We start from the raw sequence: 133966 nt of genomic DNA, 5'->3' as shown, positions 1-133966 counted from the left end.
CCCAGTCCTGCTGACGCCCCAAATCTGAAGAAAGAGGGACTACTCTGCAGCTCCCCGAGGGCCAGGATCACTGACTGTGTACATGTCCAAGGGCACAGCACTTGGCCCATGTGGCCGCCACCATCTAGGACACAGATCCAGACCCTTGACTCAGGGAGATAGGCGAGGAAACCAGAGGGCAGGGGTGACTGGCTTGGTGGGGATTGGGAGGTCCCTGCAGGGTAAGCGTAGCTGAGGGCAGGAGAGCCCAGGTGAATCCTGCCGGGGACACAGCCACAGAAGCCACTAGAGGAAAAGCAAGCTAACCTCTAGCAGTGACTCACCCTCCTTCTCCTTGATGGGCCCTGGCCAGGCAAGCAGCCGGCAACCATCCGATGAACTCGGCTGGAGTTGGGAAGTGAGTCTTGGCTCAGCATCTAATGGCTCAGGATGAGACATCCCAGTCTCCACTTGTCCCAGGTCACCTCCTCGTTGCAATGCAGCCCAGCCCCCAGCAGCAGCTCAGGGAGACCTGGGGTCGCGGGACAGGGACTCCGGGGCTGATGGCCATGACTGCCAGGGCTTGTAGAGCAGCCCTGGGAGGGGCTCAGAACAGAGGCAGGGGCAGGGGCAGGCCCAGCCTCCAGGTTTTCTCACTGGGGGAGACCTCCCCTCCCAGGGCACACCGCAGGACTGGACTTGGGTGGGACAGTACCCCTCCGCCGGATCCTGGCACAAAGCTCTCTTGGCCAGCCGTGCCCCAGTTGCCTGTCCTCGGGACTCAGGCACCCTCTCCTGCCGGCTCTCCTCTCCTGAACCGACAGGGCCTGGAGCAGGCTCAGTCCCGCAGCTTCATGCTGAACCCTGAGAACAAAGGAGGAAGTGGACCAAGCCAGAACAGAAACTTCAGGACATGGTCACCTCTCGCGACAGCTCAGCGGCCCAGGACAAGTCAATGTCCTGGTGGTCAATGTCTCCACCTTTTGAGGTCCACAGGAGTGGGAGTGGGCTGAAGTACCTTAAAAAACAGACAAGAATCCTTGCCCAGTGATGCGGCCGGAATGCTCTCCAGAACTGGGATGCGCTGTGGGAAATGCGCGGCCTGTCACTCCCCTGAGCCACTTCTCACGTCCCCACACTTCCTCGAGGGCCCATACGGCTCAGGGCCAAGCCCGGGGGCTAGAGGAAGGGCCCCATGCGGGGCACAGAGCCGGGGCAAGGGCCACCCGCAGTCCCGCCGCAGAAGCCAGCACAAAGCAACCAACAGACCCCCCCCACCACCACCACCCAGAACTAAGGGGCCGCAGTTAGGAAGGAAACTGCAGACTAGTCTCCGCACAGACAACAACAGATAAGAACGGCCTGGACGCGGCCTCTGGAAACAAACCGCTGGCTCACTCCGAGGCCCCAGAACCGGGCGCGGCCTCCGCAGCAGTGAGGGTCCAGGCCTCACCGCAGCCACGGCCTCCAGGGCGCGCCCCGGTTCTGCAGCCCCGCCCTGGGGGCGTTGCGGGGCGCCCCAGTCAGGCCTGGCGGGAGCCGCAGCGCGAAGGCGGACCCAGGACGCAGCAAGGGGAAGGGGCGGTCGAACGCCGGGAGCGGCGGGCAACACGGGAAGACCTCCGGCGCCCGGGCCTCCGCAGAGGGGGGCGGTGGAGCCGGGCGGCGCGAGGGCCCCAGCTGGCCCAGGCAGGCCGCCAGGTGGCCAAGCAGCCGAGAACGCACGTCGGCCGGGACGCCGTCGCAGCCGGCCAAGAAGCGGTTCACCTCCGCGAGACACTCATTGAAGCCGGCGCGGTACTTGCCCAGGACCGCGGGGTCAGCGCTGAGCGCGGCTGCGGGGGCGGCAGGGGACAGGCGGTCGGTTCCCGCCGCGGAGGTCCCGTGCGCCTCCGCGTCACCTCCCCGCCCCGCCCCCGCCCCACGCCGCCGCTGCCCGCGCCTCACCTGCCGCCTGCACCCGCCGCAGGCTCCGCAGGTGCCGCACGGTCATCTCCAGGATGTCTGCTTTCTCCAGCTTCGAATGGCGGGAGCTCTGGCGGAACGGCAGGTGTGGGAGGCTCGCACCCCGGGAGTGCGCCCAGACGTCAGAGCTCCGCACCTCGTCCCACCCCCGACCTCACCTCCCGACGCCGACCTACATCCTTCCTGAAGGCGTCCAGGATGAGGCTCTTGAGCTGCGCGAGGCTTTCATTGATGCGCGCGCGGCGCCGCTTCTCCATGACCGGCTTGGAGGACTGTGGGTCGGGCTGTGGCTGAGTCCCGCGTCCGTCCGCCCCACCCACGCCCCCCAACCCACGCCCCGCCGGGCCCCCACCTTCCGGTGCTCCGCCGCGCTTCGGGGCTCATTCGGGGTTCTGTGGGCGCCGGCCGGCGCTCCTGCCAGCGGCGAGGCTCTGGGCTTCCCTGGGGTGTCTGCGGGCATGGTGCGCCCCCGCGCCTCCGGAGCCAGGCGGAGTGCGGCGCCGGGGGCGAGCGCGCGGCGAGCCCAGCTCTCCCGGATGGAGCCCCAGGCTGCAGGCCCGCGCGCCGAGCTGCCCGCGCTCCGGTATTTAAGGCGGCGCGGCCGCGGGGTGTGTGAACCCGGCTCCGCTTTCGTTCCCACACTCTCGCCAGCCAATGAGAGGCTGCGCTCGCCGGGCCCCGCGCGGGGCCGCCCACCCCGGCCGCGGCCCCCGCCCCGCCTCTGGCCGCGCCGCTCGGGGCGGGAAAGCCGCGGGGGCCCCTCCTCTGCGGCGGCGTCCGGAGCTGTGCGCATGACCCGGCCTGCCCCGACTGGCCTGCCACGACTGCCCGGGGCGCGAAGTCTCCGGGGCTGGGCGCGGGGCTCCCATTCAGGCCCAGAGGGGATGGGGATGGGGATGGCGCCCAGAGTCCGCGGCGCGCGGCGCGGAAAATCCGAAAGTAGAGTCACGAGGGCGAAACGGGTCAGGCGCCCGGGAGGAGGAGGCGAGCCTCGGCCCACGCGCCTCTTCCGTTTTGCTCCGCCGTTCCGGGTCCCCGCCCGCGGTCGAGGGTCTCAGCACAGCCTCTGTCCTGCCGCGTGCTCGGCCTCCCAGGACCCGCCCCTCCGCCGCACCCCTACTGCAGGCCTGCGCCACAGTGAACGTGGAACACCAGCCTCTCGGCCGAAAGAGGTCAGCTGGCTGGAGCCTGGCGGCAGGCAGGGCGGCGTCCCGGGACAAGTAAATCATGGCATAGATGGAGGAGGTGATACTAGACAGGAAGAGTGACGTCACCAGTCAGGCGGAAAAGGGTCACGCAGCAGAATGAAGGGATGTCACTGGTCAGGCTGGCAGTGTCACCAGATAATCAGAGGTGGTATCTCAGGGTCAAGGTTGGTGCTGATACAAGCCAGAGAAAGTCATGGGGCCCCAAGTCATGGGGCTGGTGACATCACACTCTTCTGTATTGCACAACATTGGGCTAAGCACCGGCAAAGTAGGGCTCACAAAAAATGGAGAACAATTGTTTTGTTTTGTTAAGATTTTATTTATTTATTTGTCAGAGACACAGCGAGAGAGGGAACACAAGCAGGGGGAGTGGGAGAGGGAGGAGCAGGGGGCCCGACGCGGGGCTGGATCCCAGGACCCCGGGATCACAAGCTGAGCGAAAGGCAGACGCTTAAGGGCTGAGCCACCCAGGTGCCCAGGAGCAATTGTTTAAAATCTATCTCAGGGGCGCCTGGGTGGCTCAGTGGGTGAAGCCTCTGCTTTGGCTTAGGTCATGGTCTCAGGGTCCTGGGATTGAGCCCTGCATCCGGGGCTGTCTGCTTGGCAGGGAGCCTGCTTCCTTCTCTCTGCCTGCCTCTCTGCCTGCTTCTCTACCTATGTGATCTCTGTCTGTCAAATAAATAAATAAAATCTTTTTTAAAAAAAATCTATTTCAAAGCGGCACAGTAGGAGAAACAGGTCTCTATTATTTTTCGGTTCGATATTGTTTTCATTTTGAATTATGTCACAGGGCTGTAGTCTTTTGAATGTTTGGGGTTCCCAGTCCATGTGGCCTGGCAGCAGTGTGGTATCCATGCCACAGACGTTTCCCGAGGCTCACTGTGGGCCTGGCCAGACACTTAGGCTGGGGAAGCCCCTGGGCTTCTAATCCGGTGCTGGAGGACACGGCAAGCGAAAATAATCATTCCGTTATAAGTGACAGAAATGCGTGGGTGCTAGGGGAGAGGAAACCCTTCTTTTGATGGGGTGTCTGGAAGTCTCCGCAGTGGGATCTTCTAGGGAGGAGGCAGCTCTGCAAGGCCCCAGGGGAGGGAATGGCATCCCCAGGATGGGAAAGGGGCCACAGGGGCCAAGGGAGGAGGGGAAGGGGCAGGCAGAGACACAGACCTGGAGGCTTCTGGGCCCAGGAGGGGTCTGGGGGGGCCTTGTGGGGGCTTTTCTGAGCACTAGAGTGAGCCGAATGGCGGGCCTCGAAGGGCCGGTTTAACGGCTGTGGGTCTGCTTAGTGGGTGTCCATGGCTGGCCCCTGTCCCACCACCCATATCCGGTCCCACTCTGCACCCCCATCCAGAGGACTTCTTTCCTTTCTGAGGCTGATTCTAGTCGAGTGCCAAGCAGAGTCCCCGCCTGCCTTGCAGTGGTGCCCCCTGTGCCTGGGGCACCGGGGCGGGGCAGGGGGCAGCCCAGATCCTCCCCATCACTCAATCGTTTCTGCCCAGGCACCCAGATGAGGCTACCCGTTTCCCCCACTCCCGCCTAGAGGAGGGTGCGGGCGTGGAGGGGTGTCGGAAAGCAGCCGGGGTCAGGCAGGAATCTGAGGAGGGGCTACTGCCGGCACCAAAAGCCCAAGGAGCACCGACTGCCCCCTGTGCAGTCCTGGCTGGAACCTGGACTTCCTGTCGGGGAGGTCGAGAATGGGGGAGGACGGAAGCCCGCCAGCGCCCCCAGGGGCCACTGGAGACTCCTTTTCCTCTTGGGGGTCACGAAGGAGCTGTGGCCACTGGTCTGGACAATGTGGCTGGGCTCCGGGCGGCCCCCAGCCTTCCGTGGAGGCCAGAGAGGCGGGAGTTCAGACTGCGAGGAGGGTCTGAAGAACCACGTCCTTGACCGTTCCTCCCTCGCTCGTTGTTGGGTGGGATGCCTTATCCTCCCGGACCTGCCTCTTCACCCGTAAAGTGGGTCATCTATTGATCCCAGGAACGGGGATGGATATAGATAGATCGATCCATCGATCCCAGAACAGGGGTAGACACATGAGACCCTGCTTGAAGGTACCCAGCATGGAGAGAACTGAGTACCTGTCAGCTACCCTGTTCTGCCGCGGGAAGCAGGTGGGAGAGAACTGAACAGGGGGCTGAGGCAGGGAGGAGATACCCATACTCAGCTTCATCACATGCCCCAGAGTGTTCGCCACACTTTGAGCACCCTGCAGGCTCCTTGTCAGAGGCTGCCAGGAAGGGAAGGATGCTTCCCACCCAGGGTCTCAGGGGGCCTGTGTCTTGACCTTCCCAGCCTCAGTCCCAGCAAGGAACCCTCTAGGGTCGGAGCAAGGTGAGCTTTCCCAATATTGTCATCCCCAACAGCCCCACTGTATCCTTTCCACAGGGTCGCACCCCCACTGTCTGCGTGGTCGTGTCCCTCTGGGCCCTTGTCCCTCCGACTGTCTCTGTACGGAAGCACAAGCTGGCTGCACAGACAGGCCACGAGGAGAGGCCCCGTTCAGGGGCCCTGTGAAGATGAGGTAGCCAGCGGTCCAGGAGGCTCAGCTGCCAGACTCGTGAGGGAAGCACCTCCGAAGGACCGTGACCTGAAGCTGCTATTGCCACGTGCCACATCTTCCCGGCTGCCCCTGAGTGTTCTGTTCTGGCTGTCGATTCAGAGGAGGACCGTGTGGACTACGATGTCTCAGGGCCATCTGTTGCAGTCGTAACTGGGAGAGCTGGGACGAACCAAGCCCTGGACCCAGGGAGAGTGGCCTTGTCCCCCCACCCACCCCTTCTTCCCTGTCCTTTGTCCTTATTTTCTCTAGCATTTACAAAGGCTCGGTGGCTTTGAACCCTGGCTTTCCATCCAAGGAGACGCTTCTTGGGAGCCATCTAAGACCTGCCTGTCTTCCCGGAACCAGGCCGCGTAGGCCAAGCCCCAGATGGCAGATGTCCCGGGGACATCTGCAGGGCCCCCTGATGGCCATGGGGAAGACAAAGCCGGAGAGTCAGTGGGGAAGTTTGTGAGGAAGGAAGAGGCATCTTCTAGGCTAGATGTGGGGCTCCAGCCTTGTGGGGGTGGGGGTCTCACATCTCGCCACTGGAACAGCATTCCACAGGACAGCATCCAACCGATGTCCCTTGAGGGCTTGGGAAGTGCTAGTATGCACACCCCACTCCCAGCCTCTGACATGGGGGGGCAACAGCATCACAGCCCAGCCCTCTCGCTCCCCTGGCACACAGACTCCAGAATGTCAGCACCTGCCCCCGCCCCCGCCCCAGGCTCCTTAGAGTCTGCTCCCGCCTCTCCTGCCAGGACACAGCAGCCCATCGACCCGCGCAGCTGGGGCCAGAGCTGTCAAGTGACCGGACTAGAACTGCTGTAAGTTCTCTCCTGCAAAGTGGGAGCTGGGGGCTGAGTCCTTCATCAGTGTTTGCTGGAATCCAGCAAGTGATAAAGGCGAGGGCTGATGAGACCCAGGGTGCAAGAGAGCGAATCAAATACCCAGGGAATCAAAGGGAAAAGGGAATCAAATACCCAGGACCCAGGTAGAGGCCAGGAGCACAGCTCGCTGATGCTGAGCTTTGAGGTTCTGCGGTAGTCATCCTCTGTGGCCAAGGGGGTGTCTTCTAGCTTTCCAGGCCGGGGAGTTGACTCCTTCCCTCCGCAGCCTGAACAGTGGGCGGGGAGCGCACCCCCCCCACACACCCAACCACAGCTCAGGCCAGCATCCTGCCCCTGCTCTGGGTGTTGTTAATATCTTTCTCCCAAATCTGGGTGTTGGCCCCTCTCCACATCTGGGAAGTCATCTCTCTGCAGCCCGGGAAGGCGCAGACTCTATCCCGTCCCTGTCCAGGGAGCTCCTGTCAGTGCTGCTGCTCTCGTGTCCTGGACCACTGCACCTGGGGACAGGGGAGCTTCCGTGTGCTTCCTCCTTGGGACTTCCAGACCAGTCTCTTCGCTGCCACAGAGTCCCAGCCTCAAGCCCCGTATCGTCATACCTTACCTTGCTGAGTAGTCTCTGCGCCTGGGGGCCTTGTCTCACTTCCTGCGGGTTTCGCTCCTGATTCCGACACGTTCCCTCTCCACTCCTGCCCTAGCGCCTGGCGATTTCCAACTCCGCCACGATGATTCTCCAGCCCTCGGGACGTCCTCCCCTTCAGCCGTCCTCCCCTCCTCACTTGGCCACCCACTTCCTAGGCCAGGGTCCCTCTCACAGCCGCCACCCTCCAGGCCTAACCTCAAGCCTCACGTTCCCTTACGGCCCCAGCCCCGCAGCTCAGGTCCTCCTCTCCCCGTCCGCTTTGCTGCGACCGGCAGTCCTGGGATGAGGCTGAGGTCGGTGCTTGTCATCCACCGATGTGCTCCCGCCCCCTGAATCAAGACCCACGTACCGGCCGGCCACTGTGCCGCTCCCCAAGCTTCCCTCCCTCCTCTTGCTTCAGCATCTTCACTCGCCAAAGCCTAACCTGTGTTAAACCGCAGCTGTCTCTGTGGCTTGACAATCCCCTGCCTGTTCCTTTGCACAGCTGGTGGGTCTGGGTGGTGCCGGCGGCTTCCCTGGGGCACCTTCTGTCACCTGAGGGCCCACTGGGATCCGGGGTGGGAGAGGCACCATGTATGGACACTGGGGCTGTGGTCCCTGGACTTCTGGTTCCCTGCCCTGTGGCCCCGTCCTGCCCATGCTGGACCGGCTTCCTCATGTGCTTTGGCCAGCATTTCAGAAGAGTGCATAGACACTCAAGGTCTCCTGAGTCCTGGGCTCCAGACCCGACATGGCGGAACTCCCACTACCTTCCATTAGTGGAAGCGAGGCCAGATTCAGGAATAAGATGCCAGGTCATGCTCCTCTGTCGGTCCCACGAGCCCTCTGCCATCCCAGAGCTGCTCCGAGCCCCTGATCGCCCTGGCTTTACACTCGGGGCTGCGGGGACACCCAGGATCTCACATTTGCTGGCCACGCCCCAGTGTGCTCCTGAACAATTTGAGCAACTTCCGGTTCCTCTCCTTGGCCCACCTTTCTTCCCCTCCCAAACCGCCGGTCAGTCCGACCCAAGACTGTGGAGACCATGCCCAGCAAGGTCACCGGGATGTCCCTGTACTGACTAGGGGCTGCACAGGCCTCACTCGCCAGCTGCCCTGCTCCTGCATTTCTGATTTCTCCGTGACCCTCCCCCTCTCTGCTCCCTGAGGCCGTAGTCGCTGTCCTCAGCCTGGACTTGCCCAGGAACCCCAGGCCATCTCCCTTGCCTAACCCTAAGTCTCAGTGCGTTTCAGCACAATGTGTCCATAAGCATTTGCTGAGAGTGTCCATGGGGCTGAGTCTTGACTCCTGCTCTCCCTTTCATGCCTGCCCTGGTGCCTGCCCTCCCCCAGCCCCATTACTACCGGGAGGTCCCACAGGGGCGCAGGTGGGGAGGTCAGTCCCCACGCTCCACAGCCCCGGCTTCTTCTCTCCGCCCCCCGTCCCCGTCCCCGTCCCCCCCCTCCCCCGCACGGACTCAGCAGGACCCCCGCCTCTTAGGACGTCCGCCCTCTGATGCCTGGGGAGGGAGTTTAAGCACCAGCTTCTGTTCAGACAACTGGGCCATCTCCGCCTGGCGAGGGGCCTGACTGAGGTTCCTGCCTTCTCTTCATCGCCTGGAGCTCTCAGACCAGCTGAACGTTCAGCCAGCACCCTTGGCACTTGGTGTCCACACCCCACCCTGGCCCATCAGGCCTGCAGCGCTCGAACTCCTGGTGTGTCCGACAGCCCCTTCGGACTCCTCGCATCGCTGCCGCTGTCACCGCGCGGCCACCAGCTTCCCTCCCCCGGTTCTCAGAGAAGCTCCCAGCTGGGCTCCAGCTCCCTTCCTGACCTGAGGTCTTTACTCCACGCGGGGGTCCTGATGACCCTGTCAGGCCGGAGCGGAATCGGGCCAGGCCCCTCCTCGGGGAAAGCACAGTGTGTTCAGCAGCCGCCCACCTCCTGGCCCCTCCACAGCTGCTCCCAGCCTCCCTCCCCCGACACGGGCAGACACACTGCGGCCTCAGGCCTTCTGCAGCGCCTGTGTCTCCGCCTGGGCCTCTCCAAGACTTCCAGCCCCTTTCCTGCTCCTTCTTCGTCCTGGCGACACCCGCGTTCGCTCCGCCCCCCCCCCCGCCCCCTCCCCCTCCCCCTCCTCTTAGATTTTATTTTTAAGGAATCTCTACACCGAACACGGGGCTCAAGCTTACGACCCCGAGATCGAGAGTCGCACACTATCCCGACTGAGCCAGCCAGATGCCCTACAACACGTGCCTTTTTTACCCACTTCTCCCACGCCATGTCTGTCCACTGCCCAGGAATGTGAGCTCTGCTTTGTCCCAGAGGAGAGCCAGGCATATAGAGTGAACCCTATAAAAACAGGCTGACTCAGTGAATGAGTAACAGATGGTAACAGAGTTAACAGAGTAACAGAGTAACAGACCTCCCAACCTCCAGACAATGATACAATCTTGACCCAAAATCAGGGGTGACAGTGTCCCACCAACAGCCAAGTTATGGGGGCATATTTTCTAATATCTGATATCAAAATATGATTTTCAAGGCAAAAAAAACCATGACTTCCATACAAATACATAGTGAACACATGTCAGGTGTGTGTTTAGCTCACCAGTGGGGAAACCAGAGGGTCCCAAGAGGCTTTGAGGAAGGAGCGCGGGTCAGGTACGTAACCGGCAGATGCCACATGGGGCAGCAAGGCCATGTTTCTCCAGCATGGCGGTCTCTCCGTCCAGTAGGACAGATGTCTACACCACATTGACTGCAGCTTCAAGAGTATCAGCAGAGGCACCTCTAGGGAGACCTTCAAGGATAGCAAGGCTCCTTGTGCCTGATTTCCAAGTTTGGGATAATTTTCTTGACTCTGGGGCCTGGTGGCCTCTTCACCTCCGTCTGGCAGTGGAAGCCTCTCCCCCAACCTTCCCACCTGCGTCTCCCCCTCCCCACTTTGGCCCCAAGACCCAGATTCCAACCCGGTGAGGTGGGAGATTGGGGAGTGGTCAAGGCAGGGCTCCGGACTCCATGGGGTGTCAGGGCTTTGTGTCCTGGGGTGAGTCCTGCAGAAAGGAAGATCAGCTAGCTGAGCTTTCCTTCTCTTGCCCTCCCCGACCTCTGTTTCTCCCCTCCATGGGTGGGCAGAGTGGGGGGTGGCGGGGGCGGGCTGCCCATGGAGCACTTCCCGTTTTCTCTGTGCTGTGCCCTCCACCATTAGCCTTGGGCGTGTCAGGTGTCTCCTCCTGTACAGCTGGCTGTGGGTCTCCACACTGCAGACTCTAGGCCTTGTTCTCACGTGGGCCTGAAGTCAGAGGACTTGTCCCTGACACACAGTGACCGCATAGGATCTCGGGGTATGCCTGGCCCTGCAGCCACTGACAGCCCTAGCTCAGGGCCCATGTGGCCCAGTGTCCAGCTACACTCCTTCCTTGCCCTCACCAGACCCTGTAGGCCGGAACGAAGTTGAGTGCCCCCACCTTGCTCCTCTCCAACTCACTGCCCCCCGCAGGTTAGACTAGCTCTCCACATCTCCGGTCTGCCGTCTGCTCTCCTCCCTACAAGTCATCCCTACAGCAAGGGGAATCTTGCCCATCTGCAGACTCCATCCTGACTCCCCTGAGGGCCAAGTGCCCCCACCAGCCCAGAGTCTGTTTGGGGGAGAACCAGACATGGAGCCGTCTGAGCGGCCCTCTGAGCCTGCAGGTCAGGTCAGGTCCGTGCGGGGACAGCAGCTTCATTTGCATTTCTGGTCTGCCCTGAGTCCTGCGTCCCCTACACACCCATTAGAAGGGGCTGTGGCTAGGAGACGGATGCGCCCAGCAAGTGGGGGTGAGGCTCTGGCTTGAAGAGGGATGGGGTCCAGGACAGTGAGACTGTGGCCCAGGTCAGGGGGTGTTCAACCCTCCCAGGGTCTCTGAAGACTGGTCTGGTCAGCCACAGTGACTAACAAGCTCTGTGCTACTTTCTCAGCAAGTAATGGTGCCCTGTAGCCTCCAACATCTGTCCGTCCGGAGGCCTACGGGGCAGCCCACCCCATCATTCCACAGGGCCTCAGGGTGACCTTCAAGCTGCGACCAAGGGCCTTTAGCTAATCAGATCTCATCTGAGATGATGGTCTCAGGAGCTGTGACTGGTCAGGTGGAAAAGTGAGGAAAGGAATTAGCTTTGAACGAGAGCAGAGATGCCATTGTGTCTTGCTGAAAGGTGAAAGTGGTAGATTTGCATCTAGTAGAGGGCCGGACTGCGAGACTAGTACCTCTGTGTGGCACAAGTGGTAAGGACTGGGGACATTCTTGGAAAGGTTTTTTTGTGGTTGCACTTATTAGATAAGTCGAAGGGTTTAAAAATAAAATCAAGTATATTAAATGTTATAAAGGCTATTTTAAAGGTTTAAGGAAGCTTAAGGTAGTTAGTAAATGAAACAAAATATTAACCAAAGGTTCCTTTATACATGACTGTTATAATTTCATAAATAGAATACTAATATTTGTGACAAGAACTTATATATTTTGTGGCCATATTATTAGGTGCATACAAGTTTGGAACTATTTTATTTTACCAGTGATCTCAACTTTTTATTGTTCCATGACTTTTTGTATCTCTGTAACATTTTACCTATAACATTTCTTTGCTGATAGAATTGTTGATATGGCCATATGAGTTTCATTTCAGTTAATAGTCATGTGGTGTGTTTCTGTCCATCCTTCTACTTTCAAATTTCTTATATCCTTGTAATTCAGATGATTCCTGTCTTCTGTAAGCCAGATAAAAATAGATTATTTTAACCAGCCTGACAATACTGGTCATGTAGTCCCCCTGGATATCAGACCTCTTGTCAAGGTTTCAAGTCCCCAGTTTGTGGTAATTTGTTATGACAGTCCCAGGAAACTGAGACAGGTTCGATCAGTTTGCTTCCTTAATGTCTTTGTATTTAGCTCTTCCTGTCAAAAGCAGGAAGGCAACTGGCGGCATGGGATGAAATAACTAAAAGAAAATGAAGATTCTAGTACCATGTGACAGTATTAAGAAATCAGAACACATGAATACCTTGTTTAATAATGGCCATCTGGGGGACATGGGGGGATTTTCACATTCTGTATTCCTTACTTCAATAAACATTTGTGGAAGGAACGAGTGGAGATATCCACTTAAAATATAAAAAGTAGGAAATTTAAACCCCTCTGCTTTTTGTGTGTTCACAATTTTGGAGCCCTGTGAAATCTTTCTGGGGGGTTGGATAAGTGCAATGGCCAAGATCTCTATTGAAAACATTTATTTTTCCATTCTTTTAACTTTTTTATTTCAAAAATTATTTACTTACTTTCTTTTTTATTTATTTTTAGCTAATATATGCCCGTTATGCGGGGCTGGATCCCAGGACCCTGGGATCACAACCTGAGTCGAAGGCAGACACTTAACGACTGAGCCCCCTGGGTGCCCCCAGCCCTTTTTATGGCTCAGTAATGTTCCATCGTGAGGGTGAACCCTGTTTTGTTGACGCATTCATCCGTTGATGGATTTGGTTTTTCCCACAGTTTCTACCTCTTATCTATTGTAAATTGTGCTGCTATGAATATTTGGGTACAAGTATTCGTTTGAAAACCTGTGTCCAGTTCTTTGGGGTCTGTACCTAGGACTGGAAATGCTGGGCCCCATGAGAATCCTGTTTAACTTCTTGAGGAGTGACTACACCGCTTTCCACAGTGGCTGAACCATTTACGTTTCCATCAGCAATGTACGAGGGTTCCAATTTCTGTACATCCTCAAAACCTGTCACTGCTCTTTTTGAATTGTTATCTTATTATGACATCATCCTAACACTATACTTACAGTCACGCTATAATAATGAGTGTGACATGGTATCTCATTGTGATCTTGATTTGCGTTTCCCTGATGACTAATGATGTTGAACATCTTTTCATGGGGTTCTGGCCATTTTTGTATTTTCTACAAAGAAATATCTATTCAAACATTTGCCCAATTTTTTAAAAAGATTTACTTATTTATTTGAGAGAGAGAAAGAGAGAACAGGGGAGAGGGAGAAAGAAACCCAAGAAGACTCCAGGCTGAGCACAGAGCCCAACATGGGGCTCGATCTCACAACCTGAGATCACAACCTGAGCTGACGAGAGTTGACTGCCTGACCGACCTCACCATCCAGGTGTCCCATTCCCCCAAGTTTAAACTGAATCGTTTATCTTTTTATGGTTGAGTTCTAAGAGTTCTTTTTATGGTACAGATGCTAGACCCTTATCTGACATGATTTGCAAGTATTTTCTTCCATTTTGAGAATAGTCTTTTCACTTTCTGGGTAGTGTGCCTGAGTCCATTTTTATAGAAAGTGAGAGATACACCTCTTTCATGAAAAAGCAACAACAACAGATCTGATACCCTCCTAAACCACTGCTCGTTATCTCTGGGAAGTTTGGATTGTCACTATTTTGTTCTTTCTGAATTAACTGAGGCAATGTTTTCCAAGCTTACGAATTTTGCAAATCGGTAAATGGAAAGTGAAAGTTTCCAATCATTCGTGTTACCACGGCTTCCATGCCTCCTGTAAAGAATGGGAAGCACAGGACATTTAGGGGGTTTCTGGGGTAGGGTGCTGTCCGGAGGTCCGGGACAGGTGGGTAGTCCCAGCTCCTACCCTTGTCATTCTGTTTTGTTTCAGTTGCTCACTGGGATGCACCTTGGGAAAAGGAAACTGAAACCGAAGCTAAATACAGCCACTGGTGAGGCTCTCTCCCCGACACTCCCCCTGACGTGCACAGCTCAGGTTCATAAAAGGGTGGAGCAGGAGAGGAGCTGGAAGCTGAGAGGCTGCAAACTGGTCTGTGTCTGTGGAGCACCGGGTGCCAGAGCCCACGGCCATGGTGAGCGCTGTTTGATAGGTGGCGGCGGGTGGGCTCTGTGCCAGTCAGTTTTCCTGCCTCTGCTGGGGTCATCAGGGGTGGAGCTCCCACCTTGTGCCAGTCAAGTGGAGTTGCTCTGAGCTCCCCAGGTCCCTGGGCATGAGGGGAGGGACAGGGTTCCTTCTGAAATCGGGTTGGGGTCTGGGTCTTGGAAAGTTCTGCCCAGTGTTTAACCCTGAGATCCCTCGGCACTGGCAAAGAGGGCATCTTAGTGGGTTAAGGGAGGCGGAGTGATGGTCGTGGCGGGCTCACCCTTCTTCCGGAAACGCTCCCTGCTTGCCTCCAGGGCCTGGGGTTCCTTTCCTGGCGGGTGGAGAGGGGCGAGCAGCGTCCCCAGCCTTGTCCTGTGGCCAGTCATCTGCACGTAGTGGCTCCAGGACCGATGCCGACTTCTAGGAGTCTGTGTGATTTCCACAGGCGGGGAACCTGAAGGTGAAGATGCTGGGGGGCGAGGAGTTCCTGGTCCCCCTGAGGGTCTCCATGCTGGTGTCAGAGCTGAAGCAGCAGATAGCCCAGAAAACTGGCGTGCCTGCATTCCAGCAGCGCCTGGCTACCCACCCCGCCGGCCAGGTGCTGAAGGACGGGGTCCCCCTCACCAGCCAGGGCCTGTGTCCTGGCAGTACGGTCCTGCTGGTGGTGCAGAGCTGTGACGAGCCCCTGAGCATCCTGGTGAGAAACGACAAGGGTCGCAGCACCGCCTACGAGGTCCGGCTGACGCAGACGGTGGCTGAGCTCAAGCAGCAGGTGTGCCGGCAGGAGCATGTGCAGGCTGACCTGTTCTGGCTGAGTTTCCAGGGGAAGCCCATGGAAGACCCACACCGGCTGGGGGACTATGGCCTCACACCCCAGTGCACTGTGTTCATGAATTTACGCCTGCGGGGGGGGGGTGGGGGCTGTGCAGGGGGGAGTGGGCAGGACCAGGAGGGCAGCACTGAGGGCCCCGCACCTGAGTCCCTGACCAAGTGCGAGTAATAAAAGTAATAAAAGCAATATTAAGTGGGTCCTTACGTGTAGTCCTTCCCTCCCTTCTGCCTCCCTGCTTAGGGGGCGGGGGTGGGACAGAAGAGGATGTGGGATAAGGAGACCCAGGGTCACTGGGTGGTCACTAGGCTGGGGTTGCCAAGGGCAGGGACAAGTCTGGTGAGGTCAAATGGTGACCCACTCCCACCCACCCCTTGTATAAACTGAAGATGTCCGTGCCCACACCTTTGGGAAATTAGCTTCTAAAAAGAAAAGCGGCCCCTCTGCTGGAGCCCACCCCTGGCTCCAGATTGAGTCTGCACAGCAGGTTTCCATCCCCCACATCTGGGCCAACAGACAGTACAGGGAGGGGAAGGTGTGGTCAGGTTCCTGCTGGGACGAGCACCCTGGGGAAGGGGGGAGAGGGTGAGGCCCTAGGCCATGACTGGGTGGGCTGTGAGGCAGGCTCCTCCACACCAAGCAGGGCCTTGGGGCCTCTGGGCCCTCCAGGCCACATCCACCTGCCCTGTCCTGTCTGCATGGGTCTAGGGAAGGTTGAACACTCGCATCACCATGGGGCAAGCTGCTGAATGGAGACTGTTCTCCAACAGACACCGTGGCCTTCGAGGCTTCACCTGGTAGAGAGGCCATGGCCAACAGGAGACGGGCCTCCAGGAATGAGGGGTTCCTCCAGTCCATGTGAAAGAGCTTGTCCTAGACGGGGCACCTAACTTGGCAAAGGCTACCCCAGTCTCCACCTGGAATGTTGCTCTCTATACCAATTCCCCAAGAGCTCCGGGGGAGCCAGACGGAGTCAGTCCCAGACACAGGCAAGATGGGGTTGGGGGGACAGCAGGAGACACTGAACGTACACTTCTCTGGGCTCAAGTCCATGACTCTGGGGACATCCAGACTCAGCTTTCAGACTGTTCAGGGCAATTTGGCGGGAGACCCAGACGCCCCTTTCTGGTCTGTGGGGGTCTGTTTCTAGGCCCAGGGACTTCGATGTCTGGCTTATCTGTGACCAACAGCTGTGCGTACGCGTGTGGGAGCGGTGCTCCCCCCGCTTCCCGCTCCCCTTCTCACTTCTTTGCCACACTACAAGCTAGCGAGTGCGAGCCTGCACCCTTGGAGCGGACGTGGGGTCCTCTCCGGAAGGGCCTCTTCTCGCTCTCACCCGCCGCTTCGGACAGCTGTGGCTGGCTTGGAGTGACGGGGTGTCCCGCAGACCCAGCCCTGGAGGGACAGCAGCGGTCCCCTCTCCCTCCCCCTCGAGCTTCAGCGAAGCCAGGCTCTAAGCTGTGCCCTCCGGATCTCCGTTCACCCGGTGCCCAGACCCGCCGGCTGGAGGAGCGCCCGCCCGCGGGCCTGCGGAGGGGGCGTGGCCGGCCGCCGCGGACCCGACGGCGTCTCGGCTGGACGGCAGAGGGAGCCCTCGGCTCTGCGGCGAGGCCCGAGCTGACCCGGGAGCGCGCGGTGGGCGGGCCTGCGCTCCGTCCAGACCAATCACCGCGGCCCCAGTCCACATTGGTCCCAGCCGGCCGGGGGCGCGGCCTGCTGGGGCCGCCTCCTCCCCCGAACGGGTTGGGGGTCCCGCGCCCGGGCGAGTTTCCGTCCCCAGTTTCCTAAAAGAGGCGGTGGTTCCCCGTCGTGTTCTTCCCTCCGGGGGAGGGGCGAGGGCCTGCACGGCCCGAGGGGCCGTGGGGGTCCCAGGGTCTGGCGGCCCCTTCCCGCGGCCAGGAAGCTCCCGCAGCTCCGGCCGCGGCACAGCCTGGAACCTCTTGGAAGTCCCGTCACGTCGCCTCCAGATTATGCATTAACCCGATTGCAGCCGCATTTCCTGGGCGGGGGAGAGACGTCCGCGCGGACGGGGGAGGGGGCGTCCGTGGGGGTGCGCCGCAGGAGGGCGAGCACCCCCCCCGGGCCCGCCCACCCCCCCCCGCCCCGTCCGCCCCTCCGGCCCGGCGAGTCCCACCACCCGCCTCGGCCCGACCCAGCCCGGCCCCTCCCTCCCACCAGCCCGGCCTCCGCCCGGCGCCGCTGTCCCGACGCTTTGTTCGCGGCCGGCGCGGGTCGCGGGGCGCCGGGCGGGCCCGGGACCGGCGCGGGCCGGGGAGCTGGGGTGGGGGGAGGTGGGGAGGCGGGGAGGGGGCGGGGCTGCCCCGGGTCCCGCCCCCGCGCCGCCCGCGCTCCCACCGCCTCCCAGGAGCTGCGTCCTGTCCTGTCTAGTCCCGTTCCCGGCGCGGCCAGGCCCGCGCGCTTGCTCTGGCCGCCTTCCGCCGTCCTCGGCCCGCGCCATGCCCTGCCTGTGGCCGTCCGGCTGGGCCCCGCTGCAGCCGCTCCTGCTGCTCCTGGTGGTGGCCGCGCGCGCCCTGCCCAGCGCCGACGGGACGTGCCCGGAGCGCGCGCTGGAGCGGCGGGAGGAGGAGGCGAACGTGGTGCTCACCGGCACCGTGGAGGAGATTCTCAACGTGGACCCGGTGCAGCACACGTACTCGTGCAAGGTGGGCCCCCGCCGGGACCCTGAGACCCCCCCCCACCAAATACCCCTCCTGGAAGCCTGGGCTGGGGGTCTCTTCCCCCGCCATCCAGGACCCCTGCCCCTGAGGCCTTCCCTTCGAGAAGCTGGCCGCCCCACTGAGACCCCCGCCCCAGGCCGTGGGAACGGGCATCAGACGCTCTGCAGCCGCCGCTCCCGCTCCCTTGGCGACCGCCGAGCCCCCGGGTGGGGCGCCGGGTCCCGGAAAACTCGCGAGTGCCTGCGGGAAAGTTCCTGCGGCACCTCTGCAGTCCCGCCTCGCGGCGCCCAGGCCTGGGAGACCCGGTCACGTCGGCCCCCACCCCCACCCCAGGCCCACTACCTTATTGCGGACAAGCGCCCCCCCCCCCGCCCCGGGAAACGGGCTACCACACCCCTCCCCATCAGTTAAAGAAAAGGAATGGGGAGGAGGGAACCGACGCCTTCCGCTTGCGGTGAAAGTGGGGATTTGACCTGTGGTCAGTGCTGTCACCCCTTCCCAGAGGGCAAGAGGGGGTGTTCAGGAGAGAGAGTGGGGTGCACAGCTAATCTTCCAACCCCGGGATCCTGGGGTGTGGCGCTGCAGTGCTAGGTTTGGGGGACAGGAGCAGAGAAGTGGGCGGACCGTTGCTGAGCCCCAAATGTGGGGCGGTGCGGGGACAGGTGCCCCATCCTGCTCCTAGGAGAACCGGATCCCCCTGGCCAAAGAAGAGGGTCCTTGCCTCAGCTGGACTTGGAGCCCCCTGGACTAGGTTTGGTGGTTTTTTGTAGTTTTTTTTCCTCCGCAGAACGTTCCTAGGGAGGGCTCAAGGGGCCCGGCCTGTCCCGGCCCCGTCCCCTAAAACCACCCCCCTGAGCAGAAATCGGATCATTCCTTCTCCATGGAGATGGGGAGCGGTGGCAGCTTCTTTCGGATTGGCCTGTGCGAGCTACAGCTGGGATCCCCCGCCCAGCCCCCTCCCCTCCGCCACTCCGGGGCACTTTGCCAAGTCCCTGCAGGATTTTCCCGACTTCCTCCCCGCTGCTCCTGGGTGTGGCTGGGGTGGGGGGAGGCAACGAAAGCAGCCCGGCCCTCTCCTGGCCGGTTCTCTTCCTTCCAGAGTCTACTCTGGGTCTCAGGTTGGGAGGGATAAGGGTGGACGGGGCTCACCCCCAGCTGGGCCCCTGGAAGGAGGAGGGGCCCCGACAGAAGCTGCGACCCCAGGCTCCCAGCAGGGCCCGGCAGGTGGGCGGGCCACCATTGTCTTTGATCACCCATTGCAGAAGTCGGGGCTTCCCAGAGCTCCTGAAGAACGGGGTTTCTTCTCGCAGAGAGTGTGTGGGCTCCTGTCCCCTGTGCGTATGTCCCCGAGGACATGCCAGCACAGCCTGCAGCTCCCGCAGCCCTTCTGCACCCCCGCCCCCCAGCTGTGGGTGTCTCAGGGCTTGGTTTTTCAGAGCAGGTACCCTCAGGGCCCCAGGAGTGAGAGTGTGCAGGGTGGAGCCACCCTGTGCTGCCCAAACTTGATCTTGTGGTTCCAAGTCGGCCTCGCCTGTGTTCACTGTAGGAGCCTGGCAGCAGGAGGGGTCTTTCACCTCCTGGGGTGTGTGTGGGGGGGTCTCAGCCCACCCACAGGGCTGCAAAGAGCCAAGCTGGCTCGGAGCCCATTGCCCTGAAACTGCAGGGTCCGTGTTAGGTGCCCCTGGCTGTCGGTGGGTGGGCGGATGGGGAAAGTAGGGCCGTGGAAGGTGGACCCCCTTCCCGTACCCAGCCTGAGCCGAGATGGGCGCTGTGGGAGGTGGCCGGGGTCAGTCAGACCTCGGGGGTGGGAGTGCTGCTTCCTGGGAGAGGGTGTGTGTCCACAGGCTTCCTGTCCTCCTGGGTGACCCTCGCAGGCAGTGGCCTCCCTCGTGTTTGTCTGCTTCCTGTGAGGGGCTGACCCAGAGATCTCCGTCCATCTCTGCCCGGGGTTTGAGCCTACCCTGGCCATCAGGCCTGAGCGGCTGAGGTGGGACGTGAAGAAAAAGCCCAGGTGGCCAGTCTGCTGCTCGTCCCTGGACCCTGCGGCCTCATGTCCCCAGTGGAAAGGGGACACTGACAGCTGCCCCCCCTCCCGCCATGTCCACCACAGGTTCGAGTCTGGCGGTACTTGAAGGGCAAAGACATGGTGACCCAAGAGAGCCTGCTTGACGGTGGCAGCAAGGTGGTGATCGGTGGCTTTGGCGACCCCCTCATCTGTGACAACCAGGTGTCCACTGGGGACACCAGGATCTTCTTTGTGAACCCTGCACCCCCCTACCTGTGGCCAGCCCACAAAAATGAGCTGATGCTCAATTCCAGCCTCATGCGCATCACGCTGCGGAACCTGGAGGAAGTGGAGCACTGTGTGGAAGGTACGGGGGGCCTTGCCAGGGGCCGTGACTGAAGGGCAGGCTTGGAGGAGCTCCGTCACGCCCTGGGGGGCGCAGGAGAGTTCGCTGTAGGCCAGAGCACACGCGTCTTGTGGTCTGACCTCCTTCCTGTCCCCCGATCTGCCAGCTGAGTCCGGCCATCTCCATCTCTGACACTAGTAGGGATTCCCACGGACCAGCCCCCGCCCCACAGTGCCGCTGCCTGCTGTCTTGCAGCCAAGTAAGTCCCCGTCCTGCAAAGGGACAGGGTTCCTTCTCTTCTGCTTCCCCTCCCCCCAAGCTCCACACCCTCTCCTGGAGGGTCCTTCTCTGAGGGAGAGGCCGGGACCAGGTGAATGAACACCCCCTGCTTGTGTTCCTGCAGAAGCCCAAACACCGGTCTGGATGGGTCCCGGATGTGAGCAGACCCCTCAGAGTGGGGCATAGGGGTCGGAGGAGGGGCCGCCCGGCGGTGTGTTCCAGGAGGCCTGTCATTTCTGGAAAGAGGGAGTTTTGTGGCGCGGATACGTCTAGGGGGTTTGAGCGGATGTGGGATCCCCGGAGTCGCCTGCTGTGCACCGAGCGCGCGTCTGCTCTGAGTGGTCCGAGCCCTCCTCCCCCGGCCCAGCCTCAGTGAGGGGAGCTGGAGTCCTGAGACCCGGCTTCCAGGCCCCACCCCCCTTTGCCCCAGGAGAGTCCCAGTTGGGGGCTGAGATCCTTTGCTGGGGAATGTGGCAGGAGAATGTAGGAACTGCCCCTCGCCCCCGCATCCTGTCTGTCCCCTCTTGGCTGCCTGGGAAGGGTTGCACTGGAGGGGGGCGGTGGGGCCAGTGGAAAGAGCATTTCCTCCTCGGGCCAGTGGGAAGGGTCTATGACTTCCTTTCCCTGGAAGGCAACTCTGTCCCTCCTGTTGGTTCTTTTGGGAGCAGGGAGGTCCCACCTTCTGTCTAGCTTAGGGTGTGATGTTGGCTTGGTTTTTGTGGGATCCTGGGGTGGTCTGAGAGGGACTGTGCAGGAGTCGGGGCAGCACCTGAAATGGCGAGGCCTGTGGCATTCTGCCCAGCCTTGTCATCTGCTTCTGGGGCTGCTCCGGGGCCCGGAGCCTTAGCGTCGCACAGAGAAGCCAGCAGGTCCCTTCCCTACGGTGGCTCAGATGAGGGGTCCCAGACCAGCGCTCACACAGAGCCAGGACGTGAGACCCTGGTCCTGCTCTGGACAGGTCCAGGGGAAGGAAGGGATGGTAGCCTGGCGATCCCTGTGGGAGGCTGGTGCCAGGCTTTGGGCATGTGTCGGGGGCTGTGTGAGGAGAAGCTGGAGAACAGGGGTCAGGGTACAGAGAGTGTCCCCTCCTTGTGAGATAGAGTGAGTGATCAACTCTCTACAGCTGGGCGCGTCCAGCCTGAGGGTCCGTGACTCAGTCACTGTGGCCTTCTGTGGGGTCAGAGGGCCACCCTGGACAGAACAAGTTTGGCATCTTGCCAAAGCCTGTTGGACCCACGCCAGCCCCTGGCTCTGGATCTGCCAGGCTGGGCGTGGGGACAGCTAGAAAGGAGGGTGCCCAGGGAGAGCCCCCCAGCCAGGACTGGCTGAGGCCCGACCTACTGGGTGCCCTGGGCAGCCGGCGCTCAGGCATTAGGCTAGGACCTGAGCTCCAGCGCAGGAACGGCGGTGCTGGACACGCGTACAGTCATGGCATGAGCTCCCAGGACGGGTGGAGACGTCGGCTCTCCTGGGGTGGGCCTGGGGGTGAGGACAGTCTTGGGGAGAGGACATGCAGAGAAGGGCTAACACCAGGAGTGGCTTGGGGCCTTTGCCGGGGAGCCAGTGGCGGGGAGGAGCTCAGTCTCCACTGTGAGGTGGCCAGAGATTTTGAGGTGGGTGACACAGACCTCTGCTTTAAGAGCAGACCACGTGCCATGGGGAGGGGGCTGGATTCTAGGACAGGGCTGATGTCCCCAGAAGCCCAGGCTGAAGGAGGGCGCCTCCCTGAGGCACGAGGTCCCTGGAGCCAGGCTCAGGCTTGGGGAAGGAACCATTCTGTGCCCCCTTCCCAGGCCGGGTGGGGTGAGAGGAAGCCCCTCTCCCGTTCTGCAGGAGGGAAGGACTCAGACCCCAGCCCAGGACTCCGTCCGTGGCTCTCAGTGAGCCAAGGCCTCACCCTCATGAGGGGTTCAGATGGACAGGACTTGGGCTATGCTGACTCTTCTGCATCTGACTCCGACCCCATTCTGTTCCCAGGGTCTCCATAGTTGTCCCAGCCCCATGGGGCCCAGAGGGAAGCCGGGCAACCCCTCCTCTCTGCAGGTCACCCTGAGACCACAAGGTCCCACTGCGAGCAGGAGGTCCTTGTCCACGGCACACTTCCCTCCCAGGCCTCCCCATTCCTAAAGGCCCAGAGCGGCCAAGGCAGGGGGCATGTCTTCCCAGGCCTACCTCCTGGGGTGCACCCTGGGTCTGCTCCCTTCTCATCCCTGCCTGGCGCGGTCCTGAAGGGACGCCTGCCACTGGGCAGCACACACAGCTCCTCCCCTCCAGGCCCGCAGGGTCTTCCTGGCTCTGCAGGTCCTGCCCCTTCCCCAGCCTCAGCCCCCAGGAAGGCTCCGCCCCCATCCTCAAGTCCTCCTCCTCCTCCTCCCGCTGGGGAACCACATTCCTGGCATAACCGAGACAGGTATGTGTCCCTCCCTCTTGGCCACCTTTGGGTGAGGGAGGCCTGACGCTCTGGCTGCACCCGCCAGGAGACCCCCCACCCCTGCCTTGTCAGGGAAGTAGCCAGGCCCCTTCCAGTGCCAGCTGCCCACGCACTGAGAGCCTGCCCGGGCTGGCAGCTAGGCCAGCATTTCCTCCAGCCTCAGCCACCTTGCTCTGGTCTGGACACTGCCCCCAGCCTCCTACCAGCCTCCCCACCCCGCCCCATGAGGACTGGTCCTAGGGCTTCTCCTGCAGCCCCCAGAAAGGATGGGGGCCTGGCTGAGGGCCTGGAGCCCTTCGCTCCCCACTGGGAGCCAGAAACAGAGAAAGGAAGTGTTGTCTGCCCTCAGCTGGGGCCTGGCACAGGGACGGGGTCAGACTGAGTCTGGCACGGGCCCAGCCCAGCCCTGCCCAGCCCCGGAGGGGGTCCTGGCAGGCCTGATTCTAGGGAGTTCCCTCCCTTCCTCCCGGCCAAGCTGTCTAGGACCTGAAGGAGGGCAGTGCGGTGGGTCGGGATGGGGAGCCCGGAGGTCCCGGGCTGCCTGACTCCTTTCAGGCCCTGCAGGCCTTGGAGCCCGTGTGGGCGACAGACACCCCTAGGCAGGACCAGCTCCCCACCGTGCGGGGCAGGGAGATGTGCAGGAAGGTACCTGGGCTCTTTGCTCTGTTTTCTGGCATTTCGCTTCCGTACCCCCCCCCAATCCTGCCCTACTGCCCCCACATTCCTCCCTGCTGAAGTGGGAGGTAGCTTCTCCCTGGTCCCTCTTCTGCCCTCTTCCAGACTGTGGGTTCTCACCCCACCCCTTTGCAGACCCCGCCCAGTGTCCTCCGGGGCCCCTCCGCCAGGCAGGTCAGCCAGGAGGGCTGAGGGGAGGCAGGCCCAGACGGGAGGCAGCCTGCCCTGCTCTCTCCTTGCCTTCACTGGGGGAAGGAGTCTGCCCAGGGGGGGCGTGACCCCCCAGTGTGCTGGCCTGTCCCCACCTGGGGCGTCTTTGGCTGGAAGTCAGGTGTTTCCTGGGCACCTGCTGGCTTCGGCTTTGATTTTGGTGCCTTTGTTGGGGCAGCCCAGGGGTGGCTTGGCTGGCTGAAAGCAAAGGGCTTGCTCTCTTGTCACTTCCCTGGGGATGTCTTTCCCTTTGGGCCGGGCCAAGCCAGTAGAAACAGCTCTTGGCTTTTTCCAGACCCCACCCGCCCCCTCATCCCAAGCCCCTGCAGACTGGAAATGGAAAAAAATGTTGTTTTGGAACCGTCCTCCCTCTGTCTTCACTGACCACCCCGAGCTGTGCCGCAGAGCCGAGCTGTGGGGGGCAGGACACATCCTGGTGGGGCTGGCTCCGCCCTGGCCACCCCTCTGTGGGGGCTGCGCCCCGCTGCACAGATGAGGAAATGAGAGATCACCTGCTCAGTTCGCTGTCCCCACCCCGCCAGCCCTCACAGGCTGGGGGCCAGGAGGGCAGAGGAAGGCATGGGCTGCCCCGGGGAAGTTAGTGGAACAGGGGCCCCGGCCTCAGGGCCAAGGGTCCGGCACAGCCTCCTCCAGCGCAGTGGCCGGGTGGCCACGTTGCATCCTTCCTGAAGGGTTAATGCCCCCAGCCCCATGAGAATCAGAGCCCACCGCCCAGCACCACAGGAGGGTGGAGCACAGGCCTCCTTCCCACCCCCACCCTTTGCCTCTGCCTGGGGGACCCAGGGCAGTCACCCCCTGTCTCCCCCTCACCCAGCAGTTTCCTCCTGGGGGTAGGGTAGAGAAGGGACCCCCTTTTCTGCTGTGCTCTCCTGGCCCTAGCACTCCCCTTGCCCCTGGGACAGGGGCGTCAAGGCTCCCCACTCTGGCCACTGAGGCCTGGCGGGGGCTGGGCTGGGGGCTCTAGGTGCAGTCCCCACGGTAGCCCACATAGTGCTCTACACCCCAGAGTCCCAGGAAGTGCCCACTGGAAAGGGAGGCAGCACCCCAGTGACAGCTACGCTAATCATAGTGACCTGTGAGCCAGGTCCGCGATGGAGGGTCATGTGCCCCCTTCGGTTCTGTACTGGGGCCTGGGGGGGTCATGTTCAAGCCCTAGGCTGTGTTCAGAGTCTGGAGGGGGGTGACCTAGGCCTCTGGGGGAGCACCTTCCCTCCAAGGGGCCTCTCTTCCTACAGAGCAGATCCAGAGAACTTGCTCTGAGGAAGACCCCCTGCCAGGGGCTGCTTCCCGCTGGACCTGGGAAGGGGAAGATGGCCTCTCCCCTCCCCTCCCCCTCCCTGTCCCCCTGCACCGTCCCCCATGGAGTGGAGGCTCAGGAGAGGGGAGCTTTCTGTCCTCCCAAGCAGCCAGCTGCTTCCAGCTGCAGGGCCGGCACATGTGTGTGCGCACGTGTCTGTGTACATGTGTGCAGGGGTGCCTGTAACCTCAGATGTCCTCCTCTGCACAGGAGGATCGTGGTCAGAGCCCAGCTGGTGGCCTGTGGTTTCTGCCGACCTCGTGTCCCTGGGCTTGGCCTGGGGCGGGAGCCGCTCGGGGGCTCTCACAACGGGCTCCTGGCCTCGGCTTGCTGTGGGCTCTCCTGTTCCTCCCGGCTGCCCACCCTGAGCCTGGCAGAGGGCTGGGCACCTCCTCCTGCCGGTTCTGCTGCTGGGAGTGACCACGGCGGTTTCCCAACCCTGAGACGAAAGTGCTGTGCTGACAGGACGGAGTCCCTGGGGCCGCTCCGGTGCACGATCTCAGCCTGCGCCTGTGGGACCCTGAGTCCGGCGCAAGAGCGGGAAAGCCATGGGGCCCCCCTCCTCTGCGGCGGCGTCCCGAGCTGTGCGCATGACCCGGCCTGCCCCGACTGGCCTGCCACGACTGCCCGGGGCGCGAAGTCTCCGGGGCTGGGCGCGGGGCTCCCATTCAGGCCCAGAGGGGATGGGGATGGGGATGGCGCCCAGAGTCCGCGGCGCGCGGCGCGGAAAATCCGAAAGTAGAGTCACGAGGGCGAAACGGGTCAGGCGCCCGGGAGGAGGAGGCGAGCCTCGGCCCACGCGCCTCTTCCGTTTTGCTCCGCCGTTCCGGGTCCCCGCCCGCGGTCGAGGGTCTCAGCACAGCCTCTGTCCTGCCGCGTGCTCGGCCTCCCAGGACCCGCCCCTCCGCCGCACCCCTACTGCAGGCCTGCGCCACAGTGAACGTGGAACACCAGCCTCTCGGCCGAAAGAGGTCAGCTGGCTGGAGCCTGGCGGCAGGCAGGGCGGCGTCCCGGGACAAGTAAATCATGGCATAGATGGAGGAGGTGATACTAGACAGGAAGAGTGACGTCACCAGTCAGGCGGAAAAGGGTCACGCAGCAGAATGAAGGGATGTCACTGGTCAGGCTGGCAGTGTCACCAGATAATCAGAGGTGGTATCTCAGGGTCAAGGTTGGTGCTGATACAAGCCAGAGAAAGTCATGGGGCCCCAAGTCATGGGGCTGGTGACATCACACTCTTCTGTATTGCACAACATTGGGCTAAGCACCGGCAAAGTAGGGCTCACAAAAAATGAAGAACAATTGTTTTGTTTTGTTAAGATTTTATTTATTTATTTGTCAGAGACACAGCGAGAGAGGGAACACAAGCAGGGGGAGTGGGAGAGGGAGGAGCAGGGGGCCCGACGCGGGGCTGGATCCCAGGACCCCGGGATCACAAGCTGAGCGAAAGGCAGACGCTTAAGGGCTGAGCCACCCAGGTGCCCAGGAGCAATTGTTTAAAATCTATCTCAGGGGCGCCTGGGTGGCTCAGTGGGTGAAGCCTCTGCTTTGGCTTAGGTCATGGTCTCAGGGTCCTGGGATTGAGCCCTGCATCCGGGGCTGTCTGCTTGGCAGGGAGCCTGCTTCCTTCTCTCTGCCTGCCTCTCTGCCTGCTTCTCTACCTATGTGATCTCTGTCTGTCAAATAAATAAATAAAATCTTTTTTAAAAAAAATCTATTTCAAAGCGGCACAGTAGGAGAAACAGGTCTCTATTATTTTTCGGTTCGATATTGTTTTCATTTTGAATTATGTCACAGGGCTGTAGTCTTTTGAATGTTTGGGGTTCCCAGTCCATGTGGCCTGGCAGCAGTGTGGTATCCATGCCACAGACGTTTCCCGAGGCTCACTGTGGGCCTGGCCAGACACTTAGGCTGGGGAAGCCCCTGGGCTTCTAATCCGGTGCTGGAGGACACGGCAAGCGAAAATAATCATTCCGTTATAAGTGACAGAAATGCGTGGGTGCTAGGGGAGAGGAAACCCTTCTTTTGATGGGGTGTCTGGAAGTCTCCGCAGTGGGATCTTCTAGGGAGGAGGCAGCTCTGCAAGGCCCCAGGGGAGGGAATGGCATCCCCAGGATGGGAAAGGGGCCACAGGGGCCAAGGGAGGAGGGGAAGGGGCAGGCAGAGACACAGACCTGGAGGCTTCTGGGCCCAGGAGGGGTCTGGGGGGGCCTTGTGGGGGCTTTTCTGAGCACTAGAGTGAGCCGAATGGCGGGCCTCGAAGGGCCGGTTTAACGGCTGTGGGTCTGCTTAGTGGGTGTCCATGGCTGGCCCCTGTCCCACCACCCATATCCGGTCCCACTCTGCACCCCCATCCAGAGGACTTCTTTCCTTTCTGAGGCTGATTCTAGTCGAGTGCCAAGCAGAGTCCCCGCCTGCCTTGCAGTGGTGCCCCCTGTGCCTGGGGCACCGGGGCGGGGCAGGGGGCAGCCCAGATCCTCCCCATCACTCAATCGTTTCTGCCCAGGCACCCAGATGAGGCTACCCGTTTCCCCCACTCCCGCCTAGAGGAGGGTGCGGGCGTGGAGGGGTGTCGGAAAGCAGCCGGGGTCAGGCAGGAATCTGAGGAGGGGCTACTGCCGGCACCAAAAGCCCAAGGAGCACCGACTGCCCCCTGTGCAGTCCTGGCTGGAACCTGGACTTCCTGTCGGGGAGGTCGAGAATGGGGGAGGACGGAAGCCCGCCAGCGCCCCCAGGGGCCACTGGAGACTCCTTTTCCTCTTGGGGGTCACGAAGGAGCTGTGGCCACTGGTCTGGACAATGTGGCTGGGCTCCGGGCGGCCCCCAGCCTTCCGTGGAGGCCAGAGAGGCGGGAGTTCAGACTGCGAGGAGGGTCTGAAGAACCACGTCCTTGACCGTTCCTCCCTCGCTCGTTGTTGGGTGGGATGCCTTATCCTCCCGGACCTGCCTCTTCACCCGTAAAGTGGGTCATCTATTGATCCCAGGAACGGGGATGGATATAGATAGATCGATCCATCGATCCCAGAACAGGGGTAGACACATGAGACCCTGCTTGAAGGTACCCAGCATGGAGAGAACTGAGTACCTGTCAGCTACCCTGTTCTGCCGCGGGAAGCAGGTGGGAGAGAACTGAACAGGGGGCTGAGGCAGGGAGGAGATACCCATACTCAGCTTCATCACATGCCCCAGAGTGTTCGCCACACTTTGAGCACCCTGCAGGCTCCTTGTCAGAGGCTGCCAGGAAGGGAAGGATGCTTCCCACCCAGGGTCTCAGGGGGCCTGTGTCTTGACCTTCCCAGCCTCGGTCCCAGCAAGGAACCCTCTAGGGTCGGAGCAAGGTGAGCTTTCCCAATATTGTCATCCCCAACAGCCCCACTGTATCCTTTCCACAGGGTCGCACCCCCACTGTCTGCGTGGTCGTGTCCCTCTGGGCCCTTGTCCCTCCGACTGTCTCTGTACGGAAGCACAAGCTGGCTGCACAGACAGGCCACGAGGAGAGGCCCCGTTCAGGGGCCCTGTGAAGATGAGGTAGCCAGCGGTCCAGGAGGCTCAGCTGCCAGACTCGTGAGGGAAGCACCTCCGAAGGACCGTGACCTGAAGCTGCTATTGCCACGTGCCACATCTTCCCGGCTGCCCCTGAGTGTTCTGTTCTGGCTGTCGATTCAGAGGAGGACCGTGTGGACTACGATGTCTCAGGGCCATCTGTTGCAGTCGTAACTGGGAGAGCTGGGACGAACCAAGCCCTGGACCCAGGGAGAGTGGCCTTGTCCCCCCACCCACCCCTTCTTCCCTGTCCTTTGTCCTTATTTTCTCTAGCATTTACAAAGGCTCGGTGGCTTTGAACCCTGGCTTTCCATCCAAGGAGACGCTTCTTGGGAGCCATCTAAGACCTGCCTGTCTTCCCGGAACCAGGCCGCGTAGGCCAAGCCCCAGATGGCAGATGTCCCGGGGACATCTGCAGGGCCCCCTGATGGCCATGGGGAAGACAAAGCCGGAGAGTCAGTGGGGAAGTTTGTGAGGAAGGAAGAGGCATCTTCTAGGCTAGATGTGGGGCTCCAGCCTTGTGGGGGTGGGGGTCTCACATCTCGCCACTGGAACAGCATTCCACAGGACAGCATCCAACCGATGTCCCTTGAGGGCTTGGGAAGTGCTAGTATGCACACCCCACTCCCAGCCTCTGACATGGGGGGGCAACAGCATCACAGCCCAGCCCTCTCGCTCCCCTGGCACACAGACTCCAGAATGTCAGCACCTGCCCCCGCCCCCGCCCCAGGCTCCTTAGAGTCTGCTCCCGCCTCTCCTGCCAGGACACAGCAGCCCATCGACCCGCGCAGCTGGGGCCAGAGCTGTCAAGTGACCGGACTAGAACTGCTGTAAGTTCTCTCCTGCAAAGTGGGAGCTGGGGGCTGAGTCCTTCATCAGTGTTTGCTGGAATCCAGCAAGTGATAAAGGCGAGGGCTGATGAGACCCAGGGTGCAAGAGAGCGAATCAAATACCCAGGGAATCAAAGGGAAAAGGGAATCAAATACCCAGGACCCAGGTAGAGGCCAGGAGCACAGCTCGCTGATGCTGAGCTTTGAGATTCTGCGGTAGTCATCCTCTGTGGCCAAGGGGGTGTCTTCTAGCTTTCCAGGCCGGGGAGTTGACTCCTTCCCTCCGCAGCCTGAACAGTGGGCGGGGAGCGCACCCCCCCCACACACCCAACCACAGCTCAGGCCAGCATCCTGCCCCTGCTCTGGGTGTTGTTAATATCTTTCTCCCAAATCTGGGTGTTGGCCCCTCTCCACATCTGGGAAGTCATCTCTCTGCAGCCCGGGAAGGCGCAGACTCTATCCCGTCCCTGTCCAGGGAGCTCCTGTCAGTGCTGCTGCTCTCGTGTCCTGGACCACTGCACCTGGGGACAGGGGAGCTTCCGTGTGCTTCCTCCTTGGGACTTCCAGACCAGTCTCTTCGCTGCCACAGAGTCCCAGCCTCAAGCCCCGTATCGTCATACCTTACCTTGCTGAGTAGTCTCTGCGCCTGGGGGCCTTGTCTCACTTCCTGCGGGTTTCGCTCCTGATTCCGACACGTTCCCTCTCCACTCCTGCCCTAGCGCCTGGCGATTTCCAACTCCGCCACGATGATTCTCCAGCCCTCGGGACGTCCTCCCCTTCAGCCGTCCTCCCCTCCTCACTTGGCCACCCACTTCCTAGGCCAGGGTCCCTCTCACAGCCGCCACCCTCCAGGCCTAACCTCAAGCCTCACGTTCCCTTACGGCCCCAGCCCCGCAGCTCAGGTCCTCCTCTCCCCGTCCGCTTTGCTGCGACCGGCAGTCCTGGGATGAGGCTGAGGTCGGTGCTTGTCATCCACCGATGTGCTCCCGCCCCCTGAATCAAGACCCACGTACCGGCCGGCCACTGTGCCGCTCCCCAAGCTTCCCTCCCTCCTCTTGCTTCAGCATCTTCACTCGCCAAAGCCTAACCTGTGTTAAACCGCAGCTGTCTCTGTGGCTTGACAATCCCCTGCCTGTTCCTTTGCACAGCTGGTGGGTCTGGGTGGTGCCGGCGGCTTCCCTGGGGCACCTTCTGTCACCTGAGGGCCCACTGGGATCCGGGGTGGGAGAGGCACCATGTATGGACACTGGGGCTGTGGTCCCTGGACTTCTGGTTCCCTGCCCTGTGGCCCCGTCCTGCCCATGCTGGACCGGCTTCCTCATGTGCTTTGGCCAGCATTTCAGAAGAGTGCATAGACACTCAAGGTCTCCTGAGTCCTGGGCTCCAGACCCGACATGGCGGAACTCCCACTACCTTCCATTAGTGGAAGCGAGGCCAGATTCAGGAATAAGATGCCAGGTCATGCTCCTCTGTCGGTCCCACGAGCCCTCTGCCATCCCAGAGCTGCTCCGAGCCCCTGATCGCCCTGGCTTTACACTCGGGGCTGCGGGGACACCCAGGATCTCACATTTGCTGGCCACGCCCCAGTGTGCTCCTGAACAATTTGAGCAACTTCCGGTTCCTCTCCTTGGCCCACCTTTCTTCCCCTCCCAAACCGCCGGTCAGTCCGACCCAAGACTGTGGAGACCATGCCCAGCAAGGTCACCGGGATGTCCCTGTACTGACTAGGGGGCTGCACAGGCCTCACTCGCCAGCTGCCCTGCTCCTGCATTTCTGATTTCTCCGTGACCCTCCCCCTCTCTGCTCCCTGAGGCCGTAGTCGCTGTCCTCAGCCTGGACTTGCCCAGGAACCCCAGGCCATCTCCCTTGCCTAACCCTAAGTCTCAGTGCGTTTCAGCACAATGTGTCCATAAGCATTTGCTGAGAGTGTCCATGGGGCTGAGTCTTGACTCCTGCTCTCCCTTTCATGCCTGCCCTGGTGCCTGCCCTCCCCCAGCCCCATTACTACCGGGAGGTCCCACAGGGGCGCAGGTGGGGAGGTCAGTCCCCACGCTCCACAGCCCCGGCTTCTTCTCTCCGCCCCCCGTCCCCGTCCCCGTCCCCCCCCTCCCCCGCACGGACTCAGCAGGACCCCCGCCTCTTAGGACGTCCGCCCTCTGATGCCTGGGGAGGGAGTTTAAGCACCAGCTTCTGTTCAGACAACTGGGCCATCTCCGCCTGGCGAGGGGCCTGACTGAGGTTCCTGCCTTCTCTTCATCGCCTGGAGCTCTCAGACCAGCTGAACGTTCAGCCAGCACCCTTGGCACTTGGTGTCCACACCCCACCCTGGCCCATCAGGCCTGCAGCGCTCGAACTCCTGGTGTGTCCGACAGCCCCTTCGGACTCCTCGCATCGCTGCCGCTGTCACCGCGCGGCCACCAGCTTCCCTCCCCCGGTTCTCAGAGAAGCTCCCAGCTGGGCTCCAGCTCCCTTCCTGACCTGAGGTCTTTACTCCACGCGGGGGTCCTGATGACCCTGTCAGGCCGGAGCGGAATCGGGCCAGGCCCCTCCTCGGGGAAAGCACAGTGTGTTCAGCAGCCGCCCACCTCCTGGCCCCTCCACAGCTGCTCCCAGCCTCCCTCCCCCGACACGGGCAGACACACTGCGGCCTCAGGCCTTCTGCAGCGCCTGTGTCTCCGCCTGGGCCTCTCCAAGACTTCCAGCCCCTTTCCTGCTCCTTCTTCGTCCTGGCGACACCTGCGTTCTCTCCTCCTCCTCCTCCCCCTCCCCCTCCCCCTCCCCCTCCCCCTCCTCTTAGATTTTATTTTTAAGGAATCTCTACACCGAACACGGGGCTCAAGCTTACGACCCCGAGATCGAGAGTCGCACACTATCCCGACTGAGCCAGCCAGATGCCCTACAACACGTGCCTTTTTTACCCACTTCTCCCACGCCATGTCTGTCCACTGCCCAGGAATGTGAGCTCTGCTTTGTCCCAGAGGAGAACCAGGCATATAGAGTGAACCCTATAAAAACAGGCTGACTCAGTGAATGAGTAACAGATGGTAACAGAGTTAACAGAGTAACAGAGTAACAGACCTCCCAACCTCCAGACAATGATACAATCTTGACCCAAAATCAGGGGTGACAGTGTCCCACCAACAGCCAAGTTATGGGGGCATATTTTCTAATATCTGATATCAAAATATGATTTTCAAGGCAAAAAAAACCATGACTTCCATACAAATACATAGTGAACACATGTCAGGTGTGTGTTTAGCTCACCAGTGGGGAAACCAGAGGGTCCCAAGAGGCTTTGAGGAAGGAGCGCGGGTCAGGTACGTAACCGGCAGATGCCACATGGGGCAGCAAGGCCATGTTTCTCCAGCATGGCGGTCTCTCCGTCCAGTAGGACAGATGTCTACACCACATTGACTGCAGCTTCAAGAGTATCAGCAGAGGCACCTCTAGGGAGACCTTCAAGGATAGCAAGGCTCCTTGTGCCTGATTTCCAAGTTTGGGATAATTTTCTTGACTCTGGGGCCTGGTGGCCTCTTCACCTCCGTCTGGCAGTGGAAGCCTCTCCCCCAACCTTCCCACCTGCGTCTCCCCCTCCCCACTTTGGCCCCAAGACCCAGATTCCAACCCGGTGAGGTGGGAGATTGGGGAGTGGTCAAGGCAGGGCTCCGGACTCCATGGGGTGTCAGGGCTTTGTGTCCTGGGGTGAGTCCTGCAGAAAGGAAGATCAGCTAGCTGAGCTTTCCTTCTCTTGCCCTCCCCGACCTCTGTTTCTCCCCTCCATGGGTGGGCAGAGTGGGGGGTGGCGGGGGCGGGCTGCCCATGGAGCACTTCCCGTTTTCTCTGTGCTGTGCCCTCCACCATTAGCCTTGGGCGTGTCAGGTGTCTCCTCCTGTACAGCTGGCTGTGGGTCTCCACACTGCAGACTCTAGGCCTTGTTCTCACGTGGGCCTGAAGTCAGAGGACTTGTCCCTGACACACAGTGACCGCATAGGATCTCGGGGTATGCCTGGCCCTGCAGCCACTGACAGCCCTAGCTCAGGGCCCATGTGGCCCAGTGTCCAGCTACACTCCTTCCTTGCCCTCACCAGATCCTGTAGGCCGGAACGAAGTTGAGTGCCCCCACCTTGCTCCTCTCCAACTCACTGCCCCCCGCAGGTTAGACTAGCTCTCCACATCTCCGGTCTGCCGTCTGCTCTCCTCCCTACAAGTCATCCCTACAGCAAGGGGAATCTTGCCCATCTGCAGACTCCATCCTGACTCCCCTGAGGGCCAAGTGCCCCCACCAGCCCAGAGTCTGTTTGGGGGAGAACCAGACATGGAGCCGTCTGAGCGGCCCTCTGAGCCTGCAGGTCAGGTCAGGTCCGTGCGGGGACAGCAGCTTCATTTGCATTTCTGGTCTGCCCTGAGTCCTGCGTCCCCTACACACCCATTAGAAGGGGCTGTGGCTAGGAGACGGATGCGCCCAGCAAGTGGGGGTGAGGCTCTGGCTTGAAGAGGGATGGGGTCCAGGACAGTGAGACTGTGGCCCAGGTCAGGGGGTGTTCAACCCTCCCAGGGTCTCTGAAGACTGGTCTGGTCAGCCACAGTGACTAACAAGCTCTGTGCTACTTTCTCAGCAAGTAATGGTGCCCTGTAGCCTCCAACATCTGTCCGTCCGGAGGCCTACGGGGCAGCCCACCCCATCATTCCACAGGGCCTCAGGGTGACCTTCAAGCTGCGACCAAGGGCCTTTAGCTAATCAGATCTCATCTGAGATGATGGTCTCAGGAGCTGTGACTGGTCAGGTGGAAAAGTGAGGAAAGGAATTAGCTTTGAACGAGAGCAGAGATGCCATTGTGTCTTGCTGAAAGGTGAAAGTGGTAGATTTGCATCTAGTAGAGGGCCGGACTGCGAGACTAGTACCTCTGTGTGGCACAAGTGGTAAGGACTGGGGACATTCTTGGAAAGGTTTTTTTGTGGTTGCACTTATTAGATAAGTCGAAGGGTTTAAAAATAAAATCAAGTATATTAAATGTTATAAAGGCTATTTTAAAGGTTTAAGGAAGCTTAAGGTAGTTAGTAAATGAAACAAAATATTAACCAAAGGTTCCTTTATACATGACTGTTATAATTTCATAAATAGAATACTAATATTTGTGACAAGAACTTATATATTTTGTGGCCATATTATTAGGTGCATACAAGTTTGGAACTATTTTATTTTACCAGTGATCTCAACTTTTTATTGTTCCATGACTTTTTGTATCTCTGTAACATTTTACCTATAACATTTCTTTGCTGATAGAATTGTTGATATGGCCATATGAGTTTCATTTCAGTTAATAGTCATGTGGTGTGTTTCTGTCCATCCTTCTACTTTCAAATTTCTTATATCCTTGTAATTCAGATGATTCCTGTCTTCTGTAAGCCAGATAAAAATAGATTATTTTTAACCAGCCTGACAATACTGGTCATGTAGTCCCCCTGGATATCAGACCTCTTGTCAAGGTTTCAAGTCCCCAGTTTGTGGTAATTTGTTATGACAGTCCCAGGAAACTGAGACAGGTTCGATCAGTTTGCTTCCTTAATGTCTTTGTATTTAGCTCTTCCTGTCAAAAGCAGGAAGGCAACTGGCGGCATGGGATGAAATAACTAAAAGAAAATGAAGATTCTAGTACCATGTGACAGTATTAAGAAATCAGAACACATGAATACCTTGTTTAATAATGGCCATCTGGGGGACATGGGGGGATTTTCACATTCTGTATTCCTTACTTCAATAAACATTTGTGGAAGGAACGAGTGGAGATATCCACTTAAAATATAAAAAGTAGGAAATTTAAACCCCTCTGCTTTTTGTGTGTTCACAATTTTGGAGCCCTGTGAAATCTTTCTGGGGGGTTGGATAAGTGCAATGGCCAAGATCTCTATTGAAAACATTTATTTTTCCATTCTTTTAACTTTTTTATTTCAAAAATTATTTACTTACTTTCTTTTTTATTTATTTTTAGCTAATATATGCCCGTTATGCGGGGCTGGATCCCAGGACCCTGGGATCACAACCTGAGTCGAAGGCAGACACTTAACGACTGAGCCCCCTGGGTGCCCCCAGCCCTTTTTATGGCTCAGTAATGTTCCATCGTGAGGGTGAACCCTGTTTTGTTGACGCATTCATCCGTTGATGGATTTGGTTTTTCCCACAGTTTCTACCTCTTATCTATTGTAAATTGTGCTGCTATGAATATTTGGGTACAAGTATTCGTTTGAAAACCTGTGTCCAGTTCTTTGGGGTCTGTACCTAGGACTGGAAATGCTGGGCCCCATGAGAATCCTGTTTAACTTCTTGAGGAGTGACTACACCGCTTTCCACAGTGGCTGAACCATTTACGTTTCCATCAGCAATGTACGAGGGTTCCAATTTCTGTACATCCTCAAAACCTGTCACTGCTCTTTTTGAATTGTTATCTTATTATGACATCATCCTAACACTATACTTACAGTCACGCTATAATAATGAGTGTGACATGGTATCTCATTGTGATCTTGATTTGCGTTTCCCTGATGACTAATGATGTTGAACATCTTTTCATGGGGTTCTGGCCATTTTTGTATTTTCTACAAAGAAATATCTATTCAAACATTTGCCCAATTTTTTAAAAGATTTACTTATTTATTTGAGAGAGAGAAAGAGAGAACAGGGGAGAGGGAGAAAGAAACCCAAGAAGACTCCAGGCTGAGCACAGAGCCCAACATGGGGCTCGATCTCACAACCTGAGATCACAACCTGAGCTGACGAGAGTTGACTGCCTGACCGACCTCACCATCCAGGTGTCCCATTCCCCCAAGTTTAAACTGAATCGTTTATCTTTTTATGGTTGAGTTCTAAGAGTTCTTTTTATGGTACAGATGCTAGACCCTTATCTGACATGATTTGCAAGTATTTTCTTCCATTTTGAGAATAGTCTTTTCACTTTCTGGGTAGTGTGCCTGAGTCCATTTTTATAGAAAGTGAGAGATACACCTCTTTCATGAAAAAGCAACAACAACAGATCTGATACCCTCCTAAACCACTGCTCGTTATCTCTGGGAAGTTTGGATTGTCACTATTTTGTTCTTTCTGAATTAACTGAGGCAATGTTTTCCAAGCTTACGAATTTTGCAAATCGGTAAATGGAAAGTGAAAGTTTCCAATCATTCGTGTTACCACGGCTTCCATGCCTCCTGTAAAGAATGGGAAGCACAGGACATTTAGGGGGTTTCTGGGGTAGGGTGCTGTCCGGAGGTCCGGGACAGGTGGGTAGTCCCAGCTCCTACCCTTGTCATTCTGTTTTGTTTCAGTTGCTCACTGGGATGCACCTTGGGAAAAGGAAACTGAAACCGAAGCTAAATACAGCCACTGGTGAGGCTCTCTCCCCGACACTCCCCCTGACGTGCACAGCTCAGGTTCATAAAAGGGTGGAGCAGGAGAGGAGCTGGAAGCTGAGAGGCTGCAAACTGGTCTGTGTCTGTGGAGCACCGGGTGCCAGAGCCCACGGCCATGGTGAGCGCTGTTTGATAGGTGGCGGCGGGTGGGCTCTGTGCCAGTCAGTTTTCCTGCCTCTGCTGGGGTCATCAGGGGTGGAGCTCCCACCTTGTGCCAGTCAAGTGGAGTTGCTCTGAGCTCCCCCAGGTCCCTGGGCATGAGGGGAGGGACAGGGTTCCTTCTGAAATCGGGTTGGGGTCTGGGTCTTGGAAAGTTCTGCCCAGTGTTTAACCCTGAGATCCCTCGGCACTGGCAAAGAGGGCATCTTAGTGGGTTAAGGGAGGCGGAGTGATGGTCGTGGCGGGCTCACCCTTCTTCCGGAAACGCTCCCTGCTTGCCTCCAGGGCCTGGGGTTCCTTTCCTGGCGGGTGGAGAGGGGCGAGCAGCGTCCCCAGCCTTGTCCTGTGGCCAGTCATCTGCACGTAGTGGCTCCAGGACCGATGCCGACTTCTAGGAGTCTGTGTGATTTCCACAGGCGGGGAACCTGAAGGTGAAGATGCTGGGGGGCGAGGAGTTCCTGGTCCCCCTGAGGGTCTCCATGCTGGTGTCAGAGCTGAAGCAGCAGATAGCCCAGAAAACTGGCGTGCCTGCATTCCAGCAGCGCCTGGCTACCCACCCCGCCGGCCAGGTGCTGAAGGACGGGGTCCCCCTCACCAGCCAGGGCCTGTGTCCTGGCAGTACGGTCCTGCTGGTGGTGCAGAGCTGTGACGAGCCCCTGAGCATCCTGGTGAGAAACGACAAGGGTCGCAGCACCGCCTACGAGGTCCGGCTGACGCAGACGGTGGCTGAGCTCAAGCAGCAGGTGTGCCGGCAGGAGCATGTGCAGGCTGACCTGTTCTGGCTGAGTTTCCAGGGGAAGCCCATGGAAGACCCACACCGGCTGGGGGACTATGGCCTCACACCCCAGTGCACTGTGTTCATGAATTTACGCCTGCGGGGGGGGGTGGGGGCTGTGCAGGGGGGAGTGGGCAGGACCAGGAGGGCAGCACTGAGGGCCCCGCACCTGAGTCCCTGACCAAGTGCGAGTAATAAAAGTAATAAAAGCAATATTAAGTGGGTCCTTACGTGTAGTCCTTCCCTCCCTTCTGCCTCCCTGCTTATGGGGCGGGGGTGGGACAGAAGAGGATGTGGGATAAGGAGACCCAGGGTCACTGGGTGGTCACTAGGCTGGGGTTGCCAAGGGCAGGGACAAGTCTGGTGAGGTCAAATGGTGACCCACTCCCACCCACCCCTTGGATAAACTGAAGATGTCCGTGCCCACACCTTTGGGAAATTAGCTTCTAAAAAGAAAAGCGGCCCCTCTGCTGGAGCCCACCCCTGGCTCCAGATTGAGTCTGCACAGCAGGTTTCCATCCCCCACATCTGGGCCAACAGACAGTACAGGGAGGGGAAGGTGTGGTCAGGTTCCTGCTGGGACGAGCACCCTGGGGAAGGGGGGAGAGGGTGAGGCCCTAGGCCATGACTGGGTGGGCTGTGAGGCAGGCTCCTCCACACCAAGCAGGGCCTTGGGGCCTCTGGGCCCTCCAGGCCACATCCACCTGCCCTGTCCTGTCTGCATGGGTCTAGGGAAGGTTGAACACTCGCATCACCATGGGGCAAGCTGCTGAATGGAGACTGTTCTCCAACAGACACCGTGGCCTTCGAGGCTTCACCTGGTAGAGAGGCCATGGCCAACAGGAGACGGGCCTCCAGGAATGAGGGGTTCCTCCAGTCCATGTGAAAGAGCTTGTCCTAGACGGGGCACCTAACTTGGCAAAGGCTACCCCAGTCTCCACCTGGAATGTTGCTCTCTATACCAATTCCCCAAGAGCTCCGGGGGAGCCAGACGGAGTCAGTCCCAGACACAGGCAAGATGGGGTTGGGGGGACAGCAGGAGACACTGAACGTACACTTCTCTGGGCTCAAGTCCATGACTCTGGGGACATCCAGACTCAGCTTTCAGACTGTTCAGGGCAATTTGGCGGGAGACCCAGACGCCCCTTTCTGGTCTGTGGGGGTCTGTTTCTAGGCCCAGGGACTTCGATGTCTGGCTTATCTGTGACCAACAGCTGTGCGTACGCGTGTGGGAGCGGTGCTCCCCCGCTTCCCGCTCCCCTTCTCACTTCTTTGCCACACTACAAGCTAGCGAGTGCGAGCCTGCACCCTTGGAGCGGACGTGGGGTCCTCTCCGGAAGGGCCTCTTCTCGCTCTCACCCGCCGCTTCGGACAGCTGTGGCTGGCTTGGAGTGACGGGGTGTCCCGCAGACCCAGCCCTGGAGGGACAGCAGCGGTCCCCTCTCCCTCCCCCTCGAGCTTCAGCGAAGCCAGGCTCTAAGCTGTGCCCTCCGGATCTCCGTTCACCCGGTGCCCAGACCCGCCGGCTGGAGGAGCGCCCGCCCGCGGGCCTGCGGAGGGGGCGTGGCCGGCCGCCGCGGACCCGACGGCGTCTCGGCTGGACGGCAGAGGGAGCCCTCGGCTCTGCGGCGAGGCCCGAGCTGACCCGGGAGCGCGCGGTGGGCGGGCCTGCGCTCCGTCCAGACCAATCACCGCGGCCCCCAGTCCACATTGGTCCCAGCCGGCCGGGGGCGCGGCCTGCTGGGGCCGCCTCCTCCCCCGAACGGGTTGGGGGTCCCGCGCCCGGGCGAGTTTCCGTCCCCAGTTTCCTAAAAGAGGCGGTGGTTCCCCGTCGTGTTCTTCCCTCCGGGGGAGGGGCGAGGGCCTGCACGGCCCGAGGGGCCGTGGGGGTCCCAGGGTCTGGCGGCCCCTTCCCGCGGCCAGGAAGCTCCCGCAGCTCCGGCCGCGGCACAGCCTGGAACCTCTTGGAAGTCCCGTCACGTCGCCTCCAGATTATGCATTAACCCGATTGCAGCCGCATTTCCTGGGCGGGGGAGAGACGTCCGCGCGGACGGGGGAGGGGGCGTCCGTGGGGGTGCGCCGCAGGAGGGCGAGCACCCCCCCCGGGCCCGCCCACCCCCCCCCGCCCCGTCCGCCCCTCCGGCCCGGCGAGTCCCACCACCCGCCTCGGCCCGACCCAGCCCGGCCCCTCCCTCCCACCAGCCCGGCCTCCGCCCGGCGCCGCTGTCCCGACGCTTTGTTCGCGGCCGGCGCGGGTCGCGGGGCGCCGGGCGGGCCCGGGACCGGCGCGGGCCGGGGAGCTGGGGTGGGGGGAGGTGGGGAGGCGGGGAGGGGGCGGGGCTGCCCCGGGTCCCGCCCCCGCGCCGCCCGCGCTCCCACCGCCTCCCAGGAGCTGCGTCCTGTCCTGTCTAGTCCCGTTCCCGGCGCGGCCAGGCCCGCGCGCTTGCTCTGGCCGCCTTCCGCCGTCCTCGGCCCGCGCCATGCCCTGCCTGTGGCCGTCCGGCTGGGCCCCGCTGCAGCCGCTCCTGCTGCTCCTGGTGGTGGCCGCGCGCGCCCTGCCCAGCGCCGACGGGACGTGCCCGGAGCGCGCGCTGGAGCGGCGGGAGGAGGAGGCGAACGTGGTGCTCACCGGCACCGTGGAGGAGATTCTCAACGTGGACCCGGTGCAGCACACGTACTCGTGCAAGGTGGGCCCCCGCCGGGACCCTGAGACCCCCCCCCACCAAATACCCCTCCTGGAAGCCTGGGCTGGGGGTCTCTTCCCCCGCCATCCAGGACCCCTGCCCCTGAGGCCTTCCCTTCGAGAAGCTGGCCGCCCCACTGAGACCCCCGCCCCAGGCCGTGGGAACGGGCATCAGACGCTCTGCAGCCGCCGCTCCCGCTCCCTTGGCGACCGCCGAGCCCCCGGGTGGGGCGCCGGGTCCCGGAAAACTCGCGAGTGCCTGCGGGAAAGTTCCTGCGGCACCTCTGCAGTCCCGCCTCGCGGCGCCCAGGCCTGGGAGACCCGGTCACGTCGGCCCCCACCCCCACCCCAGGCCCACTACCTTATTGCGGACAAGCGCCCCCCCCCCCCCGCCCCGGGAAACGGGCTACCACACCCCTCCCCATCAGTTAAAGAAAAGGAATGGGGAGGAGGGAACCGACGCCTTCCGCTTGCGGTGAAAGTGGGGATTTGACCTGTGGTCAGTGCTGTCACCCCTTCCCAGAGGGCAAGAGGGGGTGTTCAGGAGAGAGAGTGGGGTGCACAGCTAATCTTCCAACCCCGGGATCCTGGGGTGTGGCGCTGCAGTGCTAGGTTTGGGGGACAGGAGCAGAGAAGTGGGCGGACCGTTGCTGAGCCCCAAATGTGGGGCGGTGCGGGGACAGGTGCCCCATCCTGCTCCTAGGAGAACCGGATCCCCCTGGCCAAAGAAGAGGGTCCTTGCCTCAGCTGGACTTGGAGCCCCCTGGACTAGGTTTGGTGGTTTTTTGTAGTTTTTTTTCCTCCGCAGAACGTTCCTAGGGAGGGCTCAAGGGGCCCGGCCTGTCCCGGCCCCGTCCCCTAAAACCACCCCCCTGAGCAGAAATCGGATCATTCCTTCTCCATGGAGATGGGGAGCGGTGGCAGCTTCTTTCGGATTGGCCTGTGCGAGCTACAGCTGGGATCCCCCGCCCAGCCCCCTCCCCTCCGCCACTCCGGGGCACTTTGCCAAGTCCCTGCAGGATTTTCCCGACTTCCTCCCCGCTGCTCCTGGGTGTGGCTGGGGTGGGGGGAGGCAACGAAAGCAGCCCGGCCCTCTCCTGGCCGGTTCTCTTCCTTCCAGAGTCTACTCTGGGTCTCAGGTTGGGAGGGATAAGGGTGGACGGGGCTCACCCCCAGCTGGGCCCCTGGAAGGAGGAGGGGCCCCGACAGAAGCTGCGACCCCAGGCTCCCAGCAGGGCCCGGCAGGTGGGCGGGCCACCATTGTCTTTGATCACCCATTGCAGAAGTCGCGGCTTCCCAGAGCTCCTGAAGAACGGGGTTTCTTCTCGCAGAGAGTGTGTGGGCTCCTGTCCCCTGTGCGTATGTCCCCGAGGACATGCCAGCACAGCCTGCAGCTCCCGCAGCCCTTCTGCACCCCCGCCCCCCAGCTGTGGGTGTCTCAGGGCTTGGTTTTTCAGAGCAGGTACCCTCAGGGCCCCAGGAGTGAGAGTGTGCAGGGTGGAGCCACCCTGTGCTGCCCAAACTTGATCTTGTGGTTCCAAGTCGGCCTCGCCTGTGTTCACTGTAGGAGCCTGGCAGCAGGAGGGGTCTTTCACCTCCTGGGGTGTGTGTGGGGGGGTCTCAGCCCACCCACAGGGCTGCAAAGAGCCAAGCTGGCTCGGAGCCCATTGCCCTGAAACTGCAGGGTCCGTGTTAGGTGCCCCTGGCTGTCGGTGGGTGGGCGGATGGGGAAAGTAGGGCCGTGGAAGGTGGACCCCCTTCCCGTACCCAGCCTGAGCCGAGATGGGCGCTGTGGGAGGTGGCCGGGGTCAGTCAGACCTCGGGGGTGGGAGTGCTGCTTCCTGGGAGAGGGTGTGTGTCCACAGGCTTCCTGTCCTCCTGGGTGACCCTCGCAGGCAGTGGCCTCCCTCGTGTTTGTCTGCTTCCTGTGAGGGGCTGACCCAGAGATCTCCGTCCATCTCTGCCCGGGGTTTGAGCCTACCCTGGCCATCAGGCCTGAGCGGCTGAGGTGGGACGTGAAGAAAAAGCCCAGGTGGCCAGTCTGCTGCTCGTCCCTGGACCCTGCGGCCTCATGTCCCCAGTGGAAAGGGGACACTGACAGCTGCCCCCCCTCCCGCCATGTCCACCACAGGTTCGAGTCTGGCGGTACTTGAAGGGCAAAGACATGGTGACCCAAGAGAGCCTGCTTGACGGTGGCAGCAAGGTGGTGATCGGTGGCTTTGGCGACCCCCTCATCTGTGACAACCAGGTGTCCACTGGGGACACCAGGATCTTCTTTGTGAACCCTGCACCCCCCTACCTGTGGCCAGCCCACAAAAATGAGCTGATGCTCAATTCCAGCCTCATGCGCATCACGCTGCGGAACCTGGAGGAAGTGGAGCACTGTGTGGAAGGTACGGGGGGCCTTGCCAGGGGCCGTGACTGAAGGGCAGGCTTGGAGGAGCTCCGTCACGCCCTGGGGGGCGCAGGAGAGTTCGCTGTAGGCCAGAGCACACGCGTCTTGTGGTCTGACCTCCTTCCTGTCCCCCGATCTGCCAGCTGAGTCCGGCCATCTCCATCTCTGACACTAGTAGGGATTCCCACGGACCAGCCCCCGCCCCACAGTGCCGCTGCCTGCTGTCTTGCAGCCAAGTAAGTCCCCGTCCTGCAAAGGGACAGGGTTCCTTCTCTTCTGCTTCCCCTCCCCCCAAGCTCCACACCCTCTCCTGGAGGGTCCTTCTCTGAGGGAGAGGCCGGGACCAGGTGAATGAACACCCCCTGCTTGTGTTCCTGCAGAAGCCCAAACACCGGTCTGGATGGGTCCCGGATGTGAGCAGACCCCTCAGAGTGGGGCATAGGGGTCGGAGGAGGGGCCGCCCGGCGGTGTGTTCCAGGAGGCCTGTCATTTCTGGAAAGAGGGAGTTTTGTGGCGCGGATACGTCTAGGGGGTTTGAGCGGATGTGGGATCCCCGGAGTCGCCTGCTGTGCACCGAGCGCGCGTCTGCTCTGAGTGGTCCGAGCCCTCCTCCCCCGGCCCAGCCTCAGTGAGGGGAGCTGGAGTCCTGAGACCCGGCTTCCAGGCCCCACCCCCCTTTGCCCCAGGAGAGTCCCAGTTGGGGGCTGAGATCCTTTGCTGGGGAATGTGGCAGGAGAATGTAGGAACTGCCCCTCGCCCCCGCATCCTGTCTGTCCCCTCTTGGCTGCCTGGGAAGGGTTGCACTGGAGGGGGGCGGTGGGGCCAGTGGAAAGAGCATTTCCTCCTCGGGCCAGTGGGAAGGGTCTATGACTTCCTTTCCCTGGAAGGCAACTCTGTCCCTCCTGTTGGTTCTTTTGGGAGCAGGGAGGTCCCACCTTCTGTCTAGCTTAGGGTGTGATGTTGGCTTGGTTTTTGTGGGATCCTGGGGTGGTCTGAGAGGGACTGTGCAGGAGTCGGGGCAGCACCTGAAATGGCGAGGCCTGTGGCATTCTGCCCAGCCTTGTCATCTGCTTCTGGGGCTGCTCCGGGGCCCGGAGCCTTAGCGTCGCACAGAGAAGCCAGCAGGTCCCTTCCCTACGGTGGCTCAGATGAGGGGTCCCAGACCAGCGCTCACACAGAGCCAGGACGTGAGACCCTGGTCCTGCTCTGGACAGGTCCAGGGGAAGGAAGGGATGGTAGCCTGGCGATCCCTGTGGGAGGCTGGTGCCAGGCTTTGGGCATGTGTCGGGGGCTGTGTGAGGAGAAGCTGGAGAACAGGGGTCAGGGTACAGAGAGTGTCCCCTCCTTGTGAGATAGAGTGAGTGATCAACTCTCTACAGCTGGGCGCGTCCAGCCTGAGGGTCCGTGACTCAGTCACTGTGGCCTTCTGTGGGGTCAGAGGGCCACCCTGGACAGAACAAGTTTGGCATCTTGCCAAAGCCTGTTGGACCCACGCCAGCCCCTGGCTCTGGATCTGCCAGGCTGGGCGTGGGGACAGCTAGAAAGGAGGGTGCCCAGGGAGAGCCCCCCAGCCAGGACTGGCTGAGGCCCGACCTACTGGGTGCCCTGGGCAGCCGGCGCTCAGGCATTAGGCTAGGACCTGAGCTCCAGCGCAGGAACGGCGGTGCTGGACACGCGTACAGTCATGGCATGAGCTCCCAGGACGGGTGGAGACGTCGGCTCTCCTGGGGTGGGCCTGGGGGTGAGGACAGTCTTGGGGAGAGGACATGCAGAGAAGGGCTAACACCAGGAGTGGCTTGGGGCCTTTGCCGGGGAGCCAGTGGCGGGGAGGAGCTCAGTCTCCACTGTGAGGTGGCCAGAGATTTTGAGGTGGGTGACACAGACCTCTGCTTTAAGAGCAGACCACGTGCCATGGGGAGGGGGCTGGATTCTAGGACAGGGCTGATGTCCCCAGAAGCCCAGGCTGAAGGAGGGCGCCTCCCTGAGGCACGAGGTCCCTGGAGCCAGGCTCAGGCTTGGGGAAGGAACCATTCTGTGCCCCCTTCCCAGGCCGGGTGGGGTGAGAGGAAGCCCCTCTCCCGTTCTGCAGGAGGGAAGGACTCAGACCCCAGCCCAGGACTCCGTCCGTGGCTCTCAGTGAGCCAAGGCCTCACCCTCATGAGGGGTTCAGATGGACAGGACTTGGGCTATGCTGACTCTTCTGCATCTGACTCCGACCCCATTCTGTTCCCAGGGTCTCCATAGTTGTCCCAGCCCCATGGGGCCCAGAGGGAAGCCGGGCAACCCCTCCTCTCTGCAGGTCACCCTGAGACCACAAGGTCCCACTGCGAGCAGGAGGTCCTTGTCCACGGCACACTTCCCTCCCAGGCCTCCCCATTCCTAAAGGCCCAGAGCGGCCAAGGCAGGGGGCATGTCTTCCCAGGCCTACCTCCTGGGGTGCACCCTGGGTCTGCTCCCTTCTCATCCCTGCCTGGCGCGGTCCTGAAGGGACGCCTGCCACTGGGCAGCACACACAGCTCCTCCCCTCCAGGCCCGCAGGGTCTTCCTGGCTCTGCAGGTCCTGCCCCTTCCCCAGCCTCAGCCCCCAGGAAGGCTCCGCCCCCATCCTCAAGTCCTCCTCCTCCTCCTCCCGCTGGGGAACCACATTCCTGGCATAACCGAGACAGGTATGTGTCCCTCCCTCTTGGCCACCTTTGGGTGAGGGAGGCCTGACGCTCTGGCTGCACCCGCCAGGAGACCCCCCACCCCTGCCTTGTCAGGGAAGTAGCCAGGCCCCTTCCAGTGCCAGCTGCCCACGCACTGAGAGCCTGCCCGGGCTGGCAGCTAGGCCAGCATTTCCTCCAGCCTCAGCCACCTTGCTCTGGTCTGGACACTGCCCCCAGCCTCCTACCAGCCTCCCCACCCCGCCCCATGAGGACTGGTCCTAGGGCTTCTCCTGCAGCCCCCAGAAAGGATGGGGGCCTGGCTGAGGGCCTGGAGCCCTTCGCTCCCCACTGGGAGCCAGAAACAGAGAAAGGAAGTGTTGTCTGCCCTCAGCTGGGGCCTGGCACAGGGACGGGGTCAGACTGAGTCTGGCACGGGCCCAGCCCAGCCCTGCCCAGCCCCGGAGGGGGTCCTGGCAGGCCTGATTCTAGGGAGTTCCCTCCCTTCCTCCCGGCCAAGCTGTCTAGGACCTGAAGGAGGGCAGTGCGGTGGGTCGGGATGGGGAGCCCGGAGGTCCCGGGCTGCCTGACTCCTTTCAGGCCCTGCAGGCCTTGGAGCCCGTGTGGGCGACAGACACCCCTAGGCAGGACCAGCTCCCCACCGTGCGGGGCAGGGAGATGTGCAGGAAGGTACCTGGGCTCTTTGCTCTGTTTTCTGGCATTTCGCTTCCGTACCCCCCCCCCAATCCTGCCCTACTGCCCCCACATTCCTCCCTGCTGAAGTGGGAGGTAGCTTCTCCCTGGTCCCTCTTCTGCCCTCTTCCAGACTGTGGGTTCTCACCCCACCCCTTTGCAGACCCCGCCCAGTGTCCTCCGGGGCCCCTCCGCCAGGCAGGTCAGCCAGGAGGGCTGAGGGGAGGCAGGCCCAGACGGGAGGCAGCCTGCCCTGCTCTCTCCTTGCCTTCACTGGGGGAAGGAGTCTGCCCAGGGGGGGCGTGACCCCCCAGTGTGCTGGCCTGTCCCCACCTGGGGCGTCTTTGGCTGGAAGTCAGGTGTTTCCTGGGCACCTGCTGGCTTCGGCTTTGATTTTGGTGCCTTTGTTGGGGCAGCCCAGGGGTGGCTTGGCTGGCTGAAAGCAAAGGGCTTGCTCTCTTGTCACTTCCCTGGGGATGTCTTTCCCTTTGGGCCGGGCCAAGCCAGTAGAAACAGCTCTTGGCTTTTTCCAGACCCCACCCGCCCCCTCATCCCAAGCCCCTGCAGACTGGAAATGGAAAAAAATGTTGTTTTGGAACCGTCCTCCCTCTGTCTTCACTGACCACCCCGAGCTGTGCCGCAGAGCCGAGCTGTGGGGGGCAGGACACATCCTGGTGGGGCTGGCTCCGCCCTGGCCACCCCTCTGTGGGGGCTGCGCCCCGCTGCACAGATGAGGAAATGAGAGATCACCTGCTCAGTTCGCTGTCCCCACCCCGCCAGCCCTCACAGGCTGGGGGCCAGGAGGGCAGAGGAAGGCATGGGCTGCCCCGGGGAAGTTAGTGGAACAGGGGCCCCGGCCTCAGGGCCAAGGGTCCGGCACAGCCTCCTCCAGCGCAGTGGCCGGGTGGCCACGTTGCATCCTTCCTGAAGGGTTAATGCCCCCAGCCCCATGAGAATCAGAGCCCACCGCCCAGCACCACAGGAGGGTGGAGCACAGGCCTCCTTCCCACCCCCACCCTTTGCCTCTGCCTGGGGGACCCAGGGCAGTCACCCCCTGTCTCCCCCTCACCCAGCAGTTTCCTCCTGGGGGTAGGGTAGAGAAGGGACCCCCTTTTCTGCTGTGCTCTCCTGGCCCTAGCACTCCCCTTGCCCCTGGGACAGGGGCGTCAAGGCTCCCCACTCTGGCCACTGAGGCCTGGCGGGGGCTGGGCTGGGGGCTCTAGGTGCAGTCCCCACGGTAGCCCACATAGTGCTCTACACCCCAGAGTCCCAGGAAGTGCCCACTGGAAAGGGAGGCAGCACCCCAGTGACAGCTACGCTAATCATAGTGACCTGTGAGCCAGGTCCGCGATGGAGGGTCATGTGCCCCCTTCGGTTCTGTACTGGGGCCTGGGGGGGTCATGTTCAAGCCCTAGGCTGTGTTCAGAGTCTGGAGGGGGGTGACCTAGGCCTCAGGGGGAGCACCCAGTAGGGAGAGAAGCTTCCCTCCAAGGGGCCTCTCTTCCTACAGAGCAGATCCAGAGAACTTGCTCTGAGGAAGACCCCCTGCCAGGGGCTGCTTCCCGCTGGACCTGGGAAGGGGAAGATGGCCTCTCCCCTCCCCTCCCCCTCCCTGTCCCCCTGCACCGTCCCCCATGGATTGGAGGCTCAGGAGAGGGGAGCTTTCTGTCCTCCCAAGCAGCCAGCTGCTTCCAGCTGCAGGGCCGGCACATGTGTGTGCGCACGTGTCTGTGTACATGTGTGCAGGGGTGCCTGTAACCTCAGATGTCCTCCTCTGCACAGGAGGATCGTGGTCAGAGCCCAGCTGGTGGCCTGTGGTTTCTGCCGCCCTCGTGTCCCTGGGCTTGGCCTGGGGCGGGAGCCGCTCGGGGGCTCTCACAACGGGCTCCTGGCCTGGGCTTGCTGTGGGCTCTCCTGTTCCTCCCGGCTGCCCACCCTGAGCCTGGCAGAGGGCTGGGCACCTCCTCCTGCCGGTTCTGCTGCTGGGAGTGACCACGGCGGTTTCCCAACCCTGAGACGAAAGTGCTGTGCTGACAGGACGGAGTCCCTGGGGCCGCTCCGGTGCACGATCTCAGCCTGCGCCTGTGGCACTCTGAGTCCGGCGCAGGGCTCTGGGGTGGCATTACAGTCAGGGAGTAGGCGGGCCAGGCAGAGCGCTGGGTCTGTGCCGGCCGAAGGTGGATCTGAGGCGTCCCTGCTCCTCACAAGTTACCGCACGGCGGCCTTGGGAGAAGCAGGTGGCGCCCTGTGGCTGCGGGAGCAGCTGTGCGTCTGTCCGAGGACCTGAGGGTCCAGTGCACCTCTGGGGACACAGGAGCACAGACCCCTGCCCCAGCCGACTCCTCTTCGGGGGCGGGAGGCCGTGGGGCCAGGTCCCGGTGTCGCTCATCTGGCGGCTTCTGCCTCAGCCACATCCACCCGCTCCCACCCAGCTCAGGGTCCACCCGGGATACGGGCTCACTGGAAGGGGCCGCTGCTGTCCCCTGTGCATAGGCCCGCTCGAGCCGCATGTACTTCTCGGCTTGTCCCGGAAGCCAGGTGTGTGCTGTGTGCCGAGGGGTGTAGGCAAAGGGGGAGGGGTGTTCTGGGCAGACCAACAGACAGACAGCTGGAGGTCTAGTGGCTGCAGGGAGCCCCAGGGGTCCGGAGCCTGGGCGCGCGGTCGGGGTAGACTGAGCTGGAAAACCAGAGGGGCCGGCGGAGGCCTGCTGGCTGGGGGAGCAGGCTGGCCCTCACCCGTGGCGCCTGTGCCTTCGCACCGAGGGCAGCATCCTCCGTGCCCTGCTGTTTCGCTGGGGGACGCTCTGCCCGCAGACCCCTGCCTGTCTTCTGTCCGCACCTCCCCCCTCGGGGGTCTCTGTGTCTCTGCCCCTTTGTCTACTGAACCTCTCTGCCTCTCCGAGCCCCAGCGGGTGTCTGCCAGGCCTCACCCTCATGGCCTGTTCAGACCTCAGTGCGGGTGGCTGGCCTCCGCGGGGTGCCCGGCTCAGCACAGCCAGGCCTCCTGGTTCTCCAGGCCCTGCCCACACCTCGGTGCCTCCTGGCTCCCCCAGCTCTCTCTTCCTCCCGGAGACAGTCGGGATGGAGAAGCAGGCGGACAGGGGTGTCCCCAGAAGAGGGCGGAGGGTGTGGACACACACCCGCCCCGCTCCATCCCTGCTTTTGCTGCGGGCAACGACTGGCCGCTGTTCCGGTGGCGCCCCCTGGTGGCGACCGCCTGTGTCCTGGCCCGGGTCCGGGCCCTGATGGGGCTCCCGGGCCTCAGGAGCTGTGCTCCCGGCTCCTGACTGTCTTGCTCCTTGGCCCCGCTGGCACCACCTGGCAGGCCCCTGGGACTCCGCCTCTGTGTCCATCTGGAAGTTCTCCCCACGCATCTGTGCAACCCCTTCTCCTTATCACCCTGGTCTCTGCCCCCAGGTGACCCCCCCTGAGGGCAGACCATCCCTCTGACTCAGCGCCTGCCTAGCCTGCACAACACAGGAGCTCAGACAGGCTAGGGAGACAGGGCTGGAGGGACCCTGGCCCCAAGGACTTAGGGACAAGTGTAGAGGCCTGTGGTCAGGCCGCTGGTATCCAAGCATGTGGACTTGCCGAGCCGCTCCTCAGAGCTGCCACGGAATCCCACCACCCTGCCGCGTGGACTCACGGGCAGGAGGGTGGGCCTTGCCTGCTGTCCAGAGGGGTGGGCCCTCAGCCACCAGAGTCAAACACGGCTACCTGCGGGCCTCACCTGAGCTGAGAACAAGAGGCTTGGGCCTGACAGGGCCTCCTTCCCAGTGGCTGGCCCTGGGCCAGCAGCAACATCCCACTGTGAAGTGCCCATTGTCCACCGAGGCCCAGAGGGAATGGAATGCAGCTTGAGGGCAGACACCAGGAGACGGGGGACCAGAGGTGAGGGGCTGCTCTGTCTGACCAGGGCAGCCAGGCCCCTGTGACCCTGGACAAGCTGGGTCGCCTACACCTGAGCGACCCATGGCAGCCACGTTTTCTGTCCTTGTGACGCACACCTCGAGGTCCCCAGGGAATGTGGGACAGACAGACGGGGTGGCTCCGGCCAGGGGAGGCCCAGCATTAGAGGTGTGTGTGGGCGTGTGCCCTGGGACCCTGCGGAGGGGAAGGTGGGGCCACTCCACCCTGCCCTTTCCTGGGTAGCTGGGCCCAGGTCCCTCCAGAGTGAGGAAGGGGTCCTCTGCATGAGAAACGGGCCATCAGGTTGCTGGTGGACTGGACCACCAGCCACCACAAGCAGAAGACTGGACAGTCTTCTCCAGACCCCACCCCCCAGCTTCCTTCTCGTGTCCAAAGAAGTACCTGGAGAGCCTTCATGTGTGCACATGCATGTGCTTGGGGGCAAACCCGACGTGTGTCGTGTGGGTGAGGGACAAGGCTCCTGTTCCCTGAAGGCGAGAGCGTGTGCGCGAGCTGCCCGGGGTGCATTCACGCCAGTGAGTGAGGAAGGAGTGCGTAACACCCAGTGCCGACGCAAACCTGGGTGTCCCCATTGTAACCTCTGCGCCGTGCGTGTGCTGTCCCACATGGCTGAGGGGGAGCCCAGAGACCAGAGGGGCTCGTTTCTGGCCCGGAATATCCTCTGTTCCTTCCAAGGGTATGTGCTGGCGTAGGCTGGTCAGAGCTGAATGATTTTGAGTCTGAAGATCCCAAAATAGCTCTTGGTAGCTGTGTTCCCCTCCCCCTGCTGGGTCTGGGGCCTCAATGGCCCTTTGTCTCTCTGAAGGCCTGGAGTGTGGAGCCCCTGTTGGGGGCTCAGACTCTGACTGAGGCCAGGAAGGACAGGCTGCCTGCTGGCTCCCCTTCCCCCAAGCCAGGCCCTACGGCCCACCCCACTGTGGGCCAGTCTTGCCCCCATGTGAGCCTCTGAAAGCGAGACAATCCTTTGTCAGCCCCCACCGCACCCCAGACTCACACGGTCCCTAGGCTGACCCCTCCCACAGCCTGGAGGCTTTATCCCCTTCCTCCTGCAGAGCCTTCCCGTGCTGCTGTGGCTGCAGCAGACGGCGCCCGTGTGCTTGGGCATGTGAGCGTTGCCTGGCGTTCGACCCCTGGCACTGTCCCCGGGGCCCTTGCTGAGCCAAGGGATGTGGATCCTGGGGGACCGCAGTGACAAGTCAGTGGGGAAATGTGTGAACCGCCTGACTTGCCACACCAAGCGTCTGGGCTCTGAGCCAAGCCCTGCCCCAAGAAGATAAAAAGTCAGACCCTGCCCCGGGTGCTTCTGGTCCAGGGCGGCGCCCTGGGGAGCTGCCGGCACTCCGCGTGGTGTGGACAGTGCCAAGGTCCAGTGAGCTGAGGTAGGGGATGGAGGCACCCCTGAAGGTGAGGCTGACCCGAGGCCAGGGTCTCCTGAGGGGTCCTGCTGCTCTGGGTCCACTGCAGTGTGAGGTGAAGGAAACTTGCCCTTTATTGGTTTTTCCCGCAAAGTTTGAGGAGGTTTGAAGACCTCCACTGTGGGTGCTGGGGGACCCTGGCAGGATGGTAACCCCGTGTGGGTTGCCCTAGGGTGCCTGGCCACAGGATGGAAAGGAGTCAAAGCCGATGGGCCTCATGGAACGTGACCCTGGCTGGTGGCAGGCGGCTGCTGGGGTTGAGGAAGTGGGAGGGGGCAGGAGGTTGGGGGGAGTGTGGAGCAACCTCCTGACCAGGAACTGGGGGGAGCTCTCGGGATGTGTGTGTGACACAACTGGACGCAGCATAGGATGGAGGGGCCCGCTGGAGGCTTGGCGGGAGTTGAGCACCAAAGTGTCCGTTTGTGCCCTGGGGTGGTGTCGCTGCACTAGAAGGGCTTGTGCCGGGGGAGAGGGGCTGTGCTCAGTGCTTGTCTGCAGACGTGGACTGAGATGAGACCTCCCAGTGACCGGGGTGGCACGGGTGGCTGTCTGGCTGAAAGGGGGAGCTGCTGACCACATGGGCGGACACCCCTCCCGAGGCCTGAGCGCAGCGTGTAAGTCTGAGGGAGCGGGCAGCCGTGTGTCTGTTGTGTGTGGGCCTGTGGGTAGATGAGTGGGACTGAGCATGGATGGCGTGGGGGGCAGTGGTCCAATTAAGGTCTTTCAGCAGGGCTGGGGAGTTGGTCAGCAGCCCTTGGAAGGAACTGACCAGAAGGGGTCCTGGGCTGGGGTGGGTGGGTCCTGACCCCAAGGAGAAGAGGGATCCTCTGTGCCTTGGGGGCCAAGCTTCCTCTTCCTGTCTCTCCAGAAAGGGCTAGCCGACCCAGAGGGACAGCCAGAGGTCACTGCAGGGCCTCGAAGGCCTGGGACCAGGTCCAGGCTAGTCCAGGAGGCCAGACGTGGTAGGGGTGGCGGCAGCGCTTAGGGGTCCCTCCCCAAAGGACTGTGGGCAGTGGCGTCATGGGGGTGCGGGGGAACGAAGGGTTAGTCCTAGAGATGGCCACCTATCGGATTCCGGCTGCGGAGGGTGGGCGTGACCGGTGTGGATGATGGGGACGGTGCCCGACCGTGGCCTTATCCCCAGGCCGGCAGGAGCTAGGAAAGGGGCGTCCTCAGGCGGCAGACGTGGAGAGGCCTGACTTGGGGCGGGGCCCCCCCCCCGCGCCCCGGCCCGGCTGTGACGTCACGGCCCGGCCGCTCGCTGGTGGCCTCCGGGGGGCGCTCCAGGCCCGCGGGACCCGGCCCGGAGGCCCGCGACTATTTACATAATGATGCTCGACCAGGAGTTCATTTGCATGTTCCGCTCTCCCCGAGGGGAGGCGGGCAGGACGCGGGCGGTTTGAGGTGTTGCGGGCAGTTCCCGGGTGCGGGTGGGCCTGACTCGCCACCCCCTCCTCCTCCTCCTCCTCCGCCCTCGGTGCTGGACCCGGCGCGCTCACCACCTGTGTGCGCACCTGGGGCCCCTCCCCCACAGGCCACCGCCAGGGCGGGGCCGGCGCGGGCACCTACGGGGGCGCGCGCACGCGAGCGCGCGCACACCGCAGCCTCCCATGGAGTCCTGCACGCGGGCGCGAGCCCCCCTGCGGGGAGCCGGCGAGACCCTCCCGCCCCGCGCCGCGGCCTCGGCCGCCGACCCGCTCCCGCCCGCCCGGCTCCGCAGCGGGGGGCGCCGCAGGGGACCCGCCCCGCCCCTGACCCCGCCCCGCCCCTTCTCCCTCCGCCCACCCCGCCCCTAGCCCCCCCCCCCGCCCCGGCACCTGCCTCCTACCCCCCCCCCGCTCCGCGCCCACCCTCCCCGCGACCCCTGCTCCTTCCCCGGCCCCGGCTCCCACCTCGCCCCCCACCCCCCACCCCTGCTGCTGCCCCCGCCTGCGCCCGCGTCCCCTTTTGTGCCGCCGCCCTGCCGTCCTCTTCCGCCCGGTCCCCTGCGCCGCGAGCCCCGACTCCCCGCGGACGGCGGGGTCCCCGGGGGCGGCTTCCTTTGTCTCGGCTCCCGCCCTCCTTCCGCGGCGCCCCTCGCCCCTCGCTCACCGCCTCAGCCCCGGCGAGGGCGACGCGAGCTGGCGCTGCTCGGCCGGAGGCGGGAGCCGAGGCGCGGCCCTCCGAGGCCCTTTCTTCTCCGCTCGCCGGCGCGCGCCTCCTGCTCGCCGGCGTCGCCGCTCGCGTCTCGGCCGGGGCTGCAGACCCTCGCGCCCGGCACCGCGCCGCCGGGGCCCCTCGGGCCGGCGCCTCCCGGGAAGCCGGCCGGGCGGGGACGCGGGCTCCGGGAAGACCGAGCGCGGCCGGAGCCCTGCGGACGGCTGCCGGCTCCCGCGGCTACCGGCTGGTGGACGCCAGGGCTGGCCGCGGGCCGGTCCCAGCTTCTCTTCCTTCGGAGAACCCTGCCCACCGCCCGTGATGAGCCTCGAGGGCCACGGCGGGGTCCCGCGGCTCTCCGGGCAGGGACCGCACTGAACTTTGAGCGCACGGCTGCTGTCAGCTGCCCCGGGGGTCCCAGCATGGGGGGAGTTGCCCCGGAGAGGCCCAAGGGCGCCCCTTGAGGAGCCCCCACACCCTGAGCGTGGGGACTGAGAACCCAGGGCCATGCCTCCGCTGCCTCTGGAGCGGGACCCGCGGCAGCAGCGCGGGGTCTCCCTGCTGGTGCGCTATTTCATGATCCCCTGCAACGTCTGCCTGATCCTGCTGGCCACTTCCACGCTGGGCTTCGCTGTCCTGCTTTTCCTCAACAACTGTACGTGGTTGCGGGCTTGGCCACCCCGGTCCAGGCTCGTGTGAGCCTCCTGCTGGCTGAGGTGGCTTGCCTCCGCCACTGGGCCGACTGGGGGACACACAGGGCTACTGGCGGAGACGGGACTCACAGGGGCCACCTGCATCTTCTGAGACAGGATGGGCCGTTCTTGGGATCCCTGGGCCCCATGAAGCTTCTCCGTGGGCTCGTGGGGGCCTGAGCTGCAGAGACAACCTGCTCTGGGAGGCAGGAGCCGCTGCGGGCACTGCGCTGGGAGCTTTGGCCGGGCCTGGGGCTGGGCTCAGCTGGGGGGCGCGTGGCTGCCCACAGCGCTGTTGTTGGGGCCCCCAGGTGCCGGGCCACGAGCCTACAGCTGGAAGGCGGAGGAGAGCAAGGACCTCTGCTTCGACCCCCCACAGGCTTTGGCCAGTCCTCCGGGCTCAGAATGGAGCCAGGGAGGGGGTGGGTGCTAGTACAGGGGGGAGGTCTGGGCGGGCAGAGGTGGCCCCTCCAGACTGGGCAGAGGAACAGGCTATGGGAAGGCCTGCTCAGAGAGAACTAACTCAGATATTTGGGTTCTTTTCCAGACAAACCTGGGACTCACTTCACACCAGCGTCCCCGGTGCCTCTGGATGGTGAGTTGAGTGGGGGCCTCAGTTGGTGACAGGCTGTACTTGGGAGACAGAGCCTGGGGTGGGGCAGTAGCACTCTTTGGGGTCAGGGCCCATTGCTGGGGTAGGCACACCAGACGTATTAGGTGTATTTGGAGCAGAGAGGGGGAGACAGGCCTGAACCCAAGGGCACAGACACTCTGCAGCCAGCCTCAGAGAGGAGGCTGGATGACGGACCCTGGGTCCTTCCTGGAATGTCCACAGTAGTGGGCAAGTAGAGGGTGTGTGGGGTCCCTGGGCCTGGGCCTGGCCCTGTGTTGGCCATGGACCAACACACACAAGCATGGCTCCAACTGCTTTGGGCCTTGGCCTTCTTGGCCAAAACACTGGGACTAAGTCTGGGGGTCTGCAAGCTGTAAGATGGGTCAGACAGTGTGTTCGGGTGAGGAGCAGGGGGTCATGAAGGACCAGCGACCAAGGAGGGTTTGGAGAGCCTGTCCCTGGACTGAACAGCCTGGGGTTAGCTTTCTTGACCCTCCCTGAGGGGCCTGCTAGTCTGTGGGCTACCGTAACTAAGGTAATGTGAGGGGGCAGGGGGTGAAGCCATTAGAGCCACAGGAAAGGGCAGCTTGGGGTTCTCGCCTTGGGAGGGGACAGTGAGAGCTTCCAGGTTTGTGCTCAGTGCCTGGGCCCCCTGCTGGGTGGGTACCTGCCCGAGTTCACTGAAGTCCCTTATCGAAGGCAGTCCGTATATGCGATAGGGGCTCCAGTGGGCTGGGAGCTGGCGACCAGACTGAGTCTCCCACAGGCTGCGGGCGAGAGGCGTGGGGCTGTCTGGGTTTAAACACCGTCCTCAGGCTCCTCTCCCGAAGCTGAAAGCCTGGTGCATCTCCTTTGCTTGACACACACCCCGGTCTTCCCTACAGAGGCTCGCGCAGGCCCCCATACCCACATCCTGATGCTGCGGCACACTTGGGGACAGCTCCATGCCATGGCTGTCCCCCTCCCTCGTAGGCATACACACTGTGTACTTGTGGCCATGGGCAGGGCTCAGGACACCCATTCCATTCCCCAGCTCACCCGGGACCAGGAGGGGAGGTAAACATACCCACTCCACCCGGTGGCTTTAAAAAGCCACTGCCGCCTCCAGCCTGGCGCACTGGGCACGCAGGGAGCAAGACCGCACAGGGGAGCCTAGTGGCCAGAGAGCCTCCGTGGGCGTGGGAGCTGGGCAGGTGTGGCAGAGCGCAGGGCTCACGGGCACGTGGGTGCTCTCCGTGCGTTTGTGAGGGCAGCTTGCATGATGAGAAAGGGCTTGGACAGGTGTGGGGCTAGTGTTTCTGGTCTCCTGCCCCCAGTGCCTCGCCTTGCAGTCCGCCTTCCATACGTCCGACCCAGTGCCCTGGGCTTACTTACCGTAGGTTGGCTGTTGTCATCGTCACCGTCCTCCCCTAGTTACTGTTCTGCGGGGGACAAAGCAGAACCCTGGGCTGCGGAGGGAGAGGGCGGGTCTCAGTGGGCAAGGGACATGCTAGTCATCCAGGAGTGGATGTCCTTGTCCGAGGGGCTGGGGTCTGGGGAGGGGTCTGGCCGGACCGAGGTGAGAAGAGGGGGAGACAGGCCTGAACCCAAGGGCACAGACACTCTGCAGCCAGCTCCGGAGCCTGAAGTTGAATGAGAGAAGGACTGAGTTTTTGGCCATGGGCTCAGAACTCTGGGGAGACCTTGGTCAGCAGGTCCCATTGAAGCCAGTCAGAGCAGTCAGCTGGACATCAGCAAGTGCCTGTGAGCTTGGCCCGGGGGTCCTGAGGGCCTTGGTGAGGAGGAGGAGGAGAAAGTGCTAGGGGAGAGTGGTGGGAAGAGGCCTCGCAGCCTTTGAGCTGGGCTTGAGCCAGGAGGGGAGGCCAGTGAAGCGACGGTCCTCCTTCCTGCCGTTACTGGGGCAGCTGGAGCGGGCGCTGGGCTCTGCAGGTCCAGCAGAGTGAGCCTCACGATAACCCTGGGAAGTAGGTCCCACTGTCCCCATTCACAGCAAGAGGTGCGCAGGCGTGATAACTTGCCCAGTCTCGGGGCCGGTGACGCAGCGGCGGTCTGGGGCTCTGGGGTCCGCAGGGTGGGGCACACACGTGCGACTGTGGGGTCGCCGTGGCGACCGCTAGCTCCAGCCCCTTTTGGGGCCCTGGCCTCCCCAGAAGAGAGGTGCTTTCTCCCTCCTGCCCTACTTCCGGAGCCTGCTGGGAGGCGACGGTGGGGCACCCCACCCACCCTGTCCACCATAACGATCGTTAGGCCCAATGAAACATAGACGCAGACGCCGGCACCTAGGACAGGCCCGCACACCTGGGGTCGCCGTGGGGGCAGGAGTTCTGAGCACTGGAGTGAGCCTGCCTCTCTTCAGGAGGGGCCGTCCCTGACAGCTCGGGTTTCACGACTCAGGTCCCTCACCGTGGTGGTCAGGGCAGCCACTTCCTTGGGATGTGCTGGCACTTTGTCACCAGAGAGTCAGGAACTAAAATGTTGAAAGAGGAAAAGGACAGGTCGGCAGAGGCCCTGTGCTCAGCCTCCTGGAGGAGGTCGCTGGGGAGTGAGGTAGGGCCGCAGGCCGGGGGGGGCGGTGGTGAGGACATGGACTGAGGGGGGTTGGTAGATGGGGAGGTGCAGGCCTGTGAGTGCCCGAGGGGCCTCAGAGAGGGGCCCCACCGGCTTTCCTCTGGGAAGACCTAGGAGGGCTGGAGGACCAGGAACCTTCCAGAAGGCCACATCAAGAAAACCACAGCTGAGGGACCTGGGGGAGGGCAGAAGTGAGGGGCCAGGCAGAGAAAGGCCCAGGAGGCCCGGCCACACAGAAGAGCTGTGGGAAGAAAAGAGGAACATGGAGGGAGGCCTGGGTTAGGGTGCCAGGGAGGGGCGCAGAGCCAGAGGTGGAGCCTGTGGCCTGACTCCGAGCCTGTCTGCTCTTCAGCAGTCTGACCTCGAGCAGAGGTGGGGGTGCTGGGGCTGCTGTTGGGGCCGGAGCAGCTCCCGGGAGCGGGGCAGGGCTATGAGGGTCTAGGTCAGGAGTCAGCCGAGGGCCTTTGATTCTGGTGTGAGGAGAGGGTGGGCTCCTGAGCAAGGTGGGGCCGATTCCCTGCCGTGGAGCTGGTCTGGGGGTTTGTGTCTCGCACTGCCGCATGTGGGGCTCCCGGTGATGGGGGTCATAGCTCCCTGGTGCTACCGGAAGGTCTGGGAGGTGCCACCCGTCCACAGCTGAGAAGCTTCTACCCCAGGGAAAAGCTCTGGGGTGGGTGGGGTTTGAGAGGGGAAGGGCCAGGCCCTGTCAGGGTACATGGGCGTGTGTGGACGTGGGGTGTGTGTGCCGGTCAGCACCCAGCCCAGAATGTGTGGACACGCATGGCACGGGCAGAGGTGTCTGTGGGGGTTCTGAACAAATACACTGAGTGCATCTTGAGGTCTCCACAGGCATGTGGACACTGCAGGTGTGCATGGGTGCCCTGGGCCAGGGCAGAAGGTGTGCACAGGGCAGCAGACCTGGGGGCAGGGCTCTGACCGTTGCTTCTCCTGCCCTGCCCCCAGTGTGCCGAGGAATGTTGTGCGGCTTCGGCGCCGTGTGCGAGCCCAGTGCAGAGGGCTCAGGCCGAGCGTCCTGCGTGTGCAAGAAGAGCGCCTGTCCCGCCGTGGTGGCGCCCGTGTGCGGCTCCGACGCCTCCACCTACAGCAACGAGTGTGAGCTGCAGCGGGCCCAGTGCAGTCAGCAGCGCCGCATCCGCCTGCTCAGCCGCGGGCCCTGCGGTGAGTGTGCGTCCCAGGCCGGCTCCCTGGAGGTGGCAGGGACGTCTTCGGGACACCCAGGGCTTAGCCATAGGCCCTGCGGTGAGTGCCCGCCTCGGGTGGGCTCCCTGGAGGCCGTGGTGATGGCCTCGAGACCACACACCCCCTCCTCCCCCACCGCCGCAGGGTCCCGGGATCCCTGCGCCAACGTGACCTGCAGCTTCGGCAGCACCTGTGTGCGCTCAGCAGACGGGCAGACAGCCTCGTGCCTGTGCCCCGCCGCCTGCCAGGGGCCCCCCGACGGCCCGGTGTGCGGCAGCGACGGTGCCGACTACCCCAGCCAGTGCCGCCTCCTGCGCCACGCGTGCGCCCGCCAGGAGAACATCTTCAAGAAGTTCGATGGCCCTTGCGGTGAGCCCCGCCCCTGAGCGCGAGGCCTGCCTTGTGCGTGCGCGCGCCCACGCTCTGACCTGTGCCTTCCCGCCTTCTAGACCCCTGCCAGGGCGCCCGCAGCGACCCGAGCCGCGTCTGCCGCGTGAACCCACGCACGCGGCGCCCGGAGCTGCTCCTGCGGCCGGAGAGCTGTCCTCCCCGGCGAGAGCCCGTGTGCGGGGATGACGGTGTCACCTACGACAACGAGTGCGTCATGGGCCGCACGGGAGCGGCCCGTGGTCTCCTCCTCCAGAAAGTGCGCTCTGGCCAGTGCCAGCCTCAAGGTGGGGAGACCTGGGGGAGGGCCCAGCCTGGCCCCTCCGTGTGCCCTCTGGCCCTGCCTGTCCTCACCCGCTGCTGCACTCCTCCCTGGTGCCCACTCGCCACCCCTACACCCGTGGATCCCTTGCACGTCTGGAGGTGGGGGCTGACGTGGCCCCCCCGGGCTGTCTGATCTCCTTTCTTCACGCCCCAGACCGGTGCCCAGACGTGTGCAGGTTTGGTGCCGTGTGCTTGTCCCGCCGGGGCCGCCCCCGCTGCTCCTGCGACCGTGTCGTCTGTGACGGGGCTTACAGACCCGTGTGTGCGCACGACGGGCACACGTATGACAGCGACTGCTGGCGCCAGCAGGCTGAGTGTCGGCAGCAGCGCCTCATCCCTGCCAAGCACCAGGGCCCGTGCGGTGAGCAGCAGGGGTGCGGCCCACACTGAGAGTGGGCGGGTCCCGTGTTGGTCCCCGGGGCCTGTCATCACCTACCATCTCCATCCCGAGTCATGCTCCTCCTGGGGTCCTGGGGGAGGCCCGGCGGGGCTGGCGTCTGTCAGTGGGCTCTGGGTCAGGGGGTTCTGCGGGGGGGGGGGGTGGCCTGGAGCCCCCGGGGTGGGGGGTAGGTGGGCAGAGGCAGGCCTCTTGGGTCAGGCTCCCTCGTGCTTCCGTGAGGCCATCGTGCCCCATCCCCCTGCAGGCCCCCGGGGCCCCCACTGTGGGGACACCAGTGCTCCCGCAGAGGCAGAGTCTCTGGCTCCGTGCGGGGGTGGGGGCGAGCAGCAGGCGGTGGAGACGGCGTTATCCTGCGTCGCTGTGGCTCTGCCGACCCCCCACTGTGTCCGTCGGTCGGTCTGTCTGTCTGTCCACTCTCTCTCTCCGCCTCGGTATTTTCTTCTCGGTCCTTTCCCTGTCTGCCCCGCCTCTTGTGTCTTCCAGCCTGACCTGCTGGCAGGATGACGTACCTCGCCTGCCGCCAGGAGCCCACAGCCCGAGGTCTGCCCCCGGCTCAGCAGGGGGGGTGGCTTGCTGCTGCCTGGCCTTGTGGTTCTCAGAGCAAGTGGACAGATATCTCCTCCCCTTTGTGGCCCTGGGTGTGACTGTGGGCTGCAGACACCCCCTCCACGGAGGGGAGAAACCCCCCCCCCCCCCGCACAGACAAGCGTCCCCAGGCTGCTGGTGGCTAGCAGTCAGTAGCTCAGGTGTCCGCATAAGCCTGGCCCTCCCCCCACCCACCATGGGCAGTCAGGGAGCTCCTGTGTCTTGGGGGCAGCCCCTGCCCATACTCCAGCAGGGGGCTGAGGCTGTTCGGGTCTGCGTCCCTGTCTGCATCTGTCCTGTGTCTGTCCGTGTCTCTGCTGTGTCCCGAGCGTCTGGCTCTTCTCCCCGTGCACTCTCCCCCCCCGTCCCCACCCTGGGAGCAGGTCTGCTGCGTGGAGCTGGGGGCTTTGTGCGGGAGCCCGGGGGAGCAGGAGGACCTCACTGGCTGCCCGTGCTCTCCCCAGATCAACCCCTGTCCCCGTGCCTTGGGGTGCACTGCCCATTTGGGGCATCATGTGTTGTGAAGAACGGTGAAGCGGAGTGTGTGTGCCAGCAGGCGTGTCCGGGCATCTACGACCCCGTGTGTGGCACCGACGGGGTCACGTATGGCAGCACGTGTGAGCTGGAAGCCACGGCCTGCACCCTTGGACGGGAGATCCGTGTGGCTCGCCGAGGACCCTGTGGTCAGTGGTGGGCAGGCGAAGTTGGCTGGGAGTGGGGGGTGGGGCATCCCGGTTGCCGTGGTGATGGGGCCTCTTCCTCAGACCGCTGTGGGCAGTGCCGCTTCGGAGCTCTGTGCGAGGCTGAGACTGGGCGCTGCGTGTGCCCCTCCGAGTGTGTGACCTTGGCGCAGCCTGTGTGCGGTTCCGACGGGCACACGTACGCGAGCGAGTGTGAGCTGCACGTCCACGCCTGCACACACCAGATCAGCCTGCACGTGGTCTCAGCAGGACACTGCCGTGAGTGGGGCTGTGGGGGCGGGCAGGCTGGGGTCCGGGGTGCCCCTCCGCCGGGCTGACCCCTGCCCGGTCCCGCCCGTGCAGAGACCTGTGGAGACGAGGTGTGTGCTTTCGGGGCGGTGTGCTTGGCGGGGCGATGTGTGTGCCCCCAGTGCGAGCAGCCCCCACCCGGTCCTGTGTGCGGCAGCGACGGTGTCACCTACGACAGTGCGTGTCATCTCCGAGAGGCCGCCTGTCAGCAGCAGACCCAGATCGAGGAGGCCCGGGCGGGGCCCTGTGAGCAGGGTAGGCGTGGGGACCGACCGGCCTGGGCTGCCACACGTGGGCCTCCAACAGGCCGCGCAGGTGACCCAGCCCCTCCCCGCAGCGGAGTGCGGCTCTGGAGGCTCTGGCTCTGGGGAGGACGGCGAGTGTGAGCAGGAGCTTTGCCGGCAGCACGGCGGCGTCTGGGACGAGGACTCGGAAGACGGGCCCTGCGTCTGCGACTTCAGCTGCCACAGCGTCCTGAGGAGCCCGGTGAGGCCCCCCACCCCCCACCCCGGCTCTGGGCTGGCAGCAGGCGGCTGGCTGTGGCCACCCACGCCAACACCACCCCTCCAGGTCTGTGGCTCAGACGGGGTCACTTATGGCACCGAGTGCGAGCTGAAGAAGGCCAGGTGCGAGGCGCAGCAAGCACTGTATGTCACGGCTCAGGGCGCCTGCCGCGGTGAGTGGACCTGCAGGGCCCGGCAGGCGTGTGTGCATCTGTGCCGTGGCCTTTGTGTTCCCAGCTGTGTGCGCGCAGGTGTGCAGTACGTGTCCGTGTGGACACTGCATGGGGGGCACGGAGGCACAGAGTGTTCGGGGGTGCGACGTTGGTGAGCGTTCGTCTGTGCGTGTGGGTGTAAGTGCCACGAACCCGCCGTCTGCGCCCGGGCGGGGCTCCGTGGGGGGTGGGGGCGAGGCCTCCCCGCCGCAGGGGGGAGACGGGCGGGGCTCCGGTAAATACGTTTACTGTGTTTTCACGTGTGCACAAGTGCCCGTGTGTGTGTAGACTTACGTACGCACAGGTGTGTGTCCGCGCGTGTGTGTTGGATGTGTGCAGTGTGGGAGGAACGTGGCCGCGTGTGCGTGTGCGTGTGCATGCGCGTTTGTGAAAACATACGAGCCTAAGCAGGCTCGGTTCTGGCTGTGGGTCTGTGCGTGGCGGCACGTTCCTGACCTTCGGGTGTCCTGCGTGCTTTCAGTGCTGTGCATACAGGTGGGTTTGTGTAAGTGGCGCGGCTTCCTCACCTGTGACCCGAGCTCCAGGCACCCAGGCCCTGGTGGCAGGTGGCTTCTGGAGGGCTGAGTGGGGGCGGCCGAGGAGACCGAGGTGCTGTGGCCAGGCCCACAGTGGACACATGGCCATGCCTGCCATCTGAGCCCTCTACCTCTCCCTGCAGGCCCCACCTTGGCCCCGCTGCCCCCCGCAGCCCCCCCACACTGCACCCAGACTCCCTACGGCTGCTGCCAGGACAACGCCACGGCGGCCCGGGGTGTGGGCCTGGCTGGCTGCCCCAGTGAGTACGCCTGCCCGGCCCCACCCCAGAGCTGCGCGGGGCCACAGAGCCACGGTGACCACAGCCTGCCCTGGCCTTGCAGGTTCCTGCCACTGCAACCCACACGGCTCCTACGGTGGCACCTGTGACCCAGCCACGGGTCAGTGCTCCTGCCGCCCGGGTGTTGGGGGCCTCAAGTGTGACCGCTGTGAGCCCGGCTTCTGGAACTTCCGTGGCATCGTCACTGACGGCCGGAGCGGCTGCACCCGTGAGTGACGGGCAGTGGTCAGTCCCCAGCCAAGCGCTCCCACCTGTGTGTCCTGTCCCTGTGCTCCTCGCCTCACTGCTCAGACCCCGGCCTGACCCACACCAGGCAGGCACAGGGCCAGGCTCTGGCGCCAGTGAGGAGAGCAGGCGCAGACCTCAGGTTCCTTCCCCGGCCCTCAGCCTGCAGCTGTGACCCCCGGGGAGCCGTGCGGGACGACTGTGAGCAGATGACCGGGCTGTGCTCCTGTAAGCCTGGGGTGGCCGGACCCAAGTGCGGGCAGTGTCCAGATGGCCATGCCCTGGGCCCCGGTGGCTGCGAATCAGGTGAGGGCCAAGCCTGGCACTGACCTTGTCTCCCCGTGCCTGGGGTGGGGCCATCGTAGGGGCAAGGCCTCCTGAGCCGGCAGCGTCTCCCATGTCTGCCTCAGACTCCTTGGCACCCGAGACGTGTGCTGAGACGCGCTGTGAGTTCGGGGCGTCCTGCGTAGAGGAAGCTGGCTCCACCCGCTGCGTGTGCCCAACATCCACCTGTCCAGAGGCCAGTGCTACCAAGGTGAGGGCTGGGGCACGTAGAGGGCATGGGGGGCGGGGAGGGGCCTTCCATCGCAGCATCCTTGCCCTGTGCCGCAGGTCTGCGGGTCAGATGGAGTGACCTACGGCAACGAATGCCAGCTGAGGACCATTGCCTGCCGCCAGGGCGTGGATATCTCCGTCCGGAGCCTCGGCCCGTGTCAGGGTAAGGCCCCACTCTCCGCCTCGAAAGGACCGAGAAGGCCCAGCTCGGGGCTGACCGCCTGCCCTGGGCCTCCACTCAGACTCTGTTCCTCCCACAGAGTCTGTCGCTCTCGGTGGCCGCCCGACCCCTGTACCCGTGGCTGCGTCAGGGCCCAACCTGAGCATGGCACTGCCTTTCCCCCCGAGCGCCCCATCTCTGGCGCCCACCAGGACCCCCCACAGCCAGCCCACTCCTCAGCCCTCGCCAGGACCTCGGACCACGGCCAGCATGCCCAGGACTACCACGAGGCCCATGCCGACCGTGCCCCCCACAGCCTCCACTCCAGCAGCCAAGCTCGCCACGTCTGCCTTCGGCGAATCTGGCAGTGCTGACGGGAGCGGCGACGAGGGGCTGAGTGGTGACCTGGAGGCCAGTGGGGCTGGCTCAGGGGGTGAGCGCGGGCTCAAGGACGCAGGGGAACGGGGCCCGGGAGGGCTACCTCCAGGGCCAGGCTCAGCTCAGACTGTACCTCCTCAGGACTCGAGCCCCCCGAAGGTGGCAGCACTGTGACCCCTGGGCCACCCATGGAGAGGGCTTCTTGCTACAACTCCCCTTTGGGCTGCTGCTCGGATGGCAAGACACCCTCGCTGGACGCAGAGGGTTCCAACTGTCCCGGTGAGTGGGTGGCCGGGGGCTGGGGTTCAGCATGACCTGTGGCCGGACACGGCCAGGAATGCTGTCTCCCCTGCCAGGCAGGAGGCCTGCCCCGCAGGTGGGCACTCAGGGTGTATGGTCTTCTGATTTGGGGACACACATGTGCGTGGTCTTGGACGCAGCTCAGGCATGTACACGTGTGGTCTCGGCCCCCACACACACGTGGGTGCCCAGGACCCTGCAGCTAACGTGTCTTTCCTGTTGCAAGCCGGCCTGGAGCACTGCTCCAAGAAGTCCGCCCGGTAACTGGCGCCAGCCCCGCCCCCGAGACCCCACTAACCTCACGACCATCTGACTAACCTGCCCGCACCCCATGTGGCTTGCTGCTGGGGTCCGCGCCTGTGGCCCACCCAGCGGCCAGGCCGGTCCCAGCAGGGCCTCACTGCCACCTCCCCCACAGCCACCAGGGCCTTCCAGGGTGTACTGGAACTCGAGGGGGTCGAGGGGCAGGAGCTGTTCTACACACCAGAGATGGCTGACCCCAAGTCGGAGCTCTTCGGGGAGACCGCTAGGAGCATCGAGACCGCAGTACGTGCAGGGGCGCGGCCCTGCCCCGCCTCTAGCTTCCCTCCCAGGACGCACCCAGAGAGGTGCTGGAATGGGCGGCCGGACAGTCCGGCCTGGGCAGCTCCCCAGAGCCCTCCCCCACTGCCCACCCACAGCTGGACGACCTCTTCCGGAACTCCGACGTGAAGAAGGACTTCCGAAGCGTCCGCCTGCGGGACCTGGGGCCCGGCAGCTCCGTCCGAGCCATCGTGGACGTGCACTTTGACCCTGGTGAGGCCCCTTCCCGGGCCCTCCCAGGAGGTGGGCGGGTGTGCGTCGGGTTCTCCCATGCTCCTTGTCCCCTCCTTCTCAGCCACGACCTTTAGGGCATCCGACGTGGCCCAGGCCCTGCTCCGGCAGATACAGGCGTCCCGGCGCCGGCCCCTGGGGGTGAGGCGGCCGCTGCAGGAGCACGTGCGCTTCCTGGACTTCGGTGAGGGCTGCCGCCCACCCAGCCCCTCCCCACTTCCCTGAGACCCTCCCCCCTGCCGGCCCTCCCAGGGCTCTGCTCTCGGGGGTCCTGACGGTCCTTCTGCCCTCAGACTGGTTTCCCGCATTCTTCCTGGGAGCCACCACAGGAGCCACGGTGGCCACAGCCACGGCCAGAGCCACCACCATGGTCCACCTGCCTTCTGCTGTGACCCAGCGGGCCCTGTCCCCCAGTCACACCAGCCAGCCTGCTGACAGGACCACAGCCCTGCCCACCACACGCCAGCCACCCACCACTGCCCCCCGTCGCGTGCCTGGACGCCGGCCCTTGCCCTCAGGCACCCAGCAGCCGCTGAAGCCCTGTGACTCCCAGCCCTGCCTCCACGGGGGAACCTGCCAGGACCAGGGCCCTGGCGGCGGCTTCACCTGCAGCTGCCCGGAGGGCAGGAGGGGCGCCGTCTGTGAGAAGGGTAAAGACCACCCACGCTGGAGAGGGGCAGGGAGGCAGAGAGAGGGCCGGCAAGCGTTGGGGCCGGGCCAAGCCATAGGTGGGAGATGGGGGCCAGGCCAAGGGGGCCCAGGTTGGGGTGATGGGGCTGGGGCCAGCCTGGGGACTCAGGGCTGGGGCAGAGCACCGAGGGGGCGGGGGTCCTCCGTGCCCCTCCAGTGGGTCCCTCCTTGTCTGCCGGCAGCACCGCACCCCTCTGCGCCAGCCTTCGGGGGCCACTCCTTCCTGGCCTTCCCCACCCTCCGTGCCTACCACACGCTGCGCCTGGCACTGGAGTTCCGGGCACTGGAGCCCCAGGGTTTGCTGCTGTACAACGGCAATGCCCGGGGCAAGGACTTCCTGGCGCTGACGTTGCTGGGGGGCCGGGTGCAGCTCCGGTGAGTGGACAGGGCAGCCCAGGTGGCCGGCGGGGAGGGGGGCTGCTGGCAGGGATGGTCAGGAGGGGAGCTGAGGTGGGGGAGGGGGGAGGGGGGAGGGCGGGAGGCTGAGGTGGAGCCGTGGTCCCCGCCTGAGGTTGCTGTCCTGAGTCCCTGCTCCCATTCCCCAGGTTTGACACTGGCTCGGGGCCCGCGGTCCTGACCAGCTCAGTGCCCGTGGAGCCCGGCCGCTGGCACCGCTTGGAGCTGTCTCGGCACTGGCGCCGGGGTACGCTCTCCGTGGATGGGGAGACCCCTGTTGTGGGCCATAGCCCCAGTGGTACTGATGGCCTCAACCTGGACACAGACCTCTTTGTGGGCGGCGTCCCGGCGGACCAGGCTTCCGTGTGAGCATCAGGGAGCGGGGGACACCCCTGACCCCAGGCCCTTGAGCTTGGTCCTGACTCTTGACTCCTGTGGTCGGCATCTAAGAGGCCCAAGCCACTTGCAGATAGCACAGTGGGGGAGCACAAGTGTGGATGAGGGCAGTGACCCTGATGTGATCCTGATCCCGATTCTGTCCCCTGGGCAGCATCCCTGAGCCTCAGGCTGTTGTGTGACCACCAAGGAGGGGCTGCGCTGCCCCGACCTTTAGTCCTGAGCCGTGACCCTCAACCCACTTCTTTTTTCAGTCCTGTTTGTGGGACTGGGCATCCTGAGAGCCCCAGAAGCATGGACGGGGATAGGGGGCAGCCCTCATCCCGGCTGGCAGGGGAGCCAGTGGTACAGCTGGCTGGGGGAGAGGGTGTCTTGGTCTCTTGCCTCTGACGCCTACCCTCCTCCTGGCGGCAGGGTGCTCGAAAGGACCTCCATCCGTGTCGGCCTCAGGGGCTGCATCCGCCTCCTGGATGTGAACAACCAGCGGCTGGAGCTCAGCAGCTGGCAGGGGGCCGTGACCCGGAGCTCCGGTGTGGGCGCGTGTGGGGACCACCCGTGCCTGCCCAACCCCTGCCTCGGTGGGGCCCCGTGCCGAGCCCTGGAGGCTGGCATGTTCCACTGTCTGTGCCCCCCCGGCCGCTTTGGTGAGGCTGGAGCCTGGGCTGGGCGCGGGGTTGGGGGGCACGCCCGCGTGTCTGTCGGCGCAGGACCTCATCGTGTCTCGTCACAGGCCCCACCTGCGGTGCTGACAAGAACCCCTGCGAGCCGAACCCCTGCCACGGGGCCGCCCCCTGCCGCGTGCTGCCGGACGGGGAGGCCACGTGCGAGTGCCCCCAGGGGCGAGGGGGCACCACCTGCCAGACAGGTGGGGGCACTGGGCCATCGGTGCAGGGAGGGTGGGGATGAGGACGGCGGGGTTCAGCATTAGGGTGTGGGTTCTGGGTGGGGTTAGGGTCGGGGTTCTGGCTAGCGCTAGGGCTGGAGTTAGGCCTGGGGCTCAGAGACCGGTGGAGGTGCGTGGAGGTGCAGGGAGCCCCAGGGGTCAAGGCCCAGCCCCGTGTGACTGCACTCCCGTCCTCCACAGCTTCTGAGCGGGGTCATTCCCAGCCCTTCCTGCCTGACTTCAACGGCTTCTCCTACCTGGAGCTGAAAGGCTTGCATACCTTCGAGCGGGACCTGGGGTCAGTAGGACAGAAGGGGCGGATGAGGGGAAGGACCCCCCAGCCCCGTCCGGCCTGCAGGGTGAAGGGCCATTGAGATGCCCCCGCCTGTCGCTACCTGACCCCAGGGAGAAGATGGCTCTGGAGGTGGTGTTCCTGGCGCGTGGCCCCAGCGGCCTGCTCTTCTACAACGGGCAGAGGACAGACGGCAAGGGCGACTTCGTGTCCCTGGCGCTGCGGGACCGCTTCCTGGAATTCCGCTATGACCTGGGCAAGGGGGCTGCCGCCATCAGGTGCGCCCTCGCGCGTGGGCCTGGGACTGAGGCCGGGGACGCTTGGCAGGGTCCCCGCAGGCCCCTGGGTGGACGGACTGGCAGGGCCCAGAGCCTGCTCATGGTACCCCCTCCTCACCAGGAGCAAGGAGCCAGTGGCCCTGGACACCTGGACCAGGGTCTCACTGGAGCGCAGTGGCCGCAAGGGGGCCATGCGTGTCAGCGATGGGCCCCGCGTGCTGGGGGAGTCCCCGGTGAGTGTCCCCAAGGCCGTGGGCCTCCCGCCAGCTCCCCCCGCCTCCCTGCTCCCTCCCCTCCTGGGAGGCACAGTCCCTGCCCCACAGCTGGCTCTCACAGAACTGTTTTCTCCCCCGTCTGTCCTGTGCCTCTGTCTGTCTGCTCTCTGCCCCCACTGCTCTCTGGCTCTTGCTCTGCAACCCCCACCCTGCTCTTCGGACGCCAGAAATCCCGCAAGGTACTGGTCTCTGCTCTACCCTTGCTCGTTCGTCTCCTAGAGTAGCTCCCGCCCCACTGAGTCTCCACACAGGCCACGTCTGTGTGATTAACTTTGTGTCCCGGATACGCTGGCGGGTGACAGGGTTGGCCAGTGCGGGGGGGTGTGGGGGGCGTTGATCTGGGCCCCAGTGTCCTTGTCTCTGCCCCATGAGCAGCCCCCGCAGCCCCCTCACGCCCCTCACGCAGAACCTCCCCCCAGGTACCGCACACTGTCCTCAATCTGAAGGAGCCGCTCTATATCGGGGGGGCCCCTGACTTCAGCAAGCTGGCCCGCGCGGCCGCCGTGTCCTCCGGCTTCGACGGCGTCATCCAGCTGGTACACGGGGCAGGGGCGGGGCTCATGGGGGGCGGGGGGAGCTCTGCAGTGGGAGGGGTGGTCGAGTCCCGAGGAAGGCCCCAACCCCGAGGGGTCTCTGTCCGGGACGGGGGCTGCTGTGGAGGACAGCAGGCCAGACTGCGCTGCTCTACCCCTTACCCCCCAGGTTTCCTTGAAAGGCCGCCAGCTGCTGAACCGGGAGCACGTGGTGCGGTCCGTGGAGGTCTCATCTTTTGCCCACCACCCTTGTACCCAGGCCTCCGGCCACCCGTGCCTGCATGGGGCCTCTTGCCTCCCTCGGGAGGCCTCCTACGAGTGCCTGTGCCCTGGGGGCTTCTCGGGGCCTCACTGCGAGCAGGGTGAGATGGGTGAGCGCAGCCTGGCCCCTGGCCGAGGCTGGGTGGGGGGCCCCGCCCGAGGCAGCCCTCACCCCGACTGTCTCTCAGGGCTGACTGAGAAGTCGGCAGGGGACGTGGACGCGCTGGCCTTCGACGGACAGACCTACGTCGAGTACCTCAGTGCCGTGACTGAGAGGTAACGTGCCACCTGGGCGCCGGGCGCCCCTGCCCTCTGCCGTCCGTCCGGTCCTGTGTGAGCCTGCTGTGCGGGGTGAGACGCGGGCCCTGCCACAGCCACCGACCACTCTGCGGCCAGCAGGGAAGGCCTGGCCTCGGCCCCGCAGCCGCCCGCTGCCCTCCTCCGCCCGCCCCCAACCTCCTCCTCTCTCACCACCTCTGTCTCTTTGTTTCCAAGCGAACTGACCAATGAGATCCCCGTGTAAGTAGCACCTGGGCCCCCACCACACCATCCTGCTCCCCCATTCTCAGCGCCTCCCCCGCAGTAGCCGACCCCCACCCCTGCGGAGGGCCAGGCTTTCCCATCCCGGGGCAGGAGACTGAGCCTAGGAAGAGGGGCAGGTCATCCCCTGCACGTGCTGCAGCTCCCGCCCCGCCGTGAGGCACCACCATGGCGTGCGCGTGCACGTGTGTGCGTGCATCAGAGCCCACACAGGTCTGGGCGTGTGCATGCAGGTGTGTCTGTGTGCATACGTGTCTGTACATGCACGTGCGCGTTCAGACATCGGGGGCCTCTCCCAGGCAGGGGAGCCCCGAGCCCTGCCTCTTGACCTCTGCCTTTGACCTGGGTCGTGCCCACTAGCCCTATGTGTCCACATGACATCGCCCAGGCTCTGCGTGGCCTGTGTCTCTTCTGTGGGTGCTTGCTCACACTCTCCATTGCCAAAAAGGGGACAGGGGGTGGGGCAGGGCTGCCAGGTACCCCCCCCCGACCCTACGCCACAGCCTGTCTGTCCCCTGCTCACCTGCTTCCCCTCTCTTCCGGCTTCTAAGTCCTGATGCTCCGGATTCCGGGGCCCTTCCCAGGTGAGCAGTGGCACCCAGCCCCCGCTCTCTGTCTTCCTCCTTCCTCTGCCTGTGTGTCTGCCTGTCCGGTCCCCCGCTGCCGTCCGCCTCGCGACCTGTCTGTCCCCCGCCTGCCCGTCCAGGCTCCCTGGGCTTCCTTGCAGCTGCCGTCATGGCCCCTGCCCTCCCGCCCCCTGCGCCCCATCCCCGGCCACCCTCGGAGGCCCTGACGGTCTTTCCCCCGCAGCGAGAAGGCCTTGCAGACCAGCCACTTCGAGCTGAGCTTGCGCACGGAGGCCACACAGGGGCTGGTGCTATGGAGCGGCAAGGCCACAGAGCGGGCCGACTACATCGCGCTGGCCATCGTGGACGGGCGCCTGCAACTGGCCTACGACCTGGGCTCTCAGCCCGTGGTGCTGAGCTCTACCGTCCCCGTCAACACCAACCGCTGGTTGCGGGTCAGGGCGCACAGGTCAGAAGGAAGCCCGGGCCATGCCAAGAACAGCGGCGGGTGGCGCCTGGACTTGCCCAGCCCGGGCATGCCGGGTCACTCGTAGCCAGGGCCCAGGTTTGAGGTGGGGGCGGGGCTAAGTGCCCAACTTGAGGCCACTCCCAGGGCTGGGGGAGGGACAAGAGGACAAAGGAGAAGCACTTGTGGCCAGGGACTCCCTGATCTGGACAGGGAGTGCTTGGTCTGCCCAGATGCTGTCCACTGGGTCTGAGCCTGGCCACCCCTACAGCAAAGTGTAACCCGCGTGAGGACCCCGCTGCCCTAGCCACCAGGCATGCTCCTGGGTATCAGTGCCCCCTCATTCTGGCCCCCAGGCGGGACTTCCAGGAGAGAGGGGTGTGGGGCTGAGGATCAGGGGGTGGCAGGTGTGCCCTCTGGAAGCAGCTGATGATGGCCTCACCCACCACACCCCCCAGGGAGCAGAGGGAAGGGTCCCTTCAGGTGGGCAACGAGGCTCCCGTGACTGGCTCTTCCCCGCTGGGTGCCACGCAGCTAGACACAGACGGAGCCCTGTGGCTGGGTGAGTGTTCTGAGGGGGTCCAGGGGAGGGGTACCCCAGGCTCTGAGAATCAGGGACGTACCTCATCCCTGGGGCTGCAGACTGAGTGCTGCCTGAGTGTGCCCGTCCCTGTCCACACACCAACTGGCCAGGGTACTTGTCCCCTCCTGTCTTAGGCCCTGCAGTTCCCGGGGCGACTGTGGGGCCGGGAGGCTGGAGCGTGTCTCCTGGTCAGGGAGCCCCCCTCCCCCCAGGGTGCTGACAGGCCTTGGGTAACTCGGGGTCTCTTGAGTACCCATGGGTCTCTCTGCTGGCTGGTCCCCAGACGGCCCACGGTCACAACGGGGTGGCCTGCCTTCCGTCCTCCTGCAGGTGGCCTGGAGAAGCTGCCCACGGGCCAGGCCCTGCCCAAGGCCTACAGCACAGGCTTTGTGGGCTGCCTCCGGGACGTGGTGGTGGGTCGGCGCCCGCTGCAGCTGCTGGAAGACGCTGTCACCAAGCCGGGGCTCCGGCCCTGTTCCGCCCCATGAGACACACCGCAGCCCGCCACGCACCCTGTTGTCATTATTTTCTATTTTTGTAAACTCATCAATTTTTTGATATGGTTTTCTTGCCTACGTGTTGGCCAGAGGGACTGCTGGGCCAGCTTCCCTACCGTCCAAGCAGAGAACCACAGAAACTCTGTGTCACGAGACTTGCAGGGGGAGACAGCGCGGGCAGCATGGAGGCCTTGTGCTCCTCCACCTTGGGCCAATGCCTCTCACCCCTCTTGCTTTGCCTCCCCGATGTGTTCACCCGGGCTGGGCCTGTGTCCCCAGCGCAGGCAAGCAAGCTGGGGCTTGAGGGGGCCTTTCCTCCCCACAAGCCCTAGGAGGCCTTCCTGGGTCCCCACTTGAGGTGTCCCTCCTGCATGTGCCGTAGGCCAGGGCAAGCTTCGAGCCCAGCCCGGCTCCTCCCAGGCCTCCCGTGCCAATACTGTGACTTGGAACCAATGTTACATTACTGTTGGGGCTACTGTACCCTCCCTTCAATCATGTCCACTAAGCCCAGAGTGCTGGAGAACAGAGGCCAGGCCAGACCTGGTCAGGGCACCCGGGCCCTTAGCTAGCCCTGCCTGTGTCCCCAGCCGGCTTGGACCTAGCTGTGTCCCCTCCCTGGCACCGCCCGTCTCATTAGGCGTTCTGAGAGGGAGCAGGGCTGCTCCGTGGTGTGGGCGATGTCCACTGCCTGCTTGCTTGGGCAGCTGGCATCCCCCTCTCAAGGATGGATGTCTGGGCCTGACCACCAACCTTTATGAGTTGCTTTTGGTTGATACCTGGGGTGACAGGGCCATCACCCTTCCTGTCCTGGCCCAAGGGCAGCTGAGCACTCTCCCTCCGGATCTGGTGCAAGGGGTGTCCAAGACCAAGGCCAAGAGGTGGGCGTAGAGGCAGCAGAGAAAACTGCAATATTGTGCCCCATCCCACCTGCCCCTCCCCCTCACACCCTGCCGTCCTGTGGGGTGGCGCCCCTCACCCTCCCACAGCTGGGAATGGGCCACTGAGCCCAGAGGCTGGAGCGAGCCTCTATGTCATGTCACTAACTCCAGTCTGTGTCTGTGTGTGTGTCTGTCACCGTAAATAAAGTCTAAACACTTTACAAGAGGTGCAGGCATCTGTCCACACCAAACACCATCCCTGGGCTCTGCGGGGCTCAGGGACCGCCCACCGGGCTCCCTCCCACAGCTCCTTGTTCAGGTTTGTGACACAGCACAGGTGCCAAGCTCCCTTAGGGTGCTCTGGATAAGAAAAGGGCCTTGCCCTGAGGTGTGTAGGGCTGCTTTTCGCAGCATGCACCCTGTCAGGCATGGGGTGGGGCCGTGGAGGCCAGCATACCAGGTGGCCGTGGAGGTGACTGGCCTCAGGCCACTCAGGCCGCAGGCCCCGAGCGCACATGTGCTTGTTTGCCCGTCATCTACATCGGTGTGAAGAGTGAGCAGATTGTACTGACTGAGGTCAGCGGGGTTGGGGGGCAGGGTAGGTGGGGGGTAGGAGGGCTGGGGGTCCAGCCAGGGTGCATGGGGGGCCGGGCAGGCGGCCCTTCTCATTGCCCAGGTGGAAGGGCAACCCTTGGCTCTGCTGGGAGACCCCAAGCAGGAAGCCCTGAGAGGGGCTGGCCCCGGGCAGCTGTGACCAACCAGTCCCACAGCAGCTGTGAGCCTCTAACGAGGAACAGGGGAAGAAGGGGGAGTTGAGTGGCTTCCTTTCTGGAACTCCTGGCTTGTATAAAGGGTGACTCTGGTGTTTTGTTTTGTTGTTAACAGAAAAAAAAGCAGAAAATGAATATAAGAAAACAAATACCCACCCCCTGCAGGGCGGGGTTGGGGGGTGACCTGTTAGACCCTGGGCTTGCACATTTTCATCCATTCTTCTTTAACTTGTTTGTTGGAGATGTGTGTGGAATGGATGCCCTGTGCCAGTCAGCTGTCGGGCCCTGGGGCTGGGGGTTGGGGCCTAAACCCCAAGGGGCTGAGGAGGGACAAACAGGTGGTGATGCAGGGCACAAGGAGCAGGCCCAGCCCGAGGAAACCCTAGCGCTCAGATCCAGACCTGAGGGTAAGCAAGTTGCTGGAGACCGGGTATGAAGGCCTGAGGCGGGCAGGAGGGGGTCCTCACATCCTTACGTCAGTGCAAGGGCCCTGCCGCTGAACGGAAGGCGCCCTGCGGGGAAAGGGAAGGCAGGCCTGGCCCGGACAGCTGGACGCCCCGGGTGCAGGACAGGCCAGCAGGGTGGTAGGACCAGGCGAAGACAGGCAGGACAGATCCTGTGGGGCCGGGCCGGGCCGGGCTGGGGGGTGGGGCAGTGGTAGGTGGGTACAACCCGAATGCACCTGGAGGGGCTGGGCTTGAGGAGCGAAGAGCCAACTGGACAGAGACCAGGAGGCCTGTCGCACCGGACGGAGGGGATGCTGAACATAAGGGAGCAGGTGGGCTGTTCTGGGATCCTCTCAAGGGGAGAAGAGGCTCTCACACTGGGAGGTCAAGGGGAAGGTGGGTGGGGGCCAGAAGTGTCTGGGAGTTGATGCTTCCAGAGGGAGGGGCTCTCAGGACAATCCCTGCGGAGCCTCAGCACCCACGGGTGGCTAGGTGAGGTGGCCCCGCTGAGCAGGAAGGGGAGCCCTGACCAGCTCTCCCGCAGCGCTGGGCAGGGGATCTGGGCTCCAGGCTGGGAAGCTGCGGGCTTGGAGAAGCTTCCCTGCCTTGGTGCACTGCTCCTGAGAGCAGCTGAACAGGAGAGGGCCCGGAAGCCCCTCCCAGGGCATCTCAAGGTTGGGAGCCCAGATGAATTAAGTGCCGCTCCCCAGCAAGGGGCTTGTGAAAGGTGGTTCGGCCCCCCCCGGGGGACAGGAACCGAGCAGATGAGGGGCAGCTGGAGCTGGAGCAAAGCATCACTTAGGAAGGGAGGAGACTGTCTAGTGGGGAGGAAAGGCGGGAAGCCCCCAAGGCGGAAGAGTAAGAGGTGGTCCACTGGCCTTCACGCTGGAACAGCCACCCCCGCCCCGCTCCACCCTTCAGGGGCCTCCTCCTCTAGCTCCGACCACCCCCACCTCCCCGGGAGAGCCCCGCCCCGCCCCGCCCCCTCCCTTGAAGGAGGCGACGCGGGAAAGGCCTGCGGGCTCTGGGACTCAGGGGCGGTGGGACTGATGCGTTTATCACGGTTACGCGCCGCTGGGCGCAGGCGGCTGGCCAGGCTGGGGCTCGCCGGGTCCCGCCCGCCCCGCGCCCTCGCCCTGCGAGCCCGGGACGCCCGCGTGGATCCCCTGGTTCTCAAGTTCGACGCCCTCGAACACTGTCGACTCCGTCCCAACTCCTACGCGGAGGCGGCGTATGGACACTGCGCCTTTAAGGGAGCCCCGGGACGGGGCTCTGGGTGGGCGGGGCCCTCGGGCGGGGCCTTCTCGAAGTGGCCCGAGGGCGCGGCCGCCTGGACCCGCCAGGCGCCCTGCGCGGACCAGACAGGACCTCGAGCAGGTGAGCCAGGGCCGCTAGGGGGCTGGACTCCGCGACCCCTGGAGACGGGCTTCGGCCCGACGGGCACCGACGGGTAGCGCCGAGACCTGCTTCTGGGCCTGACCTCCTGGCACAGAACTCTCTCCACGGCCAAGGCACGAGGCCAGAGTCCCAGGCCCACAAGGGCGGGCCTCACCCAAGCAGTTGAAAGGGACCCTTTCTAATGGGGGTGGGGGGTGGCCTGGGTGAAGGTCAGGTGTACCCTGATCCCAAGGAACAGAATTAGCCCTGCAGGTGGCGGGTGGCAGTGGTTGGAGTCTAGCATGGGCAGCAGGTGTCAAGAGAAAGTCAGACCCTCCCACTCTCCCTCCCCTGGACTCCTTGCCCTGCTCCAGGCTTCCTTCTGGCCACTGGATTTGGGTTCTGCCGGGTGCAGGTAACCCTTGCTTCCCTAGGACTCCTCAGGGCAGGAGCTCTGAGGGGTCCTGCAGGGTCTAGTCTCCTCTGCTCTAGTCTTGGCCCCCTGACCGTACCTAATGACAAAGACCAGCCCTCTCTAGATGGTCTCATCTTTCCTCCAGACCCTCTTAAGGGCCAGGTTTAGGGGACAAGCTCCCTGGTAGGGACCTGAGAGCCAGGCAGCTGCAGGTCAAGCCAGCTTCCTGCCTCCATGCAGAGGGAAAGTGGGAAGCGTGACAGGAACTGGGCCCTGGGCCAGGGCCTGGGAACTGGGCCTTCATGCCCTTTCTGCTGGATCCCTGCTCTGTGGGTACGTGTGCGCACGCATGTGAGCGCAGACTCAGCCATGCAGGTGTGGGACACATCACTGGGGGCTTGGTGAGGCAGGAGGTCACAGGAGGGGTCATGCTATGACCCTGAGCGACTTCCTAGATAGGCGAGGGGCTGGACAAGGTCTGATTTTCAGGGTCCCCAGGGTGTCTCTGGACCTAAGGAGCAAGTTCCTTAGCCCCAGGCAGAGACCCCTGCCTCCCCCCATCTCCCACCAGCAGCACCTCGGTGATGAGGGTCCCAGGATCCCTAGGAAGAATGTCGTGAGGAAGCAACTAGGCACAGTGGCCTCCATCAAGGTCATGGGCCTTCTGAGCTCAGAGATAGTGGAAATCAGTTGGATCTCAGGAACTTGTCTGTGATAATAGCCCAAATTCAGGGAGGAGCGGGTTTTGAGATCTGGTTGGAATGACCCTCAGACTCTCTTCAGCCTCACTCTGAATTGTCCCCCAGGCAAGTTCTGGTGCCAGAGAAGGCCCTGTCATGTGCATGTGACCGTGCTCCAGCCTGGGAAAGCCCCGGGTGGGGCTCTGACCGCTCTGGCCAGCCCCTCTCTGCCCCACCCTGTGCTGACCGTCTGGACTGTCACTGCTCTGGCCCACATCCCTCTGAGGTCTGGACAGTGAGGTCTGTCCCCCGTGTCCACCCCCACCTCGTGTCCCCTTCCTGTGGCCCTGGGTCAATGGTGGGTCAATGGGCATGTCTATCGGCACTGCTCACCCGGGGGCCTCCGGCACTGTGGGGCAGGGCCAGATGCAGGTGCCTGATACTGATGCCTGGGAGGGGGCTGGGCCCCATGGTGGGGTGGTGGGCATGCAGAGCCCCCTTGGGCTCGCCCGCCGTTCCAAGGGTCGGAGAGGAAGGTATGTCTCTGGTTAATTTGGTTCTGTATAGACGGGGTAGAACTCGGTTTGGTTTCCTCTTGTACCAGAAGGGTCAGGGCCTGCGGCCGGGGGCCGGAAAATGGAGAAGGGCACTGTCTGCGCTCCGGGGTCCCCAGGCCTGGAACCCTTCCCCACCGGACTGCGGATTCCCCATAACAACAGTGTCTGCCCTGCTGGAGAGTCCAGCCCCAGTATCACCAGTGTAGGCGGTGACAGGCCATTCCCGTGTCTCCCAGGGTACCAGGTTTGGGGCAAGGCCACACAGAGAGCTAGTCCAGCCAGTGGCCAGTACAGGTTCAGGCTGGTTCGGTTAGGTAGGCTGGGCTGTTCCTGGGCTCCTGAGCACAGCCCAGGTTCAGTTGGGCCTTGAAGGGCCCAGGCCTCGAGACCCGCCGGAAGCCCGGTATGCCCCATTCACCCTACCTGCCTTCCTTCCCTGGTACTGCAAGACCATGTCGCCAAGGCTGAGCTGAGTCACGGACCCAGCACAGAGCCGGGAGCTCTCTGGCACAGAGGGGACCCTGGGCCCTGGCACAGAGGGGTACGGGGATTGGAGATGAGGACCTGGAGCCCTCCTACCTCCTCCCACCCCCTTGGCCACGGCAGCAAGGCTCCCTGGTCTGCCGAGCGCCCGGCTGCACGTCAGGCCTGGCTGGGGGATGGGAGGCCCTGCGTCCGCGCGGGATTCAGGAGGGCAGTGGTGCGAGTGGCGGCAGCCTCACGGGGGCCCCACCCCTGGAGATTTCCACCTGATAGACCCAGTGGCAGTTTGTGGGGAGGAGAGGGGACAGGAAGTACGGTTGAGAGTCCCTGAAAGGACAGCCAGGTGCCCGTCACCCATCTCTGTGGCTTTGGTTCTGGGCCTCCACCCTCTACCGCTGCCCAATGCTCTGGGCATCGCCCATCGCGAGCAGGAATCTGCGGCTACTGGGGCTGGGCGGGGAAGGCTCCTGGGTGGAAGCCGTGCTGCAGCGGAGCAGGGGCCCGTGGTGGAGGGGGTTGGAAGGGTTCTGGGTTCCACGTCCCCCGCCCCACACTGTCCTGTCGTTGGTCCAAGGACAGCATGAAGCCATTGCCCTTTTCCTGGTGGCCCGCCTACTCTCCCGTGGCTGGCTCTGGAGGTCACCCTGCAGCATCCCCTGCCCTAGGAGGCCTTCCCGGGCAGCCTTACCCGCTGGGCTATGTGACCAAAAGTTGCCCCCGGGTCTGGCTCCCCAACAAGCCAGCGCGGGAGAGAGCTCAGGCACTAGGCTCAGAACATGCCTAGGAAGGTCCTGGAGGGTGGTCCCCCAATTCCCCGGGAGGAAAGTGTGTGCAGGCATGTTGCTTAGGCTGGGGGACCCTGGGGCAGCTGTCTGAGCTTCCAGGCTGCTCTGAACTAACCCATGGACCCTGGGGATCCATCAAGGTCAGAGCTGAGCCTGGCTTCAGTGAAGACACAGGGCGCCAAACAGAAGCATGTCCGTGTGTCTGGGCTGTTCGTTCACACGGTGGGGGGGGCCTGCAGTGGGCTTCAGGGAAACGCGGGCAGCAAAAGGGCTGGGTTCTGGGTGCATTTGGAAGGGAGGCCACGAGGTTGCTGGAAGAGAGCGCCGAGGGGCTGCAAGCTGGTGACGGCAGCCACGCGTGAGCAGGGGACCGTGGAGAAGAGCAGCCTTTCCGAGCGTGGCCAGGAGTTTCACACTTTGCGAATGTGAAGATAGAAATGCTGTTACCTTCCCTAATGGAGGGGCCAAGAAGAGAAGTATCTGTGAGTGTGAAGCTCAGATCCCAGGTGAGGCTAGAGGCGTAGGAGGCCCGTGGACGTGTAGTAGACACACGCCCAGCACAGGTGAGCCACTCTGGCCCTGAGAGGTCAAAAACAGGAGGCCCCAGCAGAGGACCCTGGCCAGGTGAAGCAGGGTGCCTAGTGAGCGTGGGATTCTGAGGAACAGCGGAGTAGGGGCATGGCCCTGGGTCGGTCAGATGCTGCTGAGGACCAAGGCCTGGCCACAGGCCCGGAAGACAGGTGAGCACCCTGAGACTAGAGGTCTCTGCAGGGCCGGAGGGCAGAGGGCAACAGACCTGTGGGGATTCGGGCAAGGATGCGCAGTGCAGGCCGGCGCAGGCCAGAACTTTCCGTGGTGATGGGAGTGTTTCCTCCCTGACCCGTCAGCAGGCCGCCAGCCACAGGTGGCTCTGGCAGTAGAGTGTGGCCGTGTGACCCAGGAACTGGGCTCTGATTTTGTAGAATTTTCCTTCATTTACATTCCCATGTCACGCATGCTCTGGGCTGCTGTGTTGGACACATGGGTGTAGCCTGTGGGCACGGATGCCTCCTCGGGGAACAAAGGACAGGCACCGAAGGCCTGGGGCACAGAGAGGGCTGAAGGAGAAGGACCTGGAGCGCGTCCGGGCTGGCGCTAGACACGGCTCTGATTTCCACTCTAGAAAGTTCTCTACGGGGCAGGATCATCCTTGCTGTCTCTTGGGTCCAATTTAAACCTGGGCCAGAATTTCCTGCCCTAATAGGGGAACAAAAGCTACTGGTGTCAAGAAGGCAGCACTTAGGGTCTCGGACTCGGGCTCAGGCACAGCCCTCAGTGTGGGCCGTGCAGGCCAGTCCCTCTGGGGTCCTGGGGCTGTCCCCCACTTCACGGGGGAGGCTGTGACGGAGGACCAGCCCGGGCAGGCAGGGCTGGGGGCAGACACAGGGCTGCCGTCCCTCTTAGCAGCCCGCCTCTTGGGTCCTTCAGTCGCAGGACTCAGCCTGTGTGCAGCTCCCAGCCGCCCTCTCAGGGGTGCCCCATCCGTCCACCTGTGCGCCCCCCGCCATTTCCTGAGTCGTCCACCACCACCACCACCACCACCACCACCACCACCACCACTACTATTGCTGCTTCCTCTTCTTCTAAAGATTTTATTTATTTATGTGACAGAGAGAGACACAGCAAGAGGGAACACAAGCAGGGGGAGAGGGAGAGGGAGAAGCCGGCTTCCCGCTGAGCAGGGAGCCCGATGCGGGGCTCGATCCCAGGACCCGAGCCAAAGTCAGACATTTAATGACTGAGCCACCCAGGTGCCCCACTTCTTCTTTTTAAGATTTTATCTATCTGTTTTCGGGAGCATGAGCACAGGTTGGGGGAGGGGCCGAGGGAGGGACAGAATCCCAAGCTGACTCTGTGCTGAGCCCACAGCCCGACATGGGGCTCGATCTCACCGACCTGAGATCATGACCTGAGCCGAAACCCAGAGTCGGAGGCTTAACCAAGTGAGCCGCCCAGGTGCCCCCCTTGTTCATTCACGGCTTAATCCAGGTATATTGGTTAATGCCCAGGCACTGCTTTTGTCCCTGGGACACTGGACCACTCAGAGCAGCTTCTGCCCTTCAGGGCTGAAACCCTCTCGTGGGAGATGGACAGGAAGCCGGTGACGCGTGCTATCCGCCAAGGAGGCGACAGACACTGTGAAGACAAATAAAGCCGGAGGAGGGAGGGTCTCCCGGCCGTGGGAATGTGCGCCAGGGGCGGACAGCGGCTCCCACGGGGCGGACCCACGGCGGGGAGGCTGGTCGGGGTGGATGGCAGACCGAGCCTGCGGACAGCACTCTTGTTCCGGGAGGGCTAAGTGACGAACGCCGGGGTTGGGGGTGTCCCTGGGCTTGCAGCACGTGCCCCGTGAGGGCAGGCGGTGGCCAACACCACACTAGGAGGGGTGGAACGGGCAGGGTCTGCTGCCAGGGCCCTGAGGGCAGGAAGGAGGCCCTGTGACACAGCGGCGCCCCGAGTACCTTTGGCCAAGCTGTGATGCCCTGGCAGGGCTCCGACTTCGAGGCGAGCTTCCTGGTGGCGGCTGTGTGGGGGTGCTGGACGGCGTCTGTCCCACTCACCCCCACCACCCCCAGCCCCAGGGATGTTTCTGCTCATCTGTGTCCCTGGGACCCCCTGGCCCCACTCCTTCCCCACAGCCCTTAGAGCCAGCCGGTGGCCATTGCCCGTGGCAGGCTGTAAGCACCGGCCCACGGCAGGCCCCGTGGGGGAGGTTGCCTGTGGGCCAGGACTTTGGGAGCCCAGAGGGCCCTCGGTTGTCACCCCAGCTCTGCAGCGCGGCCCCCTGTGGCGCTCATTCCAGGTGGTTTCACCCTAACATCAGTGGAGTTGAGGCAGAGAAGCTGCTCCTGTCCAGGGGCCAGCACGGGAGCTTCCTGGTGAGACCCAGCAAGAGCTGCCCGGGGAGCTTCACGCTGTCCGTCAGGTGGGTCACGGTGGCGCTGTAGCCACGAGTGTTCGGGCCTGAGGCTCCGCCCTCAGCAGGGGGACAGAGGATCAGTCTTCCCCGTCTTCCCAGAAGGATGTTGGGCATTTTCCTGGAAGTGAGGGTGCCCGCTCAGGAAGAGACACCCAAGAATCTGTGTTTTGTGTGGGGTGGGGAGCCAACAGCTCGGCAAGGGTGGGAGGAAATCTGGCCTTCCAGACCAGGCGGCTTCCGGACGGGAGGGAATCACTTAGAAGGGCTTGGGAAGGGCTCAGAGAGTAAGGAGCGAGCAGGACCTCCCTCCCACCCTCCGAGGGGTCTGCTCTTGTGGACGGGGGCCTCTATGGCTGCCCTTAGGGCCCCATGTCCTGGGGACGCTGCCCACCAGGGGTCAGGCCGGAAGCCCTGAAAGGCCCTTGTGTGGGGAGAAGGAACGGAGAGGGGCTGCGGCAGCCGGACCGGTGGGGGCCCCAGACGGGTCGGCGTCGGTCCGTGAGGAGAGGCAGTCTGGGGAGGGGCTTCCCGTCGGTCTCTAGATCTCTCTGCCACACCTGAGGCAGCAGGTGCGACTGACGTTAGCTCTCACGCTGCAGGGACTGCCGTCCTTCCCTGGGGCTTTCCTGGTAGCTTCCCTGAGGCCTGGTCATCAGGAGCCCCCAGGCAGGCTGCCTGGGGTGAGGCAGAGCCCATCGCGCGGAGGGCTGCTCCGGCGTCTGCCTCCAGGCCAAGGGAGAGTAGGCCTTGGGTTGCGAGCCCAGTCCTGACTTCGCTGGGGAGCAGGTGGGACGCCCGCCACCCCGGGTGGGACTGGCACACTGGCTGGATGGGGAAGGGCCTGGCCCCGGCTGTTCCTGGCAGGGGAGCAGCACAGGCAGAGACATCAGCACAGGAAGCTTAGGGACTGTTCTGGAAGCTGCGGGTGGTGATGGGAAGAAAGGATTGGTGGGAGCAGCCCCCCCCCACGGCGGTGACTAGGGCATCTGCCTTCCAGGCGCCACAATGAGGTGGCCCACATCAATGTCCAGAACACGGGCGACTACTACGATCTCTACGGAGGGGAGAAGTTCGCCACGCTGGCCAAGCTGGTGCACCACTACACAGGCCAGCGTGGGGGGCTGCTCCGTGAGTGCAGCGGGGCCCCCGTAGCGCTCCAGCAGCCACTGGGCTACCAGGACCCTGTCTCTGAGTGGTGAGCGGCAGCTCCACGTGTGCGAGTGTCCGTGTCTGCAGAGCATGGCCTCTGGGTCTCCTTTGCCCTCCGTGGCCAGGGTCAGGCTTGGGCACAGCTGCGGCCAAGCTGAGGGAGCGTCCTGCAGGCCCCCCTCCCCAGGGCCTCTAGGTTCCTCTAGGTCCTCTGGGTCCACAGCACTGGCCACAGGGGTGGAAGTGTGCCGCTGGCGAAAGTGAGCCCTGCAGCCAGCGTGGCGCCCGCGCTCCGGCCTGGTGACTCCGGTGAGCCCTGCCCTCCGGCCTCAGCTTTCGCCCGTGCTGAGACCTGAAGAAGCCGCACCTCCCCGGGTGGGATTGTGGGGTGGTCTGAGGTGGCCCCGTCTCTCCTTGCTGGGGACCAGACTGCCATCTGGTGGCCACACTCAGCCCTGCGGGGCTCACCTGTCTTGCCTCTGGCCTGCCTGCTCCTCGGTCAGGGGGAGAGTCAGAGAGGTGGGCGGGGCTCGCTGAGGCGGGCCTGAGTGAAGGTACGGCCTGGGTCCTTGAGATCTGGTGGGTCCATCCGTCTCCCTCTGTGTCTGTGTCTTGTCTTGGAGGCTTCTGGCTGCATGTGGATCTGTGTCCCCTCACCCAGCCAGGCCCCGGCCCTCCGTCTCACCAGGGCTCCCCCTCAACCCCCACCACCCTGGGTCAGGTGGTACCATGGACACCTGTCTGGCAAGGAGGCTGAGCAGCTGCTGATGGAAAAAGGGCGTCTGGGCACCTTCCTGGTGCGGGAAAGTCGGAGCCATCCTGGGGACTTCGTGCTCTCCGTGCTCACACCGAGGCCTGAGAAGGCCGACCTCCAGCCGCGGGTCACACACGTCATGATCCACTTCCAGGTGGGGCGTGGCAGCAGGGACAGGGGTGTGGCTGGGGGAGGGGGTGGGCAGTGGCCGGGCCCCTCACTGCGGTCCCCACAGCCAGATGGGAAGTATGACGTGGGAGGTGGGGTCCAGTTCGACTCCCTCACTGACCTGGTGGAGCACTGCAGGAAGAACCCCATGGTGGAGAAGTCGGGGACGGTGGTGCAGCTCAAGCAGGTTTGCCCGGAGGCACGTGACCCTCGGGATCCAGAGTGAACTTTGTCCCTGGGGTGGGGACGGCCCAAGGGACCACGGGACCAGGGAAGAGGGTGCTAGGCAGTGCTGGGGCAGGGTGGCCTCAGGGAAACAGTGTGGGGTCTGCCCCCTGGGATCTGCTGGACCCTGCTAAGTGTGGACGCAGCGCTCTCCTGGCCAGCCCCTCAAAGCCACGAGGATCAACGCCGCAAGCATCGAGAGCCGAGTGCAAGAGCTCAGCGGACCCACTGATGCCAGCGGGAAGGCCAAGCAGGGCTTCTGGGAAGAATTTGAGGTGCCCGCCCCCTACGCCATAGACTCCCATCCTTTGGGGCTTGGGCGAGGGCCAGCAGGGCGGTGAGGCTTAGGGGAGGAAGGATGGTCTCCAAAGGCTCTGAGAAGGGTGGGACCACAGGCTGATGCCTCCGTGCCACCTCCCACAACCCGATGCTGCAGCAGCAGGGATGTCGGCTCCTGTACCCCCGGAAGGAGGGGCAGAGGCTGGAGAACTTGCCCAAGAATCGCTACAAGAACATCCTTCCCTGTGAGGGCCAGGCAGGGGCCATGCCGGGGAGACAGGGCTCTGTCCCGTGCGGGGCCCATCTGGCAAGCAGGGGCCCCAGGGAGGTGGAGGCAGGGGGTTGTGCCCCTCCACTGGTGTGACTTTTCCTTTTCGCTTTCAGGGCCCCTTCCGCCCTCATCTCGCTCACCCCGGGGTCCACAGGCAAAGAGGTGGGTGAGGTCGCTTCTTCCCTCCATCTCCCCTGGAGACCTGAGCAGCAGCTTTCCCTTCCCAGTTGATACCACCTGCGTCACTCTGCGTGATGTGGACGACACTGTGCCCGGAGCCGACTACATCAACGCCAACTCCGTCAGGGTGGGTGTGCGAGAGGCCAGCTGCGCGCATGGCCTGGCGAGGCTCCGCTAGGACATCTTGAGCCGTGTCCGGCCACACACCGGTCACCCTCTCCCCCTCTTACAAACCTGGAGCTCCCGATGGCAGGCCCAAGAAGATCCAGGTGCCCGTGATCCGTGGACCCTGGCAGGACACTAGGCAGTGTTGGGAGAGGGGCTGTGTTGGTTTCCAGTGTGTCCTCAGAGTGGGCTGGACGAAATCCTGGTCCCCGGCTCCCCGCTAGCCTAGGGCAGGAGGGGCCACGTGTGAGCCAGCTGGTGCTGCTTTGCATGTCATTTGCATACATGTGCACTGTCCTCTGGCACACACCCACCCTTACAGAGCGATCCGGAGAAGACAGGTCACGGACCGGGCAAGGTGTACATCGCCACCCAGGGCTGTCTGCAAAGCACAGTAGCTGCCTTCTGGGCGATGGTGCACCAGGAGAACACGCGGGTCATTGTCATGGCCACGAGGGAGGTGGAGCGAGGCAGGGTAGGAGCTCGGGCTTGACAGCCTCCTCCCCACCGTGTGCTCATGTGGACCTGTGCTGGTGGCTGGCCCAGCCTCGCTTCTCCTTCAGCCTTTGGGATGCTGGGGGCAGTATGTGGGTACGTGTGTTGTGAGGGGGACTCTGGAAAGCCCGTGTGTGCATGTGCAGCACTGGGGCACCAGGCGCGGGTGCTGGCGGTCCTGTAGCACAGCTGATATAATGCACCCCCCCCAGAACAAATGCTTCCGGTACTGGCCCGAGCTGCAGGGCAGCCAAGAATACGGCCGTGTGCGTATTTCCAACTTGGCAGAGTACCAAGCCCAGGGCTACTGCGTGCGGGAACTGCAGGTGTGGCGGCCAGATCAGGTGAGTCCAGAAGGCCGCAAGACATGAGGGGCCAGAGTCACAGTAGGAAGTCCCCAGGTCTGAGCTGCAGATGCCGCTTCCCCGCCCCAACGTGGCTCCACCCAGTCCCCCTGGCCGACTGCATGTCCCTGAACCCAGTGGGCACAGGCCCTACCGGGGCTCTGCTGGGCAGTGCTCATAGGCAGGTCCCATTCTCAACCCCAGGTCGCAGGTCCCAGTTGCCTGGCCCCAGGGTGGCTCACGCCCCCATGGTCCCTCCCTCCCCAGTCTCTCCCTGAGCCACCTCAGTAGAGTCAAGGGGCCGGTGTACCTGTCTCTGTGGCAGCAACAGATTCCTTCCCGACCCCCACACCCACCCTCCGTCACGTCTACCTACCTGCGGGCCCTGCAGGCCCCTCACACTTGGCTCTTCTCAAATAGAGGTCATGGTCCGCTTCACCCGCTGCTCCCCCTTCCTCTTCCCAGGGGCCTGAGCCTGGGGCTGTCCCAACCTCAGAATCCCACATTTCTCTCCCGTCCCCTCTGCTCGGCCTTGACCCCGCTGGTCACTCCTGGCAGACCCTGCCTGCCTCCTTCCCGGTCCTGCCCTGTGCCCCTCTCACCCTGGGGCTCACAGCGGCTCCACTCTGGCCCTGCGGCCTGGCGCCACCTGGGAACTTGCCCAGACCGGCCCGGGGGACGCTCACCCGCCCTCCCCGCCCAGGAGGAGCCGCGGCGCTCAGTGAAGCACTACCAGTACTTCAGCTGGCCAGACCACGGGGTCCCCACCGAGCCCTCGGGCGTCCTCGGCTTCCTGGATGAGGTGAACAGGGCCCGTGGTGGTGCACTGCAGGTGCGACCGGAGACAGGGTAGGCGGGCAGGGCAGGTGCAACCCGGGGCAGGCCACGGCCTCCTCCTGTAAACTAGCCACAGGGCCCCGGTCGGTCCCCACAGCGCCGGCATCGGACGCACCGGCACCATCATCGTGATTGACATCCTGGTGGACCTCATCCGCAGGCGGGGTGAGCCGCCCCGGCCCCCCGCTCCTCGCGCCTAGCCCCTCCCCGTGCCCCGGCCCCGCCCCTCGCGCCTAGCCTCCGCTCCGCCCTAAGCTTCCGGTCCCGCCCCTTGCCCCTCCCCGTGCCTCGGCCACGCCCCTCGCGCCTAGCCCCGGCCTCGCCCCGAGCTTCCGGTCCGGCCCCTCCCCGTGCCCCGGCCCCGCCCCTCGCGCCTAGCCTCGGCCCCGCCCCGAGCTTCCGGTCCCGCCCCTCGCGCCTAGCCCCGGCCCCGCCCCGAGCTTCCGGTCCCGCCCCTCGCCCCTGGCCCTCCCCGTGCCTCGGCCACGCCCCTCGCGCCCGGCCCTGGCCGTGCTCCGGCCCCCCGCCCGCGCTAGCCCCGCCCCGTGCTCCCGGCCCTGAGCGCGCCCGTGCCCAGGTCTGCACTGCGACATCGACGTGCCCAGGACGATCCAGCTGGTGCGGCGGCAGCGCTCGGGGATGGTGCAGACCGAGGCGCAGTACAAGTTCGTGTACCTGGCGCTGCAGCGGCACATCCAGGCCGAGCAGCTGCGCCTGCGTGAGCAGGTGGGGGCGGGGCCCGGCGGGGCGGGGCGGGGCCCGGCGGGGCGGGGCCCGGCGGGGCGGGGCCCGGCGGGGCGGGGCCCGGCGGGGCGGGGCCCGGCGGGGCGGGGCCCGGCGGGGCGGGGCGGGGCCGACGGCGAAGTGGAGCGGGCGTGGGGGGCTGCGGCGACACCCCCGGGTGACCGACGGCCCCTCGTCGCAGCGCCGGCCGCCGGAGGAGCCCTCCTACCGGAACGTGGGCCTCGGGTCGGCGGACGCCGGCCGCAACGCTGCCCCCGTGTCGTCTCGGGCGCCGGCAGCGTGAGTGGGGTCGTCGGGGAGCGGGGCCGGGCCGGGGTCCCGGGGGGGAGGGGGCGCGCGGGACTGGATCCCGCGAGGGCGCCGACCGAGCCCTGTCTCCGCCCGCAGGACCCCGGAGGCCCCTGGCGGCGACTACGAGAACCTGCGGGGCCCCGCGCGGTGAGGGTGCCCCGGTGGGGGCCGGAGCCGAGCGGCAGTGGGGGGCCCGCCGGGCCGGGGCGCTCCTCGGAAGGACTGTGTTTAGGGCAACGCAGACCGCAGCTTCTCCCCGCGTCTCCCCCAGCCCTCAGACCCTCCCGAACGCGGCCTGGACGCCTAGAAATGGGCAGGGGCAGTGGGGAGACCCGAGCGCCCTGCCCTTTCCGGGGCTCCCAGGTGACAGGGGAGCGGGAGGGCCTCAGGGCTGTGGTGTGTCTCCCGGTGTGGGAGGCCACCAGTCACCGCCTGCACCGCGCAGTGACCCCCTGTGACCCCGTGTGTGCCACATGTTTGTCGTGCGTGGCCAGTCTGTGCTTGACCTGACTGGGGCCATCGTAGGGGCTTGCCTGCCCTACCCGCGGCCTCAGCACCCACCTCCGCTTCAGAGCTGCCCACTGCGCGGGTGCACGTGAGATGCTCCTGGAGCACGTGTGCGACCTCGTGTGCCGGGTGAGGCTCACGTGCGGGCATGACCCGTGTGTGACCGCTGGGGCACCACTGGCGTGTTGTCTGTGCTCCTCCCGTCCCGGATGGCCCTGTGACTTTGTGGGACCCTCAATAAAATGACTTGGTCTCAGGTCTGTGTCTTTGTTAGGATCTGGGGGCCCAGCTTCCCCCCCGGGGGGGGGGGGGGTGTCTCCTGGGCAGCCTCCCCAGCCCAGCCCCGCCCAGCCCAGCCCAGCTGGTTGGAGCAGGAAGTACTGGGCTTCCGGGTCAGGCGCAAGGAGGCTGCGGCCTGGGGAGCCAGAACCCGCCTGGCCCCCCTTCCCCGTGCTAACTGGTGGTGCAGGAGCCCGGGGCGGGGGGTGGGCGATTGTAGAAGCCCACGGGCGTGGCAGTGAGGGTTGACAGGGACTCCTGCCCGTCCCTTGAGCCCCTGCACTTGGCCCCTGCAGGGTGTGCTGGAGGACACCCTGGTGGTCACCACTTCTGCTTCTGTGCTTCCTTAGGCCTTGGTCCGCGCGGGCAGTGGGTCCCGGGGTTCCGTGGCCCTTCTGTCAGGACTCTCAGCAGGTCTGAGGAGTCCTGACTTCTTGGGGGGGTTGTCCAGCTGGGGAGTGTTGGAGGAGGGGTCTGGACCGTGCTGAGGCCCTGCCCCTTCCGGCCCATCCCACTCTGCCCCTGGTGCCCATCTTGGGGGGGGGCCTCGGAGTTCTGAGGGAGGGAGTGCTCCAGCCTATCCACAGCCCACAGGGGACAGGAGTTGGACACCCTAGAACCTGGGGACTCTCTGCCCTAGGGGCTGCCAGGATTTCAACCCAGTGGGCGTGTCCGTGCTTTTCTGGAGGGAGAGGGTCCGTGGCTGGGGAGGAGGGCACACCGAGTGAGGACCGTTACCAAATGTGGATACAAAATAATTTATTTAAAAATGTACAGTTCTGGATGGGCCCTGGAGGACTGGGTCCCCCTGGTCAGAGGGCAGGAATAGCTCCCTCACCCAGTGGAAGGGGCCAGCCCTGCCTGGGGAAGAGGTCTGGGGAAGGAGCTGTGGGTGAAATGTGAAAATAGAATAGAAATGGGGAGCACCCTCCCTCAGCAAAGGGCCGCGAGTGCAGGTGATTCACAGTGTGTGAGGAGCCGTCCGGCTCTCTGTGATGGGGTAGGAAGGTGGTCTCTGGCGCCCAGGGGGGTCTATGATTCCTGGGAGCTTCAGAGACCCCTTTGTCCGTCCATCCAGATCGAGCCACACAGCATAGGGGGGCGGTGAGCTGAATGGGATACGGGGTCTTCAGAGACCTTGGGGCCTCTCTGGGGCGCTGGGTCCCAAAGCTGCCACACCTGGGACCAGAGCCGAGGGTGGGGGACCCACAGCCAGAACTGGGGCCAGGGAGGCCGAGCCTAGTTGTCGGCCAGGGGTCCAGGAGAGAAGGCGGCGGTGGCAGCGGTGGCAGGCGGCCGGGGGAGGCAGCGCAAATTCCCGGTCTTGAGTGCGCACTGCACGGGCCAGAGCACCACACAGAAGAGCACCAGCAGCAGGGCAGTGACCAGTGCCACCCGCCTCCAGTCCCTGCAGCGTGCCCAGCAGCGGGCCAGCCGGCCCCGGGGGCGGGCAGGGCGCAGGGCGGGCGGGGGCGCAGTGGGTTCTGCGGGCTTGCTCAGGCTCACATCCACGCACACGAAGCCAGGCGCCGGGAGGCCAGGGGTGGCGGGCGGCGGGCGGCAGCAGAGCTTAGTGCCCTCCAGCCACACGGGCTCCTCCCGCCGCAGGTGTGCCGCCATCCTGGCCTGCAGCTGGCGGCTGGTGCGCAGCGCTGGGGCCCCGGCAGCCGGCATCGCCGTGGGCTGCCGGCAGAAGGGGCAGGGCACAGCCTCACCGCCGGGCCGGCCTGTGGGCTGGGCGGCCGCCAGCCGTGCCAGGCACTCCAGGCAGAAGACGTGTGTGCAGGAGAGCTCCTTGGGCGTCTTGAAGATGTTGTCATAGCCCGAGAAGCAGATGGAGCACTCCAGCGGGGAGGCCGCCTTCTCCGAGCCAGGGGTGCTGGGGGACCCGGGCACAGGGGCCATGGGGCTGGTGCGACCAGGGGCTGGCACGGCCGTATGCCACACTTGCTGGCCCGACGACATGACTCTGAGCTGGGGGACAGACGGAGAGCACCGTGAGTGACCACAGGCTGCCCCTTTGCCACACAGTCTGCTCTCGCCCTGTGTCTCTCTTGCGCAGCACCAGCCACAGAGCTCTCTAGAAGGACACTGTCCACCTGTGGGCACCTCCAGAGAGTCCTCCCTGCGCCAGCGTCACGGTCTTCCTGCTCAAGGTGTAACCCTGCCTTCCCTCCCCTCCTCTCGTGCTAAGACGGGTGAGCGACCAGGACGAGGGGAGGCCCCAAGCCTGGCCAAGGCTCTTAGACTGGAGGCCGCGTGCACAAGGGTGTCGTGCTGACCGCTCAGTGGACACCTCCTGCTGGGTCTGTCCTACCTAGCAGTGCCACCCGGGCATAAATACAGTGGATGGCATGGCCCACGATAGTTGCTGCTGACCTCTGGGCTCTGCCAGGCTGTGCCGGCCACAGGATACACAACAGCCGCAGTACAAAAACAGCAGCTCAGAGATGGGGACGACTCAGCCAGGGTCACCTTGCCAAGGGGTCGGAGGGTGGCGGCTCTGGGTCGGATGAAGTGGGTTTGAACACGGATCCCAGCACAGGCACCTGATGTGGTTGATACACACCCAGTTCTCGGGCCACTGTGGGGGGGGGCACGCCTGGCTGGCTGAGGGTCAGGACTCTGGGGGCCAGGGTGAGCTGGCCAGCTGCAGGAAGTCGAGGAGGGTGGGGGCCAGTGTCCCAAGGAGGGTTTGTTTCCCAGCCTTGCCTGAACCTGTAGGGCCAGCTTGTCTGGCTGGTGATGAGGGCTTTCTGCTGGCCCTCAGGACCCAGAATACACCTCAGCCCGTGGAGCCAGAGGTGGAGGAGCCGAGCCGTCCTCTGGGATGACCCACCACCCTGCAGGGTCCTACAGGGACACAGCTGCCATCCTGCTGACACGTTTTCTGTTTCCACGGTGGACCCTGCCTCTGTCTCCCTGGCAAGGCTCAGGTGACCTGCCTGCTGACCAGGGCCCTGTCCAGCCCTGCCTCTTGGCCTGCCACATGGGTCTTGCCTAGAGGAGGACAGTGGACAGACCCCATGAAGCCCAGAAGGACCCCCCAGAGGTGACCCTGACCCTATCTTGCTAGTCAGTCCAGGTGGGCGATGACTTGTGGTGAAGCGTTGTGTAGGTTCGGGTGTTGCTGTGTGATGACTCTGACCACCATGAGTCACAGTGACATCACTGTGATGTCACGAGTGCTCCCAGCATTGCAACACGACATGTCACCCCATTTGGGAACAGTGGTGGCCGCAGGCTACGCAGCAGCCTCAACGTAGTCGGCGGCGGGGACCACAGGCTAACCCCCTCCAGGCCCGTGTGCCCCACACAACCAGCCCCTGGGCACTGAGGTCTCAGCCCTCCTCGGAGGCAAGCCCCCCCTCCCCGAGCCTGTACAAGTGAGAGGCGAGTGCTGGCTGAGCCTTACCTGGGGGCTGGGGTCGTCAGCAAGGCCTGAGCATGGTCCTCGAGGCTGGGCACCACCAGGCTGTGAGGCTCTGAACGCTTCTGTCCAGCGGGAGCTGCTTTGCCGCAACCCTCCTCCCGGCTGGCTGCCAGTCGCTGTACTTCCTGGTGGCACTGGTCTGGCAGGTGTGCCCTCTGCTCTGTCCCAGGCAAGCGGGGCTCAGGGGGCTGTGTGCGCGCTTCCAGAGGCCGAGAACTGTCCAGAGCAGGTGTGAATTCTCAGGGAGTCGGCTTCCGGCAGGTGTATTTATACACTCAGGGTCATACCAGCCAGGGGTGTGGCCTGGGGCCTCTGGGATTGGCTGGCCTGCTGTCCTCGCCCCGGCAGGCTGGGCAGCGGAGGGCGGGAAGTCAGAGGTGAGAGATCCGAGCCTGGGGTGAGGCTGGGGCAGGTCTGGGGGTGCTGGGTGCCCAGGTAAACCCTTCCTCTAGCAGCCCCTGGGATGCTGGAGTGGCCATTTCACAACCAGATCCACTCGTGAACCCTGTTCCAGGTCCTGGTGGCACCTGAGTACTTAGGGGGGGCTCCCAGAAGGGCCCGTCCGAGCAGCACGCCCACTTTACCCACACAGCCTGCTTCCCGGCGTGTGCCAGCACAGTGCTCACCGCATGAGGGAACTCCCCGCTCTGGGTCCCAGGAGGCGGGTGAAAGGTCAGGGCTGGGCACCCCCAAAGGGCGGAGTCAGGGTGAGCGTGAGTCAGGGGTGAGATTGGCCACAGGACTTGCTTTGGGTGAACGTCTCCTGGGGGTGCCCTCAGTCACACACATGAATTCAGGGCGCTGGAGCCCAAGGAAGCCCCCAGCACGGCCAGGGAGGCCAGACATCTTCCTTCCGGTCAGTGTGGGACCCCTGCAGACCCCAGACCCAGCAGATGCAAAGGCCTGGGGCTAAGGCGGGGTCTGGGTGGAGGCTGCGGGGCTGGGGCTGGGGTCCAGCCGGTAGTGGGCTTGTGTCCCTCGCAGCAAGCGTGCGCTGTTCCAACTGCGCCGAGCCCACCGGGGGATCCAGCGCCTGCGATGAGGTGTGCTGGCCGGCGAGGAGCGAGGGACCCAAGGAGGGGGCTGGGGACTCGGTGTGGGGAGCTGCTGTGTGGCCTAGGCCTGGCTTGTGCATGACGGGGTTCTGGTTCCCGAGGGAATCGTGACTCGGGGTCACATGCTGCCTCCAGGAAGTGTCCTCGGTGCCTCTGCTCTGAGAACATCCTTGAGGGCTCCTGGGAATGTTCAAGTTCTGAGGTCACTTGAGCTCCTCGGTGGACAAGTCAGCGCCCAGAGGCAAAGGGAAGACCTGAGGAATGTGCCATCTGGGGTGGCGGCCAGGCCTCCCCGCTAGGGAGCAGAACCCAGCCCTGGGCACTGGGGTCTTGGCAGCTCAGGACCTGGTGACCCACCTGCTCATCCCTCATCCCGGCGGGTGGGCAGCTGTGCCGTGTGGGTGCAAGTGCTGCACACGTCCTCTGTGTTGGTGGACCCCCGGGCTAACCTGGCTAACCGCGAGTGTGTCCGCTCGGATGCTGGCGCAGACACACCTGTGAGGGGAGCGTAGCTTCCACCGTGTGGCCCCCACCGCCCTGGGACTTGGCTGGGGAGAACACAAGGTTCCCAGTGAGCCACCCACCCCTGTCCTGTGGCTCTGAGACGTGGGGTCCTGAGTCCCCAAGGGCTGGACGCAGAGGCTGTGTTTGGCCAGGTGAGAGGACTGTAGCCCCGAGGCCCACTCTGGCTGTGGTCCCCCCACCCCAGGACTGGGACAGAATGGGCTTCAGCCCCCAAGTGCTGTCCAGGACACACAGAATGGCCACTGCACAAAGAAGCCCTTCCGGGCTCATCTGGGACCCAGGTGGCCTGGGCGTGTGAGGGCTGAGTCCCCCCACCGTGCTTGCCCAGTGCTGGGTAATGTCTGCTGCTCTGCTGCCCCACCCCCGTCCACTGGGGACTGTGACGCTGGAGAGACTGGGACATGTGCAGGCTGCGGTTCCCGCATGGGCAGAAAGTGGACCCCGGGCTCCGGACGGGCTCAGCATTGCCCTGGAGGGACGTCAGTGGACTCAGCCAGTCCTGCCCCTGTCACGCCCAGGGCTGAAGGCCACGTCCCCGGAGGCCAACTGGGGGCCCCTCCCCATCTCTCTGCAGCCAGCTCCTTCTGGGGTCTCGTGCCCGGGTTCCTGGCCAGGACCTCTGCCCTCACATCACCTCCCAGGCCCCACGAGGTCCTCCTCTGTGGACCCACCTAACACAGCTCTAGGTCTTCCTCTTGCTAACGTCTGACCTCACCAGCTCTCGGGGCTTCTAGCGCTGAGTGAACGAATGAACGGCCTGCAGGCCGTGAGCCCAGGACTGTGCCAACTGCCCATCCCCCATACATGCGCCTCTCCTCAGGTGTGGGGGAGCCCCACAGCAGTTGACCTGGTGGGGGCTCAGAAGGGGACAGATGCCCCACCTGCCTGTTGCAGCCAAAGCCAATGGCCCCTGAAATAGGCCTCACATTGGCCTCCTACGTGAACATTGGAGTCCAGGTAAGGGCAGGAGCCCTAGTGTAGGTGCCTGACCCTACCAGCTGCCCACTCCCGGCTCAGGTGCCCTGCACCCCACTGCACTCGCTCACATGCTTTCGAGTCCATCTGTGCCCATCTGGGAGGCTGGGCTTGGGAGCCAGGGGAGAACGTGCAGGCCCCATCAGGGTGATGGGGCTGGGAATCCCAGTGACTCTACTCCCTACTATTTGGGGGCCTAAAGGACAGTGGCACCCAGGCGCAGGGGATGCCCAGTGGCAGGGGGGATGCTGGCAGACCAAGGGCCCCAAAGACCAGGCCCCCAGGCCTTGAAGGTCGGGGGAACACATCTCGAGTGTGAAGCTGAAGGGGGCTGTAGGGTCAGATTCAGAGTTGTCTTTGCTGCCAAGGGTGGGGCAAAGCTGAGGCTGGGGGCTGGGGGGGGGTCTCTGGGGAAGGGACAGGGAGATGTTGGAATAACCCTGGGTGTCCAGGCTGTACCTCAGGGTGGCGGGAGATGGAGAGGACCTGGGGTGGGAGACCCCATCCGTGCCTGGCCTGGCCTCCAGGGCCTGGCGGGCTGGACCTGCTTCAAGGCTCTGCATTTCCTGTTTTGTCCCCCAGATTAGCAGCCATGCTCGGTGCAAAGGTGGGAACAGGGACAAGGGAATCTCTTCCCATGACTGTTTCCCGCCCCGCGAGGATCCATAGCATGGGACAGGCTAGCCTGACCTCAAGGGGCTACAGAACACGAGGGAATCTGGAGGGTCCTGCCCATTCTCCCCTGGCTCCCAAGCCCAGCCTCCCAGATGGGCGCAGATCGGCGGTGGAGGGTCCTCGCCCTTCCCCGTGGTCCCTGAAGCTGATGGGGACCGACAGCTGGCCTCCCCACCTCCTCCTGGGTCCCCTTCTCCTCAGACTGAGGGGACAGGGGAACGAGAGGCGGTCCCCAGGACAGCACGTCTCTGCTCCTGGGGAAGCGAAGTCCACGTCGGCCTGGCTGACAGGCGCCCCCACGGTAGGGCAGGTGGGGGCTTCCTGCCTGCTGAGCAGGTGAACTCGGGAGCAGGGAGAAAGCCCGGATTAGTTCACTGACTCTGACTGGAAGCTGGTGCGCCCTCTCAGCCGCTGGACCAGTGGTTCAAGGAAACGCTTGGGACAGGCGTCACGGTGCGGAAGGGACACAGGAGCTGAGCGCGTAGGCCCAGGCGCCGAAGGACAGAGATCAGTCCCGAATGAGGACGTGGCAAGATCAGTGCCGAGCCCGGTGTGAGAGATGGCCACAAACGCTGCTCTCTCCTGTCTGTGTGTAACCAGCCGGGGCCAGAAATGCGTCTCCAGGCCTGGGGCAGTTGGGGCAGGACCACTGGCCAGCATGGCCCTCCACAGGCCCTTTGAGACCAGACTACCCAGGCAGAAGTCACAGGTGAATGTCACCCTGGGTGGACATGGCCTTGATCTCCAGCAGCTCAGGCCAGAGCCGTTCCTGGGCCCAGCACGGAGAGCGGATCATGGGCTGCAGACAGAGGAGGACGGCAGTCTCTCTGCCTTTTCTGCTCAAAACTGACACAAGCCAGTAAGAAACCAGGAACTTCGCCTCTGCAGCTCCCAGAAGCGTGTGGTGGTCTTGGGCTTGGGGGTCGGGGGGGTGGGGCCTTGGCTATAGGACAGCCCAGTGGGCGCCTCAGCCTTGGAGGGGCCAGTGCTCAAATCACACCTCCCCATGCCTGGACACCAACCCAGAGGGGTCGCCAGGAGGCCAACCGGCCTGGTGGTGCGGGGATGTCTGCCCATGGTGGGCTTGGGAAGGCCGAAGGGCCAAGCCCCCAGCTTTCCCAGGCATGGAGCAGCCCAGCAGGCCTCACAGGCTTTGGCTGCTGGGAGCGGTCTCTCCCGAGGGACCCAGACCCCCGAGCCCGCCGCAGTCTCCCAGGCCATTTCACGGAGCAGCCGGGGGGTGGGCAGAAGCACTTGTGGCCACATCTGCGGCCAGGAGGTGGCCACGCTGAGTCAGGGGCTGTGTCCAGACCTGTCCCGAGGCCTCGCCAGGCAGCACCTGCCCTTCGGGTGCCGGCTTCTCTCCAAGGCGGTGTGCGGAGCTGTGGGTGGGTCCCCGGGTCAGACACTGCTGACCCGGGCCTCCACCGAGGAGACGGCCGTGGAGCCTGGGTCCCCGTCCAAGGGCCGCTCGCGCCTGACATAACGCGGCTTCCGCACTGAAACAGGGTCAGAGACAGGCAGGGTCAGAGTGGGGCCGGGACAGGAAGGATGGGCCCGGGTACTGGCCCTCCCTAGAGCTCCTAGGGGCGGGGTGCAGAGCCGTCGAGGGGAGGAGGTCCCACTGAGCCCCAGGCTGTGAGCGAAGTTGCTGCTGCTTCGGAAAGCGTCTGATGAAGGCCTCACTCATCGCAGACACCAGTGACCTGCACCCAAGCACCTCGGCCTGAGGCTTGGGCTTGAGGGCCTTGCTCTCACAAGACACAGAGGCAATGCATCCCGTGAGGCACACAGGGTGGCCCCCAAATGAACCCATGTCCAAAGCCCCAGAAGCTGCAGGTGCGACCTTACTTGGAGACTGATTAAGGATCTTGAGATGAGATCCTCCTGGATTATCTGGGGGGGCCCTAAATCCAGCGACCAGCGTCCTCCCGTGAGGGAGCAGAGAGAGGAGACCGCGAGAAGCCCCGTGAGGACAGGGCCAAGTGGTCACCAGCCCAGGGACGCCTAGGGCCACTGGGGGCCGCAAGAGGCGGGAGGTTCCCTCCCCCGGAGACTCGGGAGGGAGTGCCCCCCCAGCCCCCACCTCGGCTTCTGCCTTCTGGCCTCCTGCACTGAGAGAGAGGACGTTTCTGTCGCTTCAAGCCCGGGCCTGTGATCGTCGTTACGGGGGCCCTGGGGGACTGACCCAGGGAAATTCGAGATGCTTCTAGATGGTACTGGCTTAGAGAAATCAGACAAGTATTCTCTAGAACAGAGCAGATCTAGCCTTGTCCCCAAAGAAGAGGGACATCCTCCCCTGTCCCCACTCCAGACTTGCGCACAGCAGCAACAGCACAGACCGTGGAGGCCAGGAGACTCCTGCTCCATGGCCTGTAGCTGGCGACCACGGGCCAGTCCCCTAACCTCTCTGTGCTCACGGGGCCGTCTGGAACAGGGCTGACAGGCGCGTCTACTCCTGGAACCATCTGAGGTGGGGCACGTCTGACCCAGTGATCTGAAGTACCAGCCGCCCTGGAGGGACCGCCCAGGCAGAGCTGGGACTTGGTGAGGGCCACGCGCAGGCTGCGGGGTGGCCTCAGACCCTGTGCTGGGGGTTCTCATTCTCTCCCAACAGACTCAACATGTCAGGAATAAAATGTCAGGAATCAAAAGGAATCTAAGGGAAAGGTAGGACAGCTGTGGTTGGCTGGGGGGGACCCGGCCCATGTCCTGAGAGCTGCAGGGCCAGGCGCCCATAGAACCCAGCCCTGCAGCGCCCCTGGAGAGTGGCCGACCCCAAGGGCAGGAGAACTTGGAAGTTTCCCCCCTGCCATGAGGGCTGACATACCTGAGGGGTGCGGCGGAGGGATCATGGCGGCCTTGCAAAGGAGAAAAGGCAGAGTGAGAAGAGCGGGCGGCCCCCAGCCCGGGGCCCGCGACACGGGGCGCTCGGCCCGTCCTTCCAGGTTACTTACAGCTTCGCCAGGCTGCAGGGCAGGGGCTGCAGGCAAACACGGGGGTCACCTGGGGCCGGGGTCCCATGCCTGGCGGGCCCACGGGACCTGCAGAGGCTCTTTCCCCCACTCCAGGCTCGGCCCAAGTCCCTCCTCCGCACGAGCGCCCGGCAGGACCCGGGGCTGTCCAGCCACACTGCCCATCTGCTCTTGGGGTGGGGACCCCCAAGCACCCCAGGGAGAGCCGACCTTCCGGGCCCCGTGGCAGAGCGACCAGCCGGCCCTCAGAAGGCACACTGCTGCTGGTCTCCGGCACCACCAGGAACACAGGCACGAGGACGCCTTCAGCCCCAGGGGAGACCCAAGGCTGGGGCCGTGCCGCAGAGACCCCCGCAGGGCCCTCCTCTCCCCTCCACTGGGGAGGTTGCTGTGCGTCCCTGTGCTCTTGGTGGCCGCCTAGGCCGACCAAGCCCAGCTCTGGGGGTGTTCAGTAGAAGAGGCCCCAAGAGGGTCTACCGCAGCCACCACACTGGCACACCAGGACCCCCATGGCCACTCCCCTGCAGCAGCCGCCCTGGGCTGACCCAGGAGGACCCGTCCCGACCGGCCTGGGTCAGGCCCAGGGCGCTCCAAGGCCCCAGGGGACACCCAGTGCTGGCTCTGGGTGGGCGTACAGGGTCTCCCGGAGGCCAGACGAGGAGGCTCTGGCTTCTCACCCACTAGCACTGTCTATGGAAGAGTCCACGCTGGAGGCCGGACCACCTGCCTGGCACCCCGAGGGCACAGCAGGAGTGACGCCCACCTCTTCCAGAGGGAGGCAGGTCCGGCATCCAGGACCAGAGCCAGCTAGGGTGGCAGGGACCCCAGGGTCCCCCACTCCCGGGGTGGGCTGGCTGGGGAAGCAGCGGGCAGGTGGCCCCAAGACGTCGCCTGCCTCAGCCCGCTCAGCAGCCTTGCCGTGACGGCCCCCAGTGCAGTCACGCCAACACCTTCGCCCTGAGAACGCACGGGGTCCACACGGGAGCCTCCCTAAGCCAGGCCACCCCTCTTACTCAGACACAAGGACCACGGAACAAGCTGGTCCCTTCCTGTTTTGTAAGGAGTCTCCGGCTGGACAGCGGCATTGGCACCCCGGCCCCAGCCCCCGCTTCTCTGTGCCCCCTAGGCAGGCCCCGGGGCCCCACAGGGGGCGTGCACTGCCCAGCATCCTTCTGGCACCGTCCCGCGTACCTTTGCCTCTTCCGTAGAACACCTTGGGGAGTTTACTGGTGCGCTTCAGGTAGAAGAAGCCAGCCACAGACAGGATGAGGCCGGAGCTGAAGAACAGTGTCCCCAGGAAGAGGGAGGCCGCCACCTGAGGGCTCCCTGCGAGCAAAGTGAGTGGCTGCCTGGGCAAGCCTGGGCAAGCCTGGGTGGGCCTCAGAGGGCCTCCCCAGACCCCCGTTCCCGGAACACGCCTGTGCCCTCACAGGTTCCGCACCCAGGGGCTCGGGTCCCTTGCAGGCCCAGACGCCTGGCTGTGGGGTCTGAGGGGCTCAGGCTCCCTCGGCCTCAGGCTTGTCACAGGGAGGTGGGGTGCTGAGGGGTTAGGGTGCCAGGCCCTGGGGTCCCCATCTCCCTCGGCACAGACCACGGGGCCCCACATCCCCGGCACGCCAGGTCAAGGCCTTCCACTCACAGGCAGGGGCTCCCACTACACTCTTGCCTCTTGCAGCTCGTTCCTTGTCCCTAGATGGCCTTCCTGGTGCCATGATGCCTGCCCCTCTTCACAACACGGGGTCAGGATGGGCTGGCGGGCCCACGGCTGGGGGCTCTGGATGGTAACTGTGGGGCAAGTGCTCTTAGATACCTGTGGAGAGGCAGCTTTCCGGCCCTGAGACACAGGCATGAGGTGCGGCCACTGCTATGTTGAAGTCTAGGGGGCGTGAGTCCTGCCCCGAATTTGCTGCCCTGGAAACGGGCTCTGGAACCAGACTTGGCAGCCTTCCTCCACTGGTGCCCCTACTACCAGACCCAGCACGGTGTTACTGAAGGTCAGGGCCATCTGCGCCGACCCCACCCTAAAACTCGGCTGCCCTGGAGGTGGCCTTGGTGGTCTAGGTCAGCGCAAGGCCACTTGCGTCTGGTCCTGAAACCTGTGCAGAAAGCCGGAGCCTTCAGTCCAGGTCCAACATGCATGCCCTCCGCTGAAGGCGCCGTGACTGGGGGACACACAGCCCCCATTGCGACCTGGTCACCTGCTCCCTGACTGCTGTGGCCCCTGCGGCACGGCCGAGCCTCCACGGCTGGTGGGCCACACATCAGACAGGCCGGGATGCGAGCTGAGGACAGAGCGAGCAGGAGGTGGGCACTGTGTCCTCCCCATGAGGCCCAGGCTGTGGTGGGCGCCCTCGCCCGGCATGCGGTGTTTGCAGTCTGAATACCCTCAGGGGAGCCTCAGGGGATGGGGGGGAGGGGGCCTCAGGACGCCCTCCCATCGCCAGACAACTGAGCGTCCTAAGCTCCCACGGACTGGGGTGCTGGGGGGGCCGGGCCTGGGGCAAAGGGTGAGGTGCGCAGCTCAGGGTTTCCACTCACTAGACTTGCTCAGGGGCATGTGTGAGGGCCTCCTGCCTGTGCCCAGTGACCCCAGCCCCGAGGGCTGCCGACTCCACCAGCCCTGCTCTGTGGTCAGGCGGGTCCCTGTCCATAGATCTCCTGCCTGGGCTGCAGTATGACCTTGGCCGTGGTGGTGGCCCTGCTGAGGCCAGCGTAAGTGGTCACGTGCACTGGAAATAGCAGACGGCGACCCCCTCCTCCACCAGGCCCTGCCCTCCCCGGGCGAGCCAGAGACTTACCGAGATTTGGCTGCCCGGGCGTCCCTGTGCTCAGGTTCACCGGGAACTGGGCGCCCCAGCCAGCGACTGTGGGGGAGCAGAGCCATCAGTGCAGCTGGTCCCCGGGGCAGGTCCAGACCACGCACGGGGACACTGCTGAAGATTCCCAGGGAGCCAGAGACACCGCGCAGTGGGGAATCATGGGCCGGAAACCAGAGAGGGAAGAGGCCGTGGGGACAGAGCAGCCCTCACCCCACGGCTGTCCTGCACGGACAAGAGGACTTGCGGGGAGAGAGGCGACCGGGTGGGGGGGGGTCTCCTCAATGGACGGTGGTCCAGGGAAAGTGGGCCACCTGTGGCTGCAGGGACAGGAAGGGCAGGTCCCACCTGTTCCTCCAGAACTTGGAGACGCAGCCCCTCGGTGGGAAGTAGGCCAGGTGGGCCCGGTGGGGGGAGCCACGGGGCGGCCATTGCACTCAGAGCTGTGGGTGCCGTTCCCGCAGCGGACGCAGCGGACACTGCCGTCCTCGTTCTGGTGCCTGTAGCAGCCTGTGAAAGCGACAGTGCGTCAGGCCCTGCCTGTGGGGGTTGTCCGCAGTCTGAGATTGTGAAACAGATTTCCTTCAAGAATGCTCACTAGCGCGTTCCGGAAGTCTGGGTGGAATGGCACATTGCTTCCAAGAAGGACGCGCCGGACAGGAGCCGCAGAGCGCTCTCGTCCCCGGGGCTCCCGTGGGCTCCTTTCCCGCACGTCTTGTAAAATACCCGGACGGCCCGAAACCCAAGACAGGTGCTGTGCACGGCCTTGTGCTCTGGAGAGGGCTGCGGCAGCCCGGCCACTGGGCCCTCCCCTGCCTCCACAGGTGCTGTAGGGGACCAGGCCCACACCCCTCGCTGGTGCTGTCTCCAGTCCAGGTGTGACCCTTGCCCCTCTGTTGCCCCCATCCCTGGGGAGGTCCCAGACAGATGCCACCACAAGCAGCTCAGCCTCCCCTGGCGCTGGGAGCAGCGCGGCTCCCACTGGCCAGCGGTTTGCAGACCATCCGTTTTGCTGACCAGTCAGGGCACCCCTTAAGGGCAGGAATTGTGTCTTACGCCTTGATTCTTCCTTCACATCTCCCACGTTGAGCCCAGTGGCTGGGCAGACACAAGCTCGATGAGCGCTGGGTGCGGGCACGAGCTGGACCTGGATCCTGGAGCTGCGCCTGCAGCAGCGTCCAAAGACAACCTACAGGCCACACATCCTTCATGGTGAATTTTCCTGATGTTTAATCCACACACAGTGTGTCACTGTGAGATGAAGGCCTTTCTGCAGGGACACCAGGGGATGGCAGGGCCGAAGACTGACCACAGCAGGGCCTGTGGTGCTGTGGGCACCAGAGACCTGGGAACGGTGGGGTGCGGGGGTGGTGACTGGGCAAAGCTGCCCAGGGCTGCCAACCTCCTAGAGGCCCCGGGCTGGGCTGTTGTGTGCAGGGACAAGGGACAGCTAGAGAGCCAGCACCGGTGACCAGAAAGACTAAGGAGCTCATTATGAAGCCAAGAAGCCCCTTTGAAAAACTACTAATTCCGGGCTTACTGGCTTTTCAGCCTCACAGGTGAACCAGGTCACCTCCAGGCAAGTCCAGGAAACTGAGGCTATCGGGACCTTGAGAAGCGAGGAATCCGCCAGAACCCAGAGGTATTGCAGGTGAGGTCTGATGGCCGGGCCTTGGCTTGGCTTCCCGGCCTCGGGCGTCCAATCTAGGACCCCTGCGGAGAGGCCCAGCGAGGCGGACTCGGAGCGCCCAAGTGGCCAGTCACCGTCCTGGCTGCGCGTACGCGGCCGCGCGGGGGAGGCCAGCCTCGCTCGCGAGCAAACCCGCGTCTCGCTGTGACCGTCCACGACTCTCCCAACGACCACCTCCCTTTCCTCCCGCCCTCCTGACGCGGCATCAGTACGAACTGAAAGTGCCCTCTTCCCAGCGCCTGCGGGCTGCGGCCGGACGTGAGGACGCGTACTCCGGAGAAATCCCCTCAGCGCCTCCCCTGCGGGCCCGAGAAAGTCCACGTGCAGCCCCACGGCCTCCGCGGGGACCCTGGGTGCGAGCCCGAACTCGTCAGACCTGCCTCTGCGTCCTCGACGCCGACGTCTAGCGCACACTTAGCCGACGGCCCTGCAGGAACACTAGACTTCAAGTTGGCTCCAACCACCACCATTTTTCTTTTGTTTCCCTAGAAATGCCTCTTACTCAACACCCGACTGCTGGCCTTGCTCGGGGAGGCCGCCTGCCCGCGGGTTCCCGACACCGCGCGGGACTGACAGCCGGCGGGACGAGAGGCCCCTCTGGCGAGGCGCGGGACGGTGGGCTCACACCCGGGCTTTTCTTCTGGTTCCATCGACACCTTTTCTCCCCCTTTGCCGGTCACTTATCTCACAACTTCCAAACTTCAATCCAACTCTCTCGGCAGTTTGGCTTTTTCGGGTTTTTTTAAAGATTTTATTTATTTGACAGAGAGACACAGCGAGAGAAGGAACACAAGCAGGGGGAGTGGGAGAGGGAGAAGCAGGCTTCCCACCGAGCAGAGAACCCGATGCGGGGCTCCATCCCAGGACCCTGGGATCATGACCTGAGCCGAAAGTAGATGCTTAACAACTGAGCCACCCAGGCGCCCCAGCTTGGCTTTTTATATGTGAAACGTTCTGAGAATAAAGTTTCCAGTGGGGGACTGAGGGAAACCACAATACGCCTCTTGCACACAAGAAGTATTTCCAGCTGAAGACACTTAAAAGAAGCAGGAGCAAGAGGGGCCCTGGCCTCCCTTCCTTTCCCCGAGGAGCAGGAGACAGAGACCCCACGTGGAGGTCGCCCATGCCATAGGAGGAAACACACTCCCCACCAGAGACCAAGAGCCAGCCGGGAAGGAGGCTCGGAGGGGGTCCTGTCACTGTCCCGCTGCTTCTGCCCACGCTCCTGGCCCTTTGCCTACATCCCGGGCACCTCCAGTGTCCTTCCTGAGGGGACTGCGTGCCCACCTGCTCACACCAGCCAAGGGGACCTCCACAGCATTCGCGCGAGCACTGGCCTTGTCACCAAGGCCAGTCAAGGTCGGCTGGTGCAAAGCAGCTTACCTGGACCACACAGGTTTGTGCCCCCACAGGTGGAGTTGACATCCGGCATGTCCACACAACACTCAGGCTGCTGGCCCTAGAGGGGAGAGGGCGGTGAGCTCCCAGCCCCCACGGCTGGGGGCTCGGGGCAGACAAGTAGGCCAGGCTGAAAACGGCACCCACAGAGGTTACCGCAGGAGCCGGGTCCAGTGCCCACAGCTCTGGCCTCTTCTAAATTCTGAATTGGGTGACCATCCCTTGTTAGCCAGAGCAAGGGGAGCACACGTAGCCACCCCACATGGACACTTCCTGGGACAGGACTTCAGGTCCCCAGTGAGTGTCTGACAACGGAATAAACAAGCATGTTCCTAAGCATCAGATTCCCAGAAGCCAGGAAGGGGGTCCCTCGCGGGCCCACTCAGTGAGGCCGACCAGAGCCCCGGGCTGGGGCAGCCTGGTGGGGCAGGGAGTGGTCCTAAGGATACTGCCTAGACTGTGGGTATGCTCTGGTCTATGCAGGCAGTGTCCTCCACTGTCTGCCTGGCTGACCACTCAGGCCTCGCCTAGGACGTGCTGGGAACTATGGCCCTTCCTGCAGGCGGGTCTCTGGGGTCTGGGGCACAGCTACCGCCACTCAGCCCCATGGACCACAAGTGGGTAGAAGGTGGGGCATTTCAACCCAAAACGTTATTTATAGGCAAACCTCTGTGACACCGTGGATTCCGTTCCAGAAAACAATAAAGTGAATCAAGTGAGTTTTTTGTTTTCTAGTGTATGTAAGTTACATTTATACTATACTGTAGTCTCTGAAGTGCGCAACTGCATTGCGTCCAGAACACAAGGTACACGGCTTAACTTAAAATACTTCACCGCTACAAAATGCTGACCATCACCGAGATTTCAGCAGGTCATAATCACTGATCACTGGTCACCCTAACAACAGGACGGTCATGAAGAAGCCTGAACCGCTGCAAGGATTCTCCACACGAGGCACAGAGGCCTACTGTGCCCCCTGCTGTGAGCCCTGCTGTGCCCCCTGCTGTGAGCCCTGCTGTGAGCACCTGCTGTGAGCCCTGCTGTGCCACCTGCTGTGCCACCTGCTATGAGCACCTGCAGCAGAAACAGGGCACCCACGGGGTGCGCAACAGCAGACGGCCCCAGACCCTCCGTCTGTAAAAGGCGTACCGTCGCGTACCGTCTGCAAAGTGCGACAGAACAAGGTGTGCCTGCGCGTTACCCACCACTTGCCAAATGGCGGCTTTGAAAATTAAACAATTAGAGGTGCTAAACCCCACACTCCAGCTCCACATGTGGGCTCCTTCTCAGGAAAAGGAAACATATGTTTTTCTAGACTGTAATAAAATATGAAGATAAACCCATGCACCTATGGCCTCCCTGGTAAGGCAAGTCTGCCCTTTGCTGCCCAGAAAGGAGTCACCCCACAGGTCCTGGTCATCCTATTCTCAGCCCCCTGGAGCTGCCCTCCAGCAGGGGTTCCCAGGGGGGTCCCCAAAGAGGAAGTGCTCAGACCAGGGCAGCCTGTGGGGCAGGAACTCACGCCTGCTGCGTGTACCAAGGAGGCTCCAAGTGGGGAACAGACGTGCCGAGCTCTGGCGTTTACAGAACCAGACTTGAGGGGTTCCCGGTAGAAGCTTGGCTCAGTGTGTATCTATCACAGCTGAACTTTTGTTTCTTACGATGCACACAGGGAGCAGTGAGGGGTGTCTAAGGAATGGTGTGGAGTATCCACACCACCACAGGAGAGGTCCGAGGCCAGTTCATGGCTGGGGTCAAGCCCACGAGGGACACTCCGGCCATCCCACTGCCCCACCCCTGGCAGAGGCAGAGTGGCTGGAAGTCCCCATCCTCTGGAAGGCCTGGATGATGTGTGGCTGGGTGGACGTGGCCGCGGCCGGGCGTAGCATACCCGTGTCACCGGCCCAGGAGAGCAAGGACACCTGGCCGCAAGAGGCCTGGGCAGACCTTGCCTGATGCTGCCACTTGCCCAGAGCACACAGTCTCCCCCCACCCCGAGCTGGGCAGGCAGCTTACAGGCTGCATTCAGTGCCAGGGGCCCTTTTCCAGCTCCAGCAACAGGGTCCATTTGACAAAGAGAACAAGAAGGTTCTGGAGCAAAACAGAGTGGGCAGCAGGTGGGGAACATGTGTTTGCTCCTCTCCAGGAGGCACGGGCTTCTCTGACCCCGAGAGTGGCCACAGTCAATTGTCCCCAGAGCCAGGGCAACAGTGACCCCCAAAGGTTGAAAGGTGAGGCCCCTCTGGGTGCAGGGCACACTGCCTCCAGAAAGGACTCCGACGTCACTTCCTGGCACTCACGCCCCTGGGTGATGGGACACCTACCGCACTTTCCGAGGATTTGCTGGCAACTTCCACCAGGAGGCCCGCCAGGAGAACGGCACGCTGGAGTGCCATGTTCCAGAACACCGGGTCTGCAAGAGACGGGGGCACCGTGCGGACGGGGGCACCGTGCAGATGCGGGTGCCTCCTCCCGGGGCACCAGGCGGGGGCCAAGAAGCAGGACCCTTACCTGGCCCTCCGAGATGGGAGCTGCAGACATCCAGAGGCGGGACGGGATCACTAAGAAGCCGCAGACCCCTGGTCCTAGGCCTGCGAATCACGGTAGACGGTGAGGCCCGTTGTTGGTAGGCTCGTCCGACTTACCGGAAGGAGGCCCCAGAGCTGAGGGCTGCAGGCGCTGTCCTCAACCCCTCTGGATCTGGATGGACTCACTCCTTGGTCCAAAGCTCTCAGCCATTCACTGCCTCCTGAAAGGACGAAGCAGACGGGCGTTCGACGCCGGAGCTCGGAGGACTTGTCCACCTGTCATCTCGCTCTGTCCTAGGGAAACGCCCATTCAAGCATCTCACCAAGAGGCAGAGCGCCTCGGCCATGAGACAGCCCCGGGGCCAACACAAGCCCATCGGGGCGCCTCGGCCTCATCATTTGCTACTGCTCGCCCTGCCCTTGTCCTGGAAACGGCAGGCGCGATGTCATCTTGGGTGATGGAAGCGCTGTCTGGGGCCGCGACTGAGGATGGCTCCGGAGTGAGGCCGAGGGAGCGCAGATGAGCCCACGCACTCCAGGCGCGTCTCGCGACACCAGCCAACTCCAACCCCGTAGCCTGTGTGGTCTGGGACTGAAGCTGTCACATTCCTAATGCGGCCAGAGAAAACTAATCTGCACAGACCCTGCGGTAAATGAAGTTTTCGACAAATGCCTGCTGGCCTGCAACACCGTGACCGTAATCCTAATCCCTCAGCGACACAGCCGGCTAAGATTTGGACGTATGAAAGCCACCTCTAAAAAGACTTCTTACTCGACAAAAAGAGCTGTGACTCAGGGAACCCGTTCAGGTTCCTGGAGACGAAGCTTCCACGGCAGCAAGTGGGTCAGCAAGGAACTCACGGTGGGCCAGGAAGCGAGAAGCCCCTCCCTCACCGGCCTCAGGGCCCGCAGGACCAGGCAGCGGGGGAGTTCCAGCCTGGGGGGCCCTGGGCAAGAGCCCCTGCGCCACAGGTGTCGGACAGCCTCCTTGCACTACGGGCCCCAGGATTCTGGGCATGGGGAGGGTGACACATGCGTGACCTCCATATTGGGGCAGGGCTGCGGTTCTGTCCTAGCCCTGCAGAAGCAGGAGCGACCTATCAGGCCTTGCTAAGCGCCCCTCCCCGGCCACTCTTCACGCCTTCCGGTTCAGAATGCGCCTTCCCTTCTCCTGGGCAACAACTGCGGACTGCGCAGACGCACAGACGCACAGACCCTCACCCCAGGCTGGGATCAAATCTCTTCCTTTTTGTCTGTTTCACGTGTGCTCCGCAGAGACCAGCTCTCCCTGCCTCGTGGAAACCCTAACAGTCATGGACCCTTCAGTTCACTCTGTGGTAAGATGCATCTCCAGGGTCATACTAAGTCATAAAACACCCTTTCAATTCAGGAAATCATAAGTCCAAGATTTATTTTTTTAAAGATTTTATTTGAGGCGGAGGGAGAGAGTATGAGCACAAGCAGTGGGGAGGGGCTGAGGGAGGTGGGGAGACTCCCTGCTGAGCTCGGAGCCCAACCTGAGGCTGGATCCCAGGACCCTGAGCTCATGACCGGAGCTGAAGGCAGACGCTTAACGCATTGAACCACCCCCCCACCCCACCCCGGGCCGCCCCGGCGCCCTCAGAAGTCCCAGATTTTACTCAACGCTTTCATCTGCCAGTTAGTCGATGTTCCTGGGTGTAAACTGCCCCAAGCCGGCCGCGGCCATCTAAAGCACACCACCGGCGAGCTCAGACACATGGTGCGGAATGTCCCTGCCACTGCGGGGGGAGCCCGAGCCCCTCTGCCGCCCCGCCCTCCAACCTGGCTTCACGCATCCACGGGCCGGCCTCCGCCCCTGCAGACCAGCTTGCGCGGTCTCGAACCGACGCCAACGAGCCACACCGCGTGCTCACTTCTGCGCCCGGCACCGAGCCAGTCGTCTTCAGAGTCAGCGGCCCGTCGCTCCCCTCACGGCTGAGCGGTGACTCTGGTGACCGTGACAGCGTGGCCTTCGCCCCCCACCTGCTGACGGACGCCGGGGCTGTTTCTGGACTGCAGAGGCCATGAGGGAAGCTCTGTGGACAATTCTGTATGTGTCTCTGTGCGGACATTGTCTTCATTTCTCTTGGGAGATACTCAGGACTAGAACGGCGGCGTCAAGGCAAGTGTTGTTTTACCTTTCGAAGCTGCTGCCCCGTCTACCACGGGGAGAACTTCGAGAACTCCCTTCAGCGTATCTTCCGGCTCTTTGGTTGGGCTCCTTTGCGTACTTTTAGAGCTGCTGCTCTAGGGCCTGCGCCATGCACCCTCTCCCCCACCGACGGACAGTGCGGCACGGCTGCCTCTAAGCGCAGAAGCCTTGAAACCCCACAGGCTCTCGTGCCCTTCACCGCTCTCGGGGCCACAACTGTCCCGCCTGCTACATCAGCATACATTCCATACACGAGAAATGTCTGAATTTTTTAAGACGCACACACTTAAAAGAAAACACGTCCCCCAACATTTACTGTGCCTGATGCCCGCCCTCATTCATGAGATCCGAGTTTCTCTCTGCTGCTGACCTTCAGGCTACAAAAACTTCTTCAGCATTTTTAGCAGTGCACGCTTGACAGCAACCAATTTTATCAGTTGCCCTTTCTCCAAAAATACTTCTATTTAGCATTCACTCTTGGAGGGTATAGAATTCTAATATTTTAGGTGCGGTGCCACTCACCTCCTGCCTCTGTGGCCCCTGATTCAGTCTTGACAATGCTATACTGTACGTGATCTGTTGCTTTTCTCTGCTTTCAAGATTTTCAAAGTTGATCTTAAGTTTTCAATGATCTGAAAATGATGTGTCTCAGTGTGACTCTATTCCATTTCTCCTGGATGTCTTTCACCACGTCTGGAAAGGTTTTAGTCATGTTCCTTAACGTAGGTCTTCTGCCCCACTGTGCGTCTCTCCTTCTGTAACTACCCATGGGCTAGACACTTGCCCTCACCGAGCCCCCTTTTTCCTTCAGACGAGAGGATTTCTAGCGATCTCTGGCGTCACCGACCATTTCCTGTCACTGCCATTCTGCTATGACCATTCAGTAAAGTTTTCATTTCAGACGCTCTGTTTTCCAGTTCTTAAATTTCCATCTGGCTCATTAAAGGTGTGTGTGTGTGTGTGTGTGTGTGTACATATCCTACTTCCTTACAGAGATTTCCTATATTTTTGTTCAAGATGAGTGTATCCTTTACCTCACTGAATATAGTTATTAAACCTGCTTTAAAGTGTTTGTTTGAGGGGCGCCTGGGTGGCTCAGCTGTTAAGCATCTGCCTCTGGCGCAGGTCATGATCCCAGGGCCCTGGAATTGAGCCCCAGCCGGGCTCCCCGCTTGGTGGGAGAGTGCTTCTCCCTCTGCTGCTGCTCTCTCCCTGTCAAGTAAGTAAATACATAATCTTTAAAAAATAAAGTGTTTGTCCAAGATCTGTAAGGAACTTATCAAGCTCAACATCCCCAAAACAAATAATCCAGTTAAGAAATGGGCAGAAGGGGCTCCTGAGTGGCTCAGTGGGTTGAGCCTCTGCCTTCAGCTCGGGTCGTGATCTCAGGGTCCTGGGATCGAGCCCCGCATCGGGCTCTCTGCTCGGCGGGGAGCCTGCTTCCCCCTCCCTCTCTGCCTGCCTTTCTGCCTACTTGTGATCTCTCTCTGTCAAATAAATAAATAAAATCTTTAAAAAAAAAAAAAAGAAAAAGAAATGGGCAGAAGACATGAATACACATTTTTCCAAAGAAGACATCCAGACGATTAAAGACACAAGAAAAGATGCTCCACATCACTCATCATCAGGGAAATACAAATCAAAACCACAGTGAGATGCCCCCTCACACCAGTCAAGAACGGCCGGAATCAACACCACAAGAAACAACAGGCCTTGGCGAGGCTGTGGAGAAAGGGGAGCCACATGCATTGTTGGTGGGAACCCAAGCTGGCACAGCCACTCTGGGAAACAGTGTGGAGGGTCCTGAAAAAGTTAAAAATAGGGACACCTGGTGGCTCAGTGGGTTAAGCCTCTGCCTTCAGCTCGGGTCATGATCTCAGGGTCCTGGACTCAAGCCCCGTGTTGGGCTTCAGGTTCGGAGCAGGGTTGGGGGGTGGTGGTGTCTGCTTGAGATTCTCTTTCTTCCTCTGCCCCTCACCCCATGAATAAATAAATAAATCAAGAGTTAAAAACAGAATCGCCCTATGACCCAGCAACGGCACGACTCTTCACTCACAGATACACAAATGCAGATCCGAAGGCCACAGGCACCGATATTTCTAGTAGCGTCGCGAACAGCAGACAGTCTGCGAGCAGCGCCCAAACGCGACTGATGCGGTGTGTGTTCGACAGGACAGGACTCGGCCACCGAAGACAAGGGAATCTTGCCGTCCGCAAGGACACGGAGCTGATTGTGCTCCGCGGGGCACAGTAAGTCAGTCGGGGAGAAGACGAATACCAAATTATTTCACTCGCGTGAACTCAAGAAACAAAACGCGGAATCATATGGGAGAGCGGGAAACCGAGGGAAACACACCGTAAGAGACTCTGAGAGACAGAACGAACCGAGGCCAATGAAGAGAGGTGGGGGATGGGCTAGGCAGGGGAAGGGCACTCGGGAGGGCACCGCGGTGAGCACTGGGTGTTCTGTGCAAGTGAGGAGCCGCCAGATTCTACTCCTGAAACCAGTACTGTGCTAACCAACTAGACTGTAAGTAAAAACTGGGGGGAAAGTGTTGGTGTGATCATCCAGCAGCTGGGTCACACACAACATAATTAGCACCTACTGACTGTCCTTTCCCTTCGAGCGACTCCTCTTGCTGCGGCTGCTCGAGGATCAGTCACTCTGGATGGGACCCAGTGCACGGCCAACGTGATGTTGAGACTAGACTTGATTAAACTCCTCTGAAGAAAGTTAATGTTAAAAACCCTCAGCAAAACAAAAAACAAAAAACCTCTCAGCAAACTAAAACTAGAAGGAAATACACCAAACCTGATAAAAGACATCTATAAAAAACCTGTAGCTAACATCATACTAACAACGAAATACAGGACATTTCCCCCTGAAGACTGAAGACATCATGCGTATCTAATTTTAGCATCTGTCTTCAATGTTGTCCTGTGGATGCCAACGCAGCAAGGGGAGAAAACCAACACGCTGTCTCGGTGCAGATGGAACAACTATTCACGTGGAGAACCCTAACAAATTTACAGGAAAAAGCTAGTGTAATTGATGAGTGAACTTAGCAATGTTCCAAGAATGTAAAGTCAATATACAAATCAACTGTTATTTCTATGTACCAGCAACTAATTGGAAAATGAAACCTAAATATTCACAACGGTGTGCAAAAACAGCTAGTTCCCGCGGATAAATTTAAGATATGTAAGACCTAGATACTGAGAACTAGAAAACACTGCTGAAATTCAACATCTAACAGGGGAAGGACATGCCGTTACGGTGTATATTACATGCGCCATTTATATGTAACGGAAATAACCATTAATCCATGTCAGTGGGTTAGAGAATTCAATATTATTAAGATGTAAGCTGTCCCTACATATCTTATATTTAACCTAGTACCAATCAAAATTACAGAAGCCTTTTATTTTGAGGAATTTACAAGCTGATTCTTTTTTTTTCACAAGCCAATACTAAAATTTACAAGAAAATGCTTAGGGGCGCCCAGGTGGCTCAGGGGGTTAAGCCTCTGCCTTCGGCTCAGGTCATGATTCTAGGGTCCTGGGATCGAGCCCCGCCTCAGGCTCTCTGCTCAGCGGGAGCCTGCTTCCTCTTCTCTCTGCCTGCCTCTCTGCCTACGTGTGATCTCTGTCAAATAAATAAATAAAATCTTTTATAAAAAAATGCTTAGAACCTAGAAGAGCCAAAGCAGCTCTTTTTTGTTTTGTTTTTTCAAAGATTTGTAATTTATTTGACAGAGACACACAGCGAGAGAGGGAACACAAGCAGGGGCAGAGGGAGAGGGAGAAGCAGGCTTCCCGCTGAGCAGAGAGCCTGAGGCGGGGCTCGATCCCACGACCCGAAGGCAGCCAGAAGGCAGCCACTTAACGACTGAGCCACCCATGTGCCCCACCAAAGCAGTTTTTAAAAAGAACATAGCGGATTTACATGACTCACCTGAAGACTTACAAAGTCACAAGACAGTTGGCTTGATTAAAGTACAAGCAGATCGATGTAACAAATCAGAGAATCCAGAAACAACACAGATGATTTTTGACAAGATGCCAAAGTAATTCAATGGAGAAAAATAGTTTTGCAACAAATGGTGCCGGACAACGGGCTACTCACAGGGATAAAAACTAGACGCACACTCAGATAAACACACACACACACAAATCTACAAAGCTTCTAGAAGAAAAAACAGGAGACCATCTTGGTGACTTGCTTAGGCAAAGACTTTTAGAAAGGACACTGAAAGCATGAACTGAAAAAGAAAACCACGCCATAAATTAAACTTTATCAGTATCAAAAACTTCTCATCAAAATACACCATTATAAAAAAAAAATACGTCATTATGGTGGATACAAGACTATGCATTTTTCAAGACCTATAAAAGCGTATGTCACAGAGAATAAAGTTTAATGTATACAAAAAAAAATTAAACAGCACGTCAGGGATCTGAGGGCGGAAGACGGACTGTGGCCACTGACGTCCACTGTCAGAAGTCTGGGGCATCAACATGCGGAGGCGACGGGCACCAGGCGCTGACCTCGGCACGTCTGGACCGCGACGTCTGCCCGGGAGGCTGGAGGTGAAGAGGACCACACGCGAACACTGTCCTCTAGTCAGTAAACTCGTTTCTTGTGGGGATGGAATGCGGGGGACCGATTCTGAAACGGCTTCCCGTGCACACGGAGGCCGGGCTGGGCTGCACAGACAGGAAAATGGATGGTGGGGTCAGGGGCTGCCTTGCTGGCGCAGCTGGTTCAGCAGATGACTCTTGATGTCGGCTCAGGTCGTGACCTCACGGTCCTGGGACCGAGCCCTGTGTGGGGTACGGAGCCTACTTGGGATTCTCTCTCTCCCTCTGCCGCCCCCGCCCCCAGGTAGAAAGAATGACAGAAGGCAAGCAAGCAAGGAAGGAACTGGAAGGCGATGGTGGGAGCCAGGTTCGGATGGGAAGGTCGCGGGTTCGGACGGGAAGGTCGCGGGTTCCGACGGGAAGGTCGCAGGCAAGCATGTTGCGGGCTCCAGGTCACAGACACACACCCAGCACAGCCCCGGCCGCCGGGAGGCCTGCCGGCAGGGACGCCGGGGCCCAGATCCTGGCTCCTACACACCGTCCTCCAGTAAAGGAAACCGGGCCCCTTGGAGAGCGGACTCTGGGGCTGGGGCAGGCGCGACGAACCTGGAGCATGCGGCAGCGCCAGCCGGGCGGGAAGACCCCCGGGACCAACCGAGAAGGCGCGCCCACGGCCCCCGCCGGAACGACGTGCGCCGGAAACCAGCGCGGGAGCGTCCCCGCAGCACACGTCCAACACCCCGGAGCCCCGGCCGGCGGAAGGAGAGGGGCCGGAGAAAGCCATCTTCCCGAAGTCCTCCCTGCCGCCACCCCACCGCGGGCGTCTCGGCTCATTCCCACCCCGGGCAGGGCGACTGCCTCACTGGGCGGCCGCCAGAGAAGACGGGAGGGGACCAGACACCCGGCAGGCAGCACCCGGACCAGGTGGCCGGACCAGCGTCCCCCAGGCTGTCCGCCAGACGCCAGCCACCCCCCGACAGCCTGGACGAGGGCCACCTCACCGCCAGGGTGTTCTCTCCCAAACCCACGACCCCCCTCTACCCACTGCGAAACACACAGACAAACCCAGAATGAGGGACATTCGACCCAACCCCTATGCAGCCCTCCTCAAACCTGTCACCGTCGTGAGAACACAAGAGAGTCCAAGACACCAGCCCATCCCAGAAAGGACGAAGGTAATGGGCCACCCAATGCGCTGCGGGCCCTGGACAGGGACACCAAGGAACCGAGTGAAATCTCAAGTCGGCAGTGTAGGCAACAGGGTCCTAGCACTGCTGTTTCTCAGCTTCCACAAAGGCTCTGCGCTGCCCTAAATGCGGATAGGAGAGAAAACTGGTCATTCCGCCACTTTTCTGCCAATCTAGAACTTCTCCCAAGATTTTTAAGTGTATTTGTAAAATAAGCCACTAATAAAATGAATAAGCAAGTCAAAGACCGGGAGATCGTATTTGCAGTATGATCCGACAAGCTGTTACCCGGAAGATAAAAAAGCGCTTTTACAACTTGATAATTTTTTAAAAAGGACAAAAGCCTTGATGGGACGTTTCAGAAAAGAGATAGGAAAAGTGCTCAGCCCCACTGAGCTCTAGGAAATGCAGATTAAGGCCCCCAGGACACTCTGTTGAGCAGGCCCTTTGGGCAGGGTCCCACGCAGGGATTTTCCCAAGAGAAAGAAAAACACACCATAGAGAATGTGTACAAGGACCCCTTAGTCACACAAGCCCAAGCCCAGAAACCCCACCAACTGCCTCACAGGACTGATAAGGGCACCCGGGCGCATCCCAGGAGCACCAACCCAGCATCACCCTGGGGCTGAGGCCCAGGTGCTGGGGGGGGGGGTAGTCCAGAGACCCCGCATCTGGCGCGGCCCCTTCCTGGTGCGGGTGGGGCCTGCGGGCTGTGTCCCCCGCCCTCCCCTGGGCCTGCGAGCAGTTTCTCCCTCTTCTCATAAAGGCACTAATCCCACCACGCAGCGACCCGCACGACTTCGTCTAACCACCATCACCTCCCGAAGCTGCCTCCAAACACCAAAGCTCTGGGAGGCTCCAAGCGTGGATCCGGGGGACACGACCCCTCAGCCCACCCACGAGGGACCCGTCACGGATGACAGAAACGTCTTCTGTCTCGACAGGTGTGCAGGTGACACGGCTGGATGCGGCTGTCAAAACTGGGCAAACTGGGCCTACGTGTCTCCCTGTGCGGGCGTCTCCTCAATAACCAACTGAAGAGACGCCATTCATTTCAAAAATCGGATTGGAGCCCGAACGTTAGAGAATTGGGTAAAAACGTGTCTACGTGGTAATGAAAGAATTGGTGAGAATTTAAATTGTACAAAAATTGTCTCGCAGCTCACTTTTCCTTACAAGGATTAGTCTGAGTGAAGACACAGAGCCTCCAGGTCCCTGCGGTTCTGAACACATGGCCCATCGGGTGAAGTGGGCGGGCTGCGCGTGGTCAGCAAACAAGGGATGGTGCTGACCGGACCACCTCGTACACCAGCTCTCCAGCCAGGAGCCCCGCCTGAGTGACCACAGAAGTATTCTCCGCAGCGCCGACCCCCGCCTTCGGCAGCCGTGGCTGGACGGCAGAGTAGGGGACGGCGGGGGAGGGGGGGTCCTCAGCTCTGGGTCTCGTGCACTGTTGGGGGCACGAGGCCGGCCCACCGGACCTTCCCCCATCAGAGAACTTACTGCTGGTTATTCTCTCGGCAAACAGAGGAAGCAAGCATGGAGTCTGACTCTCAGGAAAAAGTAAGAACTTGGCTGCTCGATCTAAACATCCCCTCTCGGGGCGCCTGGGTGGCTCAGTCGTTAAGCATCTGCCTTCAGCACGGGTGGTGGTCCCAGGGTCCTGGAATGGAGCCCCGCATCGGGCTCTCTGCTCGGCAAGGGAGCCTGCTTCCCCCCTCTCTCTGCCTGCCTCTCTGCCTGCTTGTCATTGGTCTGTCAAATAAAGAAATAAAATATTTTTAAAAATAAAAATAAAAAAATAAACATCCCATCTCACGCTGTGATAGAAAGTAAACGCTCAGTGGGTTGAGCCTCTGCCTTCGGCTCGGGTCATGATCCTGGGATCGAGCCCCGCATCGGGCTCTCGGCTCAGCAGGGAGCCTGCTTCCCTCTCTCTCTCTGCAGGCCTCTGTGCCATCTGTCAAGTAAATAAATAAAATCTTAAAATAAAAAAAAGAAAGTGAACACTGCCAGCGACCTCCCTGGACGTAAGGGAACATTCCAGTCAGCTGACATGCATGGCAGACGCCAGGAATGGCATGTGGGCACCCAGTGCCCAGCACGACGTGGGCTCCACACACCTGAGAGGGGTCTGCAGCCCTGGAGCTGGGCCGGGGGGTCTGCATGCTGGAAAACCACTCCGGCATCCTTGGCCTTGGGGATGCGGAACTGCCAGGGCGTCGGTGACCACAGTCCCTCCTCCGATGAGCTACATGACCAGTCGCGGCTCACCTTGGACACGAGAGGAAGGGAAGGGTTGGGAGGTGCCTCTGGGGTCCTGGGTGCTGCCTGCGGACCAGTCCACTCGGGATCACCCACCAAGACATCCGTTTGCTCTGCTTTGGGGAGGAACACGCCAAGGCGGGGGTCGGGGTGCGCACGTGCTAGGAAAACCAACTTTCCGGATAATTCAGATTTTACTTCCTGCTAGGAATTTCTAAAAACAATGTGGCCATTAAGATTCTGGCTGACCAGAGACTCCTGTCCAGCGGCGCTTCCCCGGGAGTGGGAGTGGGAGTGGGAGCCATCGGGGTGGGCCGTTCCCCAGCCCAGGCCGCCCCTCCGCAGAGCAAACCACCCCGACGGGGCCAAGTGAGGCAGCTTCGAGTCTCGCCGACGAAGCGGCTCAGAACCAGTTTTGGGGGAGAAGCCGCGAGAGCCCGAGAAGCCGCGTGTCCGAAGCCCCGGTCTCCACACGCACTCGGGCCACCTCCTCCGAGCGTCGCGGCGCCAGCGCACCCCTCGAACGCCCCCCGCCCGACGCAAGCCGGGCGGCTTCGGCCACTGGCCGGCAAGAGCCCGGCTACCGGGGAGAGCGCCCGCCAGGCGACGGCTTCCCGGGCACCCGGGGCCTCCCTCGGCCGCCCGGGCTCGCTCCCGAGGGCGCGGCCTCCTGGGGCTCCCCGACTTCGGGGACGTGGGGGGGCCCCTAAGTCCGGCCACCGACGAGCTCCCTTAGCGGACTGCACCTGCGGGACGTTCGCGAGCCCGAGGGGGGCCGGGTCCCCGCGGGCCTTTGTCCCGGCTCCGCGCCCCGCGCCGCCTCCGAGACCGCCCGGCCCCGGCGCCCGCGCCCCCAAGGCCGCCCCCCTGCGCCCCTTCCCCTGCTCCCGCCCCCGGTCCGCCCCCCGCCCGCCCCCGGTCCGCCCCCGGGCCCCGCCGTCCGCGCCCCCGGCCCCTCACTCACCCCGGCGCCCTTCGCGTTCCTCTTTCGTACCCCCCGCCCTCCGGGCGGTCGCGCCGCGCTCCCTGGGATTTGTAGTCTTTCTGCCGCCTCCATCCCGGTACCAGGCCTCGCGACTCCCAGCTTCAAACTACAGCTCCCGGCAGTCCCCGCGAGAACTCCCCTCTCCCCGGATGGGTTCCGGCCCAGAGCTCTCGCGAGGCCATGGGAGGCGCGCGGAGCAACCTAGGAAGTGTAGGCTAGGGCGTCCGGGTCCTAATGGCCGGGCCCCAGACCGAGCCGGGAAGGAGAAGAACTACACTCCCCAGGAGTCCATGCGCGCCCGCCATCTTTGGCGTTGCTAGGAGACGCGAGGACGCGAACCAGCGCGTGGCTGCGCAGCCGCTGCGGTGCTGCCTCTGCGCCGCGCGAGCCGGGATCCGTGCGGGGCGGCGGCGGCGGCGGCGAGCGCCCGTGTGACCTCCCGCCCGCGACTAGCTTAGGTGACCGGACAAGGCCCGGCCAAGGCAAAGCAAAAGCTCCTCCGGGGGGCGAGAACGTGTGCCCCGAGGAGCGGGGGGCGGAATCTGCGCTTCCCGCCTCAGGCCCGGGGCGTCCCCGCCGCGGCCTCTCGGAGCCCTGTGTCCGGGCTGGTGGCAAGAGGCCGGCGCTGGGTCCCGGCGAGGAGCCGCGGAGGGACCCGGCCTCCGAAAGGTTCCTGTTGGTGCCGTTCTCGGTGCGGAGCCCGGGGAGGGAACCTCTGTCGCTCCCCTGCGGAGCGGCTCGGCCGCGGCGGAGACCCCGGGCCGCCCTCCCGACGGGGCGCGGTCAGCACGAAGTAGGGTATCGCGGGGCCTGGCCCACAGCAGGGCGGGCCTCTCGGCACCCCCTGCGCACGCAGCGTGGGGGGCGCGGGGAAGGGGAAGGCGGTGTGCCGGGGAGCCCCCGGAGGAAGGGCAGTGAGGCTGAGTGAGCTCTCCCCTTCGCGTGTCCTCGGGGCTCTGCCCTCCCGGCGATGGGGCGGGCGAGGACGCGGGCTGTGCCGCAAGGGGGTGTCATCCTGAGTAAAGAGGGGGGCTGCCTTCTGTGCCATCGGGCTGGCGCTGCTCCTCGAGGGCCTGCAGCTGAACAGAGGGGTCCGTGACATTGGCCCGAACCAGGAAGGGCTCCCGGAGCCCAGCGCAGGCGCAGATTAAGGCTTTTCAGGTCTCTCCCGCACTCGGCACTTACGGGTTGACCAGGAGAGATGGGGAAAAGGCAAGTGTGACCTGGGGTTTCTCTGAGCTGGTGGGGCCGGTCCAACGGGTTACTCTTCCCACTAAACAACCCCTGCAGCCGGGAGGCCTCACGGATGGGGAGGGGACTGGGAATGCTCCCCACAGTTAGTTCCGAAGTGCATGGGGTCCGTGCGGGTGACTGACCTGTAACCCTTCTAGGCCGCGGTGTCCCGGCAGGACGACTCTGAGGCTGGTGGGATTCCCACAGGCGTGGTCTGAGCTGCCCCTGACGCAGAGAACGGTCCTGAGCGGCTGTCAGTTTCTCATTTATTAGACTCTCTTGGGTGTTAGTAAAAGGGTTTGGAGCTTGTCAGCCTCCTTGGGGGCATCTGAGTGAGGTGAGTGTGAGTCAGGGTTAGGGGTTGCAAGTGTGCTGGGGCATGGGCGCCCCTGAACTCTGGGATGTCCCCGTGGCCTCCCTCCCAGCTGGCCTTTGTGCCTGAGTCCTGGGGGTTCTCGTCCCTCCGGCAGGCACCGGAGGACATCCCTCCCGAGTCTGAGCGTCCAGAGTCTCCAGTGGAAATAGACTGCCAGCCTTGCAGCATGAGGGTGTTTCCAAGAAGAGTGTCGGGAACCGGAGGGAGAGTCACCGTCTTGTTTGTTTCTTGGAGGACAGCACTCACTGAGCTGCTTCAAAGGAGGTGGCAGTGCTGCCCAGGGTGTCCCTCGGGGTCCTCTGTGGCAGCAGTTGGTGTGTCACGGGCCTGGCTGTCAGCTGGGCAGGCAAGTGTTCAGGGAGACTGGGAGACACAGGCTTGCTGCGAGAGCCCGTGGGGCTGACGGAGCTGGCCAGGGAGGCTGCCCTGGGAAAGGGACTGTAGGCTGTTCCTGCTAAGCCTGGGGTGGCCTTCCACCTTCCAGGCTTGGGGGGCAAGATCAGGCCCAGAGAGGGCCTAAACCCTTTTAGGCTCACACCTCCAGGAAGCTGCTGCGAGTGTCAGGGAGGAATCCCATGCAGGAGCCATACCCAGGGTCCACCTAAGGCTTAGGGCTTGGAGGGCAGGATCTGGAGGTCAGGGGCTGTGCTATAAGCCAGGCTGACTCCCAGCCAGCCAGCTGGGTCCTGACCTGCAGGAGCCCCCATCACCCAGTCACCCCCACCCCCATTGCTGCTGGTCCCCACAGGTGCTCCCTTGGCTCACATGCTCCCAAGAGTGGCAGGACAGAGCTCAGGGCTGAGTGCTTCTCTGCCACCACCCATTCAGTTCATCTCCTAAATTCAGAGCCCACTTCCCAATTGAGCCTCCTCCCCGGCCTTCCTGGGCATCCCTTGGAAGCCTCACCTCCAGGAGGGGTCAGCTTACGTCTGCCCTCACCCCTTGCCCTCTGGCTGTAGTCCTAGGTGACGGTCTCTTGTCCCCCACGTGTCCTGTCATGTCCTAGCCCTTGCGGTACAAGTGTCGCCTTCCTCCTCCCTCATTCAGGGAGGTCTTCTCCCCAGTGTCAGGGCTGCGGTGCCCCAGGCTGGTGTCCCCATTGCCAAGCAACTGCCTGGCAGGGCACACCTGGCCCCCCAGCCCTTTCCAGTGTGTAAGGCAGGCGGGAGAGCCTGGCAAGACCTGTGAGGCTATTGTCAGCGAGGGTGCCCAGCAGCCACTGAGGCAAAGTCTGCATCAGGTAAAGGCTCTGATGGTCAGTGGCCTCCTGTGGCCCAGAAAAGGCTGAGAGAGATGTTCTTGAAACAGTATAAGTGACCCGGTGAGCCAGAGGGTGCCGAGAAGATGAAAGAATACAGGATTTCATGAGGTTAACTATACCACGTAAGGACACCTCTTGAGCCCAAAGTCTCTAGACTAAAATAAAAAATAGGTCCTGGGATCGAGCCCCACGTTGGGCTCTCTGCTCAGCAGGGAGCCTGCTTCCTCCTCTCTCTCTGGGATCGCTGTCAAATAAATAAATAAAATATTTAAAAAAAAAATAAAAATAAACAATATAGTTACCTGACTATCTTAAGGGCCACAAAAATGCAAACTCCCATCAGCAGTCATGTGGGGGGCACTCCCTGCAGGGCACAGGGAGCAACGCAATGTGGGGTGTGGGCTAGTGCCCACAGAAACCCGCCGTGGTCAGGGAGGGGATCCCGCCAGCACCCCGCAGAGCTCTCCGGGGGCAGGGGCACCGCCTTGGCCTGCTGGGCTGGCTACGCCCCTGCATGGACACCTTTCCACCCTGCAGAGATTTCGGATTCGGTCTGGGGAAGGCTAGGAGACTCTGCAAGCCCGCACGACTGTTTGTGGCACTGAAATGGCATCAGGGCCCGTTTACGTTTGTGATACAGAAGAGAACTCAGCCAGTGAGAGGGCCAGCTTGGCCACTGAATCACCGTTCCCAAGAGGAAACGTCTTACATTTGGTGTCACAAAGTGAAACCCGACTAGACTTAGGTAGTATTGGAAACGTTAAGAGACACTTTGGAATAACGTATATTAAGTTGAATACAGCTTGGGTGGGTCTCACGGGCATTTGCTGGGGGAAAAATCCAATCTCGAAAATCCAGTCCAATATGCTGTGATTCCACTTACCTAATAATCTTCAAATGACAGAATTACGGAGGTGGAGAACCGCCGAGTGGTTCGCAGAGGGGAGGGATGGGGGGGCGAGAAGGGGCAGCAAGGCGGGTCTCTGTGGGGCGGAGCAGCCCGTATCCTGATGGCAGGGTGGTCCCAGGGACCACACGAGGGATAAAACGGCAGAATAAACAAGTGCCTGTGTCCCTCCCCAGTGGTGGCGGGTGGCCTCCCTGCTGAAATCTGAAACCGCCCCAAATGTGGAGGGCGGGAGAGGCAGAAGAAAGGGGCAGGACGCTCCAGGCTGGTGGGCGGCAGGTTTAATAAACAAGGGAACTTACACAGGAGGCTGGCCCTGGGCAGTGCCGAGGCGAATGGACACCCCCCACCCCCGCAGCAAACCTTGCAAGTCCCGTGGAGTCCTTAGTGGGCTAGTCACGCCCACCCTGCGGGTGTTGGCTCTAAGCTGTGTCCTGGAGCCACCTCCAGGGATGGGGCAGGGTCTCCACAGCACGCAGCAGCAGGGCTTCAGGAAGATGGGGCCGTTAGGGGAACCTGCGTGGCTGGCAGGGAACTCCATATCTACCCTCCGGGTCTTTGCTTTTTGTCCTGTCCCCTGACACCAAGGGACATCGTGTAGGCTCAGCTTTTTCCTGTAACAGGGCTGTTCAGACAAAGGGGGCCTGGAGCTTCTGAAAGAGGGGAGACCCTCGGTGAGCTGCCGACAGAGCCCCAGCCTTGCACACTCTCTCGGGCCGGGATTGTCTCAGAGGGGCCCGAGCACAGCAGCCAGCTCCCCACCCAAGGCCCTTCTGATGCCGCTTTGGGAAGGCTCCTGCCCCTGGCAGGTGGGAGCTGGCCTGCCCCACCCCCCGCACTGCCCCCACCCCCCACCCCCGACTCCTCAGCTTCCCTGAGAGTGTCCTCTGCGGGTCCTGGGAAGGGGGAAGGCGCTCTAGCTGCCACACAGCTGCTCAGGGACGGGGCAGGCTCGGGACCCCCACCTGCCGGACTGCCTGCACAGCACAGGGAGCAGGTGAAGGTCGTTAGCTCTTCCCAAACAGCCTAATGCTGGGGGAGGCTCAATTACCAACTAATTAATTGCCTGCAATTAGAAGGAGGCCTTAATTGCCCTGTTTGCAGCCCCCCCGCCCCGCCCTCCTCTAGCAGGCCCGTTTCCCTAGGCTGTGGGGTGGGGCACACATCTGTGCAGGGACCCGGGAGAAGCCAAGCTGATTGCCCCAGGCTACCCTACCCTGTCCTTGCTCTTCAGGTGTGTAAGGGGAGGCTTACCCCTGTGTGCTCCCCTGTGACCACCAGCAGGCCTGGCACCTGCCGCGGGAAGCCAGCACACAGCACCCCGGGGAGCCAGGGACTACAAGGACACAGAGCGAACACCTGTCACCTGACAAAGTACAAAAAAAAGGCCTTGAGTCAGCCACAGGCCTAGGTGGGGCTGCGGCCTGGAGGGCGCTGCTTCATGGGCACGGCCTGCCGCGCTGAGCCCGTGGGCCCCAAAGGCTCCCTGCTTGCTGCTGAAAGTCAAAGAGCATTTCAGCCTTGCTGGAATGTTCTATGAACAAGAAACCAGCCTTGCAGGGAAGCGAGTAATCCTGTTTGTTATTAGCAAACCTCTGTAGCACGTGTCCCACCTCCGCGATGGACTATGACCAAGGGCTAGGCCACCCCCCAGCTGGGGCCTGGGCACATTGCAGGAGACTGCCCCGGTGACCTCAACTCTCGGTCTGCGAGGCCCTGCCCGGTCACCTGCTGCGGGGCTGGATTGGGACCCCCTACCTCCCTGTGGGCTGGCCAGCTTCACACTTGGGCCATGGGATGGCCTGGGGGACCTGATGGCCCCCTCCTCGGCGGCTGACACATTCTCAAGCCGGCCTGCAGGTGGCGTCCCTGTCCGGGGGGCAGCCAGCCGGAACCACTGCCCTGGGCCATTCTGACGTGCAGCCCAGAACCTGGGCCCTTTCTCAGTGAGGTGCCAAAATGTAGGTTCTCAGGGCCTGAAGGTAGGTCCCTCCCCTTGGAAGGATGTCGGAATGCTCCTGACCTTGGTGCTGAAGCAGCCCCTCCCCTGGCGGAGAGGAAGGGACCCCTCCTGCAGCGTCCGCACGCCTCCGTCCCAGGCATCGGAAAACACCAAATCATGGGTCCCCCGCCCACTCCCAAAACCCTCACTGGCACCTCCGAGGAGAACTGGCAAGCTCGGGTCCATCACACTTCCCCCCATGCTCATTCCTGTATTATCAACAAAGGCAGCTCCTTCTCCAGGGCGGCTGTCTTTCTGCTCTGGAAAGCCTGCCGAGGGGCTTCTCATGACCTCGGGACCCCACTCTTCTGAGTCACAAGGTTCCCCTCACCCCGCAGAGGGACCCTCATCGGCTTCCGGGCCTGTTTGTGAAGCTGATGCACGAGTGTACAGCAGCCCACACGCCTGTGACCCAGGGGGCCGGCATGAGCGGGAGAGAATCCCTGCACTCCTATGGTGAGAAAGCCCACCTGGCATCCCCTCTGCTCCGTCAGATGAGCTAGATGCGACCCAGAGTCCCCCGGGCACTGAGAAACTATTGGTCGGGGGCCTCCAGAGGAACAGAACTGGTAGGTCGTACACATAAAAATGTCGTAAAGAATTTGCTCACCAGATGGTGGAGGCCGAGAAGTCCTGAGATCTGCACGTGGCGAGGCGGAGACCCAGAAAGCTGCAGTGTCGCTCCAGGCTGAGTGCAGAGGCAGGAGACCGGCGGAGGCCACCGTCGCCGGGAAGACCACCTGCTTTACCCCACTTCACTCATTTGGCTCGTCTCATCCAGAATCACCCTCGCAGAAACACCGGGAGCAATGTTTGACCACGTGTCTGAGGCCCCTCGTGGCACAGCCAAGTTGACACAAAGTCAGAGCAGATGCTGACTTGTGTTGGAGACTCACGGCCAAGTCCAGGGTGCTGCAGAGCAACCTGAGTGACTGACCACAGACCCGGAGCTGTTCTTATGAAAATTAGGTTTGCTGCTTGAAAAGGCCGGCTAAGGACAGCACGTGGCAACATTTCCGTAGAACAAGACGCTGTCGGACCTCAGGGGCCAGGGACCCCAGCAGGCAGGTTCGTTCTGGGGTCTCTGGAGAGAAGGCCTGTCCCCATGAACGTCATGTGCACCCAAGCATTTGTATGAATTAAATGTGCGTCTTCTCCAGACTCTTCCCACGTTCTGCTCTTCAGCAACCAGCCACAGTCCACCGGTCCGCACGAACAAGCAAACCTATAAATGGGCTGAAAGCTTCCAGGGAAAAAGCGAAACCAGACAAAACCAATCGGGCAGCAACCCTGACTAGTGGCTGGTCAAAATCGAAGCCCCTGTGGCCGGCCAACTCCGAGAGCCACAGGCACCCCACTGTGAAGTACTTGTCCCCTGGGCACCCATCCCTCCCTGTCCCTGGACTCGCGTCCTGGCACACACAATGCCACAGAACTCAGAGAGCCACACTTTCCAGACTGGTTCTGAAAAGGCCACACCTGGTCACGGGGCTCTGTCCAGGGCTGCCCTCCCTGGGGGACACCAGCCCTCGTGGGCAGCCCCGTGGGGGCCTCCGGCTAAGCTCTGGGCTGGTGCCCTGTACGGCAGGGACAGCCTTCTGCTCTGTCAGCGGCTCTGGGTCCCTGAGCCACCGAAAGAGAGGACAAATGCCTGGCGTTCCCTCCCACAGAAGTGGGGTCCCTGGCCCTGGAGCAGTAGATAACTGATACAGCCACTGTGGGAAACGCCGTGGGAGCTCCTCGCCCCGCATGCTGCTTGCCTCCAGGACGCTGCCACATTCTGGCCGATCTCTACTAAGGACCTTCCATGCACCTCGCATTCCCCGGGGCTCCTACCGCCTCGTTCTACCCAGCCCTTTGCTGGCCTTTGCCTGACGCGGGGGCGGCCCACCAGGGAGCTCTGCCTTCCCGTCTGGGTAGGGAGGCCCAGGATGAGGCACGGCCACGGGCCTGTCATCCCCGTGCTCCCCTGGCCACCCGGGCCCTTATAGGGCCACCACCGGATCTTCTGACTTTAGGCCCATTTAATACATAACCCTGAGCGCCACCCTGCGCAAATATTTGTTTGGCTGTTAAGGGCTCAGCAGGACAGAGGCCAGAGAAGCTTCTTGGAGCCACAGTGCGGGTGCGAGAGAGAAAGGTGGTCAGCAAGGGACAGAGGAGGGGTGGGGAGCCACAGGCCCCTGGAGAGCAGCTGGGCTGTGTCTGGGGGATTCGGGGCTTCGCGGAGTGTGCAGTTAAGGCTGTCCTCCCGGCAGGAGGCCACGGCGAGGAGCGCTTGGACACCTTCCTCCTGTGCAGGACGCGCGGGGGCGTCATGGAAGCTGGCCGGCGGCCTGTAGGGCCCGGGACGAGTCCTGGTGCTGAGTCTCCATGTGCCGATGAGGTGACACTGGAGGCAAAGGGGACTGAGGGGACCCGGAGCCCCAAACGCCTTCACGGCGCGGGGTTTATGGTCCGCAGAGTCGCCTGAGGCCTGCACTCGGTGAAGGCACGGCCGCCCGCTCCCCAGAGCTCAGGGATGGCGTGAAGGGGCTGGTCGGCTTGTCTGGTCGGAGCCCCTGGGGATGGTGCCGACCTCCCCCGCTGCACCACCCCCAGGCCTTGCTCCTCTTGGGAGGGGCTGTTGTGGCTGAGGCATGTCCTCTAGGAACCCAGCCACGAGGATGCAGGACAGCCCCTGTGCCCTCCCTGGCCCCTGGGGACCTCCGGGGGCTCGTTCTCCTCTGCTGTCTGGGCACACAGGTGACACGGCACTTAGGAGCCTGACTCGCACTCTTCAGGGCAGCTGGGCCATCCAGGGACTGAGAAGCCGGGTCCCAGCTGAGGCCACGCCCCTGCTGACAGCCCCCGAGTTTCCTGGTGCAAACATGAGGCACACAGCCACCTTTAAATGAGCAAAAGCCCACTGCAGAGCCCAGAGCATTCCTTACCTCCCAAGGCACCCTTACAGCTGTCTGGTTAGTGAGAAGGGTTCGGCACTACCTCTCGCCAGGGAGGCAGACGGAGGGCCAAGGGGGGGGCCCACAACTCTGGCTAAGAGCAGGGGCCCTCAGCCGCCCCTGAGTGTTGGCCTGCGGGGTGGTCCCAGCATCCCCACGGAGCAGCGCCAAGGGAGGTGTGGGGCCTGCCCCTGGGTGGGGATCCCAGGACGTGGCTGACCTGCAGATCGTGGGGCTGGGCTCTCTGTCCCTGCTCCCGGCCGGACCCGGGGTGAGCGACTCAGCGTCCTCATGTCTCCTCTACACACCAGCACGCCGGCCACCCTGGGCACGGGCCTCCTGAGAATCCTCAGCAGGAACGAGAGATGAGGTGCCCGCCTGACCCCGCAGAAACCATCGTGCGCGAACCCATCGAGGGCAGGTAATGTCATGACCTTCGGCCACTAAGCCGTGTCTGGTGAGCGCACAATAACGGAAGGGGAGAGAAGACAGTGCGACCTTGAATGGGAAAAGCAAAATTGGTTTTTAGCCATGTATTTGCATCACTGTGTAAAAAACATTTTAAGGGGGGAAAAATGATTATAAGGAAATGCCCCCAAATGCCAGTGAGGGTACCTGTTAGACGTGGACCCGTGCTGGCGGCGGCCTCCTTCGACAGATCTGTGTGTTTTCCTGAGCAGCGACCTCGTCATCGGGGGAGAGCCGCTGTGGGCTGGCGTGGGGCGGAGGGCATCCCCGCACATGCGCCTGCGCTGAGGCCTCCAGGTCCGCGTGCGAGTGGGAGACCCGTGGGTGGCCCGCGATGGCCACCGCCGCCTGGCTCACGCCCCCGGGGCCCCTTTGGTAACCGTGGGACTCGCCAGCCACTTGCAGGAGCTGGTGCTGCCTGCCCGGGGACCTGCCAGTCCTCTCCTGCAGGGCCTGCCACGGTCAGGGGCCCGGGCTGCGCGGGATCCGAGGAGGCTCACGGTGAACCTCTCGTGTCGTGCCGTCTGTCTGGCTCTGGAGGCGGCTAACGGCTGGAAGCAGCTTGTTCCCTTCCGGGCTCCCACGCCAACCACCCTGCTGCTGAGGCCTCCAGGAGTTGCCCCCAGGGCCCGAGGGCAGCAAGCGTTGCACTCACCTGAGTCTCCCGCGTGGGCCATGGGCCTCAGGCGCCTTCTTATTTCTTCAGTGGAGTCTGGCCAGATGAGGGCCGTTCGAGCACCCTGGCTCCCCGAAGCCACACTTCGTCCAGAGGGAAAGGCTCCTTCCTTGGCTCCCAGAGCATCACAGACGTCCCTCCTGCCCCGGGGAGCGCAGATGGCCATCCGCTGTGAGCCTTTGGCCTTTCGAGGGTGCAGAAACCTGGCACACCCAAGCTCGGCGGGGAAGGCCTTCTCCAGCACCAGAGTCAGGAGCTCCTCTGCCCAGGCCCCCAGGCTCCGGCTGGCTGCTCTGGGCCCTGCAGCTGCCCCCAGCCTGTGGGTTCTCACAGTTCTGACCCTGTGTCCAAGCCAGGCTCCCCAGACTCCAGACTACCTTAGACCTGGGCAGACTTCCCAGCCAAGGGTTGGACCTGGTCCTCCACCCCCGCCCTGACAACGTATGTGTGTGGGACACACGCCCATGCACACACGTACACACACACGCAGAACTCTCTCCAGGCCGCGTCCCCACCACATATGTGCTGGTGGATGTTGGCAGGTCTAGCCCCCAGGTGTCCCTGAACATCACCCACCCTCACAGCTGCCCTGCCCTGCCGTGCTCTGGACATTTGAGAGGTCTGTGTAGCAGAGGGGATGGTCCCAGAGGTGCAGGACAGAAAGCTGGTGTGGGCCACAAGGTGGAGACTCATGTCAGGGCTGGCTCCGACGCCTGATCCTGTTCCCAGACCTCAGGGCAGGCCCAGTGGCCCCCGCTTTGGTGCTTAAGGCACACACAACCTCTTGGGCCTCTCGGCTGTCTGGGGACATGCGGGGTTCCAGCATGACTTCTCTGACCCTCTTGACTGGGCTTGCTGGTCACCTTCATTGTCAGACCTGCTCCCAGGAAAGCATGGTTGCCCCTGGCCTGTTTGCTGTCCACACTCGTCACTCCTGCCAGGGCTGGGGACATCTCGTCCCTTGCCAACCCTGTACATTCATGGTTTCCCCACAGACCCAACCACTAACCCTAGCGAGTCAGCTAGGGCCCACCCTGGCAACACCTGTGCCACGGACATACCCAGCTGTTTCCCCCCAGCTGTGCCTGCCCCTTGGTCACACTTGCCTTCCCTGGCCATAACCCTCCCCAGAGCTGCACCTGTGCCCCTGGGTTGCACCTGCCTGCACTCTTCCCTCACCCCTGTCCACTCTGACCACGTTCCCTCCCAGGCCATTTCCCTTGCTGGGAACCCTCCCCGAGACCCTCACCCCTCCCTCCCAGCACAGGTTGTCCCGTGACTAAAACCCCCAGTCTCCCAAGACCTGGTTCGTGTCCCTTACTGACACGGCCTCAGGGCCTAGGCCCCACCTGCTCCCGGGCAGAGCTCGCGGGCACCGTCCAGGTGGTGGCTGGAGTGTCCCCCTCCCCTCCTCTGTCGCCTGGGAGGTGTCCCTGCTGCAGCACTGCCGGGCTTCCCACAGACGCAGGCATGAGGCTCCCGGGTTTGGTAGGGGTAAGCACACACCCCAGGCTTCGCCCCATCTGGCTCGTGCTTTTCTCTGGTCCCTCAGGCTGCCCTGGCGCCTGTCGCGGTTTTCGTATTTGAACAAACTTGGCTCAGGGGTGCTTAATGGTCCCATGTTTCTGCGACTCTCGGGGCCGGTTATTGTCCCAAGTGCAGCCCCCCGCAGGCACTTCCCTCGTAAAAAGGACTTATCCTGAGAGCCTGAGGAGTCTGACCTGTCGGTTCCTTAAATGGCTTGTGCATTGGACACAAAGCTCTTTCTGTTGTGTCTTCCCTTGGAAAGGGTGAGATACGTTCCCTCATGTGACCATCTGTTTTCTGAAATGTTGTCTCTGTTCCTTTGCTGGACTCTCTGAGACCTACAGCAAGAGCCAGCTGTCGTTAGAATCCACATCTTGCAACTCCCTAACACGGCGCCTGAGGTGGCCATCCGCCCTGGACGCCTCGGATGGGCCCCCAGTGCCAGGGGGCCTCGTGATGTCCCCAGGATGGGAGAGGAGGGACCTTCCACTCTGCTCACTCCCCGGCACCCAGCACGGGGGACACAGGCAGCAGGGAGCCCGCTGGGAGACCCCCGATGTGTCTGGAAGCCTGGGGCTCCGTGTCTCCTGTCGGGAGCCTGCCCTGATTCCAGGGCCTGTGGGCGTGGGGATGGGGGGTTAGGCTCTCAACATGGGGATCTTCTCTGTAACTGCGCCCATGGGGTGGTGCATTAAAAATAACACAGGATGACCGAAAGTTTCCTCACCAAATGCAAGCATTGTTTGCTAGATCACACAAGGTGTGAACACCTCAACGGATGCAGGAAAGGTTTTTAATAAATCTTAGAACTGACCCAACTGTGATTTTTTTTTAAGATTTTATTTATTTCTTTGACAGACAGAGATCACAGGTAGGCAGAGAGACAGGTGGGGTGGGGAGGGGGAAGCAGGCCCCCGGCTGAGCAGAGAGCCCGATGCGGGGCTCGATCCCAGGACCCTGAGATCACGACCTGCACCGAAGTCAGAGGCTTCACCCACTGAGCCACCCAGGCGCCCCTAATCTAATTGTGATTTTAAAGATTCCTCTTAGCGAAGTGCTCCTTCGCTCAGGAAGCTCAGGAAGCTCAGGAACATGAGGAGACCCACACCCTGAAACCTCAGCCCAGGCGTCTCGGGCCCCCGGCAGGCTTCCCACCCATTCTCTTTAAGACCTGGGTCAGGGCAGGGTGCCCCACGGCACGGCCCCAGCTCCATATGGTTCTGGAGATCAGCTCAACGGGACGAGGAAGGAAAATCCGCGAGAGGCCTAGCACCCAGGTATAAGAGAAGAGATAACGAGGGATGTTATTTGCAGAAGACGTGACCATCCATCTGGAAGAACCAACAGAACTGATGGATAAACTATTCGAATAAGAGCCCAGTAAGAGACTGACCTACAGACGCCGTTCTCCCAAGGACGTTGTGCTGAGCGCAATCAGCCGGTCACAGAAGGACAGACACTGTACGGCTTCACTTCGCCAGGAAACTGGACTGACTGAGTTCATGCAGGCAGTGGATGGTGGCACCAGGGGCTGGGTGGGGAGCGTGTCTCCTGGGACAGAGTGTCGGCTTGGGGACATGGAAAGTTCTGGAGATGGGCAGTGGGGAGGGTGGTCCCACACTGTGAGTGCGTCCATGCCCCCGAGCTGTGTACCCAGAAAGGGTTAAAATGGTAAATTTTATGTGAAGTATATTTCATCACAATAAAAAGATCAACATCTCAATAAAGAATAGTAAAGAAGCCAGGCACAGAGCGTCACATGTTGCATGATTCTTTTACTACGAAATGGCCAGGACAGGCACATCCAGGGACTGAGCAGATCGGTGGTGCAGTAGCCGAGAGTCTCTCTGGAACCAGGCAGACGTGGCCACGGCTCCACATCACGGAAACATGCTCAGTGCCTCTGGAACACACACTTCCAAGCAGTGAATTTTAGGGGTGCCTGGCTGGCTCGGTCGGTAGAGCATCTGACTCTTGATACTGGGATTGTGAGTTCAAGACCCGTGTTGGGTGTCAAGCTTACTTTAGAAAGAAAAAAAAAAAAAAAAAAAAGAGGTGAATTTTACATAACATAAAAATTTTTTTAGGTAGGCTCCTTGCCCAGTGTGGAGCCCAAAGTTGGGCCTGAACGCAGAACCCTTAGGTCAAGGCCGGAGGTCAGTCACGCAGCCCGCGGAGCCACCCCGGCACCCCGCACCCCATTTTTAGTGATGAAAACCACCCACCGCACGGTATATACCAGCATTAGCCAACCAGCAAGAAAAGGCGGGCTCACAGTATCGAGGAATGACAGCGTGTCTGGGAGCTGACTGAATACACGGCATCTGTGGGGAGAACCGCCAGCCTGAGGCAGGCCCGCGGGCGCCTGCGGAGGCGCGGAGAGGCCGCCGAGCTCCTGGCTGGAACTGAGCTTCACCCACAGCCCATCCCTCCGCACACACCTGCAAAGCCTGCGCAGTCCTGCTCCAAACGACAGCGGGAGGGTTTTCGAGAACCAGACGCATTTACCGTAAAATTTGTGAGAGGAAAGGGCGTGAATAACTAAGTAGATGTCACAAACAGAATGGAGGGACCAGCTCCTCCGGGCTGTGGGCTCAGAGCAAAGGGACAGTTTTACAAACCAGCTGGTTCGGGCAAAGGGAGACACGGACTGGAGGGAGCGGCAGGGCCCAGGGATGGACAAGCCAGTGGGGGGCATGGGGGAGGCAGGGACACAGGGTCACGATATGGAGCAAAACAGGGCTGGATCCCCCCACAGCAGGGGCAGGAGAGGCTGGAGAACCCGCTGCTGCCTGGCGGCCCAGGGTCAGGGAGGGAGACCCGACCCAACACCGCGGGCATGCCGGCCACCAGGCCGCCAGTGGGCACGTCTGGTTCCGTCCAAGTCGGGGATTCAGACCGGACAGACCCTGAGCTCGCTGAGCAAATCCATAGAGACCATTATCAAGGCTACAAAAGGAATTGGGCAATTTAGCAGGGAAAAGATAGAAATCCCACCCCAAGGCGTGAGAAAAGGGGCAAAGGCTACGAAGGAGCCTGTTCCAAGGACGAGGCCGCGAGTCTGAAGACCTCGCACGGAAACGCGGGCAAGCACGTGGGCCGTGGCAGACGCGCCAATGAATCACAAGAATTCGCCATGGGACGGTCCGACACGGGGCGCCAGTATGCGCACGGATGTGGCCAAGAGTCCAGACGCGGCGGCCCGGTGTGCACAAGGCAGCCTGGCTGGACGTGGCCAGCAGCTGGGGCGCCCCACAGAGCCGTTGGGGAAGCCCCAGGCATCCAGCGTGCGGGCCGGCGGCTGCAGAGCACAGACCCAGCGCTGGGAGCGCTTCTGGAGCAAACCCATGCACCCCGAGACCCGACGCAGGGTGAACAAACGGAGGGGGACGGGGTGCCGGCCGGCTCCGTGCACAGGAGGACAGGAGGGCTGACAACGCCCGCCCCAGAGCAGCGGCCTGGTCCGCGGGGAGGGGCGCAGCGGTGAGCACGTGACCTGCTCCCCTTGCCCAGGTGAGAAGGACTAGGGCCCTCGTGTCCAAGGAGCCCCGGCTCCCTGCGGCCCAGGCCTGTGCCCCCACAGGTGGCCCCGTGGCTATCAGGGGCCCTGGCATGCGGCCCCGCCTTGGCTTGCTTTGTCCCCTCTTCCCGACAGCTCGGCATCCGCCGTGTTACAGGGTGGGTCCTGAGGGAGCCCCTGACCCCCACACGGGTTCCTGAGATTTATTCCCAGCCCTGGCCTGTAGTGGTGCCCGCCCTGCTTGGACAGAGGGCCTGCTACGAGATAGCTCCACTGCCCCTGGCCGAGCCTGGGCTGCTCAGGGACCAGGCGACACTTTATGAGGAGGCTAGGGAGCCTGGAGGGCTCCTGGTGGGAGCCCCTCTCGACCCACCCACCCAGGACCCCGGACAAAAGCCCCTCCCCAGCTCAGTCCCTCCGCACACAAGATTCCCTAGGGCGACTCTTGGGGACCCGAGCCCATGATGGAACTAGGCTGCCCCGCCCTGTCCTCCGCAGCAGAGGGTGACGCCCCCTCCCAGCCCACACCGGGCTGCGGGCTGCGGGCCTCTGCAACGGCCCCGGGGGGGTCAGTGGGGCCTGCCCCAGAGCTGGAGAAAGCTGAGGTCTTATCAAGGGGAACTTCGGTTTCAGGCTGTGCGCTTCCTGGCTCCCTGTGTAATGGTTCTTCCGCGCAGGGCCTGCTGGGCGGTCCCCTCTCCCGTCGCCCACAGGCTCCCAAGAGCTCCGTGCGGCCTCTGTCTTGTCCAGCCACAGGGTGACAGGCCCGAGCCTTGGCTGAGGACAGGACTGATGGCCAGGAGAATGGCACGCAGGGTCTACGGGCCGTAGAGGTCTCCAGCATGAGGCTGTGGAGAAAAACCGCAGTCCTGGGCATGGGGTTCCAGGGCTGGGGGGGTTGGGGGACTGGTGGGTGGGGGAGGGGTGGCCAGCCAGCTTTACCCCCAGAGGGGTGCCAGGAAGGGTTCCAGCCTGCACCCCCGCCGGGAGGCCCTCCCTCGGCGTCCCTGCAGTGGGGGGGGGCAGACCTGGCCTGCAGCCGGGTGACGGCCAGCGAGGCCCCAGCTGCCCCCGACCGCTATCTTTCTCTGCTCTTTTTCCTCTTCTTTTCTCTCTTTTCCCCCAAAGCAGGTTTCCTTGTGATTATTGAGGTATTTATTTTTAAGCGAAAGCCCTTGGCATTCCTATGTAGACAGACACTATATACAACCCTGGTTTTCTCTCAGCAGAAGTTAAAAATTATTCAACGTAAAATTCCTGGGCTGTGTTGCAGAGGCCGGCTGTACCAGGCAAAGGTTTCCACCGCATTCCGCCCAGCCAGGCCCCGATAAGGCAGCCCGGGGAAGCCGCGCTGCCGACGATTCTCCGCCACCCCGCCGTCCTCCCAAGGGACCAGGTAGGACTGCGGCTCCCGGGAAAGCACCAGGGAGGAGTTGGTCTAGTGGGGTCTGTGCTGACCACCTCTGCCTCGGACCGGGGCTGGCTGGAAAGCTCCCACCAACGCTGCCGCCTTTCTTGCCAAGCTGTGGTCCAGCCCACGGTCTCCGGGATGTCCTGGTGTTGCCAGGGACGCTGAGGCCTTCGGGACCGTGGGGAGGTCCCCAGGCCATGACCCTGTGAGAGAGAGTGGGGGTCTTTGGAAGGGGCTGTGTCAGCTGAAGGTGTCTTACGGAAAGCCGGCGGTGCTTCTGCTGTTTGTTGGGGGATGGGGAGGGGTTGTGGCCCAGGCACACCTTTGGAAGTGTCGGAAAATATCTGGGAAAGCTGGAGAGGGCCCGTGGGCCAGTGCCGGCCAGGCAGGAGGCCTGAGGCCCACAGCATGGTGACCTGTTAGAAATCCAGCCCCACTGGCTGCCCAAAAAGGCCACAGGATGACCCACGGGCTCCCCGGCAGAATGGGGGTCTTGCACCTCTGTAATGGGTGTGGGGCTTTGAGTGTCCTCTGGAGA

At 62.6% G+C, this 133966-nt stretch overlaps 10 protein-coding genes across 46 annotated transcripts in view; 6 read left to right on the top strand and 4 right to left on the bottom strand.

Annotated features, from left to right (window-relative positions):
• The window catches only part of HES4 (hes family bHLH transcription factor 4), a 3973-nt gene extending 1317 nt beyond the window's left edge, over positions 1 to 2656 (bottom strand). Inside the window, exons 1-4 of the mRNA XM_032302462.1 lie at positions 2297 to 2656; positions 2121 to 2216; positions 1927 to 2014; positions 1 to 1814 (exon numbers count right to left, since the gene is read on the bottom strand). The exon at positions 1 to 1814 is cut by the window's left edge and continues 1317 nt beyond it. Of these exons, the coding sequence (XP_032158353.1) occupies positions 1429 to 1814; positions 1927 to 2014; positions 2121 to 2216; positions 2297 to 2404 (678 nt within the window). The 5' untranslated portion in view covers positions 2405 to 2656 and the 3' untranslated portion in view covers positions 1 to 1428. The remainder of the gene's footprint in view (positions 1815 to 1926; positions 2015 to 2120; positions 2217 to 2296) is intronic.
• Positions 2657 to 13919: 11263 nt separating this feature from the next.
• Positions 13920 to 15062, top strand: LOC116600622 (ubiquitin-like protein ISG15). Its single transcript, XM_032360752.1, has 2 exons — positions 13920 to 14027; positions 14484 to 15062. Exons 1-2 carry the CDS (start codon positions 14025 to 14027, stop codon positions 15036 to 15038), a joined length of 558 nt encoding a protein of 185 aa, XP_032216643.1. The 5' UTR covers positions 13920 to 14024; the 3' UTR covers positions 15039 to 15062.
• A 2119-nt stretch (positions 15063 to 17181) lies between these two features.
• Positions 17182 to 20172, top strand: LOC116600621 (agrin-like). The gene is made up of 3 exons (XM_032360751.1): positions 17182 to 17530; positions 19656 to 19917; positions 20063 to 20172. The coding sequence occupies exons 1-3, from the start codon at positions 17324 to 17326 to the stop codon at positions 20086 to 20088; spliced, it is 495 nt and encodes a 164-aa protein (XP_032216642.1). The 5' UTR covers positions 17182 to 17323; the 3' UTR covers positions 20089 to 20172.
• Positions 20173 to 36593: 16421 nt separating this feature from the next.
• On the top strand, positions 36594 to 37736 carry ISG15 (ISG15 ubiquitin like modifier). Its single transcript, XM_032360750.1, has 2 exons — positions 36594 to 36701; positions 37159 to 37736. Exons 1-2 carry the CDS (start codon positions 36699 to 36701, stop codon positions 37696 to 37698), a joined length of 543 nt encoding a protein of 180 aa, XP_032216641.1. The 5' UTR covers positions 36594 to 36698; the 3' UTR covers positions 37699 to 37736.
• A 2123-nt stretch (positions 37737 to 39859) lies between these two features.
• AGRN (agrin) lies at positions 39860 to 72910 on the top strand. 16 transcript variants are annotated; one of them, XM_032360738.1, is made up of 39 exons: positions 39861 to 40204; positions 42332 to 42593; positions 54651 to 54698; positions 58248 to 58463; positions 58629 to 58853; positions 58934 to 59158; positions 59350 to 59556; positions 60645 to 60863; positions 60945 to 61139; positions 61224 to 61424; positions 61507 to 61655; positions 61740 to 61845; positions 62564 to 62680; positions 62763 to 62927; positions 63107 to 63250; positions 63355 to 63479; positions 63557 to 63662; positions 63760 to 64092; positions 64179 to 64316; positions 64756 to 64883; positions 65018 to 65132; positions 65215 to 65334; positions 65444 to 65800; positions 66020 to 66215; positions 66386 to 66601; positions 67047 to 67276; positions 67363 to 67497; positions 67717 to 67813; positions 67921 to 68085; positions 68207 to 68318; positions 68528 to 68539; positions 68780 to 68896; positions 69063 to 69264; positions 69343 to 69430; positions 69650 to 69673; positions 70246 to 70278; positions 70505 to 70729; positions 71185 to 71288; positions 71640 to 72910. In XM_032360738.1, exons 1-39 carry the CDS (start codon positions 39998 to 40000, stop codon positions 71795 to 71797), a joined length of 6222 nt encoding a protein of 2073 aa, XP_032216629.1. In that variant the 5' UTR covers positions 39861 to 39997; the 3' UTR covers positions 71798 to 72910. The 16 variants fall into 16 exon arrangements, with proteins under 16 accessions (XP_032216637.1, XP_032216629.1, XP_032216626.1 ...); XM_032360735.1 differs by having other exon boundaries at positions 63742 to 64092; positions 66023 to 66215; XM_032360736.1 differs by having other exon boundaries at positions 63742 to 64092; positions 69063 to 69255.
• A 2039-nt stretch (positions 72911 to 74949) lies between these two features.
• Positions 74950 to 85995, top strand: LOC116568258. Its single transcript, XM_032303773.1, has 11 exons — positions 74950 to 75097; positions 75154 to 75277; positions 81040 to 81162; positions 82154 to 82351; positions 82994 to 83213; positions 83299 to 83414; positions 83614 to 83726; positions 83879 to 84309; positions 84670 to 84822; positions 85131 to 85186; positions 85890 to 85995. The coding sequence occupies exons 1-11, from the start codon at positions 74950 to 74952 to the stop codon at positions 85909 to 85911; spliced, it is 1704 nt and encodes a 567-aa protein (XP_032159664.1). The 3' UTR covers positions 85912 to 85995.
• Positions 85996 to 86518: 523 nt separating this feature from the next.
• LOC116600738 (tyrosine-protein phosphatase non-receptor type 11-like) lies at positions 86519 to 87821 on the top strand. Its single transcript, XM_032361012.1, has 3 exons — positions 86519 to 86749; positions 86949 to 87046; positions 87155 to 87821. Exons 1-3 carry the CDS (start codon positions 86663 to 86665, stop codon positions 87207 to 87209), a joined length of 240 nt encoding a protein of 79 aa, XP_032216903.1. The 5' UTR covers positions 86519 to 86662; the 3' UTR covers positions 87210 to 87821.
• Positions 87822 to 88592: 771 nt separating this feature from the next.
• RNF223 (ring finger protein 223) lies at positions 88593 to 94045 on the bottom strand. The gene is made up of 2 exons (XM_032361011.1): positions 91260 to 94045; positions 88593 to 89818 (listed from the first exon to the last, which is right to left on the bottom strand). The coding sequence occupies exon 2, from the start codon at positions 89807 to 89809 to the stop codon at positions 89084 to 89086; it is 726 nt and encodes a 241-aa protein (XP_032216902.1). The 5' UTR covers positions 89810 to 89818; positions 91260 to 94045; the 3' UTR covers positions 88593 to 89083.
• Positions 94046 to 94815: 770 nt separating this feature from the next.
• C10H1orf159 (chromosome 10 C1orf159 homolog) lies at positions 94816 to 117265 on the bottom strand. Of its 22 annotated transcripts, none has more exons than XM_032360993.1 (12): positions 117085 to 117244; positions 106101 to 106135; positions 105898 to 105977; positions 105711 to 105799; positions 103372 to 103447; positions 100647 to 100808; positions 100281 to 100346; positions 98674 to 98808; positions 97338 to 97490; positions 96594 to 96726; positions 95820 to 96006; positions 94817 to 95199 (listed from the first exon to the last, which is right to left on the bottom strand). In XM_032360993.1, the coding sequence occupies exons 4-12, from the start codon at positions 105780 to 105782 to the stop codon at positions 94912 to 94914; spliced, it is 1272 nt and encodes a 423-aa protein (XP_032216884.1). In that variant the 5' UTR covers positions 105783 to 105799; positions 105898 to 105977; positions 106101 to 106135; positions 117085 to 117244; the 3' UTR covers positions 94817 to 94911. The 22 variants fall into 22 exon arrangements, 20 of the variants coding, with proteins under 20 accessions (XP_032216882.1, XP_032216890.1, XP_032216884.1 ...); XM_032360996.1 differs by having other exon boundaries at positions 94818 to 95199; positions 97338 to 97368; positions 97465 to 97490; positions 105898 to 106135; positions 117085 to 117240; XM_032360997.1 differs by having other exon boundaries at positions 94818 to 95199; positions 96594 to 96690; positions 97338 to 97368; ... (1 more) ...; positions 105898 to 106135; positions 117085 to 117238.
• A 3326-nt stretch (positions 117266 to 120591) lies between these two features.
• LOC116568257 lies at positions 120592 to 131846 on the bottom strand. The gene is given in 6 exon segments (XM_032303772.1): positions 120592 to 121859; positions 122137 to 126324; positions 126442 to 127321; positions 127324 to 127591; positions 128305 to 128562; positions 131754 to 131846. Coding segments are annotated over 4 exon segments (1293 nt in total). The 3' UTR covers positions 120592 to 121859; positions 122137 to 126324; positions 126442 to 126647.
• Positions 131847 to 133966: the final 2120 nt, after the last annotated feature.

Source organism: Mustela erminea, chromosome 10, assembly GCF_009829155.1.
Source record: "Mustela erminea isolate mMusErm1 chromosome 10, mMusErm1.Pri, whole genome shotgun sequence".
NCBI classification, from domain to species: Eukaryota; Metazoa; Chordata; class Mammalia; order Carnivora; family Mustelidae; genus Mustela; species Mustela erminea.
Note: the sequence above shows the minus strand (reverse complement) of the source record. Positions and strands in the feature narration are given on the sequence as shown.

Excerpts from the sequence above, each read along its gene's own strand:
- LOC116600621 (XM_032360751.1), top strand. The coding sequence starts at position 17,324 with ATGCCCTGCCTGTGGCCGTCCGGCTGGGCCCCGCTGCAGCCGCTCCTG. Across the intron at positions 17,531-19,655 it reads AGCACACGTACTCGTGCAAG|GTTCGAGTCTGGCGGTACTT; the intron begins GTGGGCCCCCGC and ends TGTCCACCACAG. Across the intron at positions 19,918-20,062 it reads AGTGGAGCACTGTGTGGAAG|CTGAGTCCGGCCATCTCCAT; the intron begins GTACGGGGGGCC and ends CCGATCTGCCAG.
- LOC116568258 (XM_032303773.1), top strand. The coding sequence starts at position 74,950 with ATGCGTTTATCACGGTTACGCGCCGCTGGGCGCAGGCGGCTGGCCAGG. Across the intron at positions 83,214-83,298 it reads ACGTCATGATCCACTTCCAG|ATGGGAAGTATGACGTGGGA; the intron begins GTGGGGCGTGGC and ends CCCCACAGCCAG. Across the intron at positions 85,187-85,889 it reads AGGTGTGGCGGCCAGATCAG|GAGGAGCCGCGGCGCTCAGT; the intron begins GTGAGTCCAGAA and ends CTCCCCGCCCAG.
- AGRN (XM_032360734.1), top strand. The coding sequence starts at position 39,998 with ATGCCCTGCCTGTGGCCGTCCGGCTGGGCCCCGCTGCAGCCGCTCCTG. Across the intron at positions 59,159-59,349 it reads TGGCCAGTGCCAGCCTCAAG|ACCGGTGCCCAGACGTGTGC; the intron begins GTGGGGAGACCT and ends TTCACGCCCCAG. Across the intron at positions 68,897-69,062 it reads TCGACGGCGTCATCCAGCTG|GTTTCCTTGAAAGGCCGCCA; the intron begins GTACACGGGGCA and ends CTTACCCCCCAG.
- RNF223 (XM_032361011.1), bottom strand. The coding sequence starts at position 89,809 with ATGTCGTCGGGCCAGCAAGTGTGGCATACGGCCGTGCCAGCCCCTGGT.
- C10H1orf159 (XM_032360991.1), bottom strand. The coding sequence starts at position 105,782 with ATGGCACTCCAGCGTGCCGTTCTCCTGGCGGGCCTCCTGGTGGAAGTT. Across the intron at positions 100,347-100,646 it reads TCCAAGTTCTGGAGGAACAG|TCGCTGGCTGGGGCGCCCAG; the intron begins GTGGGACCTGCC and ends GCTCCCCCACAG. Across the intron at positions 97,491-98,673 it reads GTTCTACGGAAGAGGCAAAG|CCCCTGCCCTGCAGCCTGGC; the intron begins GTACGCGGGACG and ends GTTTGCCTGCAG.
- LOC116600738 (XM_032361012.1), top strand. The coding sequence starts at position 86,663 with ATGGTGCAGACCGAGGCGCAGTACAAGTTCGTGTACCTGGCGCTGCAG. Across the intron at positions 86,750-86,948 it reads AGCTGCGCCTGCGTGAGCAG|CGCCGGCCGCCGGAGGAGCC; the intron begins GTGGGGGCGGGG and ends CCCTCGTCGCAG. Across the intron at positions 87,047-87,154 it reads TCGTCTCGGGCGCCGGCAGC|GACCCCGGAGGCCCCTGGCG; the intron begins GTGAGTGGGGTC and ends CTCCGCCCGCAG.